Source organism: Leopardus geoffroyi, chromosome D3 (genome assembly GCF_018350155.1).
Source record: "Leopardus geoffroyi isolate Oge1 chromosome D3, O.geoffroyi_Oge1_pat1.0, whole genome shotgun sequence".
Lineage (NCBI taxonomy): Eukaryota > Metazoa > Chordata > Mammalia > Carnivora > Felidae > Leopardus > Leopardus geoffroyi.
The window spans coordinates 56,441,025-56,584,891 of record NC_059339.1 but is presented as its reverse complement, the minus strand read 5'-3'; the positions used below and the strand labels follow the sequence as shown (position 1 = coordinate 56,584,891).

General features: G+C 40.8%; 4 protein-coding genes and 1 long non-coding RNA gene across 16 annotated transcripts; 3 read left to right on the top strand and 2 right to left on the bottom strand.

The window, feature by feature from the left end:
• Positions 1 to 1,144: 1,144 nt before the first annotated feature.
• LOC123588087 lies at positions 1,145 to 42,710 on the bottom strand. 3 transcript variants are annotated; one of them, XR_006707692.1, is made up of 3 exons: positions 42,397 to 42,710; positions 35,065 to 35,174; positions 1,145 to 1,499 (listed from the first exon to the last, which is right to left on the bottom strand). It is a non-coding gene; the product is annotated as an uncharacterized LOC123588087 (long non-coding RNA). The 3 variants fall into 3 exon arrangements; XR_006707694.1 differs by lacking the exon at positions 42,397 to 42,710 and adding an exon at positions 41,935 to 42,022; XR_006707693.1 differs by lacking the exon at positions 42,397 to 42,710 and adding an exon at positions 41,793 to 41,922.
• On the top strand, positions 41,983 to 54,810 carry ZNF396 (zinc finger protein 396). Of its 4 annotated transcripts, XM_045458316.1 has the most exons (5): positions 41,987 to 42,089; positions 42,868 to 42,971; positions 44,494 to 44,915; positions 45,195 to 45,336; positions 51,640 to 53,858. In XM_045458316.1, the coding sequence occupies exons 3-5, from the start codon at positions 44,499 to 44,501 to the stop codon at positions 52,092 to 52,094; spliced, it is 1,014 nt and encodes a 337-aa protein (XP_045314272.1). In that variant the 5' UTR covers positions 41,987 to 42,089; positions 42,868 to 42,971; positions 44,494 to 44,498; the 3' UTR covers positions 52,095 to 53,858. The 4 variants fall into 4 exon arrangements, with proteins under 4 accessions (XP_045314273.1, XP_045314271.1, XP_045314274.1 ...); XM_045458317.1 differs by lacking the exons at positions 42,868 to 42,971; positions 51,640 to 53,858 and adding an exon at positions 54,696 to 54,810 and having other exon boundaries at positions 41,983 to 42,089; XM_045458315.1 differs by lacking the exon at positions 42,868 to 42,971 and having other exon boundaries at positions 41,984 to 42,089.
• Positions 54,811 to 69,316: 14,506 nt separating this feature from the next.
• ZNF24 (zinc finger protein 24) lies at positions 69,317 to 77,060 on the top strand. Of its 2 annotated transcripts, none has more exons than XM_045458319.1 (4): positions 69,317 to 69,446; positions 71,336 to 71,836; positions 72,083 to 72,230; positions 74,483 to 77,060. In XM_045458319.1, exons 2-4 carry the CDS (start codon positions 71,417 to 71,419, stop codon positions 75,019 to 75,021), a joined length of 1,107 nt encoding a protein of 368 aa, XP_045314275.1. In that variant the 5' UTR covers positions 69,317 to 69,446; positions 71,336 to 71,416; the 3' UTR covers positions 75,022 to 77,060. The 2 variants fall into 2 exon arrangements, with proteins under 2 accessions (XP_045314275.1, XP_045314277.1); XM_045458321.1 differs by lacking the exon at positions 69,317 to 69,446 and adding an exon at positions 69,821 to 70,124.
• A 16,010-nt stretch (positions 77,061 to 93,070) lies between these two features.
• On the bottom strand, positions 93,071 to 140,068 carry ZNF397 (zinc finger protein 397). 5 transcript variants are annotated; one of them, XM_045458312.1, is made up of 7 exons: positions 139,991 to 140,054; positions 139,306 to 139,367; positions 138,221 to 138,717; positions 137,825 to 137,948; positions 133,557 to 134,596; positions 107,808 to 107,813; positions 93,071 to 95,772 (listed from the first exon to the last, which is right to left on the bottom strand). In XM_045458312.1, the coding sequence occupies exons 3-7, from the start codon at positions 138,632 to 138,634 to the stop codon at positions 94,024 to 94,026; spliced, it is 3,333 nt and encodes a 1,110-aa protein (XP_045314268.1). In that variant the 5' UTR covers positions 138,635 to 138,717; positions 139,306 to 139,367; positions 139,991 to 140,054; the 3' UTR covers positions 93,071 to 94,023. The 5 variants fall into 5 exon arrangements, with proteins under 5 accessions (XP_045314268.1, XP_045314264.1, XP_045314263.1 ...); XM_045458310.1 differs by lacking the exons at positions 93,071 to 95,772; positions 107,808 to 107,813; positions 139,306 to 139,367 and having other exon boundaries at positions 130,933 to 134,596; positions 139,991 to 140,068; XM_045458308.1 differs by lacking the exons at positions 107,808 to 107,813; positions 133,557 to 134,596; positions 137,825 to 137,948; ... (1 more) ...; positions 139,306 to 139,367; positions 139,991 to 140,054 and adding exons at positions 106,427 to 106,658; positions 116,087 to 116,199 and having other exon boundaries at positions 93,071 to 96,035.
• Positions 115,784 to 129,079, top strand: ZSCAN30 (zinc finger and SCAN domain containing 30). 2 transcript variants are annotated; one of them, XM_045458314.1, is made up of 4 exons: positions 115,784 to 115,835; positions 122,173 to 122,671; positions 122,975 to 123,113; positions 126,326 to 129,079. In XM_045458314.1, exons 2-4 carry the CDS (start codon positions 122,264 to 122,266, stop codon positions 127,255 to 127,257), a joined length of 1,479 nt encoding a protein of 492 aa, XP_045314270.1. In that variant the 5' UTR covers positions 115,784 to 115,835; positions 122,173 to 122,263; the 3' UTR covers positions 127,258 to 129,079. The 2 variants fall into 2 exon arrangements, with proteins under 2 accessions (XP_045314270.1, XP_045314269.1); XM_045458313.1 differs by lacking the exon at positions 115,784 to 115,835 and adding an exon at positions 116,588 to 117,125.
• Positions 140,069 to 143,867: the final 3,799 nt, after the last annotated feature.

Here is a 143,867-nt window from a genome sequence, read left to right as displayed (position 1 = left end):
GAAGCCCAGTGGTTTAGTACAATAAAAATAAAAATGCCCTCGATGGTGTCCAGGGTGTTTACATGCATGTCACTGAGACTTTCAAGTAGGAATGCATTCTGCAGGAGGTTTTAAGGACTTGCTATGTATTGGGGACTGGTGTCGGTACCACAGGTACAGTGGAAGTAAAGCTGGCATAGCTCTTATACTCAAAGGATCAAGCTATCTGCTGGGCCTCTTTCTCCAAAGTCTCCAGGGGTGGATCCTTCCTTGGTTCTTCTAGATTCCATTAACCCCAGGTGTTTATGGGTTGTGGGATTGTGGCAGCGTCACTCCAATGTCTGCTTCCATCTTCACGTGGCCATCTTCCCTCCATGTCTGTGTGTTCCTGTGTCTTCACATGGTGTTCTCCCTGCATGTGTGTCCTCACATCATCATCCCTCTTCTTATAAGGACACCGGTCATAGTGGCTCAGGGCCCACCCTAACGACCTCATCCTAACTAATTACATCTGCAATGACCCTATTTCCAAATAAGGTCATATTCTGAGGTACTTGAGGTTAGGACTCCAACATATCCATTGGGAAGGCACAGTCAACCCACAAGGAATACTGTGCCAAGAAAGAAAGAATGGTTAGGAAGTACTGGGCAGCTGTCGGATGGAGTCACAGATCTCACATCAGAGAAACTGTTCTGAGCTCATATTCACATGCTGAATCTGCTTGCTCTGAATCACTCCCACTAATATTTTTAAAAACATGTTTTGCGGGGGTGGGGGTGTGCCTGGGTGGCTCAGTTGATTAAGTGTCCAACTTCAGCTCAGGTCATGATCTTGTGGTTTGTGAGTTCAAGCCCCACATAGGGCTCTCTGCTGTCAGTGTGGAGCCCATTTCAGATCCTCTGTCTCCCTCTCTTTCTGCTCCTCCCTTGCTCATGCTCTCTCTCATAAATAAAAACATTTCAAAAATTGCTTGGGTTGCCTGGGTGCAGTCAGTTGAGCATCTGACTCTTGATGTCTGCTCAAGTCATTATCTCATGGTTTGTGGGTTCAAGCCCTGCCTCAGGCTCTACGCTTACAGTGCAGGACCTGCTTGGGATTCTCTCTCTCCTTCTCTGTCTGCCCGCCCCACCCTCTCTCACAATAAATAAATAAACATTAAAAAAATTTCTTAATCAAGTAAAAACATGCTTTACTCAAAGTGTTTCTGTTATTGATTTCACGTAAAAAGTATTTTTATGCTCCTGAGACAAGGCAATTTTTGTTAGCAGTGCAGTCACTTAACAGTTGTGCTGGCCTGAATAACTGGTCTTCTCCCTGTCTTGCACCCCATGGCCATCACGCTGTCCAGATGGGACATCAGTGGGGGTAGGTAAGCACAAACTAGGCTAGATCACAGAAGACCCAGCAGCCAGCAGGACATAGACTGGCTCGAGTAGGCAGCAGGGAGCCATCTGGTCCTCAGCAGGGAAATTATGTGGGAAATGTAGAGTCTCATAGGTCTGGGCAGGGCAGGAGGCATCTGGAATTAAAATGGAGGTGAAAGGTTTAAGAACTGGGAACCATCCATACGCAGCTCCTAGACCTGGGGAGACAACGATGAACCCTAGAGCTCCTCTTTAGGAGAGACTGAGACTTAAGGAAAGATGGGTTGGTCAGTGATGGAAACAAGAACTTGCAGAAAGGAGAGCTTCAAATAGAACAAAAAGGTCAGTGGCTTCAAACTTCACCAGAGACAAGTGTGTAGTGATTCCAGGGGGGAAAGCCTTCCTTTCCAGATGTCTTATCCTCCTCAGGCAGGAATGGCTCTTTGACCTGCTTCCAGAGTCCTGGAATATTTCAGTCTCCCCTGGTGGCCATGTGGCCTCTAAGACCAGGGCTACATGTCTTCTAGGTCCTGAACCCCCCCCCCCCCCGGCTCCTAGGTCCTCATCAGAGCTAGGGCAAGAGGAATGGGCTGAAAAGGAGGAGTGAACTGGAAAGGACCCAGTGGAGGTGGTCTGGCTGGGCGCCTGAAATGGCCACAGTCCTGGTCCATGGGCGTACTTCTACTTTCTCCTGGTGCCACAGACAATTCAGCTGAATCCATTTAAAAGAGGAGGGCAAATATACAAATCATGACCCCCACATTCCCTCAACCCCTTGTAGGACACCATAGAAATATATATATATATATTACGCCTCACTAACAACCATGGTCAGGAATAAATTTGGAATTCTTGAATTTAGACTCTAGTTCATTCGTATGCTTGTTGCTAAATTAAAAGCTTGAAATAATTTTCTGCTGTAAAAATACAAGACTATTGCTATTCAGATAAACAGATTTTTCAAATCAAAGACTTGAAATCTTAGGAATTATTTCAAAATGCCTTTTGGAAAGCTTTTCTGTTTCTGATCATAAAATGTCAAAGTCACATTATTGTGAGCTGTAGTTTTTCTATACTTGATCTTAGCCAAAAGTAAAGAAGCAATCCAGTTTTTCTAGATTTAGTTTTACTTATTAGTACTCATTCACAGCTAAAATGACATGTTATGCTTTAAAATAATAAAACACATTTTAGAAATATATTGTATTTAAGTGGGATTTCAAGCTATAAAGGAGCAAAAAAAAATCAACAAATCCTCCTCCCTAAAAACAACTATAAAAGTGGACATCATTGTAAACAAACAAAAAAACAAGCAATCATTTCAGGGCTCTGAAAACTGACCAGAGGCAAACAACAAATTGAAAAACATAATCATGAAACACTGTGGAGATTCAGGTAAAAGCATTAGGGATAGGTGGCATTCTTGGCTGGGACTGCCTCTGCCCTTCATCCCAGCCCAATAAGCCTGGTTGTTCTGCCAGGGCAGGACAGGCCCTCACTAGCTTTGGAGTAAAGAGTAGCAACTCACAGCTAGCAGGAAATGGGAGAAGCCTGCAGATCTCCTACTGTGAAGGTGCTATCCTGGTCAGAATGAGCAATTTAAGACTACCCAGAAACTGAATAGGAGATCTTAGAAATGAGATAGCCATTAAACATTCCACATAACTCTGGCCTTCTGGGAGCCTGTGTACATGCACCGTGGAGAACTGAGGGGGCCTGGCATTAAAGTAACACCTAAAGTAGAGTTGAAATTGCCAAAATTGAATATGTCTCCTAATTCAAACACAGATCCATCAAGAGAGTACCGTGTTTGTGCACAACCTTTGACCAATCAGTGAGTAACCAGTAAGCTATGCAAACACAAAGGTGACCCAAAAGAAGCTAGGCCCCCAAAATAAAAAATACAAATAAGAATTAAAAAAAAAACAACTGAGCAGAATCATCACTAGATCCACACTGGTGTGTGTGTGTGTGTGTGTGTGTGTGTGTGTGTGTGTGTGTCAAACAGATCAGGTCAAAGCAGGTTAAAAATCAACAAAAAGCAGTAACAACTAAGAATCCCAGAGAATAAAAAGAAAATAGAATCTAGATTGGTTATGATCTATTATCTAAAATATCCAATTTTCAACAAAAATGTATCAAGCATGCAAAAAAAAAAGTCTTACCCATACTTGGGAGAAAAAGCCAATGGAAACTGTCTTTGAGTAGCCCAAATGTTGGATTTAACAGACAAAGACTTCAAAGCTGTTATTTCAAGTATGTCTTAAAAAACTAAAGGAAACCATGTTTAAATAATTTGAAGAAAATATTATTAAAGTGATTCAACAAGTAGGAATATAAAAAAAACAAAATAAAATAATTTTTAAAAGGGCTAAATGGAAATCCTAAGGCTAAAAAGTACAATAACAAAATGACAACTTTATTATGCAATCAGCAGTAGATTTGAGATATCAGAAGAAGGAATCAGTGGATTCAAAGAAGGGTCAATAGAAATATAACCTGAAGAACAAAGAGAAAAATAATTGAAAAAAAAAAAAGATCAAGTTCCCAGAGACCTGTGGAACAGTATCAAGCATGCCAACTGCCTAAGGGGAATCCCAGAATAAGAGGAGACAGAAAAAGAGCAGGAAAAAAATTTGAAGAAATAATTGTTGAAAATCTCTCAAATTTTATGAAAGCTTTAACCTATAGATCCAAAAAAACCTAAGGATAACCAATTAGGAAAAACAAAGAGATCTTCACTTAGTCATATCAAATTCTAGAAAGCAAAAAACGAAGAGGAAACCTTGAAAACAGCAAGAGAAAAACTAATCATATATAGGGGAACAAAAATACAAATAATGAGTATAAATTTCATCAGAAAAAAATGGAGGCCAGAAAGTAGTAGAATGCCACATTCAAAGTGCTGAAAGAAACAATTGTCAGCCAAGAATTCTATAACCAGCAAAATTATCCTTCAAAAGTCAAAGTGAAATAAAGATAGTCTTAGATAAACAAAGACCAATGTAAGGTGAGACTAAGAGACATGCCTTATAAAAAATACTAAAGGAAGTCCTTCAGGATGAAAGAAAATTACTTCAATTGGTAACATGAATCACAAAAGAAATGAAGAAATTAATGCCAGAAATGGTAAAAATATAAGTAATTATAAAAGACTTAATGAATGTACATTTTTCTCTTTTACTATTTCTTTAAATGACATAAAATTATATAGAGCAAGTGTATTTTAGGGTCTACAACATATATAGATACGTTAATATATATGACACTAACAGCACAAAGGTGAAGGTGGGGTAGAGAAAAAAGGAAGTGGGGCGCCTGGGTTGCTCAGTCGGTTGGGCGGCCGACTTCGGCTCAGGTCATGATCTCGCGGTCCATGAGTTCGAGCCCCGCGTCGGGCTCTGTGCTGACAGCTCAGAGCCTGGAGCCTGTTTCAGATTCTGTGTCTCCTGCTCTCTGACCCTCCCCCATTCATGCTCTGTCTCTCTCTGTCTCAAAAATAAATAAACGTTAAAAAAAAAATTAAAAAAAAAAAAAAAAGAAGCTCTATTGGAAAAAAACTGCTATAATTTACTGGATTAAGTTAGTACTAAACTGAAGTAGGTTGTAATATGTTAAAATGCATATTGTAATTCCTAGAACAACTACTAAGGCAATAACTAAAAAGTATAGTTTAAAACTCAACCAAGGAATTAAAGTACTGTTCAAAATTATTTAACACAAAAGAATGAAGTAAAGAAATAGACAAACAAAAAAAGACATGAGGCATATAGAAAATAGCAAAATGACACATATAAATTCAATCATTTCAGTAATTACATTAAATGTGAATAGAATAAATATCCCAGTCAAAAGTCAGAGGTTGTCAGAGTAGATAAAAAAGCAAATTCAATTATATGCTGTCTATAAGATACACACTTTCAATTCAAAGACACAAAAAGGTTCAAATCAAAATGGTATCAGCTCTCACCACTCTTATGCAACACAATACTGGAGGTTCTCACCAGTACAACAAAACAAGAAAGATTAACTGAATGTATTATACACAAATTGGAAAAGAAAAATAAAAACTGGTTTTATTCAAGACAGCATAATCAGTATGTAGAATATCTCAGGACAAAAGATTAATATACAAAATACCAATTTTTCCTGTATACTAATGAACAGTTCAAAAACAAAATGAAGAAAACCTGTTCACAATAGCATCCAAAGGAATAAAATACTTAGCGGAGTAAATTTTTAACTTTAAAAGTTCAAGACTTATATACTACAAAGTACCAAACATTGCAAGAATAATTAAAGATCTATATAAATTGAGATATATTCCATCTTCAAAATAGATCGAAAGAAACAATATTATTAAGATGGCAGTTTTCCACAAATTGACCAACAGAATCCCCATCAAAATTCTGGTAGAATTTCTTGTAGAAATTGATAAGTCAGTCCTAAAACATATATGAAAATGCAAAAGACCTGGAATAGCCACAACAATTTTTTTGTAAAGAAGAACAAAGTTGGAGGGCTCACACTACCTGATTTCAAAACTTACAACAAAACCTCAGTAGTCAAGACAATATGGTAATGGCACAAAGGTAGACATATAGGGGCACCTGGGTGGCTCAGTTGGTTAAGTGTCCAACTTCGGCTCAGGTCAGGATCTCACACCCTGCATTGGGCTCTGCAGGCTCTGTGCTGACAGCTTGGAGCCTGGAGCCTGCTTTGGATTCTGGGTCCCTCTCTCTCTCTCTGCCTCTTCTCTGCTCTCTCTCTCTCTCTCTCTCTCTCTCTCAAAAATAAATAAACATTAAAAAAATTTTTTTAAAGACATGTGGATCACTGGAACAGAATTAAGAGTTCAGAAATAAACCTTTATGTTTATAGTCAATTGATTTTCAACAAAGGTGCCATGGTAGTTCAGTTGAGAAAAAAATTGGTCTTCAATAACTTGCTGGAACAGTTAGATACACTTATGCAAAAACATGAACTAGGACCCTTACCTCACAAAACATATACAATTTAACCCCAAATGAATTATAGGCTTAAAAGTAAAAGTAAAAAGTATTAAGACTTCTAGAAGAAAATATTATAGAAAGTCCTTGTGACCGTTGGGTTAGGGAAAGAGTCCTTTTCAATACTGCACCAAAAAAAGCACAGTACGATACCAAAAGAAGTAATACACTGGACTTCATCAAAATTTTAAAAAATTTCTCTTAAAAAGATACCATTAATAAAATAAAAAGACAAACAACAGTCTCTAAGAAAATATTTGCAAATTGATGTCTGATAGAAGATTTGTATCTTGAATATATGAAGAACTCTTATAATTCAGTAAGAAGTCAAACATCTCAATTAAAAAACGGACAAAACAGGGGTGCCTGGTTGGCTCAGTTGGTTAAGTATCCAACTCTTGATTTTGGCTCAGGTTATGATCTCACAGTTCTCGAGTTTGAGCCCTATGTCAGGCCCTGCACTGACAGCGCAGAGCCTGCTTGGGATTGTCTCTCTCCCTCTCCACATTCTCTCTGCCTTTCCCCCTGCTTGCATGCTCTCTCTTTCAAAACAAATATACTTTTGAGGCACCTGGGTGGCTCAGTTGGTTAAGTGTCCGATTTTGGCTCAGGTCATGATCTCATGGTTAGTGGGTTAGAGCCCCATGTCAGGCTCTGTGCTGAACACTTGCTCAGAGCCTGGAGACTGCTTCAGATTCTGTGTCTCCTTCTCTCTCTGCCTCTCCCCCACTCACACTCTGTCTTACTCTGTCTCTCAAAAATAAATAAATGTAAAAAAAAATTAAAAATAAATTAAAAATAAAGTTTAAAAAAATTTCAGTTTATTTATTTATTTTGAGAGAGCAAGAGTGCAAACTGGGGAGGAGCAGAGAGAAAGAGAGAGAGGATTCCAAGCAGGCTCTACACCATCAATGCAAAGCCTGATGCAGGGCTGGAACCCACAAACTGTGAGATCATGACCTGAGCTGACCGAACTCAAGAGTCAGATGCTCAATCAACTTCTCCACCCAGGCGCCCCACAAAATAAATAAACTTGAAAAAAAATGAACAAAAGATTTTAATAGATATTTCACCAAAGAAGATATTCAAATGATTAATAAGCACACAAAAACATATGTCTCCACAAAGACTTGTCTTTGTTTTTGCTTCTAGGGCATCCTGGAAGGAGGAAAGTGTTGGGCTGCCCTGCTGTGCTTGAATGGATTTGAAGTACACAAACCAAATTTATCATGAGCTGTTGTAGTAATGATAAGAACAATACTATTATGTAATCTATTTATGCCTGGTGACCTATTCTGCTCCAGTACAGGCTCTGCCATTTTCAAAACACATTGATGACCACCATATTATCTAAGCCTCACTCACCCAGTGGGTAAAATTCTCCCTAAGAAAGACCTCCCCTGGCCACCTAGCAAGCTCCTCACTATCCCTGGGTCACCTAGCCGCCTCCTCATAGCCTAACAATATCCCAGGCAGCAATGGCCTAAGTTACCTAGTCTGTCATCACAATAGGGTACATCTTGGCTGGTTAAGATAGCACTCCTATTCTCCTAACTCCTCTCTAGTTATCATTGTCTCTTTGAAACAAAAAGATATGTCATGTTACCCTGGCATGTCCTATAAAGAGAAGAAAGGACAGAGAAATGAGAGCATTTACCATGATTGAGCTCTATTTGCTGGGATTTTTAAAAATCAGTGCAAAACCACAGTAGTCAAGGAGGAGGGAGAAGTGTGGTTTATTGAGCTTTGCTGAAAAGAAGGAATTTCTCTCATGGGACAACTTGCTTAGAAATAGAAGGAGATGAAGTTTAGACATGTGATTTTCATTACAAGCTACATCCTTTCAGACAGAAGGCAGATATAATTGGATCCATTTCTATTTTAATTATAATTCTTTGGCTTTAAAGTAATCACCAATGGAAATTTGCAAGCCACCACAAACGCCGCCATTTCAAATTCCCTGGATTTTAATGTGGTCTGGATTTCCTTCAGCAGGGCTGAGGCTACCCACCACAACTGATGTTTGTTGTTGTTACAGACCTAAAGTTTTCCCCAAACAAATATAAACTGATCCTTTCTTTTCTCTTCTTTTCCTCCCTCCTTCTATTTTCCTTTTGAAGTAAAGAGACAGCTCTTCTAAATTTTGCCAACGCTTTCCCCTACAAAAAATAGGAGAAACAAGCCTTTTTGTGATGAATGACAGCAGAGTGCAGAGGCATAGGGCTTCCTTTTGTCCCTTCTAGCTGGCCAGAGGGCTTCTCCAACCTCTCTAGTTAATCAGATTCAGGAATAATCACAAGTCCTGAGAAGGGCTTGAAATACAGTCAAACAGTATAACCAGCACTGTGAAACCCCTGGAGTTAAACCCCATTTTAGCTGTTTCCTACTCACTTTCTTAACATCAGTCTATGTCTCAAAGACATTCTTGGCAGAGTTGGAAGGGAACCCTGGCAAAATCAATCCTGAGAATAAGTGTTGAGGTGCCCACGCAGCCTCCAAGAGGGTCCCTGCTCCTGGGTCCCTGTTCCCACATTCCTGAGAGAGGACCTGGTGAGTATCTGAGGTCCTATGCCTGTCCTCTGACACTGGCCCCACAGATGGTTTGTGGCTTGTTGCACATGGCCTGCATGGGACAAAGGCAGGGCTAGTCTTTCTTTTGAAGCAAAGCAAGTAGATGTAAGAAGTGTGATCATATTGTAACCAGAAATTTGTTTTAAACTAAAATTCAGATAAAATGGTAGCGAGTGTGCTCCAATGTTTTGCTTGCTCCATGTGCCCTGCACTCAAATGTTTTACTCAAATTCAGTATAATTCAACAAGTCTTAATAAGTCATGTTAGTGTGGAAGTAGTATGTTTGTTTATTTGGCTAGTTGGATTCTTTATGCACATATATAAGTAAAAAGTGCACACACGCACACGCACACACACACACACACAACAAGAAATACAAATAGCAAAGCACTTACTTAGGTTACTTAACAAACCTAAACATGAGAGTTCCCCCACATCAATAATACAGTTTCAGAATACAGAAAATATATGAGTGAAAAATGCCAGTGTTAGTATTTGGGAATTAATCTCACGATCAAGAGGTTTTAGCAAATGAACAGCAAGTGTAGATCACTGTATAAGCATGTGTGTGTCAGCAATTTCTGGCAATCAGCTGACATACGGCAAAAAAAGATTTGGAGGTAAACCAAGTCAAACCAAGTCTGACATTTCCTAATGGTTCAAAAGATGAGATAAAATGAAATCATAAAACACCTGGTTCAACAACATTTTTTTTTTTTTTTTTTTTTTTGGCTTGTGTTCTTGTTCAGACCAGAGGGATTCACATCCAAGTCAAAGTGGACTCTTTGTAAGCTGACTCACAGAGGAGGGATGCTGGGGTCCCTGCTCTCATCCTGACAGCTGTTCTCTCTCTGGATCCCTGGGCCTTCCTGACAAAGGCACATGGGCAGTAAGTGCTAGGCACTTCATTAATGGACAAAGGCTTATCGTCATCATTGGTTTACATTCCTGTAATTTAAAAAAGGTCCACAGTGACTTTTCCTATCACAATCAAATCCCTATTTAGAGAGGAAAAATGAAGGGCCTTACAACCACCCTTCTACTCCAGACCAACACTGAATATACCCTAGGTTGGCAAATCATGCCAAAGAGTTTCACAGTTTTTCTTGCACCTTTCTCAAGAGGCTTTTGTATCTCTTTTCCTTCTGATAGGGAGTATACTGGAAGATTTTCCCCTGAAGCTTCTTATTTATGCAGGATTTTAATTCCTTCTCTCATGGTTTTCCAGATACTGTTATTATTTTGCTTTTCCTGGCTCCTGCCCCCAACCATATACCTAAGGCCATGGAGAATTAAGAAGGGGCTTGTAGGGGCGCCTGGGGTGACTCGGTCAGTTAAGCATCTGACTTCGGCTCAGGTCATGATATCACAGTTCATGAGTTCGAGCCCCACATTGGGCTCTGTGCTGACAGCTCGGAGCCTGCTTTGAATTCTGTGTCTCCCTTTCTCTGCCCCTCCCCCACTCATGCTCTGTCTCTCAAAAACAAATAAATTAAAGCAAATTTTTTTTAATAAGAAGGGGGCTTGTAGAGGTCAAACAATAGCCTCCTAAAGATGTCCACATCCCAATCCCTGGAACCTGTGATTATGTTAAGTTACTTGGCAACACAGAATTAAGGCTGCAAATGAAGATACTTGTACCATACATTGTGCATGACAGCACAATAAGGAGATTATCCTGGATTATTTTGGTCGGCTAATGTCATCTCCAGATTCCTTAAAAGTGGAAGAGAGAAGCAAAAGAGACTTAGAGAGAGATGTAACCCCAAAAATGGTCAGAGTCATGCACCATTTCTCGCTTTCAATACAGAGGAAGGGGCTACGAGCCAGGGAATGCAGGCAGCCTCTAGAAACTGGAAAAGGCGAGGAAAGAGATTCACCCCCAGAACCTCCAGAACACCTTTATTTTAGCCCATTGACACTGATTTTGGACTTCTAATCCCCCAAACTTCAAGGTGATAAAATTGTGCCATTTTAAGCCATCAAATTTGCAGTTATTTGTTCCAGCAGCAATAGGAAGCCAAGACAGAGGTGAATACCTCACTGCTAGCCTTTCTTCTCTAATTCCACCTCATGGCTAATAGTCCAGTTAAGATCATTCTTAATTTTGTTAGGTATTATAGTCCCATAGGAATAATCTCTCTCTTTTTTGAGTGGGCTTGAACTCATGACCCTGAGATCAAGACCTGAGCTGAGATCAAGAGCCAGATGCTTAAAACCAACTGAGCCACCCAGGCACCCCAGGAATAATTTTTTTTAAGTTTATTTATTTATGTGTGGGGGAGGGAGGGCAGTGAGAGAGGGGGACAGAGAGAATCCCAAGCAGACTCTGTACTGCCAGCACAGAGCCTGACTTGGGGCTCAACTTCAGGAACTGTGAGATCATGACCTGAGGCAAAATCAAGAGTTGGACAATCAACCAACTGACCCACCCAGGTGCCCCAATCTTATTAAAAATAATATCCCCATCTGAGGGAAATGCACACTTAAATATTTATAGGTGAAATTACATGGTGCTGAGATTTGCTTTAAAATACTCATACACAAAAACCAAATTGTGAGGACACATGAAATCAGACAATTGTTGATAACTGTTGAAGCTAGATGATGGGTACATGAGAGTTCATTATGTTATTCTCTTACTTTTTGTGCATGTTTGAATATTTCCATAATATAAACTTGCAATATATGTAGAGGAAACAAAATTTAAAATGTCCACCTTCATGGGTAGATATTTTATTCTAAGTAAGGTGAGGAGTTTTTCCATTGTTTTTACTTATAGTTTAGTTCATGAGATTCTCATTATTAACTTCACCTATGCTACAGAAGCCAGCTGTGGCTCTGGGCTCTCGATTTCTACATCTTCTTAAACAAGAAGAGAAGATATTAAAACTAATGCACACAATGGATACAGGGTTACCATCTTTCTCTGCGTGAAAAGGTGTTGAGGGCTCTGACAGAGGAGGGACAGCAGGGCCACGGTAGCCATGGGGGCAGGTAGACAGTTCATCCCTAGGGCCCGGCATCTCTCAAGTCATTTCTGGAAGCCTTCTGCCTCCTTTCTTCAGGTTTTGATTTGGCCCTCAAGCTTATAAAGAATCTAATCAATTCTAAATTAATCAACAAGTGTAATTTAATTAGTTCTAAAATCCAATTGTTTTCACACTTTAGTATCTATGAAGTAGGGGTATATTCCTACTCCTCATGATCAGTATCTGGGAACACAACAACGCACAAGATTTTATACATCAGGATCACCTTCCCACAGGATTTATATTCATCTCAATTTTTTGATTCTTCTTTGACATTTATGCAAGGCTCTGTAGTAGTTCTGTACTGCTACCATAACAAATTACCACAAACTTCATGACTTATAAAAACACAAATACCTTATGGTTCTCGAGGTCAGAAGCCCTACATATGGGTCTTACTGGGCTAAAATCAAGGTATCAGCAGGCTGCTTTCTTTTTTAGAGGTGCTAGGGAAGAATCCATTTCGTACTCATTTGAATAACTGGCAGAATTCAGTCCCCAGAATAACCTCACCATCTCAAGACCTTAATTTTACTTGCAAAATTCTTCTTGCCATCTAATGCAACATATTCATAGGCTCAGGGATTACAATATGGACATCTCTGGTTGGGGGAGACATTATTCTGCCTACCACTGCCTCTCCTACAAAATATTTTGCCTAGTAAGACAACTACTCCCAATACCTTAACGAGCAGAAAGCTTTCCTATAGATAGGGAAAACTGAGCTAAAACCATACGTATGCTCCATCTTTTGAATAAATAGATATACTGGGGGTAGCAGGGGTGGGGTGGGTTTCCTGGGAGATCTCATAAAGAATGGAAATCTTAGGGCCACCTGAGATGATCTCACAGCTTGTGAGTTTGGGCTCTGTGTCAGGCTCTGTGCTGACAGCTCAGAGCCTGGAGCCTGCTTCGGATTCTGTGTATCCCTCTCTCTCTGCCCCTCCCCCACTCATGCTGTCTGTCTTTCTTTCTCTCTCTCTCTCTCTCTCTCTCTCTCTCTCTCAAAAATGAACATTAAAAAAAAGAATGGGAATCTCTGAGCTTGGTAAGCAAAACTTCACATTTACCTCAGACAGAAAGAAATCTTGGCTGAACCATATCTTTTCATCTGAAAAATGAGCTTGTATACACACACATATATACATATATTTGCACGCTGTCCAGCATAGTGTTATGTCAGCACTTCTTTCCTAAAGACTCCTGCCAGATCACCGTGTTCTAGAGACACTGCAAGCACATTATCTCGCCACTAAGACCCAACTGTGCTGGTGTTCCTCCTGTACCAAGCCACATCCCTGCAAGCAGAACTGAGTGGAAGCCTTGGAGAGGCATACAAAGGCACACATCTTTATTCCAACTAGACAGAACCCAGATATACCTGGACCCAGAGTGGGTACTGGCTTTGCCACTGAGACTCTAATACTTCATAATAAGTTCTCCAAGAATGAACTGATAAAAGAGTTTGCATTTTCCATGATTCTGTGGCTGGACATTTCCAGAATCTATTACGTGGGGTGCTGAGTAGCTGGCTCTTCAGATCTTGTGATGAGAATTACAGCCTCAGCTGCATGTAGGGTTTAATTACATACAGTCATCACCCTTCTCTAGAGAGTGATCTGGTGTCCTGGTTTCATTAAGGATATTTGCAAAAGAGGAAAAGATAGCACTCCATGTGAAACAGAGAACCTATATGCAGCCCAGAATTGGACAGATATCAGACTTGTCAACAGCAACTACTGATATAAAGGGTCATGGAATGGTGTTTGTTTGTTTGTTTGTTTTTAATGAATAGACATGGTGGTTTTGAAAGTATTGCAGAAAAAGAGCTTTGAACTACAATTTTTATCCAGCTATATTATTATTTAAATGTGAGAATGGGGGCACCTGGGTGGCTCAGTCGGTTGAGCATCTGACTCTTGATTTTGGCTCAGGTCATGATCCCAGGGTCATGGGCTCTAGCCCAGTGAGAGGCTTAGTGCTGAGCATGGAGTCTGCTTGAGATTCTCTCTCTCCCTCTGCCCCTCTCCCCCACTCATATGTGCTCTCTCTCTCTCCCTCTCTCTCTCTCTGTCTAAAACAAACAAACAGACAAAAAATGAAATAAAGATAACCTCAGGCACAGGTTCACAGAGTTTACCAGAGAAAAAACTCTTTTTGAGAGAAATCTTGGAGTAAGAATTCTAGCAAAAACAGAAATCAGTACAGGAAGGCACTTTGGAATAAGGGATATAAGAGTGACTACATAATTTGGTAAAGTTTACTATTATGTAAATATGAAGTTTGCTATTGTGTAAATAGGCAAGTGCTTCCAATTTTCTTTAAATGTCACGTCTTAAATATGAATGAGAAAACAGAAATCACCTAAAAATAGAAGAAAGCCTTTAACATGAAATCTGGAAATCAAATAAGCAGTTAAGGAAATGAAATCTGGAAACAAAGACAATACAGACAGCAAAAGAAAATATTTAAAAATACAATTAATATGGGGCACCTGGGTGGCTCAGTCAGTTGAGCAACCGATTTCGGCTCAGGTCGTGATCTCACAGCTCGTGAGTTTGAGCCCCATGTCAGGCTCTGTGCTGACAGCTCGGAGCCTGGAGCCTGCTTCAGATTCTGTGTCTCCCTCTCTCTCTGCTCCTAACCCACTCACATTCTGTTTCTGTCTCTCTCAAAATTAAATAAACATTTAAAAAATTTTTTTAATATAATCAATATGCTAGATAGATATTACATCCATTAAATAAGAATAGGGATCTATAAAAAAGAAATCATTCAAAAAATTTATCTTGGAAATTTAAAATATGGTAGCACACATTTAAAATTCAGTGGAAGGTTTAAAAGATAAAGTTGAGGAATTCTCCAAGAAAGCAGAGTAAGAGACAGATACTTAGATACACAGAAAGATACAAAGACACACAGAAAGTAGGAGAAACAAAGAATAGAAAATAGTGATTTCTAACTATACTACAAAGCTACTGTAATCAAAATAGTTTGGTGCTGAAACAAAGATAGACACATATACCAGTGGAACAAAATAGCCCAGAAATAAACCCAATTAATCTATGTAAAAGGGGGCAAGAATACACAATGGGAAAAAGACAGTCCCTTCAATAAATTGGAAATAAATGGGAAATAAATGGGATATAATGGGCAAACTGAACAGCTACATGCAAAAAAATGAAACTGAATAACTTTCCTACACTATACCCAAAAATAAACTCAAAATGGATCAAAGACCTAAATGTAAGACTTGAAACCATAAAACTCCTAAAAGACAACATAGGCAGTAAACCTTAGACATTGGTCTTAGCAACATTTTTCTGGATCTTTCTCTTCAGGTAAGGGAAACAAAAGCAAAAATAAACAATTGGGACTACATTAAACTAAAAGGCTTTTTATACAGCAAAGAAAACCAGCAAAACAAAAAGGCAACCTACTAAATGGAAGAAGATATTTGCAAATGATATATCCAATAAGGAATTAATATTTGGAATATATAAAGAACTAATATAAGACAACACCAAAAAAACCAAACAATATGATTAAAAAATGGGAAGAGGACCTGAATAGACATTTTCCAAAAAAGACATATAGATGGCCAACAGACACAAGAAAAGATGCTTACCACAACTAATGATCAGGGAAATGCAAATCAAAACTACAGTGAGATATTACCTTACACCTGTCATAATGGCTAAAATCAAAAACACAAGAAACAAGTGTTGGCAAGGATGTGGTGAAAAAGGCAGCTTTGTGTACTATTGGGAGGAATGCAAACTGGTGTAGTTATTATGGAAGAATATGAAGGGTCTTCAAAAAGTTAAAAATAGAACTATCATCCAATCCAGTAATTACACTACTGAGTATTTATCCAAAGAAAATGAAAACACTAATTCGAAAAGACATATACACCCACATGTTTATCATAGCATTATTTACAATAGCCAAGATATGGAGGCAACCTAAGTGTCCATCGATAGAGGACCATTCATAAAGAAGATGTGATACACACACACACACACACACACACACACACACACACACACACATAGGAATATCACCCAGCCATAAAAAAAGGATGAAATCCTTCCAGTTGAGACAACATGGATGGGCCTAGAGGGTATTATGCTAAGTGAAGTAAGTCAGACAGAGAAAGAGAAATACTATATTATTTCACTTACATGTGCAATCTAAAAAACAAAGGAACAAACAGCAGAAACAGACCCATAAATATGAAGAGCTGATGGTAGCTAGGGGGTAGGGGATGGGCAAAATGAGTGAGGGGGAAGGGGAGATACAGGCCTCCAGTTACGGAATGAATCAGTCACAGGGAGAAAAGGTACAGCAAAGAGAACACAATCAATGGTATTGTAATAGCACTGTATGGTGATAGATGGTAGCTACACGTGTAGTTGATGTAGCATAATGTAGACTTGTCAAATCTCTATGTTGTACAACTGAAATTAATGTAACATTATGTATCAACTATAAAAATAAAAACTACAATGAGATATCAACTGACATCAATTATAATGGCTAGTATTACAAAGACAAGAAACAACAAGTGTTGACAAGTATGTGGAAGGAACCCTTGTGCACTGTCTATGGAAATGTAAACTGGGGCAGCCACTATGGAAAAGAGTATGGAAGTTCCTCAAAAAATAGAAAATAGAAATACAATGCAGCAATTCCACTTATGGGCATTTTTTTTTAAGATTTATTTATTTACTTATGTAAGTAACCTCTATACCCAATGTGGGGCTGAAACTCATGACCCCGAGATCAAGAGTCGCATGTTCTACTGACTGAGCCAGCCAGGCACCCCTCACTTATGGGTATTTATCCAAAGGAAACAAAAACACCAATTCAAAGAGACATATGTACCCCCATGATCGTTGCAGCATTATTTACAATATCCAAGATACATAAGTAAACTATATGTCCATTAATAGATGTATGGATAAAGAAGTTGTGGCATATATATACAATGGAATATTACTCAGCCATAAAAAGTAAAAATCTTGCCATTCATGACAACATAGAAGGACCTAGAAGGTATTATGCTAAGTGAAATAAGTCAAACAGAGAAAAACAAATAACATGATTTCACTTATATGTGGAATCTAAAAAACAAAACAAATAAACAAAAATAGAAACAGACTCATAAACAGAGAACAAACTGGCAGGGGTGGGGAGTGGATAAAATAGGTGAAGGGGTCAAGAGGCACAAATGTCCCATTATAAAATAAATAAGTCACAGGGATAAAAAGTACAGCATAGGGAATAAAAGTCAATTAATACTGTAATAACTTTGTATGGTGCCAGATGGTAACTACCCATCATGGTGAGCATTTTATAATGCGTGTAACTGTCATGTCACTATGTTGTATACTTGAAACTAAAATAATATTGTATGTTAACTACACTTCAATTTAAAAAGGCATAGATATTAGGGGATTAGTCCAGGAGATTTAACATCCAAATAACAAAAATTTCAGAGAGAACAGAGGACATAGAAGGAAGAAAACTGTCAAAGAAATAATTCAAGAACATCCATGACATTTATGGAGACTATTTAGAATCTCAAATTAAGAAATAAAGGAAAGGACATTTGCTTTCTCTCAAGGCAGATGAACAGGAATGTAAAACAGGATTTTACACTCCTGCCTCAAATAAACGAACAACCCAAGACATAATATATGAAACAACAGGTTTAAAGATACTGGACACCAGGCAACAATAAACATTAACCTGAGAGACAAGAACAAAACAACATGAGCTCTCGTTGTCCAGCTTACTGCCCTAAGAATTTTTAGGCTGCAGCATGGGGAGAGGGAACCCAAGCAGAGACTGGCAGTCTCCCTGAGTCAAGGAGTCACAGCTGAGAGTCAGAGGGAGACCAAGGTGGCTAAAGTGCTTAGGACAGAGCGAGAATCCCAGAGACCTGAGAGGGTTACCCTTGAGAATTTAGCAGAAAAGTATTTTCCAGCACAGGAGGAGAGGAGCTACTTAAGACTAAGGGAACAAACCTATCTGAGACGCCTGGAGAACAGTGGCTGGCACTGACAGCAAGCTGGGAACAGTGCCTATTCCCACCAGCCAGACTGGAAAAACTCATAATTCACAGACAACTGAGTAGAATACCCAGAAAAGCCATGCCTCAGTAATGGGAAGTAATTAGCCCTAGACTAAGCACCACTCTGGACCCACTAGAATCATAAAAAAGACTTGAAAAGATCAGGCTTTTTCTAAGAAACTTAACTACCTCCCAGAACAAAATTTAAGAATATTAACAGAACACCCAGCACTCAACAAGGTAAAATTCACAATGTCTGGTATTAAAACAAAGGTCACCAGGCAATGAAAAGAAGCAGGAAAATACAATTCGCAATAAAAACAATAATCAGTCAGTCGAAACCAACCAACCAACCAACCAACCAACCAACCAACAGCTGTCACAGCTGTTAGGATAAAGCAAAGTCATTAAAACAATTATTATAACTGTATTCTATAAAAATGCGTATACTATATGTTCAAAATTTTAAATAGAAATATGAGACATATATTAAAAAGTACTTGAATCAAACTTCTAGAAATGAAAAACAACATGTCTGAAATGAAAATGCACTGGATGGTATTAATGGCAGATAGACTTAGCAGAAGAAAAGAAAAGAAAAAGAAAAAAAAAGAGCACCAGTGAATGCAGGACAACTTCATGCAGCCTAACATATATACAAAGGTAGTCTTCACAGAAGAGAAGAATGGGAGGTCAAAAATATTTGATTTCATGGCTAAAATTTTTCCTAATATTTTGCAAACACTAACTACAAAGATCCAGGGAATTCAATGAATTCCAAGCCTAAGAAACATGAAGAAAACTATACAAAGTCACAAAATAATTTTTAAAAACAGTGATGAGAAAATCTTAAAGGCAGTTGGGCAAGAGGTCGGGGAGGTGCTGTGTACAGAGAGACAAAGGTAAGAACAAGACTTCTCCTGGAAACAATGTAAGCAAGAAGATATGGAGCAATACCTTAAAAGCACTGAGAGCAGGGAGGCGCCTGGTGGCTCAGTCGGTTCAGCGTCCGACTTCGGCTCAGGTCATAATCTCCTGGTCCGTGAGTTTGAGCCCCGTGTTGGGCTCTGTGCTGACAGCTCAGAGCCTGGAGCCTGCTTTGGATTCTGTGTCTCCCTCTCTCTCTGCCCCTCCCCCACTCATGCTCTGTCTGTCTCTCTCAAAAATAAATAAAGATTAAAAAAAATTTTTTTTAAGTACTGAAAGCAGAAACTATCTACCTTAAATTGTACACCAATGAAAATATCTTTTAAAAAATGAAGGCAAAATAAAGACATTTTCAGACATGCAAAAACTGAAAGAATTCTTCATCATCATCAAAACTGCAATACAAAATGAAGACAGAAATAAATCTGGATCTACACAAAGAAATGAAAAGCACCAGAAATGGTAACTACATAAGTAAGTATATTTTTTCTTATTACTTAAGTCCCTTTAAAAACAATTGAGGGCTTAAAACAAGTAATAACATTGCATTGTGGTGTTTATAACAAATGTATAATATGGATGATATAAATTCTAGGAGGGGAGAAATGTAAGTAAAGTATTGTAAGTTTCCAATACTATAAGTGAAGTGATATATCACTTGAAGGTAGATTGTAATAAGTTAAAGATGTATAATATAAACCCTAAATGAACTACTAGATATTAGAGAAGAAAAGATTCATGAAGTTGAAGATACAAACTATCCAAAATAAGACACCAAGAGAACAAGAGTAAAATAAATGAATAGAGCATCAATGAACTGTGGAATAATGACAAGTGGTCAACTGTACACACAACTGGAGCTCCTGAAGAAGAGAGAATAAAGGGGATGGAAAGAAAAAAAAATCTGTAAAAAAATGATGGCCAAAAATTTCCTAAATTTGATGAAAATTATAGATCTACAGTTGTAAGAAACTTAATGGAACCCAGGCACAAAAAAGAAGAGAAAGACGAGGGGAAGAAGAAGAGGAAGAAAAGGAAGAGGAAGAAGGGGAAGAAGAAATTATACCAAGGTATATATAATAAGCAAATTTTTCAAATCTTCAAATGATAAAAGGAAAATCTTAAAAGTAGTTGGAGGGGAAAATAAAAGGCATGTTACATAGAAAAAAAGAAAGACAGCAGATGTATAATTGGAAAAAAAAATGATGCTAGAAGACAGTTTGGCAACAGGGAAAATCTATCAATCTCAAATTCTTCACTCAACAGAAATGCCTGTCAAAAAAGGAGGCAAAAAAAAAAAGCCTTTTTCAGACAAACAGAAACTGAAAAAAATCCATCATCGGTGACCTGTTCTGAAGAAATGTTTAAGGAAGTCCTTCAGGCAGAAGGACAATATTAGACAGAGAACTGAATTTACTCCAAAGAAGGGAGAACATCAGAAACAGTAGCTGCATGGGTAAATATAAAGAACTTTAAACTTTTTAAAGTCACATTATAATTGACTGCTTAAGCAAAAATAAGAACCATATATTGTGAGGTTTAGAAGTAAAATATAACACCACAATAGCACAAATGCCTAGAGGGAAAGATGGAAGTATACTGTTTTAAGGTTCTTATAATACACGTGAAGTAGTATAACAGCACTTGATACATTAAAGATGTATATATAGGGGCACCTGGATGACTCAATTGGTTAAGCGTCTGGCTTTGGCTCAGGTCATGATCTCATGGTCCGTGGGTTCGAGCCCCGCATCAGGCTCTGTGCTGACAGCTGGGAGCCTGGATCCTGTTTTGGATTCTGTGTGTGTGTCTCTCTCTGTCCCTCCCCTGCTTGCATTCTGTTTCTCTCTTTCTCTCTCTCTCAAAAATAAACATTAAAAAAAATTTTGAAGATGTATACTATAGACCCTAAAGCAAGTGTGAAAATAATATAACAATTATAGTTAGTAAGGCAACAAATGAGATAAGATGGAATCATAAAAAGTCCTCAATCAATACCAATAAAGCAGAGAAAGGGAAAAGGAACAAAACAAATTAGACAAACAGAAAACAAATATCAAGATGACAAATAAACATAACCACACCAATAATCACATAAAATGGAAATGCTCAGATTGTGCATATAAAAAGCAAGACCCAACTACATGTTGCCTATAACTTAGCAATTATGTTAGAATCAATAACAAGTATCTCTGAAAACCTCACATATTTAATAACTGAATAACACACTTCTAATTAACCCATGAATCCAAAAGAAATCAAACAAAAAATTATAAAGTATTTTGAAGATAATAAAAATGAAAGCATGACATATTATAATTTGAGGGATCCTGCTACAGGAGTATATAGCAGCACCAAACACCGGTGTTAGAAAAGAAGAAAGGTCTCAAATCAATTCTGTCAGCTCTCAACTTCAGCAACTACAAAAGTAAGGCAAATTAAACTTTTATACAAATGTTCATAGCAGCTTTATTTGTAATAGCCCCAAAGTGAAAACAAATGTCCACCAGTGGGTGAATGGATAAGCAAATTGTGGTCTATCCCCACAGTGGAATACTACTCAGCAATAAAAAGGAACAGACTACTACTGATTCATGCTACAATATGGATGAACCTCAAAACTATTATGCTGAGTGAAAGAAGCCAGAAAATGTGAGCCTAGTTCATTTATATTAAAATTAAGTAAAATTGAACATCCAGTTCCTTGGTTACACTAGTCACATTTCAAGAACTCAGTAGCCATACATGGCTAGTGCCTACCACATTGGACACCACAAGTAGACCACATTCCCATCATCTTATAAAGTTCCACTAGACAGCACTACTCTATACATGGAAATCTTGCAGAACACACAAAAAAGATAGGGTACTCATTAGAAAACTGGCAAAGGATATAAATAAGGCAAACCCAAATGGCTAATAAGTATACGAATGACTAATAAGTATATGCTCTACTGCAGTAATGAAAGAATGAGGCATCACTTTATACTCATTTGATGAGCTGAAATTTGAAAGTTGGATAATGTCAAACGTTTGCAAGCTTGCAGGAAATGAAACCTTCATACTTTGATGGTGAGAGGAAAAGACTGGTGCAACCATTCTCAAGAGCAATCTGACACTATCTAATGACATTATCAGATGTATCTGTGACCCTGCAAGCCCTCTGTGTAGACCCTGCTTGGAAAGTTATACACTGCAAACAGCAACTAGAAGCAGAGCACTCACTATACCAAATGTATAGTGGAGATTTAAAATCAGCAAAAGGGCTGTAAATTAAAGTTGAGGGATCTTTTTTTCCCTCCAGCTTTATTGTGATAAATTGACAATATTGCATAAGTTTAAGGTTTACAATGTGTTGATTTGATATAGTTACATGCCACAAAATGATTACCACCATACTCTTAGCTACCACCTTCATCCATCACATAGATAACATTTTTGTGTGTGAGCACATTGAAGATCTGCTCTCTTAGCAACATTCAAGTGTATAATACATGTTAACAGCTATAATCACCATGCAGTTTATTAGATCCCCAAATTGTTAATCTTATAACTGGAAATTTGTATTTTATCCAGTACCTCCCCACTTCCCCCACCCTCCAACCACCACTGGTAACTAACACTCTACTCTTTCTCTGAGTTTGACATTTTTAGATTCTGCATATAAGTGATATCATACAGTATTTGTCTTTCTCTGATTTTTTTCACTGAGCATGTTCTCAAGATTGATCCACGTTGTCACAAATGGCAGAATTTCCTTCTTTTTCACAGCTGAATAACATTCTATTGTGGATATATCTGTACATATTCCTATACCTATACCCATATCTATCATATCTTCTTTAACCATTCATGTGGTGATGGACACTTAGGTTGTTCCCATATCTTGGCTATTGTGAATAGTGCAGCAGTGAACATGGGAGTGCAGATACCTCTACAAGATCTTGATTTTAATTCCTTAGGATATATACCCAGAAGTGGGATTGCTAGGTCATATGGTATCATATCAGAGTTGGACTCTGGAGGAGGGGGACAAATGGGAGTGGCACCCAGAGGTGAGGAAAACACAAAGCAAAATAGGGCTTACATTGACTGGTTAAGACAGTATAGGTTTATAAGGAGTATCTCTGCCCTTATGAAGACAAAAAGAGAAAGGTTAGGACTGAAAGTATGGTGCTTAGAAAGAGAGACAGTAATTCAAAAAGTCAGTCATATGGAAACAACTTTGAAGGGGAGCTTTATTTTCCCTTCACTCCCTACTTTACTATCCTACTCTAGCTCCAGAGGAACAAATCAAAGAGGAAATAAGATTCTTTGCAATTGAATTCTCTAAAAATGGTAATAAATAATATTTTCTCTCAAGGGAATGAAAATACACTGCAGGTTGAAGCTGGTACTTATCTAAATTTCATTTCACTCATAGTAAAGTAGCAAGAGACAGTATGATTTATACCTAATGGGTAGTATCAGGAAAATGTGGAAAAGACTTTTAGCAGTAGCATGCTACCAAGAAACAAGGCAGGATGCCACAAAAACACCTTCACTATTTCCTATCACTTGTAGAATGAGATCATTCACCATCTTGCTCTTACTGACCCTTTCCATTCTCAATTTCCATCCCATCCTTAGTAATGGGAGCTCAGCTTCACCCAGACTGACTCACTGTTCTACCAGGAGTCCTTGAGATTTCCTAACCACCTGCCTAGAAAACATCCCTTGCTAATGCCTCTTCAGTGGCCTGTTCAATCTCTACCCATCTCTTGTGATTCTTTCAGATCTCTCTTGTCCCAAGTTAGTGTCCCACTTATGAACTGCTAGAGCACTTGATGTCTACACCATTTATTGGCTGATATTTCCCTTCAGCATTTTGAATATAATCATTCATTGTCTTCCAGATTCCACTGTTCTGCTTGGAAGTCAACTATAAATAAATGTATGGCTCAATATCTTGAATCAATTTTTAAAAATTCTTAACCATTAACTCTTCAAAAACTTCTGTCCCAATCATCCTCTCCTCTTCTTACAGGATTCTATTCTGCAACTTCCTTGTCTCTTATCTTTATTTGTTTTTTTTTTTCATTGTTTCATCTCTCAATACTGTATTCTGAATATTGTCTTCTAATCCATCTATTTATTAGTTTTCTCTTCAGCTGTCTATTCTGCTATTAAATCCATCATCCACTGAGTTATTAATTTTGATTGTTGTACATACCATTCTAGAATTTCCCTTCAGTTTCTTATAGTTTATATTTCTCTATCAAAGTACTATCACATCTTTCATCTCTCAATGAATGCAGCAAGCACAATTATCTTAAAGTCTGAGTTTTATCACTTTATTCTCTAGATCTCCTATGGGTGTCTGGTTTCTGCTGATTATCATTTATATTGTTTTGTTCTCTTGTGTGCCTGGTCAGTTTTGTTTTGTTTTGTTTTCCAGGTAAAATCCACGTAACATCAAGATAACCACGTTAAAGTGTGCAATTCAGTGGCATTTAGTACACTCACAATGTTGTGTTATCACTACCTCTATTTAGTTCTCAAATATTTTCATCACCCCCAAAGAAAACCCTGTACCTGTTAAGTAGTCATTTCCAACTTCTCCTAGTTCCCCCCTGGAAACTACCAATTTGCTTTCTGCCTCTGTTTATGTCTTTATATTAAGCAGGTTTCTTGGAGGCAGCATGTAGCTGGGTCTTACTTTGCTTGCGTCCCCTTCTCTGTACTGTCACCTGAAAACTCTCAAATAAGCTTAGAATAGTTATCTGTTTCCCTTATCTCAGGGAACGTTGTCATTGGTCACCTGAGGTCCAATCTCTTCAAAACAATTGTTTTGTATAGTTTGTTCATTGTTCTTTTTTTGGCTGTTCTTTTTTTGGCTTTTGGACAAATGCAGTCTCTTGTTACTCCACCTTGGTGAGGGGCAGAATTCTGCCCTTTTAAAACACAATTTATGTGCTTCAGTTTATCAGTTACTCATTCTATTCAATTTTAATTTTAATTAATTAATTAAATTTTAGTTGTGCCTTTTTAAAAAGTTTATTTATTTTAAGAGAGAGAGATCAGGGAAGGGGCAGAGAGAGAGAGAGAGAGAGAGAGAGAGAGAGAGAATCCCAAGCCAACTCTGCAAGGTCAGTGCACAGACTGATGCAGGGCTTGATCTCATGAACCATGAGATCATGACCTGAGCTGACATCATGAGTTGGACACTTAACCAACTGAACCACCCTGGTGCCCCTTAATTTTAGTTTTTTTGTTTGTTTGTTTTTTGAGGCATGATGTCATTTGATCACATTTTTACCAAGACATTCACCATCCTGAAATCATTCTCTGATAACTTATAGTGCAATAAAATAGACCCACTTTTTTCCAAGTTAACCTCTTTTGCCTATAACCAGCAAGTGCCAACCTCCACACCCTCTTTTTCCCCGGGACTGATGCATGTGTTTATGTGTTTATGACTAGGTGTCTCTAGTCATCAGATACACTCTAACTATAGCTTGCCTATCTCCTAAAATTGGGATCATTCCCCTAGGATATCCATAGAACACTTGGGCTCTACGCAAGCCTCTTCAGAGCTCTGGGGGGGTTGATACTTGTTTTTAAATCCAATATAGTTAACTTTTGGTGTTGGTAGACTTTTAGAAGTAATTTTTGGGGTGCTTGGGTGGCTCCGTCGGTTGAGCATCCGACTTTGGCTCAGGTCACGATCTCATGGTTCGTTGAGTTCAAGACCCGCGTTAGGCTCGCTGTAGACAGTGCAGGGCCCACTACAGGTCCTCTGTACTCCTCTGTCTGCTCCTCCCCTGCTCGCTCTCTCTCTCTCTCTCAAAAAGAAATAAACATTTTTTAAAAAGTCAATATTTTGATAATTATTGAAATTGGATGATGGATAAGTGGTAACTTGCCACCCTACTCTCTACTTTTGTGTTTGCCAGTAACTTTTCATTAAAAAAAGTTTAAAAACAGATATGGGAATAGATGTAGAGATATATATTGATAACAAAATAAAACACAAACTAAATGTATGATAATAGAGGTTTGTTAAATAAATCATGATATATTTATAGTACAGAATACATAAAGCAGCCTTTTAAAATAATTTTATTGAGCACTTGCTATTTATAAGGATAGATATTTATAATATATTGTAAAAAATTAAAAATCAAACCTATTAAAATTAAAACAAAAGAGGGGTGCCTGGGTGGCTCAGTTGGTTGAGCATCGGACTCTTGATTTCTACTCAGGTCACTATCTCATTGTTCATGGGTTTGAGCTCCGCATTGGGCTCCATGCTGCTTGGGATTCTCTGTCTTTCTCTCTCCCTGCTCCTCCTGTGCTTTCTCTCTCACAAGATGAATAAACTTTTTAAAAAAATTTAAAAAGAAGTAATTTTCAGTTACATGAAGATTTTTCTGAGTTATTTTCTCCTCTTTCCTTGTTATTTATTTATACTTTTTTTCTTTTCTTTTTTTTTTTTTTTTTTTTTTTTTTTGCCATCCACCTGTAGTGCTTGCAAATAATCAGATACTGGACACTCGCCAGCCCAGACGATCCCAGAGTGGGACTTTCGCTAAGAACCACTGGCCCTATGATACACATGTCATCAGGTGTGATAACAGTCTTATCAGAGGTGGAACTCCGTCAGCGTCCCTCCCAATGACTGACTCATTACCACCTTGGCCTTAACATGCTACAACCAAGGAGCATTTAAACATAAAGCAGGCTTTTCGTCACTGCTCAAACCTCACCCATCATAAAGACACCTTCCCTGCACTTATTGCCCCGTTTCTCCCCACGCTTTCTCAGCCAGAGTTGTTGAAAGAACTGTCTGCACTTGCCTCTTCTGTTTCTTCACACCTAGCCTGATTGTGATCTGGCTTCTCTACCCCACCCCAAGCCTCCCTGAGCATCTCTCACCAGCTCCTGCAATTGCCCTTTAGGTCTTGTCCTGCTTACATGGGCAGTGTCTGACACTGCAGACCCATACCCTTCTCTTCCCCCGCTTCTCTTTCACCCCTCCACTCGCTTTCTGCCCCTCTTTGTGTTCCTTCTCGGTTTTGGTGATGGTCCTGGAGGCTTTGTCCCAGCCCTTTCTCTTCTTCCAGTAGAACTCATGGGCTCCCGTAGCTTTGAGGACCTCAACCTTGATGGAGGGATGGGAGTGAAGAATGAAGACTCTGTAGACCGGGGGTGTGTGCCAGGCCTTGGACTAGACCCTGAGCAGATTGCTAGGGAAGAGGATTAGGTTAGTTGGAAGAGAATGGGGATGTTAATGACATGGCTGCTGCTTCCAGGTGTGGCACCTAAACACTGACAAGTCAGTATCACTGTGGATCCAGAATAGGGGAAATGTAAAATATGCAAGGCAATGCATTCCCACAGACAAATTATAACATCTGATATTTCAGGCAAGCACAGAGCAGTATATCAAGCTAGAGCACTGAATAAGGCTTCATTGTCTCAAAGTTCTAAGAGAAGTATGATTTATATGTTGAAACTCCCCTCCCTGGGGGGAATGAGCCATTTGGATGCATTTGTTCCAGCTTGCTTTATACATGTGTATGTCATACAGAGAAATGATGGAGGACATTATCCTTCTATGGCTGCTGGTTCAAACACCAGGACCTATCAAACATGATTATGTCTAATTGCCAGCCTCAGCCACCCATCAGCTATGAAGAGTCACTTGGAGAGCACTGATGTGGCACTTTGCCAGCCCCTACACCAGGCAAATAATTGTCTACCTCAAATGAAGGATGGAGGGCAGAAGGGTTGAGGTAAACCATGCCAGACCATGCCTGCCTCACTCCCTCTGCAGCACGTCCTGTCTTAAGAGCCCTTGGAGGGCATCAGTGATGGGGGTAGGGGGTAAGGTCAGTTTGTTCCAGACCAGTCTGCTCCAGACCCCAGTCAGCTCAGCTCAGCTGAGCCTGTGTGTGTGTGTGTGTGTGTGTGTGGTGAAAGGACTAGAGCTTATTAGCTGGATAAAACTGCAGACTTCCAGTCACTCCAACCATCCAGATCTGTTTCCAATCTATTTCCCCTCCCTTGCAGTGGAGCTCCCTAAAGGTTCATGCCCTGAAGACTTTATCACATATGACTCTCCTTGGGGCTGATTTCTACTCATCTCCTTATTATGCAGTGACTTTAGTCCCTGACTGACTGACCCAGTCCTCTCCACCCTTCTGCTGTCCTTCTATACCATGGATGAAACACCACACTCTGGCTTCTCAGTCCTTCATTATCTCCACAACCATCCACTCCCTCCAGAACAGCTCGCTACCAATGCCCACAGCTTAACCCCAGATCTTATTTTCACAAGTGAATGTACCACCTTCAAAAGCCATCATCTCCTGTGGTTCCCACTCTGCAAAATCCCAGCTCCAATACTTGGACCCACAGGACATGGAGTGCAGGGCCAACGTTTCATTTTCTTCCTCATCTGGCTTGGACAATCTGTGGTCTAGCACATCACCACTTGCCTTCTGCTATCCTTCATCACCTTGCAGCTTTTCTCTACCCCAGTGCCGGTTAACCAGAACCATTCAGCCATCAGACCTGAGGAGCAGGTAACAGAGACAGCGGTGTCACAGCCGGGAAAGTTCTTCCACAGATCTCAAATGAGCACCAGTCCTGCCAGCCAAGCTCACCATACTCCTTAGACAAGTTCACATCCCCTTCCTCTGAACAGCCTATTTCACATCTTCCCCCTTCTCCTTTACTCCCCCATCCCATTTGAAGCTTTTCTGGGTGAGATCCACTGCTTCTGGGAGAAGTGAAAGCCCTCTGCTCCTAGGAGTGGGGCAGGAACACTCTTGGGGCAGGATCCGACAAGAGAATAAAGCCCAGAGCTGCTGCCACTCCTTATGGCCACTCCATGGACTCCTAACTCCAGCATCCAATGCCAACCTGGCCTTTCTGTGGAGCAAACAAGCTTCATGGAGATGGGGGTCAGAGAGTATCACTCTTTTCCCCTATGGCGGGGTTGGTTCTTCCGTGCCCTGTGGAGAGACACTTGGGAAACTCCTAAGAGTAACAAAAGGTTCTCTAGTCACTGCAGAATCATTAATTAAAGTGTGGTAATAATAATAATAATAATAATAATAATAATAATAATAATAAACTTTCAACGTCATGTTTGGGCTGGGTTTTACCTCCTCTGCCATGTCACCTGCAGGGGAAAATCCTGATAGATTCTTCTTTTCTCTCCAACCTCTTTCATGACTTTCACTCCACCCTTTGCCTTGGTTTTTGACCCCACCCAGGGTGGAGGTGAAAGTAGGGCAGGAAAGCTCTCACACTACTTGGAATTCCATTGATGATCTGTCGTCAGCTGTCCCCATGAAACAAGCGCTTTCCTCCCTGAGGTAATTTTGTGGGGTTTTCAGAGATTCCACAGTGTCTGGGGATCTTTTCCCGGCCAGTCACTCAAGACCCGTTCCTCAACCTTTATGTGTCTGATGGAGTCTCCGACCTTACTCTGCTGTGGGGTCCTGCTCGTCAGGCAGCCTTCTTGGTTGGGATATCAAATAATCCCATGCCAGCTTTCTCACTTGAGTGACCCAAGCCTGGTCCTTGGAAAATCCATATTCCCTGTGCTCCTACAAACTGTGGGAGCACAGGCCCCTCCCATGCAGCCCCACTGATTCCTTCTTCCACAGCATAGGCTGAGGCCAGCACCACCAGCAGCTCTTAAACCTCTTTTCTAGGCCAGAGATAGGAGGTTAGCTGGCATCACAGAACCAATTTTTGGAAACCTCCTTTGTAAGTAGTCTTGACCGTCACTTGGTAAAGTAGCACCTTCGTTCAGCCCGAACTGGGCCAACTCTAGCTCCACTTTCAAATCCTGCCATGCTTGACTGCACGTGCAGTGAACAACCAGTTTACTCATGGCTGCTATTGTTGCTCATGGCTGCTGTTCTTCTGCAGCAGGAAGTCAGCAAAAGCCAAAAACCAGACATGTCCTAAAGAGGACTGGGCAACCGGATCAGTTTAACACATCACTGAAGGTTCAGCCCTTCCTCAGGCCCAGAAAAGCTGTCCCCGTTGCAGGCTGTATGAGATTTTGCTCCAGGATAGAAACAAAAACATTTGTATACAACAGGTGGTTTGTCACGGCAACCAATATGGCATCTTTTGGCCCATTTTCATACCTAGAAACTCAAATGTGAGCAGAAATGGTAGTGACTCCTCCGGTTTGGTCTGTGTGCCCCAGGTGCCTGGGGCTGACTCCCCAGATGGTGAAGCCACTGCACTTAGCACTGAAACAACTCACTCTTTCAAACAGAGAGGAATTTAGCACAAAGAGATGTTTACAGAGGTATTCTAAGGACTGGGATGAGGTGGGAGCTGCCAGAGAAGGAAAGGAGATCAGAGAAGCTATAAGGACTGAGTTATAAAACATGATCAGCACATATGGCAAGTCATATTTGGCCAACTTAGAAGGAGCCTCTTGGAGATCATTCAGTCTTCCCTTGACTTTCACAGAGGAAGAAATGATAGTAGTAATAATAACAGCTACATTTTTTAGGGTAGACACTTAGGAAATACTACTTCATTTATTACCTCATTTATTTCTCAGGACATTCCTATGAGGTAATTACCGTTGCCTCACCATTGCCTTCATTTTACAGGCTAGGAAACTGAGACTCCGAGAGGTAAATTCACTTGCCCCCAGGTGCCCTGGCCAGGAAGGACAGCACCAGGAGGACAGCCTGTGCATTATGACCCCTGGTTTGGTGTGATTTCCATGACACCATTATACTGCACAGAAGACAAGCTCAGTTAAAAATCCTCTCCTAGGAACACCTGAAAGGGTAGTTACATGCCTTTTCTACTTCTCAAGTCCAGAGTTCAAGAGCAGAGCCATTGCTTGAATTCAATTGAGATCCCAAAAGTAGGGCATGCAGAGGCCACAAAAGCAAAAATGGAGATGTGGAAACAGTGTCAGCCATATTCAAGAGAACCCCGTGGATCCTGGGAGTCAGCCTGTTTCCAGGCCTTGAGAGGGGTGAGCTAACCAGGTGACAGATGTCATACCATGGGGAAAGAAGGATGACAATGCTGGTGGTGGGAGAGGAGAGAGTAAGAGACCAGGGAGGCTCAAGGAAGGAAACAGGCTAAGAAGAACAACAACCATGTCAGAGGTCACGAGAGCTTAGAGGTCCTGCATAAGTTAGCCTAGGTTTGATATATGAGAGCAAACCTTCAGATGAGCAGGAGAGGCCTGAAGGAAAGCTCCAGTCTCTAACATGAAAGGGCCCTGGACAAGGAAATGGCCTCTGTGAGAGGGTAACGTACACCCAAAGACAGCCATGGGGGTTGGCAGGGCAGGGTATGTGTGTGGAAGTCATGGGGCCTTGAGGGAACATAGCAGGCTGCAAGGGGCACAGAAGGGAAAACAGACCTGACTCTGCCCAGAGTTTGCAGGCAGAGTCTTGGTGGTGAAACCTTTCAGCTCCACCCCCCAAGTCTTCTAGTGTACTATTTCCTGCATTCCCATGGCCTTCAGCGCTCCCAGGTGATCTCTCCATGTGCAGGCTATCCCATCCCCACTGCCTCATCCAAATGCATCACTGACATTGCCCCACCCCCACCCCACCATTCCAACCTCTTCAGAGAAGCACCCCCAACTCATGGTCTGTGGGACTCCTTGGGCCCTTAGCATGTCCTCCAAATGTACTGTTCTTTTCCCTTCTGTGACCCCATCAGATGGTGAATGCTTTGAATCATGCCTTATTTGTCTGGACATCCCTTTAACAGTGCCCAGGACTCAAAGATGGTTGTTTAGATATTAACAATAGCAGTATGAACACAATACCAAAACGGAAGTACATGGTGCTTGGCTGGTAACAGCCAAAAGCCACCAATGAAACAATGGAGTTGAAAATCTTATTCACCTTGTGCCCTCTTGTGGAGAAGAGAGCAAAGAACACTATATCACCACTTGGGAAGACGGATTTACTTCTTTCCCTCATCACCTCCTCCTTTTCTAAATAGTTACAATACAGAGCTAATGAATCAAAATATATTTAAATATAAATATGTTATTCTATGTTTAATTTTAATGTACTATTACCCTATATTTAAACATAACTACATTATATCTAAATAGAGTTACAATACAATATTAATGAATCGTCTTTACCATATTATGATTTTGATTTCATAAATACTGTTTGAAGATGAACCAGGAAGTACTGTATAATTATATGTTCTTTCTGGTAACATCCTTGTGCATTTTTGCTCCTGCAAAATCATAATGTTGCTTCATTTTCTATTTGCTAGTTTTCTAAGTACTTATCAAAACTAATGCTCAAACTCTCTACTGACACTGTAGTAAGGTCCTTTCAATTTTTTTTTTTTTTTAATCTGGAACCTCCAACAATACTACTTTTAAAAATCATTAGAGCAGCGCACCTGGCTGGCTCAGTTGGTGGAGCATGTGACTTGTGCTATCACAATCATGACTATAAACCCTATGTTAGGCACAGAGCTTCCTTAAAAAGAAAGGAAAGAAGGAAGGAAGGAAAAAAAATTATCGGAGCTATCTTCAGTGTTACCGCTCAAATGAGATTATTTACCCTCTCATTTTTTGTACAGCAATAATCATCCTTTTTGGTCTTGCCTTTTTGGTCTTTTGATGAATAGAAGTTCAGAATTTTTATAAGTCCAGTTTATAATTTTTCCCTTTGGGACTAGTGCTTTTAGTGTCCTGTTTTTAAAATCACTCCCTATTCTAATACCTTGAAGATGCTTTCCTATATTGCATCCCAAAATCTTTATTGTTTTGCTTTTCACAATTAGGTCTACGATTGACTTGGAAATTATTTTTGTATATGGTGTAAGGTAAGGATTAAACTTTTATCTACTTTTTCTATATAGATACTTTATTGAGTCAACAGCATTTATAAAAGACCATCTTTCACCCACTATTCCGCAGCGCTGTTCATGTCAACCATCAAATAACCATGTATGTGGGAATCTATTCCTGGAACCTTTAATCTCTTCCACTGATATGTTTACTATCCCTACATTAATACTACACTGTTTTAGTTACTGCACACTTTTAATGCAACTTGGGAGCCAACAGGGCAAACCCTACCACCTCATTCTTCTCCTTTAAGAGTGTTTTGGCTCCTCTTAACTCTTTGCATTTCCATACAAACCTTAGTATCAGTTTTTTAATTTCCAGAAAAAGTGCTGCAATTTTTACTGGGATTGCAATGAATCTACAGATAATTTTAGAAAAAATTGTCATTTCACAATATCAGGTCTTCTAACCCATGAACACAGGATATCACTCCATTTATTTAGGTTATCTTTAATTTCTGTCAGTATTCTTTTACTGGTTTCTAAATAATATTCTCTAAAAATTTCATTTTATACACTGTTGGATTTTTAAAAATTATGGCAATATATGCATAACATAAAATTTGCCATCTTAACCATTCAGTGTACAGTTGATACTCATGTTGTTGTGCAAACAATCTCCAGAATTCTTTCCATCTTGCAAAATTGAAACTGTACCCATTAAACAACAGCTCCCTATTCCCCCTCCCCTGGCAACCTCCATTCTATTTTCTATCTCTATGAATTTCACTACTCTATTGATTCCAATCATATACGTGGAATTACATAGTGTTTGTCTTTTTGTGACTGACCTATTTCACTTAGCATAATAGCCTCAAGATTCATTCATGTCACAGCATGTGTCAGAATGATATTCCATTGCATGTCAAATGCCACTTTGTTTATCCCTTCATCTCTCAGTAAACACTTGTTTGGCTTTCACCTTCCAGCTATTGTAAATAATGCTGCTATGACCATGGGTGTACAAATATCTCTTTAGGGCTCTGTTTTCAATTCTTCTAAGATTATACACGGAAGTGGAATCACTGGATCATACAGTATTTTTAATTTTTTGAAGAACTACAGTATGTCATTTTAATTCTTTTTACATAATTATTTTTAAGTACTGGGAAAAAGTCAAATTACAAATGTTATAGAGTATATTTTTTAAAGAATGTAATGATAAAATATGTAATGATAAAATATTTTACATAAGTCATTGCTACATGTCAAACAAAAACTGATGAAAAAATTTTAATGCGTATTTATTTTTGAGAAAGTGCAAGTGGGGGAGGGGCAGAGAGGGGCAACAGAAGATCTGAAGTGGGGTTCAAATTCACAAACCATGAGATCATGACCTGAGTCAAAGTCAGACACTCAACGGACTGGGCCACCCAGGATGAAATTTTGTTTCATTCCCAAGTGGTTTTGAGAAATTTCATATTAATGTCAAAAGTACCCTCTAGTTGGGGCACCTAGGTGGCTTAGTCAGTTAAGCTTCTGACTCTCGGTTTTGGCTCAGGTCATGATCTCATGGTTTCGTGAGTTCGAGCCCCACATTAGGCTCTGTGCTGACAGCATGAAGCCTGCTTGGGATTCTCTCTCTCTCCCTCTCTCTCTGTCTCTTCTCTGCTCACACTGTCTCTGTCTCTCTCAAAAACAAATAAACTTAAAAAGTACTCTTCAGTCAAATGAGGTTGGGAAACACGATATTAACTGAAACTGAATTTGGAGCAAGAAGCACATTAACCAGTGCAGCAAGTGAGGAAGGACAGCTATTTAATTAAGAAGTAATCACTGAGTGCATATTCATACGTGTGTTTTTGATGGATAATGAAAAAAAAAAAAAAGAGAGAGACAGACACAGTCCTAAAACAGCTCAGGATCTAGAGGGCTGGAACTGGTGGAAAGGCAGTATAATACATCAAATAATTAGATGAAAATTACATTCAGACTATAATTAGGTGCTAAATGTGTGATGTAGTCAAGTTCTTCAGGGACATGAGAGGGGAAAATCACTATAGGGTAAGGTAATTGGAAGAAACTTCATGGTGAAAATAAGTCATGTCTCAAATTTGAAAGAACAGCTCAAGCAAAAGCAATGGTACAAATGAGGCTAGCCCTCTCGCTATTCAGCTTCCACGTGCACCCTTCCATACATTTTTGAACTTTTGTACATCAATAACACAATTCCAATTTTTCTTGTGACAAAATACAACTATCTAGTAGTTGTGAAGGTAAAGTTCTTACCTTTTCCTCAAAATATGGAGAGCACAGTCCCGACAGTCAATGTATCCATCACTGATAATCTTAATCACTCCTCAAATTCTGGCAGCGTCCCACTCCTCAAATTCTGTTACCTAATGAATAAATTGTGAAGTTAGCTTTCCCCTATACATACATAAAATAGCAATGGGAAGGAAATAGAAGAAAATGGTTGGCACACAAAATAAACAACATATATAATAAACAAATAGGAAATACACAAAGCTATTACTGTCACAGTTTCCGTGATTTGCTGTGAGGCTGTCAATGATATCTCCATCTTCCTTCTTCCGCTACCCAGTCCACATTTCCCCCATCCTCAGCCAGAAATTCAGCTGGAGTGATCCAAACCTTCACTCGTAGGCACCGCCAGGCAACTCTTTTGGCTTCATAGTCCTTCTTATCTGCATTGTACAGCAACTCAAGTTTACGCACCTCACCTAGAGTGACTTTTTTTTTCCAGTTGGTTCAGTGGCCTAAGAAGTCTAAAATGTCCAGGAGGCATTCTCACTTTCCAATTCAATTGAACCATTGTGTCTGCTAGTGGAAGCATTCCTCCCTTGGAGACTGACTTCCATAACGACATTGCTCAAGGTTTCTGGGGCAGCAAGAATAATTCTGCAAATGGATTATTGAGTTTAAGAGTGAGGGCAGCCACTCCCACTTCTACCCCTTGATGCCCAGATCCATGTGTTCTGGCTATGAGAGAGAAAACACTATATAACAGTTGCTGATTCAAAGCATCTACTGTATTCTGTGAGACAGAATCACATTGTTTTGGGGTATTGTCTCCCAATTGGCACCACCACTGAGGCTTCAATGAGCCATTCCAACTTTAAATTAGGCCATCTGCTCCTAGGTGATGGAATATGTGAGTAAAACCAGATGATTCCATAAGCATAAGCCCCATGCCGTATTTCCTTTGCTGTGGAATGAGCTCCTAGATAAGAGGCAATGCTGTGCAGAATACCAAGACGATGGATAAAGCATTCCATAAATACTTCCGCAAGTACACAGATGGTACGCCTGGCTGAAGTATTATGTTAAGGGAAGGCAAATCCATATTCAGACAACATGTATATTCAGTGAGGATGTCTCTCTGCCTCCTCTATGAAAAAAGAGGCCCAGTGTAATCAGTCTGCCACCAGGTGGCTGGTTGGTCCCCACGGGAAGTGGTGCCATATGAGGGGCCTCCTGTTGGTCTCTTCTGTTGACAGATTAAATACTCAGCAGTAATGTTAGACAGGTCAGCACTGGGTAGGGGAAGTCCACATTTTTGAACCCCATGCATAGCTTCCATCCCTGCCATTGTGGTCACTTTACGGCTCACCGAGCAAGCACAGGGTTACTAGGTTAAAAGACTGATTTATATCCATGGAGTATCAGCCTGATTATTAGAAGTCTCCTCTACACTGCATGGCCATGGCTCACCACATAGCAGATATGTCTCTATTGTTCCAGGGTAATGGAACTTGCTGGAAGTCTTTTCTCCAGACTGCAAGCAAAAGTCATTTACTGGGAGGTTATCTCACTAGAGGCACTCTGCTATGAAACTGCCCATGAGGGTGCAGGAGAAAATTGCTGCCAGGGCAATCTCCTGCTGGATCCAGGAGAGCTACATGCTGAGTCTGTAGAGTCAGCACACCAGAACCAGGAAGGGAAGCCCCTTTCCCCTGCAAAGTCTCTCCAGAGCCTCCCACTGACAATTCATAACACTATGCTTGTTGGCAAAGGAAAAATATTTAAAAGGTCCATTTCATGTTTACAGACAGCAAAGGATGAATTTCAATAAACTGCTAGCTATCAAAGGCATTGTAATGGGGTGAATAGTGTACTCCCAAAATTCATGTCCACCTGGAAACTCAGAATGTGACCTTCTTTAGAAAAGTACATTTTGGGGGCAGATGCAATTAGTTAAGATGAGGTCAGACTGGATGAGGGTGGGCCCTAAATCCAATGATTGGTGGCTTTTTAAAAGGAGATGAGACATGGAGCCACACTTAGAGAAGTCCATGTGATGACAGAGGCAGAGATTGAAACGATGCAGTATTGCTGGCACCCATGAGAAGTTGGAAAGAAGTAAAGAAGAAATCTTCTGTAGAGCTTTCCGAGGGAGCATGGACCTGCCAACACCTTGATTTCAGACTTCTAATCTCCAGAACCATGAGATAATAACAAATTATTATTTGAAGCCACCAAGTTCATGGTAATTTGTTATGGCAGCCCTGGGAGACTAATGCAGCACCAAATCAGGTTATCACCAAATGTTTAGTTCCAGTCTGGGGAGAACCAACTCACAAATGAATATTTGAAGCCCTATGCCCTGGAAGAAAGGTGAGAATCAAGATTCTATATGGGCAGCGTGCTAAACACCCAAGGTTATATAGCAGACTCTGAAATTCTACCATAGATCTCTCTTCTTATTAGGCTTTACTGTTGCACCAGATATGGATTTTCAGTACTGTATGAAATTTATTATCTCTATCTCTTCATATTAAAATGTCATGAGCCATTATGCTTTTATTGTAACGTATCTACCTGCAGAGATCCAACGGGCTCTCCTTCTTGCAGATTATCTGTCCTCCGGGTAACTACTAAGCCTTTAAATCTATCTGAAGAGTATTTGTTAATATTCAGAAACTGCCCCTTTTATCAGTTTGATCCTCTTTTTATCCACATATTTATGGAGCATACATTAACTAGAGATCAATGTGCTAATTATGTTAAAGGGAACAAATGACACAGAGAACACAAGGATGAATGGGACACAGATCCTGTCTGACATGTACATGAGTGAAACAGACACATCTTGGAAGATCCCAGATTTCTACTGGGGGGATCGTGGTACTAGTCCAGGAGAAAAGGAGGAAAAAGAGGCGAGTGTAGAAGAAGTGAAGAAGAACTCACATTTAGTTTAAGGTGCCTGTGAAACAAACAAGTAGTCATGTTTCATAAAGTCACCTCTATGGGGAGGAGGCTCAAGAAGAGGATCGGTCTCAAGATATAAATTGGTGCTCGTTAGTTCAGGGTTGGTAATTAAAGGCTTATAGGTGGAAGTACATGAGCTGGCCCAAAGAGAGCCTATAACATGAAAACTACAGGAACCAAAGACAGAACAAGAACACTAATTGTATGTGGGATTGCAGAACAAGAAGAACCACTGTGTTTAGAAGGACAGAGGAGTAATGAAGGACAAAATTCTAAGGGGAAGAAGTACTGTTGTAAATAATGTGAAATGCTGAGAAGGATGAAAGTAAGTTAATCATATATGGCAGTAGGGAAGACAGTGAACGGATAAGGGTGGAAGCTTCTTTATACAAGGGTTAAAGGGAGGGCACCTGGGTGGTTCAGTCGGTTAAGTGTCTGACTTTGGCTCAGCTTATGATCTCATGGTTTGTGAGTTCGAGCCCCACATCAGGCTCTCCGCTGTCAGCTCAGAGCCTGTTTGGATCCTCTGTCCCCCTCTCTCTCTGCCCCTCCCCTGCTCATTCTCTCTCTCAAAAATAAATAACCTTTTGGGGCACCTAGGTGGCTGAATCGGTTAAGCATCTGATTAAGTGTCCGACTCTTGGTTTTGGTTCAGGTCCTCATCTCACAGTCCATTTGTTAGAGACCTGCCATCAGGCTCTGTGATGACAGCGTGGAGCCTGCTTGTGATTCTCTCTGTCCCTTTCTCTCTGCCCTTCCCCTGCTCACTTGCTCTCTCGCTCTCAAAAATAAATAAATAAACTTAATAAAAAAGGCTTAAAGGGAAGGGGAGGTGCAATTATAGTTTATTCTCAATAATTGATGTTATAGTATATGTAATTAAAAATCCAAATTGGTCTAGAAGACCTAGAATGGACAAGAGCAGTCCCCTCCCCCTTCCACCACTAAGCCCTGCTTTGCAGGACTACATCCCCTTTCTACTCTTATAGCTGTTTCTATGGGGATTTACTTACACGTTCTAAATAATTTAAGATAGCTATTTCTTTTCATATTTCACTTTACATATTATTAAGTTCATATTATGAAATATAAGGATTTAGCTCTCTTATGCAGCCACACTTCCCTCATACACAGAATTATCATTCCTCCCTTTCCCCCAAACCTCCCAATATACTTGGTTAGATCAAATTTCAGTGTTCATATTATAATGACTATGTAAGCATTATCCATAGCTAAGCCTTCTAATGTACCCTAAATTTCTTGCACACCATTCTGTTTGCCTGAACTTAATGATAAATGAGTGCTGCTTCTGCCCTTTGCTTCGTCTTCTATCTATCAATCACTTATCCTGCCAGAATCACTAACTTTCAACTTGAAGTATCAATCTCTCAGCATTGGAATATAACAAACATACCCAGTACTCTATCTGCACTATTATTCCCCCATTGAGGCATGTGCCTTGAGCACTCCATCCCTCTACTTCTTAACTCCAAATCTGTCTCCTGGGATCTCCTTTATCACCCTCTCAAGAATTTCCCTCATTACCTACTATGTTGAATCCCCTATCCGTGTTGCCTTACTTGGATTACTCTCTCTTTAGGGCAGACTTCCAGTAGCCTCCTGAGAAGGGATGCATGGGAGGGAACTTTTTTTTTTTTTTAACACTTAGCATGTCTGAAAATGTCCTTATTCCTACTTTGAATATGATTCAGCTGTGTTTAATTTGGGAATTAATTTTCCTCAAGATTTTGATGGCATTGTTCATTATCTTCTAGACTGAGAAGTCTAATAATCATCTTGTTTTTCAAATTTTAGCTTGCAGCTCCTTAGATTCTGGAAGCTTTTAGGATCTCAAATTTGTCCTGTATTTTAAGAAATTCCAGAATGATACAGGTCTTCATCCCTTGTGTGGTGCATGCAAAGGGCTGGCCCTTTTAATCTGTGAATACTCGTCTTTCAGTTTGGGGACATTTTCTTGAAAAATCTTTACTTAAAGCTCAAACTTTATTCAGCAGCAGATCATTCACTGGGGAATGGGAGTTAGAACCCAGTCCTTATTGATCATCAAGGAATGCATACTGGGAAGGTGTATATTATCTTCGGGTTGTCTGAGCATCTTCAGAATGTTTGATAAAATGGTTTATGCTAAGAATCTCAGGCAAACTTTACTTCAGAAACCTGAAGTTTCTTTACTACTCAGGCAGACTTTACTTCAGAAGACTCTGATTAAAATTTTAGTTCATAGCCTTTTACCTGGCCTGCCACATCTTTTGAAACTTCTTATTTCTTCATCCTCATCCTTAGCCACTCATGGCCTGCCATCCTTCAATCCCAGCAAATATAAAATTTCACTGGTCCCTCAGTTTCGACTACATGGCACTCAGCTTTCCCCAACAACTCCAATCCTACTCTCTCCACCCTCCCCCCAACACCTTCTTTGTGCTTTTATAGTATCCTGTAGTTAGCTCCATCAGAACAGCTACCATGCTGTTTAGAATAGTCAATCTATATACCATTCTTCTTTATTAGCCTATCAGTTCCTAAAGAGCAAAAATCTGTGTCTGACGTTTGAATTCTCAGTGAGTATCACGCATCTGGTACTTAGCAGATGATCTTTCTACTAGGACCTTATTTCTGCTAACTTTCCACTCTATCCGAAGCAGGCTCTGCACTGACAGCAGAAAGCCTGAGTGCAGAGAGCCAGATGCGGGGCTCTCACCAACCCCGCAACTCACCAACCATGACACCATGACCTGAGCTGAAGTATAAGGCTTAACCAACTGAGCCACCCAGGCTCCCCTTACACTATGAAACTTTTCATAAACACTCTTTTACTTTTTTCTTAGCTTCATCTTCTGGGATGATCTGGATATTTGGTAGAATTCAAACCCAAGAATAATTCCTTATTCTTTTTGCAGCCTTCAATTACTGTCCATTTTCTCCTTAAACTACCTTCTATGACTTCACACCACTGTCAGAAATTGACTGCTCCTGTTTCGGATGCCTCATTGCCTTGACTAACTTAACCTACCCACCATCAGAGCGAACACATTCCCTTCTGCACTTTTGGACTGTCTTGCTATTTGTATTAGTAGCTGCCTCAACAAATAATCTTATCCTGTGAAAGTCCCCTATTGGTGCAAGAATTTCTTCAAATGTAATGTCATTGTAGATTAAGCGACAAGTTTCTCCCCTAACCCTTAGGTCTGGTACAGTTGGAATAAAGCAGCCTTTTCTCTCATCATTTCGGACTCTGGTAAGGGCATACTTGGCGCGGGGTGGGGGGGGGGGGGAGAAGTCATACCAAAAGGCGTGTTTTTTTTTTTCTTATTGTTGTTTATTACCAAGTGGTTTTCAAGCATCTCTGTTCTCTCCCTAATTCCCTACTTCCCCTACAACTACATTTTCCAAGAGTCCCTATGGAAAGTAGGTGGAAGAGGAAGCCAGTACGTGGGGTTGTGGCCTCACATTTTTAAATTTACTTAAAAGGTTATCTGAGGAAATATATACGTATATATTGGTGCCAAAATATGTGTGTAGGTGGGTTGTCACCTTTTTAAGGGCCATTAGGTTCTCCCGTTAAAGAGTGGGGTGGGGGCGGGGGTGGCGTCAAATCTTTTCCTTAAAACAGTACTACTTGGAGTACAACCAACCCCAGTAGCGCGGATGGTATTAGAGGCAGGTTGAACTGAAAGGCAGAAAGCTAAGGAATCTTTCCTCTCTGTGATCTTGGGCAAGTCACGAAACCTTTGGACTTATTTCTTGTTAAGTGGGAATAACTTTACCGGGTTAATGAAAAAGTAAATGGAATAACCTTAGAAGCACTCTGAAAAACAACCACCCCGGGTTTTGTGAACCGGGATGCGGAGCAGTCGCATTCCCAACCGTCGGGGTTATCCCCTTCCGCTAACTCGGAAGTCGCCTCACCAAAAGCCTCCTGCGGCGGCGACTCGTCTCCATGGCAACCGCTCCCTCAACCCGGGCCGGCTCCCAACCCAGTCGCGAGGACCGGAAGCAGCTTCCGACCGGGCGCTTTCCCGGCATCTTCCGGAAAACGCGGGGTCGCTCTTCCCCGTCGGGAGGTGAGAGCCGAGGCCCCCTCTGAACCCCTAGGCTGCATGGAGAGGCGTCCTCACCCGGGTTTGGGAGGAGGTGGCGCGGACCTCGACGACACCCTGAGGCCGCCCTCCCAGCCCGTCCCTCCGCACAACCCCTCTTCACGCCCGCTCCTGTCACCCCCCGGCGTTTCCCTCGGCCCTCAGCCGGTCCTGCACCTCTAGGCCCCCTAGCCGCGCGCCGGGACCCCCCTCCCCTCGTCCTCCCGGTGCAGCCCCGCGGCGCCTGCCGCCACAGCCGAACCCTCTCGGCTCCCCGCCGGCGCGCGCTCACCTGGCCTCCGCGCAGCGTCCTCAACGCCCGCGCGCGGCCCGCGGTCTCGCGGGGCCGGGGCCCCGCGCGGGAGAGGCGTGGGCGGGGTGGGGCAGGTGGGCTACGCGTCCGGAGACCCTCCGGCGCCAACCTGCGGCGACTCGGCCCCGCTGGAGGAGGGGTGCTGGGATGAGCGTCGGTCCTCCGCCGTAGCACCCCGCTTTCCGGGCTCTCGGCGAAGCCTCCCCTCCAGGGAGGGAGCCCGTTGGTCACAGGCCCGCGCGTGTGTTGGCGGTTCGGTCTCCCAGTCTCCTGTGTAGCGCCGAGAGCAGCTGTGGAGGTGGCACGCGGCTGCAGGTGCTGAAGAGGCAGAATGCGTGCCGGCCGCCACTTTCTCCGTGACTTCCAGAGGCTTTTAGTTTAGAGTCCCTCAATGTGACGCTCCCAGACGGCGTCCGCGAACTCATGGCCTCAACCTTTCCCGCCGCCCAGGTCTCGACCCTAGATTCTCCCCCGGCGCAGGATCATCTGGGTCTGCTGCTCCTTCTCGGCACCCGGACCCCTGCCCCCTGCCTCTTGACCACGCAGCACTGTGGGTAAGTGGATGGCCCGGAATCAGGCCCCATCCCTGCCCCTTTGCCCGTGGTCACTCTACCTGAGCTTAGCAGGTGCCTCATCTACAAGGCAGGCATGGAAGTAAGCGTACAGGACTTTTGAGAAGGTTTAAAGGAGTTTCTCTTTAAGGTGCTGAGAACAGTGCTCGGCACATGGTTAATACTCTGTGTCGGCTGTTATCATTTGCTGCATAGCAGTCAGTCTATATAACGTTCTTCTATTTACTTCGTAACGTTGTCTCTCACCTGCTAGAGTTTTAAGAAGCCACGGGTCTTGTTCAGGTCAACTGCATAAAAAAGAAAAATCGGGTCACCTATAAGATTTTGTAATCAGCCATCAGTGATTAGTGATGCATATAGTGCTAGAAGTGTCTTTCCACCCCCTTCCTGCTGACAAGCTCATGATACCTGGAGAAATTACATCACTGAGTTGCTGTTGACATTGTGAATTGGTGAACAATCGTTTCAGTAATTCCTTTGATAGTACCTAGCAAGACATTTGCCGCTCTCCTTTGACCCCAGCAAGCCAAGTCCTTGGGATATCCTTGAATAATTTGAAAGGAGAAAAATATATTCCTGAAAATGTGCCTCCCATAATTATTTATGGTAGTCAAACTTAGAAACAACCTAAATATTCTACACTAAAGAGATAGGTAAATAATGCAGATGTTATGGATGGGAAGTAGAAGTGAGTATGAAAAAATAGAAGCACATTAAGATTAGGGAATGTACAATTACTTTTTCTTTTAAATAGTTCCTTTAATGTCAAAATAGTATTGTTGTAATGCTGTTCAATAGTATTGAACTTAATGTTTTATTTAATACTGTTTAATAGTAAGTGTTGAAAAGAAATCCACATGAATACTTCTCTCATGAGACTATTTCTTAATGCTCTTTGCAACAGGCTAGAAAAAATTAATTGGCTGTTTGAGCGTGCCCCAGAGTCATAATTTTTCTCAAGCTTCCCTTATTTCTGTTCTCCAGGAGTTCCTGCACAATCCTGGCTGATCTCTTATTGTGATCTTTAGTCAGCCTTATGTGCAAGATTTTCAGAATAAATTGGGAATTACTCATGCATATGAATTAATGCCATCTTAGCTCTTCAATTCTCTTAAGGAAGTATTCTTTGAAAGCATGGTTTATGTTAAGATTAAGGGCAGTACTTTCTGTAACAGTGGTATGTTTCTTTGTTTTTAAATTTAAAGAAGAAAAGTTTGTTTATTTTGAGCATGCATGGGGGAGGGGCAGAGAGAGAGGGAGGGAGAGAGGGAATCCCAAGCCAACTCTGCAGGCCTTGATCTCACAAACCGAACCTGAAATCATGACCTAAGCTGAAATCAAGAATCAGAGGCTTAACCTACTGAGCCACCAGGCGCCCCCAGTGTTGTATTTCTAAGAAACGTGTCTGTGTCTTGTTTCCACCTGTTTGTTTAATCGTATTTAAGGAGTGTCCTTAAGGAAAGCTCACCTCCCTGAAGATTAAAGGCTACTTATTTATTTCCAGTCCAAATGTCTGCAGAATTGAGAAAGTCCTCACTCCATCCACAACCTTCAGAGGAGTCTGACAGCATTGTGATAGTGAAGATGGAAGAGGAAGAGCAGATCTGTGATCTGGACTCCAGCCTCCCCTGGAGCACCTCCTGCAGCCCAGAGACCTTCCACCAGCGGTTCAGGCACTTTGGCTACCAGGAGTCGCCTGGGCCCCGGGAGGCTCTGAACCGGCTCCGGGAGCTTTGCCATCAGTGGCTGAGGCCCGAGGTGAACTCCAAGGAGCAGATCCTGGAGCTGCTGGTGCTGGAGCAGTTCCTGGCCATCCTGCCTGAGGAGCTGCAGGCCTGGCTTCGAGAGCACCGGCCCGAGAACGGAGAGCAAGCCGTGACTATGCTGGAGGAGCTGGAGAAAGAGCTTGACGGGCCAACTGAGCAGGTAAAAAGGCATCAGGCACGGATGGGCAACCAGGCTGGGTTAGAAGCTCTGGGCCATTATTGGGGTAGAGCTCTCAAATTGTACTCCCACTGAACACGCTAAACATGTTGGGTGGTGAATGTACTCCCAGCTGTGCCAGAAAACTGAACACGGCTGTGCTTTCTTCCTCCCTTTTCCTGCGTCCCAGGATATTTCTACATAGTTTCTTCTCTCTTATTTTATTTCAAAGTCCCAACGTGGGTCTCTTCTTCAGCCTCAGGTATGCCTAACTGCTTTCAGGTGTTTTTTGGACAAAATGAGGACATGCTTGCAGAGAAGTTGACACCTTGGGAAATTCATCGGGAATCACCAAATAGCCAGATCAAGCCCGTTAAGAAGCAGCTGCCATTAACATCACGGGAGTTTCACTCAAGACAAAAAGGTGAGGGACAGGATTCAGTTCATGGTGGGAGGTAAAGGTGGCCTCTCACCTGACCACACACATCTCAGCTGCTCTCTGTAAGAGGTCTCAGATCTCCCCTCCTGCCTCTTCTTCACGTGGGAACTTCCACCATTATATGTTGTGCTAATGATCACTCTCAGTATTTTGTTCTTGTTTCTTACCCATAGAGTCTTGTAATATCTTTCAGATTTTTAAATCCTTGACATCATCTCCATGGGATTTTCAAACCTTTCTTTAAGAATCATGACCCTTTTTAGGGCTCCTGGGTGGCTCAGTGGGTTGAGCATCTGACTTTGGCTCAGGTCATAATCTCACAATTTGTGAGTTCGGGCTCCACATCAGGCTTGTTGCTGTCAGCGCAGAGCCCGCTTTGGATCCTCTGTCCCTCTCTCTCTCTGCCCCTCCCCCACGTGCTCTCTCTCTCTCTCTGTCTCTCTCCATCCCCCTCTCTCCCACCTCATAAACATTAAAAAGAAAAAGAAACATGACCCTTTTCTCAAATGAAATTTTACATGGAGTCCCAGCAAGTAAAACAGATGAAAACACAGCTACTCTAACTGAAGCAGGAGCAGGCACTGTTGGTGCACAAGGGCACCAACCTGGCCTGTTCTCAGAAGTTTTACCTTCAGGCAGCTCCTTAGGGCCCTTCTGAGGGACCATAAAGTCACAGTCTACCTCATCATATCATACCTAGTCTACCTCATCATATTCTGTTTCTTCTTGTTTGGTTACCGGTGACATCTAGTACTATAATCGCCATATTGCTGCTAAGATGACTTTGCCCTCCTGTGGTGACTCGAATTTGAATATTTTTCCTCACATGCTAAACTGGCCTCTGTTGCTCCTTGCACCCCCTTTTTTTTTGGTATTTGTTAACAGAAGTAATTTTCTATTTATTTTATTATTATTATTTTTTTTTTTTTTTTAATTTTTTTTTTTCAACGTTTATTTATTTTTGGGACAGAGAGAGACAGAGCATGAATAGGGGAGGGGCAGCGAGAGAGGGAGACACAGAATCGGAAACAGGCTCCAGGCTCCGAGCCATCAGCCCAGAGCCCGACGCGGGGCTCGAACTCACGGACCGCGAGATCGTGACCTGGCTGAAGTCGGACGCTTAACCGACTGCGCCACCCAGGCGCCCCTATTTTATTATTTTTTTTAATATAATTTGTTTTCAAGTTAGCTAACGTACAGTGTATACAGTGTGCTCTTGGTTTTGGAGGTTGATTCCTGCGATTCATCACTTGCATACAACACCCAGTGCTCATCCCAACAAGTGCCTTCCTTAATGCCCATCACCCATTTCCCCTTTCCCCCTGCCCCTCCCCCCCCCATCAATCCTCCGTTTGTTCTTTGCATTTAAGAGTCTCTTAATGGGTTTGCCTCCCTCTCTGTTTGAAACTATTTTTCCCCTTCCCTTCTCCCATGGTCTTCTGTTAGGTTTCTCAAGTTCCACATGAGTGAAAACATAAGATATCTGTCTTTCTCTGACTGACTTATTTCATTTAGCGTAATACTCTCCAGTTCCATCCCCGTTGCTGCAAATGGCAGGGTTTCATTCTTTCTCATTGCCAAGTAGTATTCCATTGTATATATAAGCCACATCTTCTTCATCCATTCATCAGTTGATGGACATTTGGGTTATTTCCATAATTTGGCTATTGTTGAAAGTGCTGCTGTAAACATTGGGGTACATGTGCCCCTATGAATCAGCACTGCTGTATCCTTTCGATAATTCTTTTATTTTTATTTTTATTTTTTTTTTTTTTTCCTTTGGATAATTTTTTTTTTTAACGTTTATTTATTTTTGAGACAGAGAGAGAGCATGAACAGGGGAGGGTCAGAGAAAGAGGGAGACACAGAATCTGAAACAGGCTCCAGGCTCTGAGCTGTCAGCACAGCTGACATGACCTGAGCCGAAGTCGGACGCTCAACCGACTGAGCCACCCAGACGCCCCTCCTTTGGATAATTCTTAGTCGTGCTGTTGCTGGGTCATAGGGTAGTTCTATTTTTAATTTTTTGAGGAACCTCCACACTGTTTTCCAGAGTGGCTGCACCAGTTTACATTTCCACCAACAGTGCAAGAGGGTTCCCATTTCTCCACATCCTCACCAACATCTTTTGTTCCTTGAGTTGTTAATTTTAGTCACTCTCACCAGTGTGAGGTAATATCTCAATGTGGTTTTGATTTGTTTTTCCCTGACGAGCGATGTTGAGCATCTTTTCATGTGTCTGTTAGCCATCTGGATGTCTTCTTTGGAAAAGTGTCCGTTCATGTCTTCTTCCCATTTCTTCACTGGGTTATTTGTTTTTCATGTGTTGGTTTCAGTAAGTTCTTTCTAGATTTTGGATACTAACCCTTTATTCGATATGTCATTTGCAAATATCTTCTTCCATTCTGTTGGTTGCCTTTTAGTTTTGTTGATTGTTTCCTTTGCAGTGCAGAAGCATTTTGTCTTGTTGAGGTCCCAGTAGTTCATTTTTGCTTTTATTTCCCTTGCCTTCAGAAACGTGTCAAGTAAGAAGTTGCTGTGGCTGAGGTCAAAGAGGTTGTTGCCTGTTTTCTCCTCTAGGGTCTTGATGGTTTCCTGGCTCACATTTAGGTCTTTAATCCCTTTTGAGTTTATTTTTGTGTGTGGTGTAAGAAAGTGGTCCAGTTTCATTCTTCTTTATGTTGCTGTCCAGTTCTCCCAGCACCATTTGTTAAACAGACTGTCTTTTTTCCATTGGATACTCTTTCCTGCTTTGTCAAAGATTAGTTGGCCATACATTTGTGGGTCCTGGGTTCTGTATTCTATTCCAGTAGTCTATGTGTTCGTTTTTGTGCCAATACCATACTGTCTTGATGATTATAGCTTTGTAGTAGAGGCTAACGTCTGGGATCGTGATGCCTCCCGCTTTGGTTTTCTTTTTCAACATTACTTTGGCTATTGGGGCCTTTTGTGGTTCCATACAAATTTTAGGATTGTTTGTTCTAGCTTTGAGAAGAATTCTTTGCATCACTTTTTACAAAAGTGCTTCAAAATGGCTAGCATAGCTTTTCCATTGCAGATACTAAAAAAAATAAGTGCTATGGAAAGAAAAACCAAAGCAAAATGAGGGGGATAAGTATTATCAAATAAAGTGGGGATAGAGTCTTATTAAATAAAGTGGTGGAGAAGCCCTCTTTGATGAGTGACATCTAAGCAGAGACCTTCCTTCTAGATGATCATGCTGGATAAAATGGGAGTCAGAAATGAAAAGGGAAACCCCAACTGGGAGTATCTCCCCTCCTCCCCCCAGCACTGCTTCCTTATTCTATGGGGTTTGATCAGCTAAGTAAAGTTAGAGTTTTTCCAAGAGAATTTTAATAAGAAAATATAGGAAAAATAAAATACAGAAGTGTAGAGATTTAGAAAATATTTCTCTTACTGGATAAGTACCTGCTCCCAAGAGGCTTGTGCCGGGGACTTAACACCTCCAGTCTAGCAGTTGTCTTGGCTTAACTAAGAGAAAAATGAAAGTCTGTTCACACTCCATCAGGATCAAGAGGGAACCATCCCTGCTTCAGCGGCTTTTTGTGGCAGTGACTACAAAAGTAATTAGCCTTAAAGCCAGGTTTTAGGATCTCAGAGTTGGCAAGGACTATGTTCTACCTCTGAATGTCCTCACAGAGGCCTTTTCTACATTTTTTGTTTTGTTTTGTTTTTTATTTATCTTTCATCATGATAAGTGCACTCCTTAATCCCCATCCCCTTTTTCTCCCATTCCCCCACCCTCCTCCCCTCTGGTAACCATCAGTTCTCTATATAGTTAAGAGTTTGTTTCTTGGTTTGCCTCTCTCTCTCTCTCTCTCTCTCTCTTTCTCTCTCTTTCTCTCTCTCTCTTTCTCTCTCTTTCTCTCTCTTTCTCCTTCCTCCCCCCTCCACCCTGCTAATTTGTTTTGTTTTTAATTCCACATATGAGTGAAATCATGTCTTTCTCTGACTGACTTATTTCGCTTTATATTATACTGTCTAGCTCCATCCATGTTGTTGCAAATGGGAAAATTTCATTCTTTTTTGGCTGAATAATTGTGTGTGTGTGTGTGTGTGTGTGTGTGTGTGTGTGTGTGTGTACATCTTCCTTATCCACTCATCTATTGATGGATACTTGGGCTATTGTAAATAATGCTACTTTAAACATAGGGGTGCATGTATCCTTTGAATTAGTGTTTTTGTATTCTTTGAGTACATACTCACTAGTACATTTGCTGGATAATAGGCTAGTTCTACTTTTAACTTTTTAAGGAACCTCCATACTATTTTCTACAGTGGCTGAACCAATTTGCATTCCCACCAACAGTGCAAGAGGGTTTCTTTGTCTCCACATCTTCACCAACACTTGTTTCTTGTGTTTTTGATTTTAGCCATTCTGGCAGGTGTGAGGTGAGATACCTCATTGTAGTTTTGATTTGCATCTCCCTGATGATGAGTGATGTTAAGCATCTTTTCACATGTGTGTTGGCCATCTGTATATCTTCTTTGGAGAAATGTCTGTTTATGTCTTCTGGGCAAAAGACAATTTTTCAATTGGATTATTTGTTTTTTGGGTATTGAGTTGAATCAGTTTGTTATATATTTTGGATACTAACCCTTTATTGGGTATGTCATTTGCAAGTATTGTCCCCCATTCAGTAGGTTGTCTTTTAGTTTTGTTGCTTGTTTCCTTTGCTGTGCAGAAACTTTTCATTTTGATGTAGCCTCAATAGTTTATTTTTGCTTTTATTTCCCTTGCTTCAGGAGATATTTCTAGAAAAATGTTGCTATCGCTGATGTCAGATTACTGCCTTTGTTCTCTCCAAAATTTTATGGTTGTGGGTCTCACACTTAGGTCTTTAATCTAATTCAAATTTATTTTTGTGTGTGGTGTAATAAAGTGGTCCAGCTTCATTCTTTTATGCCAGTACCATACTGTTTTCCTGTCACTTTGTAATATAACTTGAACTTTGGAATTGTGATACCTCCAGTTTTGTTTTGTTTTGTTTTTCAAGATTGTTCTGGCTATTAAAGATGTTTCATGGTTCCATACAAATTTTAGAATTATTTGTTCTAGTTCTGTTGGTATTTTCATAGGGATTGCATTAAATCTGTAGATGGCTTTAGGTAGTATAGACATTTTAACAATATTTGTTCTTCCAACCCATGATTACTGAGTATCTTTCCAGTTCTTTGCATAATCTTGAATTTCTTTCATCAAATGTTTTATAGTTTTCAGAGGATAGGTCTTTCACCTCTTTAAGTTTATTTTTAGATATTTTATTGTTTTTGGTGCAATTGTAAGTGGGATTGTTTTCTTAATTTCGTTTTTTGCTTTCTGTACATTGATTTTGTATCCTGCAACATTACTCAATTTACCACTTGTAGTAGTTTTTTGGTGGAGTCTTTAGAGTTTTCTGGATATAGTATCGTGTCATCTGCATATAGTGAGAGTTTTACTTCCTTACCAATTTGGATGCCTTGTATTACTTTATGTTGTCTAATTGCTGTGGTTAAGACTTCCAGTACTGTGTTAACTGAAGGTGACAAGTGTGGACATCCTTGGATTTTGACATCGAGGTCACTTTAGAGTTTGAGGTATCAGAAGTGAATTTGAGACAATCCTTACCATTTACAAAATGATTTCTATTTAAACCAGTAATAATGCCATTCAACTAGTACTATAAAATACATACAAGAGTAGAGGTTTTTCATAAATGGGTGCTTTGTGCTACCCTTGATTTGTTTGAGGTGTCTGTTATCTCAGTCTGTAATTCTCCCCCCTTTTCCCCCTAATTTTTATTTTTTGAGCTTATTTTCTATATTCATTTTTGACCCTTGGCTTTCCTCATTTCATTCCTCATTATTAAACTTTTCTCTGTTGACCCTCGCACTAAGTCTTGTCTATTACTACCCACTGCCACATTTGTCTCCTCTTCTGCTTGTTTCTCTGCTTCTCCCATTATTCCTTATCTTGTAGTCTCTTTTCTTCCAGATTTTCTTCAGTCTCTGATATATCTTTGTACCTCTACTCACCATTCTACTTTTTGCATGGTGCTTTTCATCTTTATAGTTGACTGTCTCCTCAGTATGTAAAGCTTTCCCTCTTGCTTTATGATGTTCTCAATGTGTTCTGTCTTAGCATCCTCATCTTCCACACTGTGATGCTATTTTACAAACATGCTGGCTAATAAATAATCCATATGTATTTCATTTGGATCATTCAATTTACCTTTCTTTCTGAACAGAGAATGAGTGAAATTGCTTTTCTCTATATTATTTCAGCTAAAGAGAGCAAAACTATCAATGTGAATTCAGCTTCAAGGCAAAAGACTCCTCCAACCATAGAACTGCCTTACAATATTTCTGACACCCTTCATATGAATGCTTCCCAGAGTTTCACGTATAGAAGAGCTTGTGAACAAGATAGTGGGTTTGAAAGAAAACAGAGAAACCCTTCTGGAAAAAAACAACATAAGTGTGATGAATGTGGCAAAGTCTTCAGTCAGAGCTCAGCCCTTATCCTACATCATAGAATCCACAGCGGAGAGAAACCTTATGCATGTGATGTGTGTGCAAAGGCTTTCAGCCGAAGTGCAGTCCTGATTCAGCATCGAAGAACTCACACTGGGGAAAAACCCTACAAGTGTCATGAATGCGGGAAAGCCTTTAGTCAGAGCTCAAATCTTCTCAGACATAGGAAAAGACACACTAAAGAAAAAGGCCCATCAGTGTTGTAAGGGAATCAAAGCATTTGCTCAGAGCTTTGTCAGCAGGATAAGACAGAAAGCACACACACTCTTTCAGTATTTCAGTAGTTTTTAGTGGGCACTGGTTTGCTTTCAAAAGTCATAAGAGCTACAGGAGAGAATGTAGAATATCTTCTATCAACATTGTTTGCTTTTCTGCTTATCAGTGCAGTGTCAATCCAGATGTTTGAGATTCTAAAGCTGAATTCAAATTTCCATCCCCAGGGCAGCTCTTGCTTGAAAAGATATTCCCAAACATGTTCTATTTCCATTACTAACACAAGTAATAAACTAGTATATTTCTTTTTAGACAAACATATTTTCCCTGTTGAGAAGGAATCAGTATCAAGATAAGTGTTTTCTTCTATTCCATAACTTGAGCATTGGAGTTCTCAGACCAAAGATTAGAGCATTTTAAAATTTTTTACCATTTGTTTTCTCTTACCAGATTCAAAATACGAGAATAGGATTGAGGAGACTCAAAAGAATTGATACCTTCAGACCTAGGCTGAAATGTCCAGGTTCATTGTTAGGAGGCAGATGAGTAAAGGCACTCAATCTCTTATGGAAATTCACAAAAGCCTATATACTATTGATAATACTAAGTAGTTTCCTATGTAGGAAATAAATAATCTCCTTTACAATGTAATTTGGAAATAAATCCATGAAAACATTAAGAATGTCTTAGGAACATTCTACATAAGGAACATTCTAATAAATAGGGCTATCTGTGGATGCTCATATAAGGTTCATGGTCATCTTAAAATGAAAAAAGGGAGATGAAAATACTGTCCAATTAAGACTGATACAATACAAATATTAGCAAGTGTGGCGTGTGATGGAGAAGTACCACAGCTTACATGGAAAAGGAAAAGGAAACCGTTAACAACTGACCACTATCCTTCACTGTTCTTCATGGCCCCCTTTCTGGCATAAATCAGCTGTGAATATGTTTCAGGCATCACAAGACAACCTTTTCAGTGTCTTATGCATGCTTAGTAAGGCTTGTTTGTAGACAGGTTGTCAGGACATGAGACCCTGGGTTTTGATGCTCCGGTACAAAAGAAGACATTACCAAATTTCAATTTAAAGAGTCCACTGAGTTTTACCCATAGTTAAATCAATTAGATTTCTTGTTTAAAAATAAAATGACTGACTTGTATGTTATTAAAATTATTCTGACAGTGTACAACATAACATTTCCTTTTCTAGAGATTCTTGATAAAACTATTACAAGAATACATGCATTATAATGTTTTTTGTGGTACCACAGTTACCCAATATGGAAAGCAAACATCAGAAATGAAAGTCTTCAGGAGAAGGGAAGAGGGGACTCATAGTAAACTTCTTTGTCTGAGCGGGTTTCTTGTGAAGTATAAACATTGCATTATCAGAAAATCCAACCATATGTAGTGCTTAGAGTAACTCCAGACACAAATATGGGATTACTTTGCTCTACTTAGAATATTAATAACATAAGATTGGTAAGGAGAGAGGTGAATGTAAATTGTAATTACAGAATTTTCTGATAGTGATTATACTTTGTAGCTGTAGTTAATAGGAATATAGGGTTTTGTATATTTTCAGTTATTAAAAGTGTAGGAGTCTTTATTTGGGCTCATTCTGTTCATAATTAAAGGAACAAGCCATCTATTAAAGCAGCAAATGCCTCAGAAATATGTATTGTGAATTATTGCTTAATTATTGAAAGAGTTTGTTGTTACTATGTGAATAAAATGACAGAATCTTAATCAACTGTTCTGAGGAAAGTTGTCTTCACTTGGTGCTGCCATAAACCTTAAAAGGTTGTATTCCCTGCATTGTGAGTAATCTGAATTTCTCCACAAGAAGGTGGTATGAGTCATATCATCTAAGTTCATGACGAAACTTTTAAGGCTGTTGCTGTGTACTGAGTGATCTTGCATTTATAAAAGTCACTTACTTAGGGGTGCCTGGGTGGCTCAGTCGGTTGGGTGTCTGACTTTGGCTCAGGTCATGATCTCATGGTTTGTGAGTTCAAGCCCCACGTCTGGCTCTGTGCTGACAGCTTGGAGCCTGGAGCCTGCTTTGGATTCTGTGTCTCCCTCTCTCTCTGCCCCACCCCACTCATGCTCTGTATCTCTCTTCTTCAGATATAAATAAACATTAAAACCATTTTTTAAAAAGTCACCTAATGAGTGGAAGGGGCTAGTTTATTTAAATGGAGAATTAATATGATTTCGGCTAACCTTGATTTTTAAAATTAGCATGATATTAGCACCCCTATTAGATTAATTCCCACAGATGTTGAATACTCCAAAATGAAATCGGTATTTTTAAGAATTTAACTTCATCTTGGCCTTTAATGTTAGCTATAAGCCTATGTTCTCTCTTTACATGAAACCAGATCACACGTTTATCATTGTCCTTAAACTCACCTGTATCAGGAATGATTCTGGATGCAAAATCCACCTTTGATGGTTTAAACAAATAAGGTTTTGTAACCAGAACGCTGGAGGTTAGTTGATGCTGGCTGTCAATCAGCAGCTGAACAACAACTGGTCTGGATGTGGTCTCTGCCCTTTGGTCATTCCCTCATGTTTATTTTATCAGGCAAGAGAGCTTCAGGAATAACATCCAGGATCAAGTCAGGAAGAAAAAGGAAGTGGAGCTCCAGCAATGACCGTCTCCTTTACTAGGAAAAGTAAAAGCTTTCCAAGAATCCCCAGCAAAATTCTGCTGTTTCCTTTTTGCAAATGTGTTTCAGAAAGCATGGGTTTTCAACCTCTAGAGGGGAAGCAGCAGGGCAGGTGGGGATTGGGAATGACAATGGGTCAGCCAACAATGTTTGCTATACTCCTTGGCCACCTTCTTCATGGGCAGATGGCTATGATTTTGCCTCCTGCATTACAGGGGGAAAAATAACTTAAAAAAACTTCCTGCCATCAAATTTGCCAACCTATCTACACTTCACCCATCATTTCCCATCTTCAGAATGAAAAAGGGGTCTCGCTGGCCCCTCGTCATTCCTTCTCACCTCTGAAGGACCTTGGCTGCCATTAGTAATTACCTATCCCCTCTTCTATTTCTTCATCCTTTGCCTTCCTTGAGAATGCATCTCTTCAATATTTAAAGATGGTGATGTGACTGACCCTCCAACTCTATACTTTTCTGGTGCATCCACAAAATTTGAGATGGTAGCTAATCCCTGAGTGAGGGGGAGCAAAGTGACTTAGCTTTGACTTCATATGCTTCCATTTCTTTCAACCAAAATGATCTTTCAAAAACATATGCTTGATCATGTCACTTCCTTGCTCAAAACATACGCTTCCCATTGCTTTTAATATACAGTTAGCTCCTAAAAGTTTTTGAGACTCTTCATGATCTGACCACAGCTTACCTCTTCAGTTTTATCTCTTGCCATTGCCTTCATACTCTATGCCAAAGATATTCTGAATTTTCAGAAGTTCTCCTGCCTCCAGCCTTTGCATGTGCTCCTTTTGAACTCTTAACATCTTCTGCACTTAACTCCTATGTATTCAGATTTTAGCTTAGGCTTCTTCCAGGAAGCCTACCCTAACACTCTGAGAGTAGGCTGGGGACCACTACCACACCCTTCTATTTTTTACACAGCAGTCTGTTCTTACTCGTATTTATTACCCAAAATATTTTTAAAATATCAAGCTGCAAATATGGCCCCAAAGAAGAGGAGGAGGAGGAATGATACTTTGGGAAGAAAGAAGACATGAGATAAATGAAAAGCCCTCTTGCCCCTGGTAATGATGAGGCAAAGAGATCAGACACAGGTGTCCCTTCATCTCTGCAGCCAGTCCCTGCAGAAATGCCAGAGGGGATTGAAAGGGGAGAGGACTGCACCCCCTTCCTATTGATTGCATTGGGAGAGCAACTGCTGAAGAGACTTCCTATTTTCCAACACAGAACTATTGTAAAAATGGCATTGTAGTGCTAGGCAAAGGGCCTCTACCAGCTAACATCTCACTTAGAAGACCTATAGCAGTTCTCCATGCCCAATGGGGACCTTGGAAAAGAGCTGATTGCACCACCTGGAGAGTTGGGACTGTTGCACAAACTTTGTGGATCTTATAGCTAAGAGCTGCAGGACCCAGTGGGCCCAGAATCAGCTGGGAGTCTCAGCCATACCTTACAGGGTGGTTAAAACTGATGTGGGGACAAATCACAAAGGAAGGGATACTGGCTTCCTGCCTAGTCAAAAGAACAGATCATTGGTTGCTATAAATTTGATGAGCAAGCACCACAGCAGACCAACTGTGAAGACTGGAGACTAGAAAAGGACAGCAAGCCCAACTGAGACCTAATCTATAGCACTACCTCACCTAGTGTGAGTGAAACCCCCTTCCCAGGTATCCAGATGGCAGAAAAGGGCAGAGCAAGGAATAGCCATGTTAGGGAGTTGAACTTAAAATGAAATGAATAATTAAATTCTTCCACCACCACCCACCCAATGGGGTGGAGATTCAAGAAGTAAAAACATCAGTTATAAGAAATTAGCTCCATTTTCCTTTGCATGTTTGAGAAGAATTGTGATAACTTTTTACCCCACCAAATGGACACTTATATCTGCTTCTGTGTTGACCCTGCTATTTTATGTTTCTTGAAAGAATGAACTGACTCATTCACTGGTGTTCCAGAGGCATCTGGCACAGTACCTGACCCATAACAGGCACTTAATTACTTGTAGAATGAAAACATTTGCAAATTATATATCTGATAAGGGATCAATATCCAGAATATATAAAGAACCACTGCAACTCAACAACAACAACAAAAATCCCAAACAATCCATGTCAAAAATGGGCAAAGGACATGAATAGATATTTCTCCAAAGAAGATACACAAATGGCCAATAAGTACAGGAAAAGATGTTCAACATCACTAATCGTTAGGGAAATGCAAATGAAAACTACAATGAGATATCCTCATACCCATTTAGGTGGCTTTGATTAAAAATACAAAAAGTAACAAATGTTGGCAAGAATGTGGAGAAATCAGAACACTTGTGCATTGTTGATGGTAATGTGAAATGGTGCAGTCACTGTGGAAAACAGTTTTATAGCTCTTCAGAAAGCTGAACATAGAATAACCATATGATCGAGCAATTCCACTCCTAGGTATATATCCAGAAGAACTGAAAGCAGGGACTCAGACGGATACTTGAACACCCCGATCATAGCAGTATTACAGTAGCCAAAAGGTGGAAATAACCAAGTGTTCATTAATTGATCAATGGATAAGCAAAATGTGAGAGATATATGTATATAATGGATATTTTTCAGCCTTAAAAAGCAACGAAACTTTGATAATGCTACAACATGGATGAAACTTGAAAACCTTTTATGCTAAGTGAAGGAAACCAAACACAAAAAAAGAAATATTGTATGATTCCATTTATATGAGGTGTGTAGAACAGGCAAATTTATAGAGACAAAATAGACTAGTGGTTATCAGTGTTGGGGGAAGAGGATGAGGAGTTGTTTAATAGTACAGAATTTCTGTGTGAGTTGATTAAAAAGTTCTGGAAATGGGTAGTATGATTGTTATATGACATTATGAATGTATTTAATGTCGCTGAATTGTACACTTAAAAATGGTTAAAATGGTAAATTTTATGTATATTTTACCACAATTAAAAAAAAAAGCATTGGGGGAAACAAAGAGGAGATTACTTTTATATAATTCCTGCCCTAATAAAGTTCATATTCTAGCAAAAGTAGAAGTAAAAACCCTATGGAATGAATGTTGTTGAAAGGCAGAGGACCTGGGAGATAAAATCCAGACAAGTGTTTGGTGAAAGGACGACTGAATGTAAGCCCAAATAATGTTCTCTTTTCCACTAACGTTGAGGAGAGGCAAGGATGAGACTACACTAGCAGCCCTAGAAGAAGATTTGGATGGACCATATAGACAAATCCTGGATGGCTAGTAAATAATATTAAAATTAGTTGTAATTTCCATCTTGAATTCAAAGTATTTCCTTGTATAAAGCTATATACAAAATTAATTGTTGATTCCTGAAGTTTTACCTAATGTATGTATCTCATTTGTGTCTCTTAATCTTACTTGAATTTTAATTTAGCTCAGATTAACTAGCTTGTCTACAACTGAAGGATTATTTTTATTTAAAGGCTAGAATGACATTGGTTGGCAGCTTATATAACACATGGAACTCTAGTGTCTGAGCTAATGATCAGCAGGTAAACATCTGCTATCTTTTCCTATGCAACTTGGCTGACTCTAGTACACGGCAGGAGTTGTCAGGATTCTAAGTAGAATATCTCCATTTGGACAGGTCAGTAGGTTGCATTAGAACTGGATTAATCCATTAAACTTTGCTTTTATTCATCACCTATTAGCAGTCTTGTCACCTAAGTGATCATACAGTTTGACTTCTCAATGTTCATTCAACCCCAAATTATTAATCTAAGCCAGTCATGGTAATCCTATTCTACCTGCAAGTAATTCTGATTTAGGAATGGGCATATCACCTAATCTGGGTCAATGAGACGCTAGGGGAAACCTGTCTTATGGTTTCCAGAAAAGTTTGCTTTCTCTAAAAGAGAGACATATAAAAGAGATGATACCTTTCTATCTCCAGATGCTGTTGTGGCTATCATGGCAGGCATTGCTGCTAAAGCTGGCAGATGAAGCCGACACATGGAGGAAGGATCTAGGAAAACTACATAGAAACAGGACTCAAGTCCTGAGGTACCATTCCTTTAAATACTTACATTAGAAAACAATCAAGGTTTAAGGGGCGCCTGGGTGGTTCAGTCAGCTGCGCGGCTCACTCTTGATTTGGGCTCAGGTCATGATCCCAGGGTTGTGGTTGTAGGATCAAGCCCTGCATTCATGCTTAGCATGGAGCCTGCTTAAGATTCTCCCTCTCCCTCTGACCCTCGCCCCAACTTGTGTACTCTCTCTCTCTAAAATAAAAAAAAATTAAAAATTAAAAAATAAAAAGAATATAAGAAAGGTTTAAATTCAGTGACCTAATTATCTACCTTAAGAATCTAGGGGAAAAAATATAGGAATTTAAAGCCAAATAAGTAGAAGTCACAAAATGATAAAAAATAAGAATAGAAGCTCGGTTCCAAAGAAGGTAGAGTAAGCACATTCCATTCTGTCTCTCTCTCCACAGAGAGATTCCCACAGAATCTGGGACAGAATGCATGAAGCAGCTGCTCCCTGAGGACTCCTCAAAGTAAATAACAGCAAGCAGATTGGGGAAGAAGATGAGAATTTGAAGTTCCCCTGAACTGCACTGAATTTACCCTTATTTCACTTTGGTATCTCCCAGCCTAGACTCAAAGGCAGCCTGAAACCCAGAAGTGCACACAGAGAGAGAACAGGAAGAACTCTAAGAGAAGTGCTCTGTGTCTTGCCTAAGAAAAGGGGCTCCTAAGGTCAGAAACAATGGGGGAAACCCATATCTCTTTTTCTTCATTTGACTTCTCTCCTGTCGTAGCCTTCTAGGCAATACTATGACAATGGCGGCAGCAGCAACACAGCAAGGACAGGGGTCACAGGGAAGTCATCTTAAACTCAGAGGGAGGGGAGCCCTTCTCTCTGATCTGAGGAGCTTTGGTTCCAAGAGTATGGTGCCAATCCCAATGGCTTTTTTTCTCTCTGTTTCCTATCATTGCTTGAACCAGGATGCAGATGCAGTTGAGAGAAGTAAATAGCAGAGCAAGGAAACAGAAAACCCTAGCTTTGTAGCTGGAAGACTATGAAGGGAGGTTTCAGGGAGCTAGGAAATGTTGAGGTTATTGCAAAGCGGAGAGAGATCAAGTGTAGTCCCCAAAAGTAATGGATGAACACCTCTGCTTGCCTCTAAGCTACACACGCATGGATCTGACCCTCAATAGCAGAGCACTGAGAACTGAGCTCCAGGGTAGACTACTTTCCCAGATCCAGACTGGCCACTGGGGAGCATGCACAAAGGACTGGAAATGTCTGAAAACTGAACTGACTTTGGAACGGCAGTCCTCACAGAACTTGGGGCCTGACTCTACCTAAGGCAACTGCCTGCTAAAACAAATCAACTTTCTGTTTAGGGTTTAAAAGATATCCAGAATCTGATAACATAGTATCAAAATGTGCAAGATATAATGCAAAATTATTAGGCATAGGAAGAACCAGGAATATCTCAATTTTCAAGGAAAAAGAAAATCAAATGCCACTGTCTAAATGACACACGTTAGAATTGTCAGAAAAAGACTTTAAATTAGTTGTTATAACCGCGCTTAAGAAGAAAGAATGAATTAATGGAGAGATAGAAAACATCAGGAAAGAAATCAAAGATATAAGGAAGACCCAAATGGAAATTTCACAGCTGAAAAAATACGAAAACCAAAATATTCACTGGATGAGGTCAGCGAAGAATGCAACTGACAGATGAAATAGACCAGCAGAAATTACCCAATGTAAACAACAGGGAGAATAACAGATTGAAAAACAAAATCCTTAATGAACGTGGGCACAAAAATCCTCAACATATGTTATCAAATTGAATTCAGCAATGTATAAAAAAAATAAAACACCTGGAATGAGTGGGATTTACCCCAGGACTATCTGGTTGACCCTGTATTCAAAAATTAAAGTAATCTACCAGATTAGTAAATTTCAAAAAGAAAAACCACATTGTCATATCAGTTGATGCAGAAGAAGTATTTGAGAAAATTCAGCATCCATTTATGTTACAAATAGAAGGTAATTTCCCCAGACTGATAAAGCGCATCTGTTAAAAACCTAGAGTTCACCACACACCAACTAGAATGGCCAAAATGTGAAACACCAACAACACCAAATGCTGGTGAAGGTATGGAGCAACAGGAACTCAGTCATTGTTGGTGGGAACGCAAAATGGCACAGATACTTTGGAAGGCATTTTGGCAGTTTCTTACAAAACCAAACATACTCTCACCATATGATTCAGCAATCATGCTCCTCAGTATTTATCCAAAGAGGTTGAAAATGTATGTCCACACAAAAACCTGCACATGGATGTTTGTAGCAGCTTTATTCATAATTGCCAAAACTTGGAAGCAACCAAGGTGTCCCTTCAGTAGGTGAATGGATGCATAAACTGTGGTACACCCAGACAATGGGATATTATTCAGTGCTAAAAATAAATGAGCTCTTTGGGGCGCCTGGGTGGCGCAGTCGGTTAAGCGTCCGGCTTCAGCCAGGTCACGATCTCGCGGTCCGTGAGTTCGAGCCCCGCGTCGGGCTCTGGGCTGATGGCTCAGAGCCTGGAGCCTGTTTCCGATTCTGTGTCTCCCTCTCTCTCTGCCCCTCTCCCGTTCATGCTCTGTCTCTCTCTGTCCCAAAAATAAATAAACGTTGAAAAAAAAAAATTAAAAAAAAAAATCCATATATAATTTTTGGCTCTCCAAAAATGTAACTACTAATAGCCTACCTTTGACTAGAAGAATTACCTATAATGTAGTCAACTAACACATATTTATACATTATATACTGTATTCTTATAATAAAGTAAGCTAGAGAAAAAATGGTATTAAGAAAATCATAGGAAAGAGAAAATACATTTACAGTACTGTGCTGTGTTTATTCATTTTTAATCCCCGTGTAAGCAGATCCACACAGTTCAAATGCATGTTGTCAGTGGTCAGCTATATATTTATAAATATTGGCCATGTACAACTAGATATTTTAACATATCATTTTAGATAGCTCAAAAAACCAGTTGGTGCTCAGGAATAAATTGAACAAAACATGGGAAGGATCTGTACGCTGAAATCTACAAAGTGCTGATGAATAAAATCTAAGAAGATCAAGCATAGGAAATATAGTCAACACTATCATAATAAGTTTGTACGACACTAGATGGTAACTACATTTATCAAAGTGAGCATTTCATCATGTATATAATTGTTGAATCACTGTTATACACCTGAAACTAATATATTGTATGTCAACTACACTTTAATTAAAAATAAAAATTTTTTAAATCAAAGATCAAAACGAATGGTGAGATATCATGTATTGATTGATTGATGGATTCAATATAATTAACATGCCAATTGTCCATAAGTTGATCAATAGATTTAATGTAATTGTGATAGAAATTCCAGTAGGATATTTTTGTAGATATATATAGGCAACTAATTCTAAAAGTTATATGGAGTGCTAAATATCTGAAATAATTTTGAAAAAAAAACAAAGTTGGAGGATTCATGCTACCAGATTTTTAACAATTATGATAAAGCTATCGTAATCAAGGTTATGGTATTAGCAAAGAGACACATAGATTAGTATAATAGGCTAGAGAGTTTGGAAATAGACCCACAAAAATATGGCTGATTGATTTTTTATAAAGATGCAAAGGCAATTGAAACAAACTTCTTATCAAATAGAATAACTGAACATCTATATGCAAACCCTCTCCCCACGTAAACCCCCAACTTATAATTCATACATTATACAAAAATTAATGCACAATAAGTCATGTACCTAATATTAAATATAAAAATATAAAACTTTTTAGAAGAAAACATGAGAGACTCTTCATGTCCTGGTGTTATGTATTCTTAGTTATGACACCAAAAGCACTGTGAAAGACAACAATGGATGAATTGGAGTTCCAAATTAACATTTTTCTCTGTAAAACATACTATTAAGAATAAAATTCAAGCTACAGACTGGGAGAAGATTTGCAAGTGATAAGACAAAAGACTTTTATCTAGAATATATATAGAACTTCAAAAATTTATCAGTAAAAAAATTTTTTAAAAGAGGTGGATTGGGAGTAAGGGTACTTGAACAGACACTTCACAGAAGAGTATTTATGGATGGCAAACAAGCAAATGAAAAGTTTCTACACATTATTAAACTTTAGGGAAATGCAAATTAAAACTATGATGAGCGGCATCCAAGGGTGGCTCAGTCAGTTAAGTGTCCCACTCTTGATCTCAGTTCAGGTCTTGATCTCATGGTCATAAGTTCAAGCCCTGCTTTGGGCTCAGCACTGGTCATGAAGCCTACTTTAAAAAAATAAATAAACAAAAAGTAAAACCATGATGAGATATGACCACATACATATTAGAATGGCTAAACAACAACAAAAGATAACACCAAGTGCTGGTGAATATGTGGAGCATGTGAAACACTCATACATTCTCTCTAGGGACAGAGAATCTCCTTTAACTTAATTGATCTCCTTTAATTCATTACAATGTTTAAACATAGATGTCAACATATTTTCAGTTGCACATTTTACATATTGGTCACCAACATTATTCTCTAGGTAGATTTTCTAGGGAGGGGGAAAAAGCCATATATAAAAAATACATTATACATATTATACATATATATGATTTTATGTATATAATTTTTTAATGCTTATTTTCCAGATTCATATTTTATGTGTCATATATTGTTGATTCTGGCTCAATGCTTCTTTTTTTTTAAAAAAAGTTAAAATTCAATTTATTGAAACTAAAAAAAGAAAAAGGTCAGATGTATTAGCTTCAGCTGCTATAACAAAATACCATAGACTGCGTGGCATAAATAACAGGAATTTATTTCTTACAGTTCTGGAGGTTGGGAAGTCCAAGATCAAGATGCCAGCTGATTTGGTTCTCTGTGAGGGCTCTTTTCCTGACTTCCAGATGACCACTTTCTCATAGTGCCCTCACATGGTGGGGAGAGAGAGAGAGAGAGGAAGCAAGCTCTCTCCATGTCTTCTTATAAGTGCACTAATCCCATTATGAGTACCCCACCCTCATAACCTTATCTAAACCCATTTACTTCCTGAAGGACCCATCTTCAAATACCATCACTTTGGGGGTTAGGGCTTCAACATGTGAATTTTGGGGCTGGGCACAAACATTCAGTCCATAATACCATATGATCCAGCAGTCTCTTTTCCATATATTTACTCTGGAGAGATAGAAACTTATGTACATACAAAAGCCTACCCATGAGTATTTATAGTAGTTCTACTCATAATTGCCAAATCCAGAAATAACTCAAAAGTCCTTCAATGGTTGAATGGATAAGCAAACTGTAATACCTACAGTAAAATATTACTCAGCTACACTCAGCAATTAAAAACTACTGAGACATGCAATAACAGATGAATTTCAAAGGCATAATGCTGAATGAAAGATATGTAAAAGGTGACATACTTTATAAGTCCATTTATATTACACTCTGGAAAAGTCAAAACTGTTTTGATGGATAATAAATTGGTTGTTGCTTGGGTTGGGGATGTAGGACAGTTGTGAGTGCATCTTAAGGAAGTTGTATGGAATAATGGAACTATTCTGTATCATGATTTTGGTGGTAGTTCCACAAATCTATACATATGTTAAAACTCATAGAGCTATATGCCACAACAAGAGCCAGTTTTACTGTATATTAATTTTTTTTTATTATTTTTTTTTAATTTTTTTTTCAACATTTATTTATTTTTGGGACAGAGAGAGACAGAGTATGAACGGGGGAGGGGCAGAGAGAGAGAGTGAGACACAGAATCGGAAACAGGCTCCAGGCTCTGAGCCATCAGCCCAGAGCCTGACGCGGGGCTCGAACTCACGGACCGCGAGATCGTGACCTGGCTGAAGTCGGATGCTTAACCGACTGCGCCACCCAGGCGCCCCTAATTTTTTTTTTAAAAGAACTTCATGGGGCACCTGGGTGGCTCAGTCAGTTAAGTGGCCGACTTCAGCTCAAATCATGATCTCATGGTCCGTGAGTTTGAGCCCCACGTCGGGCTCTGTGCTGACAGCTCAGAGCCTGGAGCCTGTTTCGGATTCTGTGTCTCCCTCTCTCTGACCCTTCCCCGTTCATACTCTGTCTCTCTCTCAAAAATAAATAAATGTTTAAAAAAAAAGAACTTCATGAAATAGACAACAAATAATTGAGCAAATAACGCCAAAAGTTGATTCTTTGAAGAATTAATAAAATTGATGAACTGGAAGCCAACTGATAAAGAAAAACAACCCCAAAATTACCAAGTTTCAGAATGAAAGAGGGGATATCACTACTGGTCCAATAGATATTAAAAGAATATTAAAGAAATATTATGAACAACTTTACGCCAATAAATTTGATAACTTACATGAATTAGATACATTTCTTGAGCAACACAAATTACTTCCTCTTACATATCATTGACCAGAACTGAATCATATGGCCATTCCTAGCTGCCAGGGAGGTGAAGTGAATATCTGGCAAAGAGAAACAGAATGGTCATGGATGGCTTAATTCAATCACTGCATATGTCTGGGCAGAGTGTTGCCCCCCTCCAATAAAAAAAAATGGGGTGTATTAGAAGTAATAGGGAGTGCTTTATGTAAGAAGTTAACAATGCCTGCTATAGGCTTTTAGCCACTTGCAATCAAAAGACTCCTGGTGCAGTGCCCTTATTGGCTAAAATGCAATCTTTAGCCAGTGTATTTTATTTTATTTTTGAGAGAGAGAGGGGTGGGGTGGGCAAGAGAGGGACAGAAGAAGAGGGAGAGAGAGAATCTTAAGCAGGCTCCATGCCCAGCATGGAGCTGGAGTGGGGACTCAATCTCATAACTGTGAGACATTTAACCCACTGAGACACCCAGGCACCCCTAACCAGTGTATTTTAAATGCCCAGAGGGATAACCATTTTTTAAAAATGAGGCACCTGGGCGGCTTAGTTGGTTAAGCATCCAACTCTTGATTTTGGCTCAGGTCATAATCTCACAGTTCCATGGGATTGAGCCCCTGTCCAGCTCTTTGCTGGCAGCATGGACCCTGCTTGGGATTCTCTCTCCCCCTCTCTCTACTCCTCTTCCACTCACATTCTCTCTTTCTCACTCTGTCTCAAAATAAATAAATAAACATTATAAAAATAAATGCCCAGAGGGAAATACTTTTGAGCTGAAGGGAAGGACTGAGAGCTTCAAAATAAGTGTTAGAGAAAAGCCTAGAAAAGATCATTTTTTTTTTGGTTGATTTATTTAAGTAATCTCTGTACCCAATATGGGACACAACCCTGAGATCAAGAGTTGCATGCTCTACCAACTGAGCCAGCCAAGTGCCCATAAAAAGGGTTATTATTGAACAAAATCTGATTAACACTACATTTGAATGTCCGTGGACTTCTTTCCAATGTGAAAACTTCTCTTACTTTGCTTCCTCCATCTTTGTGTGCCTCCTCCCTTCCCTTTCAGCACACTGTCTCATGTAGGTGTCCCTCCCCTTGCCATATTTTGCTTTCACTGTTCTACTTCATTAAAAAAAATGTTTATTTATTCGTTATGAGAGAGAGAGAGAGAGTGGGAGGAGGCAGAGAGAGAGAGAGAGAGAGAGAGAGAGAGAGAGAGAATCCCAAGCAGGCTCCATGCTGATAGTGCAGAGCCCAATGTGGGGCTCAAACTCACAAAATATGAGACCATGACCTGAGCCAAAACCGGGAATTGGCCGCTTCACCGACTGAGCCACCCAGGCTCCCCTACTGTATTACTTCTACATTGCCTTATAAATACTTGTTTTCTTGCTTATATCCTAAACAAGACAGTAATGTTAAAGGAACGAATCATGACCTCATTGTAGTCACGTCTAGGTCTCTAGAACCCAGGTAGTATCTATCTGGTTCTTGTGTTTGTTTCTTTACCATTAGTTAATGAATGAGATGCTTTCAAACAAGGTCAAGAGATTTGGCTGGTAGAGAAACAATGAGCCTTCTTTAAGTTTAGACAGATCAGTATTTACAAAGACAGTGAAATCGAGAGTAGCCAAGAGGTACCAACTCCCCATGAGCTTTTGTCTCACACCAAAAGGATAACAAAAGGAGTCAGATGACTTCAACATGAGATATGGAATACCTTGTTGCTGAGGAGCTAAAACCCTGCTGTATTTAAGGCTGTTTATAGTCTGCAGCTGTACTCCAGGCAGGTGAGGCAGAAAGCCTCATCACCACCCAGGAAGCAATGAAGACCTGTCTCACAACAGCCTTCTTGGAAGACAGACACCTGAGTGGCAAATGGCCTTACTGCAGCTCCTCGCAAGCTTCTCATGCTCTCACCTTCTGGGAGGATCACAAGGTGTTCTGCCAAGACTCAAATCAGCTGCAGTTCAAGCCTCACCTACGTGACCTATGTTGCTGGTTGTCCAGCGCTGGCATGGAGCTATTCCCTACACTCAGGTTTCTCAGAGGAATGTGATGCTCCATCTTGACTACATCTTTAAGATGGCAACAGGGGCCAGCATTCAGGAAAGAGCCCAAATAATGGGGCTCAGAAGGATGGTATTTCAAAGTGGGTGTTATGGGTCACTGGCCTCAAAATTAGAGATTTTGACATTAGAGGCTTAGAAATTAGAGTAAATTAGAAAGGGAAACCTCATTGTGGTTTCCATTTACCCGTAGAATTAGGAATAATAGAATGAATCCCAGGCAAAGAGTTTTATAAAATTTTGCAACACTTTCTACTTCGCCAATTATTTCTGTTCGATGTTGTTAAGCTTTTTTGTTCTCTAACATTAATTAGATGTAAAAACTCTTAAAGCAAAATAAAATAAATAAAAAATGCCTTGAGCTAGTTTTTAGGGTCACAAAAGAAAGAAAGTTTGGGAAGAGCAGCCAGGCAGCTTGGTGGCAGTAGTCAAGTAGGAAAGTGAAATGGCTGGATTTCTGTGGCCTCCTAAATGGAGAGAAGAGGCACCAGAGTTGGGCATGCCAGGGAGACAAAGTTCCAGTCCGAGTGTAAAGCAGTACTATACCATCAACAGCTTGCTCACTTGCTCTCTCATTCACGAAGCCAGTGGAGGCTGAAGGCCCTTTATGAAGGCCTGAATGATGCAGAAAGCTGAAGCCTGAGAATCCTGCAATGCTTCTGGAAGGCTGGACCTGTGCTTTGAACATAGACCTTAAACAACAGGGCTCTTTTGTGTGGCTTCTGATGCGTGACATGTGACCTGGCAAAAGCAGCAACATGACCAGTCCACAATTCATTCGTTTATTCAACAAATATTTATTGAGTTCTCCATGTACCAGGCAGTCAGCATCCTAGAACTAGGGAGGATACTGTGGTGTACAAGACAAACAAGGTCCCTGCCTTTATGGAACTTACAGACAAAAAAAAAAAAAAAAAAAAAAGAAAGAAAAAAAGAAAAGAAAAAGCAAAAAACAGGAGAATGAATAAATGAGATCACTCTACTGTGCCATGAAGGGTGGAGAGACTTCCACTGAGACTAGGAATCTGGGGTCACAATGAACCTAAGAACTGAGGTCAGAGTGGGGAGGCAGGGAACAGACCACAGGGGCCTTGCAGGCCAATGTAAGGAGTTTTTATGTCATACTTAAGATAGTGGGGATCCACTGAAGGTCTTGAAATAGGGAAATGAAGTGGGCTGGTTTACTGTTTTTTTTTTTTTAACATTTATTTATTTTCGAGAGACAGAGAGAGACAGAGCACAAGTGGGGGAAGGGCAGAGAGAGAATGAGATGCAGAATGCGAAGCAGGCTCCAGGCTCTGAGCTGTCAGCACAGACCCCAATGCAGGGCTGGAACTCACATACCGAGGGATCATGATCTGAGCCTAAGTCGGACACTTAACCGACTGAGCCACCCAGGTGCCCCTGATTTACTTTCTAAATGATACCTTCAGCAGCTGTTTTGTGGTATAAAATGTCAAGCCCGAAGTCAGAAGAGGACCATGAATTCTGCAAATTCACTGAGATCACTGCCAAAACTCTTCATTAAGAGTCTCCTCTCGTTTCCCTGATAGATAATTTTGTCAAAATAAAGTAGTGTAACATGTAGTGGGAGCCAAATCTTGTTTCCCCCTTACTAGTTATGAGCTGTAGAAAGTTACTTACTTGTGCCTCAATTATCTATCTCAGCTGTGAGATGGGGATAATAAAAGTTCCTACCATGATACAGTTGTTGTGAAAATGACAATATATGTGGCTGGTACAACGTAGTAAGCATTCATAAATACTAGCCTTTATTACTCCTTTCAGAGGGCTACTGCGAGGATCACATGAGATAATAACTCCTGTGACAGGGGTTATGAATCCGTAAAGACTATCTTGATGGCAGAATTCTCCCTTTCTTTTCCTTGTCTCTTAAACGGAACACAGAACTCTGGGCTATCCGAGGAGAGGCGCCAGGCCAAGCGCAGTCTCAAAGCGGTCATTGTCGTCGCACGGCCCCTCCCCCGCCCGGAGCCCATCTCCATGGCAACGCGGGGCTTCGCCTCTCCCCGCCTCCTGGGACCCGCAGACCGGAAGCACTCCGTGCCGGGGGCTTCTGGGAAACGGCTTGTGAGCGGCGTTTCTGCGTCTGCTTTGGACAGCGAAGCTGCTGCGGATCCCGAGTCGGAGGTTTGCGAGAGAATGAGGGGAAGGGCGTGAGGGGGACGCTGGGCTAAGGGGCTGCAGTCCTTTTGGTAGGAGACAGAAAAGAAGCCTGGCGGGGATCCTCCTCGGCTTGCCGAGAGGCGCGGACAGGCCGCTGTCTCCGTATACAGCAGTTGGGGGGCTGGTAGAGGTAGATGGAAAGCCAGATTGGGCTTTCAGTACCATCGGAGGGTCCTCCATCCCCTGTGTCCTCCGCGACCCTCGCCTTTCCCCCCTCCCCCTTCGGCCGGTTTTGTTCTATTTCGAGGCCTGGCGTCTCGCGGAGGGTTCTGGGACTCATTTTGGGCGGAGGTGGGAGGGGGCGGGCCTTGCGCGGGGCCTGTCGGGGCTTGTAGTTCCGCCGGACGCGGGCGGAAGTACCGTGGCCCCGACGTTGTTGGGGCAGTGTGGCCTTCCGTCGTCCGAAATCCGCCGTTGCTTGTGCGGCGAAGAGGGGCTGGGGGACGTCGGGGCGGGGATTGCAGCGGAACTCTGCCGGAGTGAGGCGAGGAGATCACCTGGGACTCGGCTCCCCGCCCAAACACTAGGGATCGCGGGCCTGCCCACCTTGTACCTCCTTCACGGCCCAAGGGCCGGCTGCAGTAAGAGAACGTAAAAGGAAGATAAATTTCTTTTCTATAGAATGATTGAGGCTTTGATAAGGTAGGATCCTGGAATAGGAACCAACTCATCTGTTGGCTAAACCCTATTTAGAAGGCCGCCACACTCCAGGGTACTTAATTAAACCTGTCTGCATTACTTGTCTGTGATAAGGTCTTTTGTGATAACTAGACTTGTGAGGGTTACAAGAAGTTTTTTGACACCATTGGTTTTCAGATTCTGGCCCTCAGTAGATAACATTGAGTAGCTGCGTGGTTCATTCCTAGTATGTGTTGTAAACAATGGCATGGGCATGACTGTGCAAATACAAGGAAAGGATCAGAAATAGCACAAGATTTCCCTGAAGGTAGAAGCTGGGGAAACAGTGAGTCATCCAGTGAGCGATGATGACTCTGGGCCACTGCAAGAAGTTAAGATGTTATGAGAGTACCTTTTATTCACTGAGTTTGCTGTGATTAATGCCGGTCATTACAGATTTAAATGTAGTTCTGGGGGTGGTGAGTGGCTGAATATTTGCATTGCGTGGCATCTAGTGGTTAGTTTTTTCAGTATTGATCTGTTACTGAGCAAGTGGATATTTTTTCACATATATTTTGAGTTCAGGGCGTTCTTAAAAAATATTTCTGAACTCTTAACCATTAAAAAATATTTTGTTAAGAAAATTTTAAGCAGATAACAGAAAAGCAGTCCCTGCTTTTGAGTTGACCTACGGGTGTCCTGAGTTGCAAAGAATGTGTTCCAGGGTCAAATGCATTTAGAAAACATTGAGTTGGACTGGTTCTTACTTGGATTCTTTTGATTAACGAAATAAGGTTTGTTGATTTAGTGGGTCACAGCTTGGCAAACTTTTTCTAAAGGGCCAGGTAGTAAATATTAGGTTTTTCAGACTATGTAGTGTTTGTTGAAACTGTTCAACTCTATCATTGTAGTGTGAACTGTCAGCAAATACATAGAATTATTTATGGACGCAAACATTTTAATTTTGTATTATTTTCACGTGTCATGAAGTATTCTTGTGGTTTTTTTCAACCATGTAAAAATGTGAAAACTATTCTTAGTACAAACATTGTACAAAAATAGGCAACAAGCCACGTTTGGCTGTGAGCTGTAGTTTGCCAACTTCTGGTGTAGGTTATTGATTGGAATTTTTAATCTGGTAAGAAAAACAAATATCTTTTACTTCCTTTATCAGCACATGTTCAGATTCTTAGGATATTTGGTAGTTGACGTATTTTTTTTTCCTTGTGCCTCAGGAGAGCCTGTGAAGAAAGCGGTATTTCCCTGAGGCCTGTATCCTGCCTTGATTGACTTTTCTTGAAGTATTATAAATCAGGATGTCTGCACAGTCCGTGGAAGAAGATTCAATACTTATAATCCCAACTCCAGATGAAGAGGAAAAAATACTGAGAGTGAAGTTGGAGGAGGATCCTGATGGTGAAGAGGGATCCAGCATCCCCTGGAACCATCTTCCTGATCCAGAGGTTTTCCGACAGCGATTCAGGCAGTTTGGATACCAGGATTCACCTGGGCCCCGTGAAGCTGTGAGCCAGCTTCGAGAACTTTGCCGTCTATGGCTCAGGCCAGAGACACACACGAAAGAACAAATCTTGGAGCTGGTAGTGCTGGAGCAGTTTGTTGCCATCCTGCCCAAGGAACTGCAGACCTGGGTTCGAGAGCATCATCCGGAGAACGGAGAGGAGGCAGTGACAGTGCTGGAGGATTTAGAGAGTGAGCTAGATGACCCTGGACAGCCGGTGAGTCTGCTTGTGTCACTCTCCTGGGGCAGAAGCACTGGCATAGCAGTAGGCAGGGCTGCTGAGTTCATTCCACTCAACTAAATTAGAATTATGTGTATTCCTCCCACCCCTGCACTGCTCCCCTCTGGCTATGCTTTGTCATATTGACCACCGCACTATGTTTTGTATGGGTTCTCTTATGTGTTTTTAATTCTGAATCTCATCAGATTCCTTCTCAGCTGAGCCAGACTTTATTTTTTCCAGGTTTCTCTCCGTCGACGAAAACGGGAAGTTCTAGTAGAGGAGATAGTATCTCAAGAAGAAGCTCAGGGATTACCAAATTCTGAGCTGGATGCTGTGGAGAACCAGCTCAAGTGGGCATCCTGGGAGCTCCATTCCTTAAGGCACTGTGGTGAGGACCAAAACTTCAAGTGGGCTAGAGGGTGAAAGAGAGTGTGGGCCTTTTGTCCAGAACTCTTTGGACAAAAGGGGATAGGGAATAATCACCTTAACCTAATTTTGTACACATAGACAGACTGTGTATACACAGTCAACAATTGATTTGTGGACCCTCAGGTCTTTTAATCTTAGACATTAACGTCATCATCCTTTTCTTCCCTTTTACCTCTTTCTTGAAGATCTCCCCATTTCAGATTGGCATTTGTCTTCTGTTGAGCCAGCACCCACCTGTAGATGAGGTCCCTCTATTTCAGTATTGTTTACTTGCCATCTGTTTCACATCCTTTCAATCTCCTGCCTAATCCTATTGGTATAATAAGCTTAGATGAAGCCTCTTCAAATCTACCTATTCTTTTTGTAGCCACCACTGAAGTCTTTTCTAAATTTTTAGCCATTTTTTTTTTTTTTTCTCTAACATCCTGCCTAGAGTCTTTTTTTTCTAAGAAGCATCTTTTGTAGAAATGGTATTTGGGTAAAACTCTTCACCTTTTCTAAGTATTTATGCAAAAGTAGGCTCCATAGCTAAAATATGCTTTAAGTATAGAAGAATTAAATAAAGATCCCAGATTTACAATAAATCGCTTAAAACTAGTCTTGCAGTATATTGGCAGTTGACACCACATACTTAGTATACTTTGATACAACCTAGTATATTCCTAAAACTGCTGGATTCTTTTTCATATTTGTTTTTGAGATTGCTTTGGGAATCTTTCCTTGAGGTAGTTGTAGGTAACTCTGGTGTGTGCCACAGATGGAGTCTCATCAGGTTTTCTTCCCATCTGAGGGGACTCTCGAGAGGGAGAGAGAGGAGAGGGAGAGCGAGATCCCAGTGCTAGTGAACCAGAACTGATGGGGTGGGGCTGACGTCTGCTGAAAACCGTTAGTTTTACATGTTTCGTGGGACATTGTGTCTGGAATGAAATTTGAGAACCACTATCCTTGGTCATTGGAGGTGGCATTTTCTTGGGTAGAAAATTTCTCCCCTGCCTGAATTTTAGAATAACTTTCCCTCGCTTATAAATAGCTTCATTTCAGCAGTCTAGTCTTTACGACGCTTGGGAACTTATTTCTGTGCCATTTGTCCCCACATAACTTTAACACTTGCTTCTCCGTTGTTCATGTCTCCAGGCCTCCCTGACCCCCTGCAGCCCTTCAGTTTTTCTGTTAGTCTTCTCTCTTGACTTTATCCCTTTCTTCATCATTTATTATAGACTTGCTCACTGTTTATTTTCTAATTGTTGCTGCTCACCCTGTAGTAACTATTTGTACTCTTACAGGCTGGAAGTTTCAGGACAGTCTTTAAATATACTGTGTCCTGCGGGTGGGTGATAGTACCTCATGTTGGTAATTAATTCAGGCTTTTGTTTCACTAGACTTACCTAACTGAGGCTTAAAAATAATAACTCACCTAACTAAGTACCATGGCAAATACCAAGTAGGGTATTTTACAGGATAACTTTCGTTTACTAAGGGCCTGTTAAATGTAAGTGTCATGTCCTGAGTTAACAGAATACCCTCAGCTCCTATTACCCTCAGTCTCTTATTACGACATCTTCTGGGTTCTGCTCTTAGTGTAGTGTTGGCCGTGACCTGCCTTATCTTGCTCATTTCAGAAATAGTCACTTTTTGACAGATCGCTTATTATTTACACCATCATGATTTGGTGCAATTTCTCCTTTTCTCAAAGCAAAAGACTATTACAAGGATTTCCCAACGGGCAATTTTTTTATTTTATTTTATTTTATTTTATTTTATTTTATTTTATTTTATTTTATTTATTTATTTATTTATTTATTTATTTATTTATTTATTTATTAAAAATAAAGAAATTTTTATATTTCTTACGAAATTTCATCCAGACCTAGCTGCAGCACTTTGTCTAACAATCATATAGAATCTGCCACATCTTTCTGCCCTTTGTTTTCTGACGAGTGTTGTAAAGCACACTTGCTTATGTTACCACTTTTATTCAGATATAACATTTTAGTTCTTCATTATGGGAGCATGCCATTACCCCCTTAGCCTCAGAATCAGTCATTTAATTTCCTTTTTTGGAGTAGGCAACCTTGACACTGGTTTTCAGGTTGCTGTTTATAGATGAATGCAAGCTCTTTACTTTTAGTTCACATTTACTAAAGTTTTCTTCAGGTCTCTTCCCTCCCAGAATAGGAAATGAGTGATATTTACATTTTGTCTCTATTTCAGATGATGATGGTAGGACTGAAAATGGAGCCCTAGCTCCAAAGCAGGAGATTCCTTCAGCGGTAGAATCTCACGAAGTTCCGGGCACTCTCAATATAGGTGTTCCTCAGATTTTTAAGTATGGAGAAGCCTGTTTCCCCAAGGGCAGATTTGAAAGAAAAAGAAACCCCTCTCGAAAGAAACAACATATATGTGATGAATGTGGAAAACACTTCAGTCAGGGCTCGGCCCTCATTCTCCATCAAAGAATCCACAGTGGGGAGAAACCCTACGGATGTGTTGAATGTGGGAAAGCGTTCAGCAGAAGTTCTATCCTCGTGCAACACCAGAGAGTCCATACTGGAGAGAAACCCTACAAATGTCTTGAATGTGGAAAAGCCTTTAGCCAGAATTCTGGGCTGATTAATCATCAGAGAATCCATACTGGGGAGAAACCTTATGAATGCGTTCAGTGTGGGAAATCTTACAGTCAGAGCTCAAATCTTTTTAGACATCAGCGAAGACACAATGCAGAAAAACTTCTGAATGTTGTGAAAGTTTAAGAAATTACAAAAAAAAATCAGCACTCAGGTCTTTTTCTTCAGAAATGAAGACAAAATTAAAAACATGAAATGATACATAATAGTTTTATTTCCCTATATAGACGGTTAGAAAATCCACTGGGAAATGTAGAAAATCTTCACCCACCATTATTTTATTTTACCGTGAAAGAAATGATATCATACCTGCCTAGAAACTGAAATTTTAAACTTAATTCAGGTGTTAATGCCTAAATCTTCCATGTGATGTTTATATTCTTATTATTTTTCCAAATAATGAACTACCTGATTCTTTGTCCCTTAAAAGTTTCTTTTTTAGACAGACATTGTTTCTGTGTTGATCATTGAAATGTCTTTGCAAGGATACATTCCCTTCTACATTAAAAGGCAACGTAGGAATTATAAAATCTGAAAACCTAAACGCTTTTTTTAAAATGTACCCTTCTGCTTCCTTTTACCTAACTTGGATATGCATTCAGAAAATAGAAGATAAAGGATGACCAAAAGCCTCAAAGTAAAATGAGCCTTAAAACTCAGATGAGAAGTGATGGTGATAAAACATCAAAAGTGAATGGGACACCTAGATTGGGGAAGATAAAACAAATACCATGATCCAGGAATTGAAGTATATCAAGAATTTATCTCCATTTAATTATCTGCCTGCAGGAAAACTCAAAACACACTTACCTTGTCTGTAATTTGAAGGCATCCTGCTAATGAGAATGTTCTGTGTTATCGGTAGAAAGTGGACAGTGAACAATAAGCAGTTGTAAACTACAAGAGTAGAAATCTTAACACTAGGGAGGAATTTGTAGTGAACAGCAGTGTTGAAGGGCAAATGTAAACAGAAGGGTAATGGTCTGTCTTGGCTTTTAGAAAACAAAAGAGACTTGAAGATCTAATTTATTTTGCCTTTCTTTTGGTGAAGGACAGAAATGTCCATGACAGGTGGGCAACAAGTATCAGGTTGGCTGTTTTATTCCTTTGGTACAAAAGGGTTGCACAGCAGGCTAACAGAGCAGCCATGCATTTATTATTAAACATTTTCTACCGACGAGGCACTGTGCTAGATACTGTAACCCTACCATGGGTAGGTAGATGTTTCTTCCACTGTAAATCATCGGGGGTTTGGTCTAAAGCTGTTTCATGTGAGTGAGCTGTTTCCCTCCATTGGAGCAGTCCTGGGGGAGGTCACCTCTGAGATTCCCGGAGCCATAGTCCTCCTACCAGGGTGTTGTCTTTGGGGGAAAGGAAGACTCAGCTCAGAGAGCTGGCCAGCTCTCCAGCAATCATCAGAGGTGAGTCCAAGATACTCCATCATGGTTTGGAGGTTTGTGGGTCTTTTAAAAAAACTAATCAATCTCTAGTAGCATTGAGGTTGTACTTACATGTTAAGTTGAATGGATTGTTCTATTTAAAAAATAATAGGTTATTAACAACTAGTTTATTAACTATCAGAATTGATTGAACTATTTTTTTTTAATTTTAAGTCTTAACACATTTTAAAAAATGTATAAAAGTAATACATTCTAGTAGTAGTAGGCTTATATACTCCTTGGCTGAGAATCCCAAGTACTGTGGTTTTACTGTTTAGTGGAAAACTCTGGAAGTTAAAATATAGAATATGAGAAAAGGCTTTTTTATAGTGGGCATTAATTGTGTGGAAAATGACCCATGTGAATAAAAAGATTTCATAGTTCCAGAGATTTTGGTTACATCTGGTGCTTGGATCAAATTTAAAAAATGGAAGGTGAGATTTGCATGAGCCTGTTAAAAAGCATAGTAATAAATGCAAGGCCAGCTGGTGGAAAAGTGAGGCAGAATGGAGCTTGTTTATAGATTTTTCTGATAACAATTAATTATAAGAAATGTGCTTTATAGATTAAGATTTATTGAAGTATAAATATGTAGTAATGATATAATGTATTTTAAGTTATACAAGAAAATGTAGGGACTTTTGTTTGGGTCTTTTTCTCTTTGTGGCTGAGAGGAAACAAGTCAATGTCCAATAAAGCTATAAACTCCTCCGCTCTAAGATAAAATGATCTTGAGTTGATTTATTTATTTATAACTGGCTTCTTTCCAAGTAGGTTTTGAGGTGGCATATTTTTAATACTTCTGCTGAGATGACAGAATTCTTGTATCAGAGTAGGTAAGAAGGGAGCATCCTCTCAGTGGCTAGAATTTCACCCTGTTTTTTAGATCTTACCTCTTTTGCATATATAAAGAAACTTCCCTGTGGTACATTTGTCATAAATGCCAAAGATGTTTGGTATAACGTCAGAGCTTAGAAAAAGCAGTGTTAGACTTGGCAAATACAAGTTTGTCTTGCCAGCTCTGATCCCTGTGTGTTGTTTAGAAAGGATTCTGAGGTGAAGGCAAGGCTCTGTGGGGAAAATGGGCTGGACCCCAAAAGACTGGATTAGGGTGTAAGGGAAAAGGAAGCAGCAGTCTGCGTACTCGTCATCTTCTGTTAGTCCACGTCCCCACTAGACAACTTGATTTAAGATGGCTATTCAGTGATTTATTATTTCGGATATTAATTTATACCCACACAGATAATCCTGGTTAGCAATTCTGGGGGCTGGCCAGCCTCTGATGAAGTGACCTGGCAGTCGCCAAGCAGCGCCATCTGTTTGGTTCTTAAAAGAGCAGTCATTGTTAACGGCACGCAGGCCGCTGATAACTGCCCAATGGCTACTGAGCATTTGCTCATTATTGCTGAATTTCCTGCTGGTTTTCTTGGAGGTTAAACTCCCCACATCCACACCCAGTTGGTATTCACTCGATCGTTGAACAGTATGTTTATCACGTTGATGTGAATTGAAGGGAGGGTTGTGTGGAAAGAATCTGCACTCCAGGCATTGGGTCAGTCGCTGTGCCTCTCTCACTTAGATTTGTAGTCAAGGAAAGGGAGATTCAGAGATTGTGTGACTTGCATGTGGCCAATTAGAGTTAAAACTCAAACGTAGTTCTGTGAACTTACAGGAATATATATTTTTTCACAGTGTAGTGAGTGATGGCTGTTAAACCTTGATTGATAAATCTGCTTTTTTATGGTTAACAAATTTGGAAGCTTATTAATAAACATATTCATTTGCATTTTCTACAGTACAGAAATGTTAAATGAAAAAGGACATTCCTTTTCACAGTCTACTCAGAAGGAATAATTACTTGGTTTGCTATTCTTCTGGACTTAGGCATATTTAAGCAAACGTGTTGATAGTTGACACTTGTGGTTGCTGTGTGCGGGCACTGTTGGAAGCGCTTTACCACGGATTAACTCTTAGCCCTCACAGCAGCCGTATGAGGTAGGTGCCTATCCCCATCTTACACGTACTGCACTGAAACTTGCCTCCCCTCCCACTAGGATGTAGACCTGCTTTTTTATGGCTACATACCATTCCTCTGCATGAATATACTGGAATTTGTTTAACCAACCCCTTCCTGATGGAAAATAAGTTCTTTCCAATTTTTTAATTATGGCTAAAGGCATAGTTATTAACATTCTTACCCATGTATTTTGCTGCCTGTGTGGATATTTCTGTAGGATAAATAGCTAGAAATAGATTTCTTGGGTCAGAGAATGTGCACGTTTAACATTTTGGGAAATACCAAAAAGATGGTACCAATTTACAACTCCATCAACTGAGTGCCTATTTGCCTACACTTCCACCCACCCTGAATCCTTAAATACTTTTAGCATTCTGGTGGGCAGAATTTTTCTTTTTGTTAATAAGGGGGTTGAAAAAAAAAATTAAAAAAAAAAAAAAAAAATAAGGGGGAGCATCTTTTTATGTTTATTGGCCATTTGCATTTCCCATTGTGAACTGCCTTTGCCCATTTTTCTTTTTTTAATTAATAAATGACTACCATCTCATTTTATAAAACTTAAATGATACACAACTAGAAGAGCAAAGAGAGACCCTTTTTTTCCAGTGCTTCCAGTCTCATTCCACTGTCTAGTTTCATATACCTCCATCTAGTTCCCTTTCCATACATTTCCATATGAGTATACATACACATATAAATGCTATTTTTACATAAATAAGATCATGTATATGATTTTTCTGCAGCTTGCCTTTTTTTTTTTTTTTTTTTTTTTTTTTTGCGGGGGGGCGGGTGTGTCAGAAACAAATCCTTAGGTCTTTAAATTTCTTTAATGGTTGATTTGAATAGGATCCAGTACTATGAAAATCCCGTTATTTAACTATTCCCTTATTTTGTCTCTTGCTATTACACTGCCAAAGTAAACATCGTCTTCATACATTTTTGTGCATGTGTGTGAATTTCTTTCGGACGGAGTTGTATGAGGTGGATTATTGGGTCAAAGGATGTGCTTCCTGATAGACCCATCTTAGCCTTTCCAAAGGTCTTCATAACTTTTTATTTTCACCAAATGTATGGAAAGTGCTCATTTCCCCACATAGCCTTACCTACACTTAATAATTTTTTTTATCTGATGGGCAAAAGAAGAAAAAATCATTTTGTATTTCCCTGATTAATGGTGAGGATGAGGTTATTTTCATAGTTTATTGGCCATTTTTATCATGGACGGTTTGTTCATATCCTTTACCTATTACAGCTTTTCTATTGGGTTATGTGTGGATATATGTTGTTGGGTCTTTTGTTGTTGTTGTTCAGCATCTCTTTCCCAATCCTCTGGTAACAGAATCCTTATTTATTGTGGGGAACCCATTCCCTGTGGCTGAGATGAGTACATGACCAGGTCTGGCCTTCCTGAGTCCTTCAGCTTCTTAGCCACAGTGATTAAAGAATGGGCATGTAACTCAAGCCAGGCTAAAGCGAGCTCTCAACAGAACTTCTGCTGGAACTCTTGGAAAGAAGGCTCTACAGGGATCCCACGAACTAAGGACCGTAAGCCTGAATTTACACCATGTGGAGAGAGTCTGAGGAGAAATTCAGAGGCTAGCAGAAAGGAATGAGAACTAAGTTCCGATGTCATTTTTCTGGAGGCCCTAGATCCAGCTGTGCCTAAAGCCTGCCCTACCTCCGAACTTTAAAGTTTTGTGAGCCAATAAAGTCCCTTTCTTGTTTAAAATAACTGAATTGGGTTTCTGTCCTGATTAATATAGGTTATTTGTATTTTCTTATTGATTTGTAGAAAAGCTTTGTAATTCTAAATTCTAGACTTAACACTTTATGCATTATATAGGTTAATAAAATTAGCATGGCCTTCCATGACTTGGCCTTTGTCAACTTCTGCCATTTGTTACTCCACTCTCTCTATACCACACATAACATTTTACATTCCAACAGTGTCTAAACATTGGTGTTGGGAATGTTTGTGGATGAAAAGCTTTTCACACAGTTGTGTCTTTGGCATTTATTTTCCATCCTTTGTACAGATTTATTAACCTGGGACTCAGACTGGGCACTATACTGCCGAGTCTATGCTGTACCCACCTCCACCCATTGTTTTTGGGGCATTCCCCTCAAGCATCCCTTGTACATGACTCTTGAAGCCCCTCCCTATGACCATCATCCCCTGCCACCCCCGAACATCATTCTCTCGGGCCCTCATTTTCTTGCCAGGCTTGGGGATTTGAAGTTGCTAATGGCCAAAACTTAGTTGTTAGAATTTATATCCATTGCTTCTGTGTGTGGAAACTACACATGGCAGTAGGGGGAAAAAAAAAAACCCATGTTGTATGTCATGTGATGAGTAGTATGGAGAAAATAAATTGGAAAAGAAAAATTCGAGGAGAGATAGGAATGATATAAAAAGCCAAGAGATTCTGGAGGACAGATGTTCCACACATGGGAACAGCAAGTTCTTCATGTGGGAGCAGTCCCTGATTTGTTCAAGAAACGGCAAGTGGGTGGAGTCACTGAAGCAGAATAATGAGGTCAAGTAGGTGAAGAAGCCAGGGAATAAATGGGGTAAGGGTGGAGAGTGGGGCCACATCCTGGAAGACCTGGTTAGCTATTGGTAGGACTAGGACTTTGACTTTGAAAGATGGGAAACCATTTTGGGGCAAAGGTCCTGAGAATAGAACGAAGTGTCCAGTTACCTGTTTTTTTAAATTCTTAAAAATGTTTTTTTTCTGGTGGTTAGAAATAAAAATCACCCCAAAAGTCACCCATGAGTCCACAGTCCTATTAACATTTTAATGTTCTCTATATACCTGTATAAATGATCTCTCTATACCTGTCCCCATCTATACCTATTACACCAATATTTGCAACAGGAAGAACAAATTAGAAAAGAGTAAAGTGTCTATAACTTGGTTTGTTAATGCCTTCTTTCCTCTTAACTTTGGATCCTCTGTGCTTCTGCCTGAATCTTCTAATGGATCTAAGCTGTCCTCTCACACTTACTCAATCAAGGCATGTTCCCAACAATCTTCATCTTGCATTCTTTTTTTTTTAAATTTTTTTTTTTTTCAACGTTTATTTATTTTTGGGACAGAGAGAGACAGAGCATGAACGGGGGAGGGGCAGAGAGAGAGGGAGACACAGAATCGGAAACAGGCTCCAGGCTCTGAGCCATCAGCCCAGAGCCCGACGCGGGGCTCGAACTCACGGACCGCGAGATCGTGACCTGGCTGAAGTCGGACGCTTAACCGACTGTGCCACCCAGGCGCCCCCATCTTGCATTCTTGATTTTCCTATCCTGGATTTTTCTGACTATTATGCTTTGTTTTGTTTTTAAATCACAAACACACAAAATCTGTTAGGCCAAGATCCCAGATCTAACCTGCCTGAACAAATGCTGCAAAATCTATACTGCGAAGGCTGGGAGAGAGGGGATCCCTGAGAGATGGGAAACAAATGAAGCAAACTTGGGTTGTCTCAGTTTACTACCTGGAGAGAGTTTTTAGGCCACAGCATGGGGAAGGAGAACTCAAGCGGAGCCAGGCAGGCTCCCTAAGTTGAGAAGATGGAGCAAGGCGTCCTGGGAGGCCAAGGTGGCTAGCTTTTGCAGGGCAATGTACCAGATAGGAGAAAACTAGACAGAACACTGGAAATCTACTCAAGTTGAATACTGATGAGCACATGTGTGTGTAGGGAAACTACCTGAGGTGGGGAAGAACCATCCAAAAGGATTAGAGGGAAAAATCAGTGGAACTCACAAAGGGTACCTGAGTAGAAAACCTAACAATCACAGGCGTCAGTGTAGTGTGCTCAAGGGCAATTTTGCACCTCCCACCCCACCCCACCTGACATTTGGCAACATCTGGAGACATTTTTGTTTGTTACAACCAGAGAAGATGGGTTCTACTGGCATCTAGTAGGTAGAGGTTAGAGATGCTGCTCAACATTCTATAATGAATAACAATAAATTACCCAGCACTAAATATCAGTAGTGCTGAGGCTGAGAAACTGGGTTCAAGCAGTAGGAAGGGTCCTGCTTCCTTAGTGGACAAAAATGAATCCTACACTCATACTCCCTACAAGACACTTAACAACAAGATCTGAGAGGATAAAACTGTATCCAAGTAATTTAAATACATTCCAGAACAAAACAATACATAAAAAATATCCAGCACCCACCAAGGCACAATGCATAATGTCTGGCATCCAATCGAAAATTATAAATCCTGCAAAGGGGCAGGGAAATACAACCCATAATAAGAAAAATCAATCAAATCAGCCCAGAAATGACAAAGAATTAGTAGACCAGCACATTAAGACAATTATAACTATTCCATATGATCAAGAAGCTAGTGGAGACACATCGAGACATGCAAGTTCTAAAAAAGCAACCAAACTAAGCTTCTTAGAGACAAAAACTACAATGTCTGAGATTAAAAAAAAAAAAAAATGCACAGATGGGTTTAACTGGATAAAACAAGAAAGCAAGGAAAAAAGTATAGTATATAAGACAGCAATAGAAACTACCCAAAATGAAAAACAGGAAAAAAAAAAAAAAAAACTGAGAAAAAATGAATAGCGCATCAACATGCTGTGGTACAACTTCAAGTGCCCTGATATGTGTAATTGTAATTTGAGTCCTCAAAGGTGAGAGAGAGGAGGGATAGAGAAATATTTGAAAAAATAATCTATGGGATGCAGTTCTTACAGGGAAATTTATAGCTATAAAACACATTAGAAAAATAAGTCAATTCAGTTTCCTCAACTTAAATCTTAAGAAACCAAAATAAGAACAAATAAAACCCAAAGAAAAGAGAAGAAATAGCAAAGATTAGATTACAAGTCAATAAAATAGAAAAATAAGAGAAAAAAAACATATATATATACATATATATATATATTTTAAGTTTATTTATTTTGAGAAAGAATGCAAAGAATCAAAGTGGGGCAGAGAGAGGGAGAGAGGGAGAGAGAGAGAGAGAGAGAGAGAGAGAGAGAGAGAGAATCCCAAACAGGCTTTTCACTGTCAGTGAGGAGCCTGATGTGGGGCTCAAACCCACAAACTGAGATCATGACCTAAGCCAAAGTCAGACACTTAACCGACTGAGTCACCCAGGTGCCCCTCTATATTCTTTTTAAACCAAAAGCTAACTTTTAAAAAAGATTAATAAAATTAATAAACTTCTAGCCAGACTCATGGAGGGGGCAGGGGCACAGGGAAAGAAAGAAAATACAAATTACATCAGGAATGAGAGGTGTGACATTACCGTATATAATTAAAAAAAATTTTTTTTGAGAGAGCGAGCGAGTGGTGGAGAGAGGCAGAGAGAGAGAATCTTAAGCAAGCCTCATGCTCAGGGCAGAACCCCAATGGGTGCTCAATCCCACCACCCTGGAATCACGACCTGGGCCGAAATCAAGAGTGACACTCAACCGACTGAACCATGCAGGTATCCCTGTTATACAAATTCTTATCCACATAAATATTTGTAAAGTTTGCTAACCTCCACATTGCTGATTCCAATATTCATTTCTTAGACTTATATTACTCGAGCCATCAGCCGCAGTATTTTGCATAATTGACATTTTCATTTGGCGTCAAGAACAACATGCCTGGGTTTTCTCTGCTTCGTGGGGCATTTCTTCTCAGTCTCAACGGTGCTATTTCCTCATGGGTCTCTAGACTTTTATATGCTGGAGTGCCTGAGGACTCAGTGTTCAAATCCCTTTTCTTTTCTACCTACATTCTCTTCCTAGGTGATCTCATCTCTTTAAATACCATCTATGACTGCAAAATCTGTATCTTGGCCTAGACCTCTTCTCTGAACTGCGGCCTTATGTATCCTAGGAATAGCCACTTTGATGCCTGCTTTAGTCTTGGTTCCTAAGAAAACAGAGCCTAAGATAAAAAACCTTATTGTTAATACTTTATTGGGGTGATGCAATCCCAGGAAAGGATAAGTGAGGGTAAACGGGAGGTGATGAAGGGCAGGAGAATACAAGTGGGTGTTACTGAGCTGTCCACAGCTTCAGAACAGCTGTTTGCTTAGTCTCACTGTGTTCAGAGCGCAAGTGCTATAGACTACTTCATCGCACCTCACCATGGGGTAGGGGAGGAAGAAGACTTTTCTGCAGACTCTCCCTCCCTCTGGTCAGTTTCTATCAAAGGGCATGAATTCCTCCACATTTCCAGGTGGCACCATTCAGCCTCTCCAGCAGTCACCACTAGGAAGCCACGCTCTAAGACAATACAGCACGGGAGGAGTGGGAGTCCATCCCTGCAGTCTTGTGGGCTTGCAGCCTCAGGGGTGGAGGTGCAGGCCATCTTCTTAGAGGGTTATCAGTATCAGAGCAGAACACCCACTCTGCAAATGGGAGGCAGTTTTTAAACTGGGTTTGGTACAATGACTAATTAGGCATCTTAAATCTAACATGCCCTAACATCAAACCTTTAATTTGTGCCCAAACATGTTCTTTTTATAGTTTTCTTTATCTTAGAAAGTGGCGATTTTGTCCTTCCTATTGCTCAGGCCAAGGGCCTTGCTGCTTCCCTGCTTGCTGTATTTTACTGTGTTCTCAGCATAGCAGCCAGATCATTTAAGTGCTGCTGATCATTAAGTCAGACCATTATCACTTTGGCTCAAAATCCCCTTCCTTTTTGCCCTATTTAAATGTCAAAGGGGAACTGCATGTGCCACTTACTCTTAAACTATTCAGAAAAAAAACTACATAGATAGATAGATAGATAGATAGATAGATAGATAGATAGATATCTGGATAAACAAAACAGGCAGATAGAGAATTATAAAGAAATTATAATAAAATGTTGACATTTAGGGAATCTGGGTGAAGGGTATACAGGAATTCTTTGTATTCTTCTTGCAATTTTCTAGAAGTTTGAAATTATGTCAAAAGTCAAAGTTAAAGAAAATTTAATAGCCCAGAAAGGGGGAGGGAGAATTATTAAAGGAAAATCAGGGTAGGTGCTATTATTGAGAAAGCTTGAGGCAGGGGCAGGGTGCAGGGGATACTGAGAAAGCAATTATAAATATTCATTATAGTCATAATTTAAAATGATGTAGAGTTATGCTCATGGATATATAAAATGTTCATATTTAGTTTAAAATGTCCCAATATTTAGTTTATCATTATTGGTATCATTTTTGGAAAAAAAGTACATATATATGTAGAATGGCATACACTGAAATTCTAGGTTTGCAAAATAGGTTTCCAGAGACAGTGACTTCTATCTTTATTCTTTTACATATTACCATTTTTTTTTTTTTTTACAATAAGCTAGCAGCACATTTATAATCAGCCAAAAAAAAAAAAAAATCAAAAAATGTTAAAAAGAAAGTAAATTCTCATTTAGGTCAGGGGTCAGCAAATGTTTTCTGTAAAGGGCCAGATAATAAGTATTTTCAGCTTTGGGGCCCTACAGTTTCTGTTGCGACTATGCAACTCTGCCATTATAGCAAAAAGCAGCCACAGATAATACACAAACAAATAGACATGGCTGGGTTCCATTAAAACTTTACAAAAACAGGTGGCAGGCTGGCGTTCTTGTAGTACTTTGCTGGCCCCTAATTTAGATGGATACTTTTTTCCCTAGGGTATGGCTTATAGGCATGAAATGTTCTCATTCCTATAGGGCTTCGTATGGGGCCCTCTGGACCAGCTGATGGTCTGAGAATTTCACTGGCCCCGTGCAATTACCTGTATCATTGAGTTAGCAGACTAAATGAAATCCAATGTAAATATCTAACCAAAACCACACTTATAAACAAATAACACTTTGTCTAGAGAAGTGTAATGTGATAAATATGTATTGTATGATATTGTAGATAGATTCAGTCTGTCATAGAACTGGATCCCCACCGTTGGAAAGAAGATTCCTTTCAATATGCCCTGGAGGCTCAGCTGTAGCTCCCTGAAGCTAGAGTGATCAGGGGCCTGAGGATATCTTAGGAAGATGTGGAAAGATGCGTATGTCAAAATCCTGGAGAAAGCCAGGCTCCTCCTGGTCTTGTTCCAGGAATAAAATCTTCCTCTGTAAGGAGCATAATCCACAGCTTCCATAAAATTAGTTGGGTAATGTACCATATTTTCCTATTACCTGAAGAGTTTGTGTAAGATTGGTTTATTTCTTCCTTTAATGTCTGGAAATATTCCCCACTGTGATATCTGGCTTGGAGTATTTATGGGACAAATTTTAAATTACAGATAATTTCCTTAATAGACCCAGAACTATCCAGATTTTATATTTCTTCTTGTGTTAATTTTGGATAAAATTTCAGAATTTTTGATAAAATCATTAATGGCATCCTTTATGTTATATTTGTAATGGCTGTAGATCTATAGTAATGGTCACTTTGGCATTCCTTACACTGACACTAACAAACGGTACTTTTTTTTTTTTTTTTTGACCAGTTTTGCTGGGGGATTATCACTTGTATTCTTTCCAAAAACTGAACTGAAATATTTGTTTTCTATTTCATTAATTCACGATCTACTATTTCTTTCCTTTCACTCTTTTTTTTCAATTTTTTTTAACATTTTATTTATTTTTGAGACAATGAGAGACAGAGCATGAACAGGGGAGCGTCAGAGAGAGGGAGACACAGAATCCAAAGCAGGCTCCAGGCTCTGAGCTGTCAGCACAGAGCCCGACGCGGGGCTTGAACTCACAGACTGCGAGATCATGACCTGAGCCAAAGTCAGACGCTTAACCGACTGAGCCCCCCCAAGCACCCCTCTTTCCTTTCACTCTTGTTTTGTTTTCAAAGAAACCGTTTATTTTCTGCCGACCATATTTCCCTTTTCTGTTTAACAGTCTGTGGAAGAACAGCTTAAAACCACTCAGTGGTCATTCCTAGCCATTCAGTGGCCGGAGCAGTGGGAGCTGCAGACCAGTCTTCAGTGGCAGGCTGCACGCTCCGGTCTTCAGTAGGGATCTGCTGAATAGGCACAGAGGCACCTGCCTACCTTCCGAGCAGTCAGGGAGCTCAGGTTGAGAAGCAGTAACTCCAGGAACTGGAGCAGTCCATTCACCCTGAAAGTCATTCGTGGTCATAGCCTTTTCAGCAGGCCTTTTCATGGCCAGCATCTGTGGGCCAGCATCCACCTCACCAGACCCAGTGAGTGAGCCTCCTCGCTGCCCGGGATGGCAATGTCCACGTAGAGCAGATGAGTTCGTGTTGACACACAGCAGTGGTAGGCAGGCCAACATAAGACACCTCTGTGAGAGGCTGGTAGTCAGCCCTGGGATGAGTAACCACCAGAAGTCCTGGCTCCCGCAAGGTTGTCTGCATCTGGTTAGTGAAGTTTCCGGGAGAAAAGCGGCCAGCATTAGGGGTGTGTGGAGTTATTTCTGGAGAGTGTATTGTAAGGCCTGGGAAAGCGAATGGGGTAATTGCTGAAACATCAGCGATGTTCCAGTTTCAAGGCTGTCAGACGCGATAGCACTATGAGAACAGAGCCTCACGATCTCCCAGGAGCTGGTTAGGAGACAGACCCATTGTAATTGCCTAGCAGTCCTTGGAACTGCACATCTTCCCTACATGCTTTCACGTAAACACCAGATGTCTGGAGGCTCTTTGTGTTTTCCTCCCACGCTTCTTTGATGTTTATACCTGATGAACATAAAATAAAGACCATGTGCAGTTGGCTGCTGCTGCTGTTTCGCTGGCAGAGGCAGCCCTGCCCGTCTGCTCAGTCTAAGGGTCTGAGAACATTTTCTTCAGTGTGTGGCTACAGGGGTGGCTCCAGCGACAGCAGCAAACTTCAGCACAACTCTCTGGCCAGTATTCCTGGAGGCCATGACACTGACATCAGTTGCGTTTCAGTGGCAACAATGACATGAGAGGCCAGCAGAAGCTTCTCCTAGGTTCTCTTCAGATTTATGATAAAGATGCCATCACTTTTCCTTTTGTAGAGGTGTTTTTCCATTTAGAAGTCAAGTTGCTGCCCTTAAGCGGGTTCCTGCTGCAAGGAATTTGAGAAGACGCTGTTCCCTCATTTGCAGGACATCAAACGTTCTGGACATGGTGCAAATTTCCCTTTAAGTTACAATGGGAACCCAGAACAGCAGTGTATGAACTTCTCTCTACATTCTTTCTTCAGATTTACTTGCTATTCTTTTTTTAATTTCTTGCAATGTATATTTAAATCATTGAACTGCAGCCCCTTCTTTCCTAATACATGCACTGAATGTTATAATTTTTTTTTAATTTTAATTTTTTAAAATAAATTTCTCTTTAATCAGGGCTTTAGTTGTATTCCATAATTTCTATTTTTGTCTTGAGAAAAATACCTTTAAAATTTCCATTATGCTTGCTTCTTTTATTCATAGGTGATTTATTTATTTTTTAAAGTTTATTTATTTATTTTGAGAGAGAGAGTGTGTGCATGTGGGGGAGAGGCAGAGAGAGGGAATCTCAGGCGGGCTTCGCACTGTCAGCCTGCTGCAGGGCTCCTGACATGAAGCTCAAACTCACAAACCGCCGAGATCATCGAACAATTAACCAACTGAGTCACCCAGGTGCCCCATCATATGTGATTTGAACGGTCTTAATTTCCAAACACTTGGGAATTTTTTTAGTGTGTGTGTGTGTGTGTGTGTGTGTGTGTGTGTGTGTGTGTTACTGATTTCTAGCTAATTTCATTGTTGTCTGAAAACATATGCTAAGTCTTGCTGTCCAATGTGGTAGCCACTAACCAGAGGTGGCTATTTAAATTAATTAGAATTAAATAAAATGTAGTTCATCAGGCACATTAACCACATTTTAAAATGTGAACTATACTGACGAGAACATAAAAAGTTCTATTGCACAGCACTGCTCTAAATTATTTCAATCTGATGAAATTTGGTGAGGCTTGCTTTACAAGCAAGCACATGGCAAGTTTTGGTAAATGCCCTCTGCATACCTTAAAGAGGTTTTCTGTCATTGTTGGTTGCACTGTTATCTATATGTCAATTAGGTCATTTTATTAATTATATTATCCATGTATACTATATTCTTTTTTTTAAGTTTATTTATTTACTTTGAAAGAGAGAGAGGGAAAGAGAGAATCTCAAGCAGGCTGTACGCTCAGCGGAGAGCCCGATCTCATGACCGTGAGATTATGACCTGAGCCAATATCAAGAGTCTGCAGCTTAATTGACTGAGCCACCCAAGTATCCCTATACTCCTCTTTCACTGTAGATATTACACCAGGCATTCTTGTTTTATTGGAATCCATTATAAATTAGTACTTCTACCATTTCGCTGATAACATACTTAGGTCCTGATTTGAGGCATTATTATATTTTCTTATAACCCATCTTCATTTAGATTTGCCCTCAGATTTACACTTTTCGTGGCTCTTCATTTCTTCTTCAACTTGTTTTTCAGTCTGGAATCATTTCCCTTTTTCCTGAAGAACTCCTTTTAGTATTTGTTTGAATCTATGGGCAGTGAATTCTCTTGTTTTTGTTTATCCGGAAATGTCTTTACATTGCCTTTAAAATTTTTTAATTTAATTTTATTTTTTTGAGTATAGCTGACATACAATGTCACACTAGTTTCGGGTGTATAACGTAGGAGTCAACATCTCTACGTGTTATACTATGTTCACCACAAGTGTAGCTACTGTATGTCACCATACCTATTGCCTTTGCTTTTAAAAGTTATATTTCCAAGATATTATATGATTTTCTGGCATTATGTTGAGAAGTTAGTCCTCAGTCTTATTTGTTGCTTATTTGAATATAATGTGTTTTTTTTTCTTTTTTTATATATATTTTTTCTTTTCCTTTGGTTTTGTTAGGTACTATGATGTCCTCAAGTGTATTTTTCTTTGTATTTATTCTGCTCGGTGTTTGTAGTGCTCCTTTAATCTATGGCTTGATATTCATGAGTACTGGAAAATTCTCGATCACTCTTTCTTTAAATAGAGCCTCTTCTCATCATCTCTTATCTCATTTTGAGGCTCAAATTATTTGTATGTTAGATCTTCTTACAATATTAGGTATGATGCCTATGCTCTCCTCTGCACTTTGTTTCTTTTTCCCCTCCCTGCTTCCGCCTTGGTGTTTATTTACATCTTTCAGTTCACCAATCTCCACTTCAAAGTATCCAATCTGCTGGTAATCCTATCAATTGAGCTCTTAATTGCAGTTGTTATATTTTTCAGGTGTAGAACTTCCATAAAACAGTTTTCATATATTTGTTAGAATCTATTAGAATCTATCTAATAAATTCTGGTAACATTTATTCATTAATATTTTGTTGAGTATATTAATTATAGTCATTTTAAAGTCCATGTCTGGTAACTCCAATATCCTTATCACTTGTGATTTTATTTCTAAACATATGTTCTTTCTCTTGGTCGTGGTAGCTTTTTTGCATATTAATTTTTTATTGACAGATCATTCACCTGCCATATAATTTACTATTTTAAAGGGTTGACTCCAGTGGTTTTTAGTAAATTCTAAAATATGCAGCAATTGGCACTAATTCCAAAACATTCCCAGCACTCCAAAAAGATACCCTATACCCATCAGCAATCAAACAGCCAAACTTCCAAATGGTTGCACCATTTTATATTCCCACCAGCAACATGAAGGCTCTAGTTTTTTCCACATCCTTGTCAACACTTGTTACTGTCAGATTTTTTTAAATTAGATTTGTATAAGTAGTGTTACTTTTATAACTCATTTCTAAGACCTAGTGAGCAGGTTGATTTAGAGAACTGGGGAGAGTGAGGAGCGTAGGATGGCTACCACCAGTTATTTCATCTGTACGGCAAGGCGTTTAGCAGTGCAGTTCACCAGAACAGGGAATTCAGAAGGAAGATACCATGCGGGTGTGTGTTAAGCTCATGACACTAGGTAGAAGCGTGTAGTAAGCAGACGGCTCTTAAAATTTACTCTCAGGAGAGGGGGGTAAACTTCAGATATAAACTCCATCATCCTATTTTCTTCTTCATTTTTTTAATTCCCAAAGGAACAGATGATGATTCATTGTACACTTTTTTCCTACTGACTTCACAACTTATCATCATGTGAATACCTTTTAGCTTCTCTACTAGTGACCCTCATGCTTTTATTTCCAGGCTTCCAAAATAGTTTTTCTTTCCGTCCTTCCCTATTTATTTATTTATTTACTTATTTTTGAGAGAGAGAGAGCATGTGTGAACACAGGTGAGCAGAGTTGGGGCAGAGGGAGAGGAAGAGAATCTTAAACAGGCTCATGCTCAGTGCAGAGCCCAAAGTAGGGCTCTATCTCATGACCATGAGATCATGACCTGAGCCAAAATCAAGAGTGGTACACTTAACTGACTGAGCCACCCAGGCGCCCCTTTCTTTCCCCTTTTATTTTATTCTTCTGAAGGCAGTAAGACGATCATGTCATTTCTTCGTTCAAAGACCTCAATGGCTTTCCAGTACCTTGAGAATAAAATGCAGAAATATGAAACTTAACCCAGCCATAACTAGTACTTTTCTATTTTCCATATGATACTAAACGCCAGAAAGTTGAAGTGACTGCTTGTTTAGCATCGCATTCCTTAAGTCTTTTCTCCTACCTCGTTTTTTATTTCCATTTCATTCATTTTTTTTTTAACCTTTTATTTATTTTTGAGACAGGGAGAGACAGAGCATGAACAGGGGAGGGTCAGAGAGAGGGAGACACAGAATCTGAAACAGGCTCCAGGCTCTGAGCGGTCAGCACATAGCCCGACGCAGGGCTCAAGCTCACGGACCGTGAGATCATGACCTGAGCCGAAGTCGGCCGCCTAACTGACTGAGCCGCCCAGGCGCCCCTCATTCTGACTCTTTTAAGTACATGTTTTAGTAATTATTTTCATGAACTGTTGATCATAAGGGCAGGAACTCTTTCTCACCCCTTCAGCAGCACTTAGTAGAGTATGATGCTGAATGTTTATTGAATGAATGACATCATTCAATCACATCATTTCACATAGTTGCTTGCTTCTTGTTGTTGACTACTTTGTTGACTACTTCCTTCTGCCTTTATGCTTCTACTCCCATCCTTCAAAACTCAAATTTCAAGGGCTCCATAAACTTTACCTTTTCTTTCTAATCATAATTGAACCTTACCTCCTCTGAGCTCTTATAAGCATCTTGTCTACCCTTATGATTACACTGAGCCATGTGTTTTCTGTATACATCAGGCTTTGTTACTTATGCTTTGTTGGGACAGTATATTCTTCGTGTATAGTAAAACCGAAAGAAAAATACCTTGCACGTAGTAAATAACAATGTGTTAAAGTGAAATATTAACTGGGTGATTTCGGGGAATATTCAAAGTAAAGGACAATAATGGAATTTTAACAAGCGGTTAATACTAGAAAAACAATTTGAGATTTTTATTTTTAAAAAAGTTTCTATTTTTCTGTTGAAAATTTTGCATATATGTGTGTGTGTGTGTGTGTGTGTGTAGCCTATTATCAACATTTATGTCAGAAATCAACAAACAGGGGCACCTGGGTGGCTCAGTTGGCTAAGCATCCCACTCTTGATTTTGGCTCAGGTCATCATCTTATGATTCATGGGATCAAGCCCCACGTGGGGCTTGGTTCCGAGTATGGAACTTGCTTGGGATTCTCTCTCTCTCTGCCCCACCCCCCCCCCCCACACCCTGCCTGCATGCCCGCTCTCAGACTCTCCTAAAATAAATAAACATTAAAAAAATAGTCTGATAAACGTTGCCACTTGAAAAAAATCAATGTCTTTTATTTTTAGACAGAATATGCTATACAAATTAGTCATACTGGATATTACTTTAGCTCTCATTTTTGTTCAATCTACAGAGACAAGATACACAGAGTGGAAGAGAAATCCTCACACTCTGACATATGGAACTCTTTTTTAAAAAACTTGTTTCACATATTTAAGAGCTGTGATTAAATGGTAGTGAAGAAGGATTTCAAACCAATCAAGTTTATGGGCTACATTAGTGAAAGCAAAACAAGTCCATATTTGCTGTGAATACTGCAGGAACTTGAAAAGTCATATTCATTAGGAAAACCAAAACTAGGCCAAAGAAAATTTTCTGAGAAAATGGGGCACTGGAGTTATGTAGTTAATAAGTTTAATACCAGAATAGCATAGCATGTTCACACAGAGGGAATTTAATGACAGATAATTAACAGTAGCATAAGGTAGGACTCTTCCATTGTCAGGAGATAAATGGCATGCTGATTATCAGAATACATGCCAATTAAGATACGGAAGGGAATTCAGTTTTCCCTACATTCTCTAAGGTGACTTCTCGGATATGCAATAGGTAATTAGGGCTCTCTAAAGGTTTGAGATTATAACACTAGTACGCTTCTTTCTGAGTTCTGATTGCACGCCCCATCACACTGATTTTTACAATATCTGATAAGGTTCTGCATTAATACTTATACATTTCTTTAATGATAAAACTCTTCCCTTGTGGACTGTATTTGAATAAAAGACTAAAGGTTTTTTTGTTGTTTTTTTTTTTTACATTTTAGCAGACAGAAATTCCTTTCCATTGTTGCTGACCTTCAGTAACATTTTTGTTCACATTGAAGCTTTTCCCAATTACAGGATTCCTCCTCAGAATTTTTAAGTTATGTCTCTCAGTGAAACTTTCATTGTAAAAATTATTTTCTGTCCAGTGGTTTTTTTCCCCCTTACTGTAGCAAAAGAGTTGAGCATTGATTAAAACCTTTTTCATAATCATCAATAGCATTCCTAAGATTTTTTTCTGGTGTAGTGTCTCTGGTACTGAGTAAAGTTGGTGTACACTCCAAAGGTTTTCCCACATTCATCACATTTAGACTGTCTTCCCCAGAATGGACTATCTCGTGATCAATAAGATCAGAGAGCTGGCTAAAACTTCTGTTGCACTGACTACACCGGTGGGGTTTCTCCCCAGTGTGGATTCCCTGATGTTCAGTAAGTTGAGTGCATGTGCTGAAGCCTTTCCCACATGCATCACATTTATATGGCTTTTCACTAGCGTGGATTTTTTGATGGTTAATGAGATCAGAGCGCCGACTAAAGCTTTTGCCACACTGATCACATGAATATGGTTTTTCCCCAGTGTGGATCCTCTGATGTAGGATAAGAGCTGAGCACTGACTGAAAGCCTTTCCACATTCAAGACATTTATATGGTTTCTCCCCAGTGTGGATTCTCTGATGTTTGATGAGGTCTGAGTTCTGGCTGAAACTTTTGTTGCACTGTGGGCATGGGTACGGTTTTTCTCCTGTGTGAATTCTCTGATGAAGAATAAGGTCAGAACTCTGACTGAAGCCTTTCTCACAATGATCACAATGATAGGGCTTTTCCCCAGAGTGCACTCTCTGATGTTTAGTGAGGTCTGAGCTTTGACTAAAACTTTTACTGCACTGGTTACACCCGTATGGCTTCTCTCCGGTGTGTATTCTTTGATGTTTAACAAGGTCTGAACGACGACTAAAACTTTTAGGACAATCACTACATGGATAGGGTTTCTCTCCAGTGTGGATTCTCTGATGTAGAATAAGATTTGAGCTCTGGCTAAAGGTTTTCCCACACTCATCACATTCATAGGGCTTTTCACCTGTATGAATTCTATGATGTTTAACAAGGTCTGATCTTCGGCTAAACATTTTACTGCACTGGCTACATGGGTAAGGTTTCTCTCCTGTGTGAATTCGCTGGTGATTCATAAGATCTGAAAGTCTACTGAAGGTTTTGCTACACTGATTACATGGATAGGGTTTCTCCCCAGTGTGAATTCTCTGATGCAGAATAAGGACTGAGCTCTGATTAAAAGCTTTACCGCACTCATTACATTTATAGGGTTTTTCTCCAGTGTGGATCCTTCGATGTTTAATAAGGTCTGAGTTCTGGCTGAAACTTTTGCTACACTGATTACATGGATATGGTTTCTCCCCAGTGTGGATTCTCTGATGCAGAATAAGATCTGAGCTCTGACTGAAGGCTTTTCCACACACATCACATTTATATGGTTTCTCTCCAGTGTGGATTCTTTGATGTTTAATAACATCAGAACTCTGACTAAAATGTTTGTTACACTGGTTACACGTGTAAGGCTTCTCTCCAGTATGGATTCTCTGATGCTTAACCAGGTCTGAGCGCTGGCTAAAGCTTTTAGTACAATGACTGCACTGATAGGGTTTTTCTCCTGTATGGATTCTCTGATGGATAATAAGATCAGAACTCTGACTGAAGGCTTTCCCACATTCATCACATTTATAAGGTTTTTCACCAGTGTGGACCCTTTGATGTTTAATAAGGTCTGAGCTCCGACTGAAACTTTTAATACACCAAGTACACGGATAGGGTTTCTCCCCAGTATGAATTCTCTGATGCAGAACCAGAGCTGAGCTCACACTAAAGGCCTTTCCACACTGATCACATTCATAGGGTTTCTCCCAATGGGTTCTTTGATGCCTAATAAGGCCTGCACTCCAAGCAAAGCTTTGCCCACATTCATCACAGTTATGTTGTCTTCTGTTAAAGAGATTTTGATCCTTTTCATTTAATGTATCGCCAAATTCACAGAATCCTCTGCATTCAGAATCCTGGAGAACATCATTTCTGGGGTTGCCAGACTCTTCAGGCAATGGTTCAATTTTTGTTGTAATTTCCTCCTCTGAAGCCACCTCTCCAATCTTGGTCTTAGTCTCACCATCTAGAACAATAAAAAATCCAAATGGAATGTATTCTCCATAGTGTAAGAAAGTTTGAGGTGAAACAGATTTGTATTTACCTATAAAATGCCGTCACAAGAGGGGAGTGCTCCAAAACACTGAAAATGACCCTCCGAAAGAGAAATTGGGAAGAATCAATAAGTAATGGCCCATAATAACCATTTATTGAAGTGTCTCACCCAGATATGTTCTGTATACGTCCGTCACAGGAGATCTGGGAATAGTGAAACCTAGTCATAGTAATTATGACAGTTTGACTAAATAAAGCTAATACATAAGCAATTTATTAACATTAAGTAAGGTAAACAATGTGAAAGAATACTTGAGGGAGAGGGGGAAGGAGGAAGAGGGGGAAGGAAGAAGAGGGGGAGGCAGTGGCAGCCTGGCTGTCACTGGGAGGACCACCAACCAGGCAGATCAGAGGCTGCTACTAGGGGAAAGAAGGAACTATGGAAGTCCAGGAATGGTCAGGACAGAATCTTAAACTTTCAAAAATACGTCTTTATAATCTCTCATCTCTTTTGTCCTGATTGTTACAAGGAAGTGGCTAAGAAAGAGCCACATTCAGTAACCAGACTTCCTAAGTATAGTGTGTGAATCAGGAAAAGATCAAAAATCTCTTCTGAGTTGATTTTTGAGGAGGCCATTCCTAGGCTTAACAATATCAGATGTCTGTGACGGTAGGAGTTCCACTGAAATTCTTGACTATCAGTCCACTGTTAAATGGGGTTTACTATAAAAGGCACACAGTTGTCAGACTGCAAATGGTCTAGAGAGCTGAAAACACGACACAGATTAATTTCAAGGGCGAAAGTAAAAAATCTCAGGTCTCCAAGTAGAGGCTTCTTCCCTTTACCAGAGGCAAGGGCATTGGAAAAAGTTAAGTTTATGGGTAAATCTAAATGTGTACTGACTGACTTAAGCAACATGAACCTCTTACGGAGTTTACAATATATAGAGAATTAAAATACATGGCAAAAATAGCACAAGAGGAGGAAAGTCCATAAAACTAAAACATTGTAAGATTTTTGGATTGTCCTAGAAATAGTAAACTAAGATAAACTGTAATAAATCAAACGTATATGTTGTAATAGGTTTAAGGCAGCCTATTTCAACCAGGGTTCCATAAGAGAATAAAACAGAAAATAATTTGAATGACCATTTTCTTAATTCTCCCAAAGAAAGTTCACAGCTAGTACCATAATAGATATGCAGGAGAAACATCAGTACGTTGATTACAATGAATGCCCTAGAGCATTGGTGCTTAATTCTCACAGAATCACATCTGAAAAAGGCTGCTATGAGGTAACAATTAAATACAATAAAAGGATGTATAAACAGTAAGTTAATAGAGAAAAAAATGGAAAAACAAAAAAACCTGATAATGTAAAATTAGGCAAAAGGAGAAAAAAAAAGAAACAAATAGGATAAATAAAAACAAATAAGAAGATGACATATTTATTTTTTCCTTTTTAAAAAAATGTTTATTTATTTATTTTTCAGAGAGAGAGACAGAGAGCAAGCAGGGGAGGGGCAGAGATAGAGAGGGAGACAGAGAATCCCAAGCAGGCTCCATATCACCAGTGCAGAGCCCAATGCAGGGCTCAAATTCACAAACTGTGAGATCATGACCTGAGCTAAAACCAAGAGCTGAATGCTTAACTGAGATACCCAGGTGCCCCAAGAATATGGTATATTTAAATCCAAACATCAATTGTGTGATATGTAAATTAACGATTCCAATACAAAGGAAAGAAAAAGCAACAGCTAACACTATACTTAATGGTTAAACATTGAATGCTTTTCTCCTGGGAACAAGGGAGCAAAATAAGGATGACCTCTCTTACCACTCAACACTATACAATCTCTATTCAATATTGCTAGCCAATGCAACAAGACAAGAAAAATTGAGAGATACAAATAAAAAAAAAAGTCACACTGTCTTTATTTATAGACTACACAATCATGTGTACAGAAAATACTAAAGTGTGTCAAAAAAGTTATATGTTGTACATGAGTTTATTGGAGCAATATACAAAACCGAACTGTATTTCAGTACATTAGATATGAACAATTAGAGCCTAAAATTAAAAACCTTTTCTTTGCAGTGGCGGGGGCGGGGTGGTGCCTGGGTGGCTCAGTTGGTTGAGCGTCCGACTTCAGCTCAGGTCATGACCTCACGGTTGGGGAGTTCAAGCCCTGCATTGGGCTCTGCGCTGACAGCTCAGAGACTGGAGCCTGCCTGCTTCAGATTCTGTGTCTCCCTCTCTCTCTGCCCCTCCCATGCTCATGTTGTGTCTCTCTCTCCCTCTCTCTCTCTCTCAAAAATAAATAAACAGTAAAAAAAAAAAAAAAAAATTAAACACAAGTGGTTTTAATGCTTGTGTTCTCTTTAAAAACAAAAGAAAAAAACAACTTTTTTTTAAGTAGGCTTCGCACCCAACACAGAGTCCAACATGTTTGAGTTCATGACCCTGAGATCAAGAGTCAGACACTCAACCAACTGAGCCACCCAGGTGCCCCTAAAAACATTTTTTAACTGCACCAAAAATGAAATATTTAAAAATGAATTCAACAAAATAAGTGTGGTATCTTTATAATGAAAACTGCAAAACATTGCTGAGAGAAGTTAAAGAAGACCTAATAAACAGAAATATATGCCATCGCTTATGGAAAGATAGATTTAATATTGTTAAGATGATGGAATCATTCCCCAAATGATCTATAGATTCAATGCAACCCCAATCAAAACCTCAGCAGGCTTTTTTGTAGAAACTGACAAACTGATTATAAACTTCATGACCAGAAGAATCTAAACAATTTTGGAAAGGAAAAACAAAATTGGACAAGTTATGCTACCTTATTTCAAACTTTATTATAAGGCTACAGTAATCAAAGCAGTGCATAAGATCAGACATATCTATTAATATAAGACTGAGTCCATTAATAGTGGTGCCTGGGTGGCTCAGCTGGTTAAGTGTCTGACTTCAGTTCAGATCATGATCTCATGGTTTGTGAGTTTGAGTGGCATCAGGCTCTCTGCTATCAGCATGTAGTCCATTTCGGATCCCCTGTGCCCCTCTCTCTTAACCCCTCCACTCCTCAAAAATAAATAAATAAATAAACATAAAAAAAAAAAAAAAAGACTGAGTCCATAAATAGATCCAAACATATATGTACAACCGATTCTCAACAAAGTTGCCACGACAATTCAATGGTAAAAGAACAGTCTCGTTTCAACAAAAAGTGTTAGAACTGAACAAGAACACAAATTAACCCTCTTTCCTTATGCTATACACAAAAATTAACTAGAAATGTAATATAAACCTAAATAGAAAATCTAAAACTATAAATCTTCTAGAAGAAAGCAAAGCATAGATGACCAAAGTTAATGCACAGACCTGTGAGTAAATAAATTTGTGTTGTTTAAGCCACCCAGTCTGTGACACTTTGTTATGGCAGCTCTAGAAGACAAATAGAGCATGTTTTGAACTATACACATTTAAGGAATTGTATCACATATATTCTGTAACTTGCTTTTTTTGTTCAACATTATGTTTGGAAGATTCATCCATATTCATGTGTGTAGCTGTAGTCCATTCATGCTCACTACTATAGCGTGACATATACCACATTTTATTTACCCATTCTCCTTCAATGGACAGTAACATTTTGTTGTTTCAAGCAATGCTGATATGAATCTGCTGGTACATTTATCTCGATGCACATATTCAAGTGTTTCTCCAGGTTATATAAACTTAGGATCAGAATTCTGGGGTCTCATTGTTGTGTGTATGAGTTCACACTGCTCTATATTCTAACCAATATTAAGTCTATTCTCTCTCTTTTTTTTAATGTTTATTTAATTTTGAGAGAGACAGAGCAGGAGTTGGGGAGGGGCAGAGACAGAGAGGGAGACACAGAATCTGAAGCAGGCTCCACGCTCTGAGCTGTCAGCAGAGCCTGATGCGGGGCTTGAACCCATGAACCATGAGATCATGACCTGAGCCGAAGTCGGACACCTAACCGACTGAGCCACCCAAGTGCCCCAAGTCTATTCTCTTTTTAATCCATTGCAGTCAGGCTTTTATCTCCTTAACTCCATCAAAACTGCACTTACTAGAATTCCTAATAAGCTCTATCTTGACAAATCCAATTCTCAATCTTACTTATTTTTTTGACATAGTTGATTACTCTCTTCTTGAAACATTTGTTTTCTTCTCACTAATATACCTTTCTTCTATTGTCCATACAACAGAGTGACCTTTATATGTTATTTTCCTGCATAAATTGCTCGAATGGTTTCCTTTTACACTAGGAATAAATTCCATGTCCTTACTATGGCTTGAAAGTTCCATCTCGTCCTTTCTCTCTCTGTTCTCATTTCATTCCACAACTACCCCTATTTTCTGTCTATTCCAAACTGACCCTGTTCCTGCTACACCAAAAGGTCCCTGGCATTTGCTATTCCCTCTGCCTGAAAGCCCTCATAGGGCTTGTTCTTTTACTTCACTTCTGTCTCTAACCAACTGTTATCGCCTCAGAAAGGCACAATACTTGATAAGCCCTGCATTTTTGAGGCAACAAAGACCACAGTCGAATGTGCTGAAATAACTAATATGAGTAACTTGTAAGGTTGTTATTTTCGAGTGAGACTAGAGTAATAAAAGGCTCTGCAGAAGTCGAGGTTGCAATGCAAGTTGTCCTGTCACATGACTTTATTTATCAGGATAACCAATGGTATAAGAAGTGTCTGCAGCAGTCAGGCATGCTGTATTAGGCCTCTTGCAAGCCTCTAGAAGAGAACTATAGTGAAGTAAGGCCATACTCTCTTCTGTCAAAAACAATTTTCTAAGCGAAAGGCAGACCCTGGCTTGCACTTGGGCACTAATAGAGACTTAATGCTTGAACACGGAGCACCAAATGACTATTACAAACTGACCATTGTGAACTAGTTATTTGATCCATCAAATCTGAAACTGGACACACAAATCAGCATTCCAGTATAAAAGCAAGTCTGGAAGACAAATTCTATGTGCTAGTGACCTGGGTTGCCGCAGTGCCTTTTCCTATTGCTCCACTACCCCTCTCCATTAGCCTACATTCATGGCCTGATGGGAATTCCCTCTTACCAGTTAACAGAGGAAGAAAAAGTACAGAATTGGTATAGTTGGGCCTGACCGGCATGTGGACACTAGCTGAAAACGCATCTTTCACTTATTCCCTGACTCTGGAGTGACCTGAAACACACTGGTAAAGGCAAATCTTCCCAGTAGGCACAATTTCAGGTATACACCTGGTTGTCCATTTTCATGGAAGGCAATATAGCCTAAGATACATGCCTATAATGATTCAAGGATAGTGACTAATGGGTTATATAATTAGTTAGGTACCTCAAAGAATAAGACTGGAAGACGAGAAATAAGGATTCTGGAAGAAAATTATGAGGCTAGATCTCCTAGAATGGGCAAATAATGAATATATTTGTGCCCTGGGTAAATACTCACCAAAGGGCATTCTCTGTAAAAAGCCTCTCAATCAGATGGGCATAGTGATTCATGTTATGAATGTCAATTAGCCTTTTTTAACTAATGCTTGCCCAATGGATTTATGTACAAAGTGGTCATGGCAGCAGGAATGGAGGCTATGCATGGGCTCAATAATATGGATGTCCGCTTATCAAGGCTGATATGCCTATCATTACAGCTATACACCCATGTAGCCATCTGCTGGGTCCAACACTGAGCCCCTAATAAGGTCCCTGGAGGGGAGCTAGCCAGCAACTAGGGGACAGATTCATCACACTTGACCCCTTCTATCACAAAGAGAGCAACAATTTGTTTTCAAAGGACTAAACAGACAGCCCAGGTACAAATTAGCATTGACTTAAAAGAATGTGTATTATTATCATGGTAATTCTATACAATATTGCCTCCAAATTAGTCATTTCACAGGGAAGGAAGTACACCAATAAGCTCATACACGTGTAATTCACAGGTCTTACCACATGTCCCATCACCCAGAAGTAAGTGGGTTTCAGTAATTGTGGAATGATTTACTGAAGGCTCAGTTACAGTACCAGCCAGGCAACAACACCCGGATAAGTTTGGGGTACCGTCATACAGGATGCAATATATGCCTTAAACCAGAGAACAATAAACAGTGTTGCCTTCTCCATGGCCAGAATATATGGGTATAGGAGCTAAGGGTAGAGGAGTAGTAATAAATGTCTCTTCTTACTATATAACTAATAACCCACTTATATTATTTTTACTTTCTATTCCCCTAATCTTGGGTTTGATGGGCTTGGGGTTCTGGTTCTCAAAGAAGAAATACTTCTACCATGGAATAAAGTCATGATTTTGTTAAATTTGAATCTGAGACTGCCTCCTGGCCACTTTGGGCTCCTCATGCGGCTGAACCAACAGGGAGAGAAAGTGTCACTCTATTGGCCAGGATGACAGATACCAATTGCTACTGGGGAACTGGCTGCTGCTACATAGTAAGGGCAAGGAACAATAGGTCTAGGAGTCAGGGGATTCAGTGGAGGTGCTTCCAAGTTCTCTCATGTCTAAAATGCCCAGTCAATGGTACACTGAAGTAATACGGAAGAGACAGGATCATCAAGGACTCAGATCATCCAGGAAAACAGGTTTCTGTTACTAAACTAGGTAAAGAACTCTGCCACTAAGATTCTGGCAGAGGGTAGAGGCAATATGGAATGGGTGATGTAAGAAGATAGTTTTGATTATCAGTTTTGGCTTTGTGAATAGCAAAAACCGTAGCAGTTACTTTAAGGTTATTATGCCTTTCCCTCCCTTTTCCTCAATACTTAATATGAAAAGCAGCAGTGGCAGTAAAGTTTTATGTTTCATATGAGAATATAATTAAAACAATTTTTTTAATGTTTACTTATTTTTTTTAATAAATTTTTTTTTCAACGTTTTTATTTATTTTTGGGACAGAGAGAGACAGAGCATGAACGGGGGAGGGGCAGAGAGAGAGGGAGACACAGAATCGGAAACAGGCTCCAGGCTCTGAGCCATCAGCCCAGAGCCTGACGCGGGGCTCGAACTCCCGGACCGCGAGATCGTGACCTGGCTGAAGTCGGACGCTTAACCGACTGCGCCACCCAGGCGCCCCATTGTTTACTTATTTTTAAGAGGGAAAGAGACAGAGCTTGAGCAGGGGGAGGGGAGAGAGAGAGAGGGAGACACAAAATCTGAAGCAGGCTCCAGGCTCTGAGCTGTCAGCACAGAACGCGACATGGGCTCAAACCCACAAACCGTGAGATTATGACCTAATTGAAGTCGGCTGCTTAACCAACTGAGCCACCCAGGCACCCCTGATGGGAATATAATTTAATTACAAGTCAACCTGCAAAGAAATGGTAGCTTAAGAGACTGTTTTTCTGCTAAGTTTGGAACATAACCCAAACAAAGAACAAAAGTAAATATTATAGTTTAAAAGGGGTGGAATGTAATGGGATATTCTCCTTTTGACCCTCTAGATCTACTGCTTACTTTGCTCTGTGCTCCAAGAGGTTGATACCAGTTTATGCACTGCAGCTCTTGGGGTTCTGTGTCCTCTGGCTTGCAGTTAGAGTTGGCCCAAAGTAGGAGGAGAATTGTAGAATGACCAGCTATCCTGGTTGTCCACAACAGAGGGGCTTCTTGGGATATAGGACTTTCAGTGCTAAATCCCAGAGAAACTGAGATCTAGCTCTTCACTCTACATCCAGAGTCTCTTCTTGCTGGGCCAGGAGCTGGAAGTAATGTGTTTCTTTGAGCAAAGGCCATGGCTCCTATTGGCAGCTCTACCTTACAAGTATACTCTCCAGGATCTGGTTAATTAGTCTCTCCCTTTGTAGCTTTAGGCCTAAAGGTAGCAACTGCTCCTCTTTTTTTTTTTTTTGGATCCCAAGGCTGTTCTCTATCCCTTGTTAATTTCTATAATACTGCCTATCCTCTTCATGAAACACTGGATTGCTGAATTTGCATTCAAACCACCTGTTTCCTGTTAGAATCCAGACTGATACATCCTGGTTTGTTTTCTTCATAACCATTATCACTATCTATACTCTATTTTTCTTTCATTCATTCACTCATTCATTCATTCATTCATTCATTCATTCATTGTTTCTCTCACCAGAATGTAAGCTCCTTGAGGGCAAAGACTTACCTTTTCAGTTCACTGCTATATGCTCAGCACTTATAATAGTGCCCACATAGAGTAACCCCTCATAACTAACCATAGTATATGGTTAGTAACAATTAATAACCTATAATCTGATTAATAAACATATATCAATAATAAGTATTTGTTGAATAGTTAAATTATTTGAAAGATACATTGACGTTAGCAGTGACTACCTCTAGATGCTGGAGTTGTAGGTTAATTTTTCTGTTTTGTCCCTTTCTATGTTTTATAAATGCACTTTATATAATTATATTACTCTACACTAAAAAAAAAGTTATTTAAACACACTCTAAAAGTCACAAACACATACAATATGTATATTAATTTATGTAAAACTGAAAGTAGACCCAATTCTGCAGTGATTCTCAGGAAAAATGAGAGCTAGCTTCCTGAGAATAGATTCTTAAGGTAAGACAAGTACTAAACACAGAAGAAACAAAGTAAAATAGAGATACTTCAAAACTATAAAGAGGCAGAAGATCTAGAGTAAAAGAAAATGACATAGAAGGTGAATTTCACAGGCCAAAGAGCAGCAATGGGAGGACCAAAATCAGCAGCAAAATATGATGCGGAAATGAGACGCTCCAAATGCCCATACCCTTGTGCAGTTCGCTTCCACAGTGACTCTGGAACTGGTCATGTGATTTGCTCTGGTCATTATAACTTCAGTATAACACAAAAATAGGTTAGAAAAGTGCTTATGCATCCCAGGGCTTTCCCTCTCTCTGTATGGGAGACTGGCTGCCCTGTGAAAAAGTCTGGGCTAGCCTGCTGCAGATACATGACTCAAGCCATACCCGGCACTAATAGCCAGACATATATGATTGATACCAACTCAGACCCTGGCCCTAGCTGAGCCACTAGATGACTGCATGAGTGATCCCAGACAACCAGGAGAAAAACTGCCCAGCTGAACCCAGCCTAAATTGATGACCTACAGAACCATAAGAAAACATGGTTTAAAAATGTCTGATGTTTATGGGGCGCCTGGGTGGCGCAGTCGGTTAAGCGTCCGACTTCAGCCAGGTCACGATCTCACGGTCCGTGAGTTCGAGCCCCACGTCGGGCTCTGGGCTGATGGCTCAGAGCCTGGAGCCTGTTTCCGATTCTGTGTCTCCCTCTCTCTCTGCCCCTCCCCCGTTCATGCTCTGTCTCTCTCTGTCCCAAAAATAAAATAAACGTTGAAAAAAAATTAAAAAAAAAAAAAAATGTCTGATGTTTTGGGGCCCCTGGGTAGCTCAGTCAGTTAAGCGTCTGACTTCAGCTCAGGTCATGATCTCCCGGTTAGTGAGTTCAAACCCCGCTTCCGGCTGTGTGCCGTCAGCACGGAGGCCGCTTCTGATTCTCTGTCCCTCTCTCTCTCTCTGCCTCTCCCTCACTCTCATGTGTGTGTGTGTGTGGGGCGTGGGGGGGGGAAATGTGTGCACGCACGCATGCATGCATGTGCTCTCTCTCAAAAATAAATAGACATTTAAAAAAATGTCTCATGTTTTAGGTCACTAAGTTTTGAGGTTATTATGTGATAACAGACACAATCCTCAAAATAACCTCCAAAGTATGAGTTACTATATACTTATAAAATGAGGAAACAGAATGATGACAAAGCTAGTATTTGAATCCAGGCTATCAGACTTCCAAACTTTAAACTATGCCACTACAACACATAAAAAGGATGACTTGAAAAGATTTTTTATACTGTTCATTTATTTTTCAGAAAGAGACAGAGAGGTGCAGAGAGAGAGGGAGCCACACAATGGGAAGCAGGCTCCAGGCCCTGAGCTTGCAGCAGTTTGGGGCTCGAACTCACAAGCCAGGAGATCATGACCTGAGCTGAAGTCGGACGCTTAACTGACGGAACCACCCAGGCGCCCCATAGAAGATTTTAAAGGGAAAATGTCAAGCACTGATAGATTGGTGATAAGGTGGTTAGAATGGGAAAATGGCTAACTCTGGGGATTTAAGGAGAGGAGGGAATTCCATGAGAATTTGATTGCTAAAATTCACAGTAAAGCCATGTGACTGCTTGCAGCACTAAAAAGATAGTACTGCCTAGTATCGTGAGGGGTAGGCAGGGAAGAATACCAATAGCACTTGAAAAAGCTAACACAGCCCCAGTAACAACCCTCCCCACCACCTGAAACCATTAAGAAAGATATAACACACGGCTTCTCACCTGACACAAGGCGGTGTTCTTGAGATTCATAATTGAAGTGGATCTCCATGGGCTGCAACGGGCCACTTACCACCTCAGGGAGCAACTGGAGAATTACCATTTCCTTAGTAAGCTTTTCTTGTCCACATAGGAGTCTGAAGCCTGGAGGCAACTGGGCACCACTGGGTTTGGAAGGGAATCATGGTGGAGACTGGAGATAAAGTTTCTGAGACTAGACCACCAGAAACATCCCCTAGATGCAAAAGAAGTGAGGGAGAAAACAAAATCTCATTTAATCTCCACGAGCTTTTCTCACTAAGTTTCCTCCCTCATCATCCTAGAGTCAGGCATTCTTTAGATATGTGTACTCCATTCCAAGTCTAAAAACCTTGCAACATAAGTGGAGGTTAATGCTACTGAAATAAGGGCATCCTGGAAAGATAAGGCAGGGGAGGGAATTAAAACTTTTGTTCCAGCGGTTAACACTGTATTGGGTGCCTTTATCATACCGAACTGACTACTGATCCCTCATCATTATGTTTTTCTTTCCCTCTTTCCCTTCTTCCAGCACTCACACGTGCAGGTTTCTCTTTCCCTGGCACGCTCGTCTGATCTGCGTGAATGCATCCCCTTTCTGATTTCCACTTGCCCCCAAAGTTTCTGGTGTTCATTCAGGTGAACTCAAGGCCGAGGCGCTGACCGGATACCCAAAGCACACTAGGCCAAGGAACCACCGAGCCCAGGAGCGGCGCCTGGGGGCGATCCCGGCGGCCTAGACTCTCCAAGGACTCAAGAAAACACACAGGGCTCCCTGGTGGCGCTGCAAGGTAGCACAGCAGGCGAGATCACCTGAGATCCCCGGCCCCCGCGACCTGACACCACCCATACCTTGACTTGTTCTCCAGGTCACTGTCAAGCCTCACAGGCTGCGAACCCGCCATCGCCGCGTCCGCTCTAGGAATCTGGGAGGATTGCTCAGCTCTATGGCGCGGAGCCTCGCACGTGAGCACACGCAAGGGGGCGGCGGCCACGGCGGCGGGTCGGATGGTGTTTGCCGAGAGTTAACCCGTGAATCTCCGCGAAGCTGACCTCAGCGGAACTATAGCTAGCGACCTGGTGAGCCAGCGACAGGTACCTTGCTGGCCTATCTGCCGGTTCTTGACGTGAATGTCGAAACACCTTTCAGGAAAGCTCTCTGGGGCAGGGTGGGTTTTCTGACTACATAATAATGAGTTCTTATTATCTTATTCTTTTTGAATCCCCACTCCACCTTCCTTTCAGATTTGCTGGTGTGCTTCCATTCTAACTTTCTACCTGTCCTCTCTGTTTTTTTTTTTTTCTGCAGAACAGTGGCATGCCTCCAAATAATTTGGAAGCCTTGTCAAAATACTTTTTATTGGACCTCACCCTCAGAGTTTACCACTCAGTAGGTCTGGGGTGGGAGCCCAGGTTCAGGTGCTTTTGTTGTTGGCTCTGGGACCACACTTTGAGAACCATTGCCCTAAAAATAAGGAATGCTCAGCAATTTCCAAATTGCAGGAAGCTGGATTTTCATAAACTTTGCCATCAAGGAAGGCCACAGTTTCTAAACGGCTTACTTAAGACGAAATTTAAAAATATGTGAAGACAAATGAAAATGAAAACACAATAGTCCAAAAATCTTTGGGATGCAGCAAAAGCTGTTCTAAGAGGGAAGTTTATAGCAATACAAGTCTACTTCAAGAAGCAAGAAGAATCTCAAGTAACCTAATCTTGCACCTACAGGAACTAAAAAAAGAACAAACCCAAATCAAAACCAGTAGAAGGAAGGATATAATAAAGACTAGAGTAGAAATAAATGAACTAGAAACTAAACAGTTTTCTTGCCAGTACAGTCCTCATTGTGGCTAAAGGATCAGGGTGAGAAGAAGGACCTGAAATTTGGGGGGATGGGGTGGGGCGCATATCATGATAGGAAAGAATATTGTGTCCTTGGAAATATCTTGGGAAGTAAGGGGGGATTAGGAGAAGGATTGAGACATGTGATTTAGGTTGAGATGTTGGGAAGAAGAGGTACAGATTTGAGAAAGTGGTGGCTGGCTGAAATGATGGTTGAGGTAGAAGTAGAGGTCTTTCTGTCCCAGCTCAAGACCCTCTTCTGATCTCTGAAATCTTAGGGGTGTACAAATTGAGGCCCTGATATCCCTGTAAATAACTTGTTTAGGTCCAGCCCTCCCAAGAAAGGAGTGTAGATACTTTTTTAAAAAACCAGTTTTATGTGATATAACAGACATATAACAATCATCAAATATTTCGGGTAGACAATTTGATAAGTTTTGTCATATGTATACAGTAGTGAAACCATCACCACAGTCAAAATAGTGAACACAACCAGCAACCCAAAAAGTTTCCTTCTATCTTTAGTATCTCCTCCCTTTCTTCCCACAGCTCCCAACCATTGTTCTGCTTTGTATTACTATAGATTAGTTTGCATGTTTTAGAGATTTATTTAAATGGAATTATACAGAATGCACTCTTTTTTTGGTCAGACTTCTTTCACTGAGCATTATTACGAGATCTATGTTACTGTGTGTATTAGTAGTCCATTCCTTTTTGTTGCTAAATAATATTCCATTGTTATTTATTTATCCCCTCATTTATTTATCCACTCATGAGTTGATGGGAATTGGGTATTTCCAGTTTTTTACTATTACAAATAAAGGTGCTACAAACATTGGTGTCCAAGACTTTACATGGACATATACTTTTTTCTTTCATGGTAGTTGTATGTTTAACATTTTAAGAAACTGCTACACTGTTTGTCAGAGTGGCTGAATTGTTTTTCATTCCCACCAGCAGTATATGAGAATACCATAGTTGACATACTACTTTTGAAAGGTTTTTAGTAAAAGAGAATGAGAAAGAGGTTAACCAGAGGCTAATTCTTATGTGCAAAGTTAAGGGTTTTGTTAATTTTTTACATGGAAATGATCATGTGAACATAGACTTTGTGAGCATTTAACCAAGGAAATCAAACTTTTTTTCAGATTGTGCTAGATTTGTTGCCTTGTGGAGTCTTACCAAAGATGCATTCTGAGGCTAAGAAGCCAGCTTGGAATCTTAACAGTTTGATCAGTCAGCCAGAACAACCCTAGACCCAGTTGTGGTCCACACCAGCTGACACTGAAGAGGTTCCTCTCAGTAAGGTAAAAAGAATTCAAAGGTTTCCAAAGAGATCAGGAGTGATAATACAGGCATGGGAAATGATATGAGATTCTCAAGAATAAAACTGATAGCTCACCCACCAGTATTCTACCTGATTTCTGTTTCCTATTACATTTCTTCTTGGGGAAACTAGGCCAAACTAACATATGTCTGATTTAGGCATAGGTTCTACAGTAGTGGTTCTTAATCCTTTTTGGATAATATGACTACTTTGAAAACATGATAGAAACTATAGACCTCTTCTTCAGAAAGTTGAACATCAAGACCTATATGTGAACTTTTGCTTATCATGTATTATATTGTATGAGAAATTAATTTCCTTTAGACTGTATAATCAGTCTTCACAAAGAATTAATTTTAATCTAAAAATTAATCTCTAGGTCCAGGTAAACAAGGGAAATAAATCCAAATTGTGAAGCCAAATGAAAAAAATTGACTTTCCTTTTTGTCAAATAAATATTAACAAGTAGACTGCTCCTGTTTGTTTTGTGAATGATATATCTAAATTATGGACAATCCAATGTCTTTGAAATGTCAATATGCATTCCAATTGACTGTGACTTTTTAAAAACAGAACCCATGCTGAAAACTGAGATTCAGAAAGTGAAATAATGGCCAATATAATCAGTTTCCAACGTTCACTTTGACAGAGATGCATAGGCTTGTATCAGAAACACCAAAACTCCCCAAGACCTCTAGAGTTGAATTCAAATCAGATCATTTCTTTTCAGTCAGTGAGGTCACTGGCATCAGTTTGAGGTCTTCAACTAAAAAACCAAGTCACAGAAGTTTGAACGACTCTTCGTTTGTACTTAACATTGTTGTGGGTTGAATTGTGTTCCCCCATCTCCAAAGATATGTTTAAATCCTAACCACTAGTACCTGGTTTTTTTTTTTTAATTCTTTTAATGTTTAGTTATTTTTGAGAGACAGAGAGACAGAGCATGAACGGAGGAGGGGCAGAGAGAGAGGGAGACACAGAATCCGAAGCAGGCTCCAGGCTCTGAGCTGTCAGCACAGAGCCCGACGCGGGGCTCGAACTCACCACGAGATCACGACCTGAGCCGAAGCCAGACGCTTAACCGACTGAGCCACCCAGGCGTCCCCACTAGTACCTGTTAATGTGACTTTATTTATAAATAGGGTCTTTGCAGATGTAATCAAGTTAAGATGAGATCATACTGGATTAAGGTGGGTCCTAATCCACCAACTGGAGTCTTTATAAGAAAAGGTAAGTTCAGATTCACAGGAGACTCACAGAAGGGAGAAGAGACCATGTGAATGTGAAGGCAGACATTAAAGTGATGCATCTACAAGGCAAAGAGCACCAAGGACTGCCAGAAACTGCCAGAAGTTTGGAAATAGGCATGAATCTTAGAACCTTCACAAGGAGCATGGTCCTGCCAGCACGTTGATTTTGGATTTACAACCTCCAGACTGTGAGAAAATAAAGTTCTGTGGTATTAAGCCACTCTGTTACACCAAAAGTGAGGTGCTGCTTTAACAAATACCTAAAAATGTTGATGTGGCTTTGGAGTTGGGTAATGACTAGAAGCTGGAAGAGTTTTCAGGCTCATGATAGAAAAGACCTACATTGCCTTGAAGAGATTGTTGGTAGAAATATGGATGTTAAAGGTGACTCTGGCAAGGACTTGGAAGGAAGGGAAAAGGATAGTAGAGCAGTGTTCTTTCGTCTTAGAGAATACATATATTGTCATGAAGAGAATTTTGCTAGAAATATTGAATATTCAATACACTCCTGATGAGGTATCAGACAAATATGAAGAAAATATTATTGGAATCTGGAGAAAAGGTGATACTTGTTGCAAAGTTAGCAGAAACTTCGCTGAATCATGTTCTACTGTTGAGTGGAAAATAGAACTTGTAAGTGATGAACTTGGATTTTTAGACAAGGAGCTTTCCAAGCAAAGTATGAAAGATGTGTTCTGGTTTTTCCTTGTTGATTATAGTAAAATGTGAGAGGAAAGAGATAAATTGATAATGGAACTGTTAAGTAAAAAAGGAATCAGTACTTGATAATTTAGAAAATTTCCCAGCCTATCCTTGCTCTGGAGACAAAGCCATGAATGTAGCTAGAAAACTTTTGGTGGAGAGGACTGGGTGTGTGACTCATGGTTCCAATCAACTATCTCAACAGAAACCAGAAACAGAAATGGGGTTATCCAGGAAGGATCTGTGGAGAACCCCTGCATATAACTGTGGGATCCCCTTGATATCCACAGAAGACCAGCATGGTTTTTGAGAATGTTGTATCACCAGAAATACTGCCAGCTTGGACTGAATCAGACAGAGACAGGACAAAATGAAGGAAGCCTGTCAGATTTCTAGGATTCTACATGCAGGAAATGGGGTGCCCAGTGAGGGGTTCCACTTCTGAGGGCTGAGAGACCAGAGCCACCTCAAATGAGAGGGGCTGATGAAGCTTCCATTGTCGCAAGGGGCATACAAGCAACAGGGTAATTTGGAAACTCTACAAATATTTGGAAATTAAATAGCCCATATCTAAATAACCCGTGCTTCAAAGAAGAAATCACAAAGGAAATTAGAAAATATTTTAAACTCAGGGCACCTGAGTGGGTGGCTCAGTTGGTTGATCATTCAACAATTGATTTTGGCTCAGGTCATGATCTCAGGGTTGTGGGACTGAGTCCCAAAGACGGGCTCCATGCTGAGTGTGGAGCCTGCTTGGGTCTGTCTGTCTGTCTGTCTCTCTCCCTCCCTCCTTCTGCCCCTATCTCACATGTGTGTGTGTGCTCTCTCATTCTCTAAAAAATATATAGATAGATAAATATATATTTATTCATATAGATAAATATATAAATATATATATATCATTCTTTAAAATGTTTATGTAAATATAAATATAAATATATTTTTTAACTGAATGAAAGTGAAATGCAACATATAAAATTTTATGAGATGCATCCAAAGCAGCATGTAGAGAAAAATTTATAGCTTTAAAGTGCCTAGGTTGGCATGCCTGGATGGCTCAGTTGGTTAAGCGTCCGACTTCTGCTCAAGCTATGATTTTGAGGATCATGAGTTCAAGCCACGCATCTGGCTTTGTGCTGACAGCTCAGAGCCTGGAGCCTGTTTCGGATTCTGTGTCTCCCTCTCTCTCTCTGCCCCTCCCTGGCTCATGTTCTGTCTCTCTCTCTCTTTCAAAAATAAATAAATATTTTAAAAAATTAAAATAAAATGCCTATGTAAGAAGAAAATCTCATGTCAATAATCTAAGTTTCCACCTTAAGAAACTTGAAAATAGGCAGTAAACTTAACAACAAAAAAGCAGAAGGAAGGAATTAATAATGATTAGAGTAGTAATTACTGAAATAGAAAACAGAAAAATAATAAAGAAATATCAATGAACCCAAAATTTTGTTCTTTGAAAATATAAGCAAAAATTGACAAACCTTTAATAGACTGACCAAGAAAAAAAGAGAGAGATTAACAAGAGCAGAGAAGAGGGGACATCACTACCAACTCTGTAATAATTTAAAAGAATATAAGGAAATACTATGAATAACTTCATGCCAACATATTACACAACATAAGTGTCATGGACAAATTACTTGAAATATACAAATTACTAAAATTGAGAAAGAAATAGAAGATGTGAATAAATGTATGAAAAGTAAATAAATTGAGTTAATAGTAAAAAACTTTCTAACAAAGAAAAGCAAAGGCCCAGTAAATTCTATCAAACATTTAAAGAATACCAGTCTTTCACAATCTCTCCCAGAAAATAGAGAGGGCCAGTGATTACTCTGATGTCAAAGCAGACAAAGATATCACAGGAAAAGAAAGTGATCTGGAAAAGAAAACAGACCAATATCTCTAACAATATAGACACAAAAGTCCTCAATAAAATATTAGCAAATTAACTTCATTAATACATAAAAAAGAATTATACACTGCGATTCAGTGTGTACCAGTGTAAACCAACCTAGTAGGTTGGTTTAACATGCAAAAATTATATAGAGATTTAAATACCTCACTTTCAATAATGTTCATCAATAACAGAATGAATGGATATTGGTATAATCCTACAATATTATTAGAAATAAAAATGTATGACATACATCTGCACAAAACAATATGAATGGATTTCACAATGTTGAAAGAAGACTGACTTTAAAAAGTACATATTGAATTCCATTTATATACAGTAGAAGAAGAGGCAAAACCAACCTATCATGTTGAGTTCAGTGTAGTGGCTATCTTTCAGGGCTAGAGGAGGGTGGGGACTTGAGAGCACAGGGGGTACTTCTGAAGACTGATAATATTGTTTCTTTGCTGAGTGCTGGAACAGGAGGAGGTTCCATTTGTGAAAATTCAACAAACTGTACGTACACTTACTTACTTATAAAATCAGCATTACTAACCAATACTGTTTGGCTGTTCTGCATTCAGAGCATCAAAAAACAAAGACCAAAATGCACCATTTTTTATTATAATGCTTCATCTTATTTTCTGAGACAACTCCACCTACCTATCTGGTATCATTCTCTCCCCATCAGCTATGTATCTCTCTTTTCTTCTATCTTCAATTTTTCTTTCTACTCACATTTTACCTTTTCGACAAATTAGATCTCTAGTATCTTTAAAAAACAGACATCTTTCAATCTTGTTGTCTAGTCCAACCAAGTGTCCTTTCTCGTCCCTTCGTGCACGACCACATTTCTCAAAGAAACTATTACCTATTTTCAGTGTCTTCTCATACACTTCTTAACCCCTGGCAAGTACATTCCACAGGTAATCTCTCTCCAGCCCTTCTTCTGCCCCTCCCCTTAATAACACCATCACCTGGGGTGCCTGGGTGGCTCAGTGGGTTAAGCTCCCGACTTAGGTTTAGGTCATGATTTCATGGTTTGTGAGTTAAAGCCCCACATCCGGCTCTGTGCTGACAGGCTCAGAGCCTGGAGCCTGTTTTGGATTCTGTGTCTCCCTCTCTCTCTCTGACCCTCCTCTGTTCCTGCTCTGTCTCTGTCTCTCAAAAATAAATAAAATGTTAAAAAAAGAAAAAAAAACCACATTGCTTAAAAAAAAAAAAAAAAAACCAGCATCACCTGAATTCTCACCTCCTCCAGCTCTCTGCCCCATCTGCTAGTAACCTGTTCTCTCTCCTGAAACTCTCGCTTTACTTTTATGATGTTTGAACCATCTGGGCTCTCCTCTTCTGAGAAGCTCCTCTTCTCTATATGTTCTTGCTCTTCCCACCCCCACACACTGGTATTTTATCATTCCCTGTTTATTTTCCCGTAAGATCTCCCTTGGCGATGTCATCCCCTTCTCTACCTTCAATCATATTTTCAGATACTAGCAAATCCTGCTAAGTTCATGTTTCCAAATGCCTGTTTTCTTTTTCTTACCTGTTTTGCCCTTTAATCCACTCTACTACGTAAGATACCTCCCCAAAGTGTAATTCAGGCCTTGTCACGTGTAAACGCCCTGCACGGATTACTTAAATGCATTCCAAATTCCCGAGTGGCATTTGAAACTCTCGAAACGTGACACCACTGTATCCTTCAGCCTAGGTTCCAGCCAACTAAGATGCTGGGCTAATTCCCCAGCATGCCCTGAACTTCCCATTGCTGTGCTCTGCCTCTGGCCACTCTTCTAATTCAACATTTTAGTCGTTAGACAAGACTCAGCTTGAGTAACGCCTGCTATGAGAAAATTATTGTCACTCTTCTGCTCCGTGATGGCCCTGCACGCCCTTGCCCACGACGGAAGGGTCGATTCTCCGCTTTGCACCCTCGCCAAGCCTGGGCTGAGCCCTTCCCCTCCGTTCCCATGCACTCCACCCCGAACTGTCCAGAACTGGCACTGAAGGCAGGCGTTTGTGGTGTACGAATGTGGTCGCGTCTTCCTCTTCCCCAAATGTACAGATGGAAGGTTCTATTTTTATATCCTTGGAGATAAAGCTCTCTCTCTCTTCCTGTATTTCTTTTTTCTTCTCTCCATCGCGGGTCAACCATTTTGAAGCGGGGCTGTGGGGGACCAGGTCCCCCGCAGAAGCGCATGCCTCCCGGCCTCGCACCCCTCTTCCCAAGCCTCCGCGCGGCGCGCCCGCCACCGAGCTGCATATATGCAGTCCTCCCGGCTTCCTAGAGGGGTGCGCCCGCTCCCACTTCCGGCGCGCGCCGCCCGAGGCCGTTCTGCTCCCTCCTTGGGGTATGTCCCGCAGCCCGCCGAGCGAAGGGTGAGTGAGGCGGTCCCGCAGCGCGGCCCCGGGTGCTTCCCAAACCGCCCCCGTCCGGCCTCTGCCCTCCCCGCCGCTTTGCCTCAGCCTGGCCGTGACACAGGCAGAGCCTGCGGCCGTACCAGATGGCCGCCCCACCTCGACGCTTCTGTCCGTCCGCGCATCCGTCAGTCGGGCCATTTCTTCACACATTTGTTCGTTTGCCTGCCCATCCACCCGCCCTAGTGCCCTTTGACTTCACAAGCACTTACCGTGCTCCGCCGTGTGCCAGGCCACGGGTTGAGGAGTCGGAGATAAACTGATGGAATCTTTCCTCCCACTTCTGATGCGGCCAGAGCTCGCTCTTGAGTCAGGTCTCAGCTGACCGTCTTGACTTCCCCAGTCTAGGTTAGATAGATTCTTTGTCAGTCACCTTCAGAGCCCTTTCTACTTTCCCCTTTGTAATTCTTATCACGTAATTATGCGTCCTTTCTGTTTAACGTCTGCCTCCCTACTAAAGTTTTAAGTTCTGTAATGGCAAGGACATGGTCTTATTTATAATTCTTTGCTCAGTGCCTAGCGCAGTGCCTGCACAAAGTAAGCATTCTGTATTGTTGAAGAAATGTGTGGGAAAACACAGACCTCCTGGAAGGGGCCGTTGGTTTGGTGGAGAAGGCAGATGTGAAAAGGCAGTTCAACAGAGTACATATTTAAGAGTATGGACTCTGGAGTCAGACCGTTTTGTTTCAGAACAGTCCAGATTTCATCACTTCCAAACCATGTGACCTGAGACAAATTAAGTAACATCAGTTTCTGTTTGGTTAAACAGTAGAATCTAGACCATAAAGGGCTGTGAAGATGAAATGAACAGGTAGACAGTGCTTGATTCAACAATAAAAACTCAGTGTTTTCTGTTACCATATAGTAAGCAAACAATGCAGATACATTATAGTAACAGCCATGCTGTAACAAGCAGTTTTGTCCAAAAGTGCCCTGGAGGTCCTTGAGTTGCTTGGACTAAGAGCTAGCTTGGACCAGGATCTCTCCTCCCAGAGGGAAGGGCCCTATCTAAGCTTCCAGCCCTCTCCATAGGGGTTCCCTAGACAACTGTGTCAACACTGGCACTTAATAAACATAGGTCAACCAAACAGTGGACCTATGGCCCCCAATGACAAGGCTGCTTTCTTAACATTGACACTGAGATGTTAGAAGGAGCTCTTCCCTGAAACAGCAGCACCTCTCTCCAGAATTCCTTTTGTGGGATGATGGAAGAATCACAGGACCTGTGCTCATTTTACTGACCCCTAGCTGGTAAGTTTCCCCAATAAAACCTATTCTATATCCCACGCCTTGTGATGTGGAATTTGCCTTTCCCTTGTGCCATATCTACCATGCATTGAGAACCTGCTATGGGCCAAGTGTTTTAAAATTTAAGTTTTATTATTATTTAGGCATGGTGAGGCCAACAGATCTGGAGATGATTGCCATTGCAAAGATAGTGTGTTACTCATGGTTTCCAAGAGGAGGGGTCATGCCATGCCCCACGTGGTCACACATGGTGAAATCACAGGATCAGTCAGGAGGCCAGGTGAGGGGAAAGTGGGCAGGAGCCTGTATCGTGGTTTCTGTGGGAAGGAATGGGTGAGGCAGGGTAAACAGGTTTGGGATTGGCTAGTTTGAATAGTTTCAGTGTGCTCTGAAGCATAGGGCTTGTGCCTGATTTTCTGGCATCTGACCCTGGGTGATTAGGGCAGGGGAATGGTGGCCCTGGATGAGAAATCCCAGTACAGGAGGTGGTGGGGTGTGGGCTCTGGGTTGGTTTGCATATGAAAAGCACCCTGTAGGTGAGTTTATTATCTCTAGGAATCTGCTAGCTCTGGGAAGGACAGTCCTTCCAGTGAAAGCAAGGCCCAGATGTCAAAACGCCAGAATAAAAAGATACGCTTAATACATCAAGCACTACTCTAGATGTCTGTTACTTCCAATTCTTATAGTAACACTGCAATGAAAGTATTATTAACTCCATTTTTAGGAGAGAAAATGGAATCTTAGAAAGGTTTGGTTGGTGACTGCTGTCACACAACTAGTAAGAGGCTGTGCTGTGATTCCAAACTGTTGTGTCACTTGACTCCAAAGCTGGTGTTTTTCCTGTGAGCTGTCATCTCCCTGCACTATGAGAAGTGCCATGGAAACATTTTTCAGTCCTTGTTGGGCATTTGACAGTGTTGACCACTGCCTCTTTGAAACTTTTTTTTTTTACAATAGTAGTAGTAATTTATATATATATATATATATGTATATATACTCATATATATATGAATATATATATGAGTATATATATTCATATATATATGAGTATATATATGAATATATATGAGTATATACTCATGTATATATGAATATATATATGAGTATATATATGAATATATGAGTATATATATGAATATATGTATATATATTCATATATGTGAATATATATGAATATATATGGATACATATGTGAATATATATGGATATATATGAATATATATGGATATATATGAATATATATGGATATATATATATACATATACATATTCTGTACTGTGCATTGGATTGAGTGATAGTGATAAAATGGTGAGCAAAAATGTTGATGTAACTTACAGTTTTAATCGTGGAGAAGATAGGCATTAACCCAATAGTCCCACTAAAGCATATAAATTGACAAAATGAGAGAAGTGCTCTGAGGGAAAGGATCAAAATTCTCTTTAACTGTATCTCTTATGCCTCCTTGACTAACCCAACCCTGCCTGCACATCTGAATTACTTGCAGAATGTTTTACAAATATAAAGCCCCACGTAGGAGGTTCTGACTCAGGCTGGGGGTCCATCTCGGGCATCTCTGTAAATGAGATGAGTATAATCAAAGAGATTGGCTAAAGGTTTTGTTTTTGCTTCTGTTTTTGCTTTTTAAAAAAACTGGTCAGAGGAACAGGATCAGATTTGCAATTTGAAAAGGTTGTCTGGTTACAGTATAAGCATACTGTGTGTTTTTGTAGTGTGAGAGGATGGTTGTTGGCATGAAGATCGTGGTGGCAGAGATGGGGAGGGGCAGATTCTAGAGATAGGCAATAAAATCAAGAGGGCTTAATTTGCATTAAATACAGGAAGGAGGTGTTAGGGTTGCTTTCAGGTTTCTAGAAGTGCAGCCAGGTGTATGTTCCTACTTCCTGAGAGGGGGCCACTGGGAGAGGAGCAGATTTGGAGTGGGAGGAATCATCAATTGGTCATGAATGTGCTGTCTGAGGTCCTTTTGAGAAATTCAAGAGGCATTATGGGAGTGAGAAACAGTCAATAAATAGGGCTGGTGCTCAGCTGAGAGATCCAGAGTAGAGATGCCTGGGAGACAGTGAAAACAGTGGTAGACTTAAGGGCTAACCTATGGAACTCTGTGTAGAGGAGCATAATATTTATAACAGAAATTTAATAGTATCACAAACATATTGAAATTAAGGGGCAAGATCCATGACTTAGACCAGTGGTCATTAAGTAAAGGATGCAACCCTTGGTAAATGCTATGTACACAGTGATGCACAGATCTGATGATGCATCGCTAGGGGATTTTTTAAATGTCAATCGTCACATGATAAGAACTAAACAAATGTGTTTAGTATTTTTCAAATACTAAGAAAATTAAGAGGAAAAATATTCCTGAGTTTCTCTGTTTAGGTGTATATGGAAAAAACACAGTTTAGGAACGCTGCTTTGTAGGTATCTCAGACTGAATTTTGTCATAAATAGCTCAAGAAATGATGATACCACCATCATTTCAGTCACCAGCACCAGCCAAAAATCCAAGTTCTTGACTCCTTTCTCTTCCAAACCCTTATCCAGTGTGTGTCTAATTCCTGTCAAATCTGTCTTTACCTTTGGCTCCCATAGCTTGGGCCCTCCTTGCCCAAGTGGTGGCAACAGACCCCTTTCTGACTCTTCTCCGTACTCCTTCTCGAGTGGGCAGACAGACACTCCAGCCATCCCCGTGGCTGTGGGGATCAAATTCAAACTCTGCAATGCAACCTGTCAGACCATAGGTATCTCCTTTCTCACTATTTAACTATGCCCCAGGCTTTCTGGCTGTGTTTTTGGTTTTGTTTTTGTTTTTTTACCGTGGCTTCACATCAGAAGCATTTGGGGGCACTTATTGAAACCTTACCCACAGAGATTCTGACTCAGGAAGTCTGTTGTGGGGTCCATGCTCCATGGCTGATTCTGAGCCAGAGGAGACAACCACTAGTCTGGCCTTCCTAAAACACCTGCAGTTTCCTCAGTGGTCCATATCTTCTACCCACTGTTGTCTTTGCCTGAATGACCTTACTTTACATTTTCACCTGGCTTACTGTTATCAGACTGCTGACATGTCTCTCCCAGGCAGGCAGGTCTTCCTGGTCTTAGTTGTCTTTCTCTGTGCTACCTTGCCTGCTTCCCTCTATCCTTGGATTTTCCACATTGTATTTCCTGGTTTCCCTGTTGCTCTCCCACACTATGGAGTCTTTGAGGACACACCTTTTACTCCTGAGAATCCTGTTCACTACACTGCCTAGCACACAGCTCAAGTATTTGTCGAAATAATGGATGAAGGAATTCATTCCTCTTTTCTTTGTACTGTCTTAGAACCTGTGACTTAAAGTCAAGAATTTTTCCTTGTTTGTACGTTCACTCTGGCCATTCTCCATGGCCCTTTCCTAACATTTTTTTAAATCACTTAAATAGTACCAACCATGATTGTCCTGGGTTAACCCCTATCTGTAATAAAAAAACAAGTACTTTAGAGTTGGGCAATCCTAAGTTCATATCTTGACTTTGCTATGTACCAGGTTGGGGCCTTGGGTATATTACTTAACTTTTATTTCTTTATTTCATTTGACAGAGAGGGAGAGAAAGAGAGCAGGGGAGAGGGGCACAGGGAGAGAGAGAGAGAGAAAATCTTAAGCAGGCCCTGTGCTCAGTGTGGAGCCTGATGCAGGGCTTGATCCCAAGACCCTGGGATCATGACCCAAGCCGAAATCAAGAGTTGAATACTCAACCAACTGAGCCACCCAGTCGCTCCTAAATTGCTTAACTTTTAAAAATCTCAGTTTCCTCATCAGTAAAAGGGGGTGATAATACTTATCACATAGTATTATTGTTAAACCCCAATAAAATAGTATCTGTAAAGTGCCCCGCCCATGAAAGGTGGATTTTTAAAAATGTTTATTTATTTATTTTTTGAGAGAGAGAGAGAGAGAGCGCAAGCTGGGGGAAGGGGGGTGGGCAGAGGGAGAGGGAGAGAGAAATCCCAAGCAGGCTCTGTGCTTTCAGCTCAGAGCTTGATGCAGGGCTGGAACTCACGAACTGTGAGATGATGACCTGAGCCAAAGTCAGGAGTCGGAAGCTTAACCGACTGAGCCACCCAGGTGCCCCTATTTTTTTTTGAATTTTTTAATGTTTATTTATTTTTAAGAGAGAATGAGACCAACAGAGCACGAGCAGGAGAGGGGCAGAGAGAAGAGGGAGACACAGAATCTGAAGCAGGCTCCAGGTTCTGAGCTGTCAGCACAGCTGTCAACACAGCTCAACCCTACAAACTGTGAGATCATGACCTGAGCCAAAGTCAGACACTTAATTGCTTAATCGAATGAGCCACCCAGGTGCCCCAATAGGTGTTTATTAAGTGCAAATTCCCTTCTTTGGGGGAGACCCCACGGCTAATAGAGCTCAATACTCTTGTTGGAGAATCTGGTTCTCTTGCTTACGGGCTACCTGTCTTTTTGGTCAGCTTATGCTTCTCAGTAGCCTCATTTAGAAATGAGCACATTATGATTGTCCTTAATAGAATTATTAGGGAAATTAAATAAATTTATGTTAAATACCCAGCTAATGTTTGGCATCTAGTAAGTACTCAATAAAATGGTGATTATTATTCTAAGAAGTAATAATATACCACAGTGTTTTTCCTGCTTTCCATGATCTAAGAGGACTATTATCCCCAATGTTAACCCTAGCATTATTTCCAAAAGTTGAGTTGATTTTGGTGATTCTTAAATTTTCTATTTCATGTCTTGAAAAAATCCTGAATCACCATTAATGTATTGTTTATTTATTTGTATTATTTATTTTATTTTTATGTTTTAAGTAGGCTCCATGTCCGACATGGTATTCAGACTCATGACCCTGAGATCAAGAGTTGCACGCTCTACTAACTGAGCCAGCCAGGCATCCCTGTATTGTTTATATGGAAACTCCCTTTTAGTCACTTTTCATTACTACGCTGTCTGGCAACTTGTCTTCAAAATCCTGTATTTGTATTCTAAACACATTTTTTCCACATTGTCCATCTCAGGAGCTACCTGAAGAATCAGAATTCTTAGACACAGACTTTCATTCCCTCCCTGCCTCAACTGAGCAGCATTTTCAGACTGTCTCTGCCAAGAATGTCAGGAAAAACTGCAGCCTTGGCCTACCATGCTTCGAAAGAACAAGAAGGACTTATAGTTGTGAAGGTTGAAGAAGAGAATTATGTTTGTGGGCAGGACTTTGGCCTTCAGGGAGACACCTGTGGCCTGGAGACCTTCCGCCAGCAGTTCAGGCACTTTGGTTACTCTGACTCCTCTGGGCCCCGGGAGGCTCTGAACCGGCTCCGGGAGCTTTGCCATCAGTGGCTGAGGCCCGAGGTGAACTCCAAGGAGCAGATCCTGGAGCTGCTGGTGCTGGAGCAGTTCCTGGCCATCCTGCCTGAGGAGCTGCAGGCCTGGCTTCGAGAGCACCGGCCCGAGAACGGAGAGCAAGCCGTGACTATGCTGGAGGAGCTGGAGAAAGAGCTTGACGAACCAAGGCAACAGGTAAGAAGTAGGTGTTTTTGTTTGTTAGTTTTACCTTTTATAAGTTAATAGTTACGTAAGTTATGAGTGGCCTTGACGTGGCTATCAGAAAGTTACAAACTTTTTGTCTTTGGGTTATTATTTGTCTACTGGGGCCAAGGCACCAGGGCTTTTAGTCCTGTTGTTTTCTTTCTAATCATCCGGATGAGTTTCTGACTCCAGCTGCCTTGTCCCTTTGTTCTAGGGTTTTTTTTTTTTTGGTTGTTGTTTTGTTTTTTCTTCTGTATCCTCAGAATCATAGTGCTGGTACTTGATTACTCCTAGGACACGGCTCATGGCCAAGGAATGATCTGGAAGGAAATGACATCCATAGGAGCACTGAAGTCTCTGAGTATACAGCTCCAGCCCTTGGAGAACCAGTGCAAGAGTGAGACTCAAGAGTCCCAGGCTTCCCACGAGGGAGGTGAGGAGTCACAGTCCATTGGGGCTGAGGATGATGGTGGGGCTATCATCTGTGGCATAGTGCATTTTCTTAATGACATTCATTTGTGGCTTCATTAAGTCTAGTGGAAAGGTCCCCTCTGTGCCTTGAAATATTCTTCCATTGGCTCTGCCTAGAATCTGAAATTCCAATATAATTTCTAACTTTGGGTGAAGAATTAAGGTCTCTAATAAAATTCTCTAACACCCATAACATTCAAAGACCAATATACTCTTTTTTTTTTTTTTTTTTTAAATTTTTTTTTTTTTCAACGTTTATTTATTTTTGGGACAGAGAGAGACAGAGCATGAACGGGGGAGGGGCAGAGAGAGAGGGAAACACAGAATCGGAAACAGGCTCCAGGCTCTGAGCCATCAGCCCAGAGCCCGACGCGGGGCTCGAACTCACGGGCCGCGAGATCATGACCTGGCTGAAGTCGGACGCTTAACCGACTACGCCACCCAGGCGCCCCTTTTTTTTTTTTTTTTAATGGTGCACTGGCAAGGCAGTCTCTAAGGTGGAGATGAATAGTGTATCAGTAATAGAAACTACATAGTAGCTTGAACAGGGAAAGTTGAATGTTAAGAATTATTGACTATAGGGGTGCCTGAGTGGCTCATTGGTTAAGCATCCGACTCTTGACTTCAGCTCAGGTCATGATTTCACAGTCCGAGAGTTCGAGCCCCACATTGGGCTCTGTGCTGACAGTGTCGAGCCTGCTTGGGATTCTCTATCTCTCTCTGCCCCTCCTTTGCACGCACTCTCTCTCTCTCTCAAAATAAGTAAATAAACTTAAAAAGTTAAAAAAAAGAATCATTGACTATAATGGGGTTAATTACTAAGTGGTAAAAAAAAAAAAAGTCTAAATAATACGGGAATAACACATATAGGGAATCTTTAGGGCTGAGGCACAGCATCCAAGGAAGGAACAAATCTGTGAGAGAGTACCACATCTTCCTCCTGCCCTGTCAGAGCTGAGATCCAGATCTTGTTGGAGAGGACACAGCTGTGGTCCACTGGATGGCTGGATGGACATGTTCAATGAAGTGCTGTGCTGCCAGAACTTTCTGGGAAGCTGCACTTTAGGGTGCCAAGGGAAGCCATGCCATTCATGAGGTGCAGGGAGAGGGTGTGTGTGCTGTGGTAGCCACCCTCTGGGGTGCCGAGAACCCTTGTGGAGAGGTGCCGTGACACCAGACTTGCTGGGAAGCCACCCAGAGGGATGGCGCCTCTGGGGCTAATTGGTGGTGAGCAGGTGCTGCAGGAACAAACAGAGCACAACAGCACCAGGAAGAAAAGCCCCTTCCTTCTCCAGTGTCCTTCCATCTCAAACTCTACTGTTGAAGCTTTATGACCTTACAGCCTTGGTTATAATCTTTCCATAGGTTCTTCACAAGCCTAACAGTATGTCTTGCCAGAAGAAGAGCCTGAGATGTGGAGATTTGGGTACATGTGATTTAAAGGAGGGTTTGCTCTTCAGGAGAAATCTGTAATGGAGTGAGAGAAGCAGGGTTATGATGTGGTCTTGGGTAAAACCTAGCCTTGGCTTAATCTCTGGGGGTTTGGGGTACCCTCCCCTCCTCCAGCATAGCTACAGTGCTGAGCTGTCCCTTCTTAAGGCGGTGGGTGTGGGGCAGCGAGGGTGGAAATAACATTCTGGGCCAGGTGGTTCTCATCAGCCAGGGTGACTTTCCAGAGAAGAGGGCAACTGGGTGGTTAGGAGCCAACACTCAACAGCAGCTGGGCAAGGAGGCACCCTATAAGTAAAGCGGGTCTGGGTGGGCAGTGGAGCATCATCTACATAACATGAAAGCTAAAAGCATGTTTGTCAATGTGCAATTAAAGACCACATCCCTAGTTAAAAGGCTTTTAGACCACATAGGCCACACTGAACAGGTAGGGAAATAGCAGAAGGGACTTAGGGGAGAACGGCAAGCCTTGATGTTGAGCGTCTTTGAATCTGGCTCTTAAATTATGAATTCTGTGGCCTCACATAGGTTATGTTGCCTCTCTGAGCCTTAGTTTCCTGGTCTGTAAACTGTATTTAAGGTTAGAAGACTTTTGGTTTATAGCTATTTATTAGTGAATTATCATTTAATTTGTTGATTGGCCATTTGTATTTTTTTTCTCTGTGTCCTTTGTCTACTTTTCTTTTTAAGCGTTTATTTTTGAGAGAGAGACAGAGAGCAAGGGAGGGGCAGAGAGAGAGAGGGAGACAGAGAATTTGAAGCAGGCTCAGGCTCGAGCCTGAGGCAGGGCTCGAACTCACGATCCATGAAATCTTGACCTGAACCGAAGTTGGATGCTTAACCGACTGAGCCACCCAGGCACCCCAGAGGTTAGAGGACTTTTGGGAGGATGAAAGTAACTGAGCAGTTAGATTTTCACCCTCAAAATAATTCAAGTTGCCTCAGCCATTATCTAGTAGTCTCCTTCTGAGCTACTAGAAATCTCGAAATGAGAGGGGCTTGTTGTGTGAGAGCTGAAAGTTTGGCTCCAGGAAATCACAGCTGTCTCTTGTTTCCATCTACCTTTGACCATTTACACATGAAAAAGTGAACATATAAGACTTCTACCTGATCCTAGAGTATTCCTTTTCTCATGCTCTGTATGTCTTATTCTATTTGCTTATAATCGTTTGATCTACTTAGAACCTACCAGAACCTGCAATTAACTTAACGCATTCTAGTTCCTGCTTATCTACCTCTGCTCAGTTCTAACCCTGAATGCATTTCCTAATCGTATATCCTGCTCTCCTGTTTTTCTAGGAGCACCATTTATTTAAGAGTCTTAGACCTCTCTCTTCTTCCTGAGCACTCCCTATCACCTCTTTTCCTTTCCCTCATTACCAAAAAAATGCATCTTCTCTTCTAACCCAGGATTGTCTCCTAGCTTCCTGGTTTCTCACTGCTACTCCTATGTGTCACTGTCTCCTCTAACTGATGTGTTTCCCTGCTCACCGTCCCTCTCCAGTGCTGACTCTTTTTTGTCCCCCTTGCTTTCTGAGGGTGCCACCTCTCACTACCCCAGGCCACTTCTCAAAATTCTGGATTGGGAAGCTAGTTCTTAAGAGTTTTCCTCCTAATAGGTAAATACCTATTTTGTTTGGTTATTTTCTATTCTGGTTATAATAGATTCCTTTCTTTTGACATGGGGATCAAATGACACTAGTATTTTTCTCTTCACATATTTAGATGGCAAGCTGGTGGGTGATGAAGTATTAACAACAAAGCAAGAAATTTTTGAGTGTGTAGCATCAGCAGCCATGATATCCCCAGGAAGACTCCCTGGGGAAACTCCTTCAGGACAGATAGTTGAAGAAGCTTTGGGAGGCCTGCACATCTTTGAGAAGCCAAAAGGAACAGTTGCAGGGAACAAAATGAGTCAGCTCCCTTCTCAGGAAAGACATCTTAGTCTGGCGGTCTTCAACAAGAAAATCTCCACAGAAGAGAGTGTCCTTGGACGTAACGAAAGTGAAAGGACTCTCAGTGTGAACTCAAATGATGTAACACGACAGAGAGTTCACGCTGGGGGAAAGGTCTACGAGTGCTTGGACTGTGGGAAAGCCTTTTGCCAGAGCTCAAAGCTGATTAGACATCAGAGAATTCATACTGGGGAGAGGCCTTATGCGTGTAAAGAGTGTGGCAAAGCTTTTAGTTTGAGTTCAGACCTTGTTAGACATCAGAGAATTCATAGTGGTGAAAAACCCTATGAATGCTGTGAATGTGGAAAAGCTTTCAGGGGCAGCTCAGAGCTCATTAGGCATCGGAGAATTCACACTGGAGAGAAGCCTTATGAATGTGGTGAATGTGGGAAAGCCTTCAGCCGGAGCTCAGCCCTCATTCAGCATAAGAAAATTCACACTGGAGACAAAGGTTATGAATGTACTGAATGTGGTAAGGCTTTTGGTAGAAGCTCTATCCTTATTGAACATCAAAGAATTCATACTGGAGAAAAACCTTATGAATGTAATGAATGTGGAAAATCCTTCAATCAGAGCTCAGCCCTCACGCAGCACCAGAGAATCCATACTGGGGAGAAGCCTTACGAATGTAATGAATGTAGGAAAACATTTAGGCATAGGTCAGGCCTTATGCAGCACCAGAGAACTCACACCAGAGTTTAAGTCTTGGGTAAGAGTTGTATACTTGTGTCATACTAGGGATTCGCTTTGGGGTGAGACTGCACGAAAGTTAGACGTTTCCTAAGAGCAGAGTTTCTGTTCTTCCTGTCTGAGCCAGTACTTACTGTACGAGCAGATCCACACAAATATGGTTGTTGACGTGTTGAATGAGCACTTACACAGTAAGGCCAGGATTGGGGCAGAGATCCTGAAAGAGCTTCTTACATAACGGACTGAAAGGTGGTGCTTTCAATGGCAAGGATCTCTGCCCAGCAAGAACATCATGCATTTGGCAGTTGGAGGCATGTGCTGAGAGTCATTCGGTTTTCTGAGGTGTTGAATTGTGAGGTTGTGAAATGTTGAATTCTGTCCTGGATCAGTTTATAGCTCATTCTGCCCCCTTGCCAGTTCTCTCCTCAGCCCTGAGCTTCCAGAGGTCAGTTGAGGTTTGTTTATTGAGCACTTGCTATGTGCCAGCCATCAGGGGCAGACATGGCCATTGCCCTCCCAGAGTTAAGGGCTAATGGGATACATATATATTTATTAAACAGGTAATTACAGTAAAGTGTGATAAGTTCTTTGGCAGGATAAATCTTGGATTCTGTCAAAATACAAGGGGGGCACCTAACCTGGTTTAGGAGTCACTTAAGCTTCCTGGAGGTGATGAAATCTCTGTTGAGGAATAAAGGGTGTGTACAAATTAGGCAGATCAAGGCAAGAGGGAAGAGAACATTATAGGCAAAGGTTATAGCACATACAAAGGTATGGAGAGAGGTCTATAGAGGTCTCTTCATCAGGATTCCTTTCAAGCAGGAATTTCTTCTCGTAGACCCTGGTTCAGAGGACATGTGTTGATTCCTCTCTTTCTGTTTATAATCACAGATTTGGGTAGCCTATCCCAGACCCAGAGTGACCTAAGAGACCTTGAGGTACTCAGAACAGTCAGTGTGATGGTAGACTTTGGCGCATCTTATGGAAAAAGGCATGTATGTACACCACGGAAAGAAGACATATTGGAGGCTAGAGGGACAGTGTTGGTGTTCCGTGCCCCTAGGGCTCAGGAAATGGGAAGCCCACAGAAGCATAGGAGTGAGAGGTCTGCCTTCCCAAGGTCTACTATTCCTCATTTCCTGTCCCCTCCCCTTATCACTAGCTAGAAGATACTAAGTTACTTGAAGGCAATGAATCCTTATTGAATTACCCCCTTAGATTCCTCAAAGCTCTACTTCTCTGTTGATTTTTATTTTGGCAGTTTTAATTAACCCACCATTAATTGCTGAAGGCAATTCCTATGTAAGAGAAAGTTTGATTTCTCTTTTAAGATGTCCTGATTTCCCTTCCAGATACTGTTACTTCTGAAGACTTGGTGATCAAATCTGTTATGGGTAATAGGGGAGGTGAAATTGGGGGAGGGGGACAGTCTTTATGTCCACAGGTTGGGGGATTGTCATTGAATGAGATCAATCAGAAGTCTAGAGAGACCCTTAAAATGGATGAAGTTGCCCTTTCCTATAGGTGACAATCAGATGATTTCATGTTAATTTTATTTAATAGTTTTTTTCCCCTGGGTTGTGAATTAATTATAAATGTTGGTAATACAGAAAATGAGAAAGTAGAAATCACCTTCAATCCCACCACCTACAGAAACGTTAACATTTTGGAGTACTTTCTAGTTGTCTTCCCCCAACTCTAGTATTGGTAAAAATCTTGCTTGGTAAATCATTTTTAGTAATTGATTTTAACATTTATACTTTTGAGTATATACTTAAACTGTTTAGTGTTAGAATTTAATGCAAGATGTATTGTAATAAAATTTGAATTTTAAGCCCTGCTTTGAAATGATTTGTTCTGGAATAGGGAGCATGGTAACATGAGTGGAGGTGTGCTGGGTGAGGGGGTTGTGGCAAGAAGTCAAGGAATTGGCTTCTTAACTCTTCTTTCCTGGGCCAAAAGGTGTCTGGAAACTGATAGCTATTCCCTGGGGCTGCACTTCACCAGGTGAAGCCACAAAAGTTAGGGGACAGCTGGTTGAAAAACTTTGGGAACCAGAGCAAGTAGCCTCTTTAAACACACATACACATTGCGTCCACCAGAATCACTTAAGGAGCAGGAGTCTGGGAGACTGCCCAGGGCTTCCCCTCCTCTCTCAGCAGGTCCTTAGAAGAAACCTGTGCAGAAAAACCCCATGACCCTTTAGATTTGTGATCATTAGCACCAGCCAACAAGACAGCTGCTTAGGATAGGGTTACTGAGTAACAATGTCTGACCCATCAGAAAGCAAGGGGTGGGTGGGTATCAGTGAGGTCTGCCCATTGAGCTCACCCTTTCTTTTAGCAGAAATGCTCTCCAGGTCAGTTTCTTCTGCATGGGAAATAATTCTAATCGGCAATCTCCCTTACTTTGACGGCAATCTCCCTTACTTTGAGGATTCATTCAATGGGGCAAGAGAAACAAAGATTCATGGGGGAGCTTGGAGAGACCAAGGTCAGATTTGCTTAAATTTCCAATCCTCAGCTGGACAGTTAATTGCAGTCTATGGAAATGAGGGAGAAGGCGAAAGGTAGGAAACTAAGCATCTTGCCTAAATTGCACATCTTTTAAAATCCGTGTATCTGCAAGACCCATTTAAGGTAAACATTACTCCCCTGGACAGCCTCTATACCAAAATATATAAGAGGGCCCTGAGCACAATTTATTTACTCTTTTTCTGGGAAGGCTGGAGAAGAAAATCTATATTGGTGCCTCCTCTTTCATAAACACAGAATGTTGAAGCTTTAACTATAGATCATCTACTCCACTTCCTTTAAAAAAAATATATATATATATATATTTTTTTTTTTTCAACATTTATTTATTTTTGGGACAGAGAGAGACAGAGCATGAACGGGGGAGGGGCAGAGAGAGAGGGAGACACAGAATCGGAAGCAGGCTCCAGGCTCTGAGCCATCAGCCCCAGAGCCCGACGCGGGGCTCGAACTCACGGACCGCGAGATCGTGACCTGGCTGAAGTCGGACGCTCAACCGACTGCGCCACCCAGGCGCCCCTATATATATATTTTAATGTTAATTTTTTGAAGGAGGGAGACAGATTGTGAGCGAGGGTGGGGGGACAGAGAGGCACAGAATGTGAAGTAGGCTCCAGGCTCTGAGCTGTCAGCACAGAGCCTGATACGGGGCTTGAACTCACAAACCGTGAAATCATGACCTGAGCCAAAGTTAGACGCTTAACCAACTGAGCCACCCAGGCACCCCTACCCCAGCTCCTTTAAACCGAGGGTCAAGTTGTAAGGTGACTTGCCCATGGCTGCAGAATTCAAGAAGCACTAACATGAACAAGAGGCTCCACTTCAAGGTTACTGCTTTTCTCAACTACAGATAACCTTCATACAAATAACTTGTATTTGAACAGAGATTTATAATTTACAGATGGCTTTTGTTGGTACACTAGTGTGAGATGGGTGTGTCTGCCACTGTCACTTAATGACATCATGTGGGAGTTAACAAGTTAACCTCCCAGGACTTGGGAGGGACACAGATGCTACAGAAAGCATGTACTTTTCTTAGTATTTCTTGACTATCCTGGGCTTTCATTCCTTTTAACCTTTTTTTTTTTCCTCTAAGTTTAAAAGTATTTATTGTAGAAGAGTTTGGAAGACACAGAAAATCACAAGAAAAAAATTAAATCATCTGTAATTTTATCACCAGCTAGCCGGTATAGCAGTCTGAGATTATTATTTCCAGTATTTTTAATGCATAAATATATTTTTACATGGAGTCATAGTGTACATATTTTTACCCAAGATACGCTGCCATTTCTTTTGACATCAATCAACATCATTTTAACAGCTTTTTAAGACTTTGTATACATTCATGATGTTTTCTGAAGCATACATTTACAGGTAGAATTTTAAAGTCACAAGGCAATGCTTAAGGCTTCTGGTATTGATTGCCAGAGACAGTATCTAGTCACATCTCACCAGCAGCACTGAACTCCCAGGTTCCCTGAATTCTCATTTGATGAGGGGGGAAAAAAGTGCCATCTCAACTCTTGCTTTAATACACATCTTGCAAGGCTGACCATTTGTCATCTGTTGGCATTTGTTCTTTTGTGATTTGCTTACTTAAGTACAATCTTTTCTACTGGGACTTTTTCATGGGGAGATTCTAGAGGTAAGTGGCTCCACAGAAAAGTTCTGGATTCCTATTGCCTGGGTTCAAAGTCTGACCTCACCACTTTTTAGCGATAGGATACTAACCCATGATCTTAAGCTTCACTTCCTCATCTGCAAGATATGAGCTGTTGGAGAAAGATACATACATACAAAGCCCTCAGCAAAGTATTATGTTTCTTACTGATAAATGTTAAGAACTCTCTTTATAAACAATCTCTCCCTTTTGTAATGTGTTTTATCAATTCCTACTTAATAATTATCCTACCCTTTTCAGTTTGTTTGAGTCCTCATCTTGAGAGGAAACCTAAGAGTTGAATATGAATAGCTCTTACCATGTTACTTTGTTATCCAATCCCTTTGTCTTCACATTCTCTCTCCAAGCATGGGCATTTAGTTCACCTGCCATTCTTCCTGGTTATTACCTGCTCATCTACATATGCCCCAACAGGAGTGCTGTCTACTTATCCTCGTGAAAATTATTTTCTTATGCACAGGATTCCAGATTCCCACAGATTTCTGTTTTTGGTAAGGTGTGTTAGAACTCACCTGTTAGGTATTCTGACCACGACTTTCTGTTGCTCACTAACTTAAGACACCTTTCTGCATTGCACTGAGAAGCACCAGTCAAGGGATACGTTTCCTGATGGGTTGTCAGAGGTGGTCTCTGGATGGACCATGACTGTTATGTCTACTTCCCTTTACCATTGTCCTTAACAAAATTCACAAGACTGAAATACTGCTGATATAAGACAAAACTGAACATGTGTGAGGTGCCTGTGAGGGGTCAGTCACTTGGCGACTGACAACGTTTTTTAGCATCTGAGCCAAGGGAATACGCTAGAAATGTGGGGGTGTAGCCCCAGAAACAAACGTGGTAGCCATAGCAGCTTCTGACCCAGAGCCTTGGGAGTTAGCAGGACGCAGACAGCAGCTCTGACAGTCTTAAGAACCAGGAGTCCTCTGTTTAGGAAAGGGAAGATTCAGGACTCCCAACAGATGCTTAACCTCTTAACCACTAGGCTAGGCTCTTTCTGACCCCACCCACCCCCAAGGTCTAGCTTAACCTACAGGCCAGGAAACTATAGTTAACCCTTTCCCCCAGCTCACACAAGCCCAAGACAGCTCCCTTTCCCCGGTCGTCCAAGAACTCCAGGTTTTGTCCAGTAACAGAAGCTTCTCCCCTGGCTCCTGTTTTACTACCAGCACTGCTCACCAGGTTCTGGCTACATCCATGCTTAACAGACATGACTCCACCCCAAAAGGAACTCAACAGGAATGCTCCACACAAAACAGCCTTTTCATTTCATAGATATGCCATTCTTCCTGACCTTTGTCTATTGTTCCCTCTACTGGGCATATTGTTCCCTGGCCTGCCTACTTTCCTGGCTAACTTCTACTCATCCTTCATCGTTTTTCTCAGAAACTTTCCCTGATCCAAGGTTGAGTCAGGTACTCCTAATGCCCCACAGCAGTGATTATACCGTATCACTGCCTGTCTTCCTTGTCCATTAAACTGTACAGACTATCTTCTTTCCCACTGTATTCCTAGTGCCTGGCACAAAGCAGGCCCTCAAAAAATAGCTGTTGGATACATTAGTTTGGATTCTTTCACTACCTCATTTCTGGGCTGTCACAGGCTCAGTAAGTCACTGATGAACTATTTCCCCATCTGTCTTGCTGCCCTGTCATTGTTCTTAATTGGTCAGTAAATTTTTTGTATTCCTGAGACAAAACGTCCCTCATATTGTCCACACCATATCCCAAACCTGGTATGTGGACAATCAGGTGCAGTGACACAGCCTGGGTTGCTGTACCCTCTTTGTGACATTCTCGTGGAAAATGAGGTTTCAATGTTATATTCCCATTTTTCTTATCTCCTGAGTATTCCTAATAGTAAGAGAAAAGCTGGAAGCAGTGATTCTTCCATCTGCTATTCTGATTAGTCACAGGAAAAGCTTTCAAAGGACAATTTGCAGTAGCATTGAGAAGTGCTGCTTTAAGTCAGAATGACTCAAGATCTGGTAGTTTACCAGTCTGGAGTCTTGTTCCAAAGTAAACCCTTTCAACTAACAAAGATATAAATCTGACCAAAATATTTACAACATTCCTTGTATTCACAAGTTACTTTACAGTGTGGACTCTCTGATGGCGCATGAGGACTGATCTGTGCCTGAAAGCCTTCCCACATTCATTACATATATAAGCTTCATCCCCAGAATGGATTCTCTGATGCTGAACAAGGGCTGAGCTCCTTTTGAAAGTTTTGCCACATTCATTACACTGATAAGGTTCCTCTCCACTATGAATTCTCTGATGTCTGATGAGGTTTGAGCTCAGACTGAAAGCTTTTCCACACTCATTACATTCATAGGGTTTCTCCCCACTATGTATTCTCTGATGGGTTATCAGTTCTGAACTCTGCCTGAAAGCTTTTCCACATTCATTACATTCATAAGGTCTCTCTCCTGTATGAATTCGCTGGTGTCTAATAAGCTTTGAGCTTTGGCTAAAGGTTTTCCCACACTCATTACACTCATAGGGTTTCTCGCCAGTGTGAATTCTTTGATGTATAATGAGATATGAACTTTGACTGAATGCTTTGCCACATTCGTTACATTTACAAGCTTTCTCACCAGTATGAATTTTGCGATGTCTAATGAGGGCTGAGCTCTGATTGAAGGCTTTCCCACATTCACTACATTCATATGCCTTCTCACCGCTGTGAATTCTCTGGTGAATAATAAGATATGACCTCAAGCTAAAAGCCTTTCCACACTGGTTACATTTATAGGGCTTTTCTCCAGTATGGATTCTCTGATGTTGTGTTAGAGAGGAATGCTGCTTGAAGCTGTGCCCACATACATCACATCTATAAGGTCTCTCTTCTGTAGGAACTTTCTGATAAGTTATAGAGTTTGTACTTAGAATCAAGCTGCTTTGAGGCTCATGATGGTCTCTCTTTCCCAGAGATTTGTGTGTGAAGATTACTTGACTAAAGCTGTCCCCTTGGGAAGGGGATCTTCTTAACTTCTCCCCTGTAGCATTTCCTTGTTGCCACTCTAAATTGCTTTCAGGTTCACTAATTCCTCCAGATGAAGTTTCCTGGGGAAGTCCTTGTGACTTTTCTCCTGAAATGTCCTTCTTTGTTGCTGTTTCACTGTTCTCACAATCTGAAATGATAATAGCAAAAAACAGACTGTTTTATTTCTCCAGTCACTCTCAATACCTACTTTCCATGTGAGAGGAAATACAGGCTTCTCCTTACAAAAGAGGTCACTGTCCACATATATCTTTCTTTAACGGGCCATACTAGGGTCCCTCCCTCCTCCTTTCGAGTAACTAACGCCTATATCTACACTTTGAAGTTTATTCTTTCCTACTTCCTCTGAAACTTCAATTGATCAATTACCTACTATTCCTTTCCTATTATTTTCAACCTCTTTATCTGCTGACTCCCATTCATCACCATTTAAACAAGCCCAAATTTCCCATCTTTTTCTTTTTTTTTTTTAAATTTTTTTTTTTAACGTTTTTTTATTTATTTTTGAGACAGAGAGACATAGCATGAACGGGGGAGGGGCAGAGAGAGAGGGAGACACAGAATCGGAAGCAGGCTCCAGGCTCTGAGCCATCAGCCCAGAGCCCGACGCGGGGCTCGAACTCACAGACTGCGAGATCGTGACCTGAGCTGAAGTCAGACGCTTAACCGACTGAGCCACCCAGGCGCCCCTCTCATCTTTTTCAAATCAAGCTCCTTGCCTACACATCTCCTTCATGCAACCTCACTTCCATTCGGTGTACAGCTGATGCTGCTTCTTTTTATTTAAAGAGACAGAGACAGCGAGAGAGGGAGCACTTGCACACACATGCGCATGAGCAGGGGAGAGGCAGTGGGAGAGGGAGAGAGAGAATCCCAGGCAGCCTCCACGTTCAGAGCAGAGCCCCACGCAGGGCTCAATCTCATGAACTGCAAGATCATGACCTGAGCCAAAATCAAGAGTTGGATGCCCAGCCAACTGAGCCACCCTGGTGCCCACAGAGTAAAGCTTCTTGAAAGTTAGCCTTACTCATCTCTGTTCTGCAATCTGGTTTCTGCCTCACCTGTGCACCCCCTCCCCACCATGCTACTCTCATCAATGTCACCAACACCATAGATGCGTAATCCAGTAAATACTTTCTGGATCTTATTTAGTTGGCTTCCCTGTAGCACTGACACTGGGACCACACCTTCCTCTAGAGACATTTCTCTTCCGGTTATGTTAGCCTGATTTCTGGGGGCTGTTCCTTAGATTCAAGGTCAATCACTCAAACACAAGGTCCTTCAGGTGCTGTTCTGGGTTCTCATGTGTCCTCCCTCTACAAACTGTCTACCACCCAGGTTTCAATCACTACTTATGTTATAAGCTAATGTCTCCCCAGGTCCCCAGTTCTATCCCAGTTCTCCCTATTAAACTCTAGACTATCATATCCAGTGTTAACTGGGATATTACTTGTGAATATCTCACAAGCCCCCAAATGGCTAAACACATCATCAGGTATATATTTTTTCCCTTATATTTTCGCATTTACATGAATAGCACCATCATTAACCAAGCTGTTTAAGACTAAAACCTGAGTATCATCCTCAACTCCTTTCCCACATTCTCCACTTTTAACCATGACCAGCTACTGCAATGCAACTTAAAATCCTGGTCAAGAGACAGCTTTGATTGTCCCCATCTCTCACTGTAATACATCTTAATTTATTCACTGTGGCCATTTAGATTACAACAGTTTCTAACAGGACTCCACTCTCGCCTTCCTCTAATCCATTCTCCACTTTGCAGCTAGATTCTAAAGCACAAATCCAATCAACTACTCCCTTGTCCAAAACCTTTCAACTGTGCTCCACTGCACTCCTTCAAACTACTTAAGATGTCCCACAAGTTTTCACAACCTGGGTCTCCTTTTTCTCTCTGGTTATGTCTCACCATTTCTCCCCTATGAATTCTCTCAAGTTAAATTGAATCACCTGCAATTCCCAGAATGGGTTGTATTTTCCCACCGTCAGGACTTTGTGGCCTTTGCTTGTGTGATATTATAATATAGGAAATATATATTTGGTCTTCATCCTCAGCTCCTGGCACAGAGCTTTAAAAACCCTTGCAACTTCTTTCCTAAGTGGTAGAGGTGAGAAGAGTGTCTTTTGTTACCCATAATAAGCCCCTATCAACCAGTACCTCAGTTTATGCTAGTGAGGTAACTCCTGGAGGGTAGGGGCTGGCTACCAAAGGAACCAACTATATGATTAGAAGGTTGGAACTTTCAGCTCTGCCTCCTGACCTCCAGGGAGAGGGGCTGGACATTCAGTTAACCAATGGCCAATGATCTAATCAACCATGCCTATGTAATGAAACTTCTATGAAAACCTTAAACAAAGCGGTTCAGAGAGCTTCCAGGATGATGAACGCATCCAAGTGCCATGACAGTGGTGAACCTCTAACTCCCCAGGGACAGAAGCTCCTGTGCTCAGGACCCTTCTGGATCTTGCCTGAAGTACCTCTTCATATGGCTGTTCACCTGTGTCCTTTATAATAAACTGGTAATGGTAAGCAAGGTGTTTCCCTGAGTTCTGTGAGCTATTACGGCAAATTATGAAACCTGAGGAGGTGGTCATGTGATGTCTGAATTGCAGCCAAATCGGAAAGAAGGGTGGGTAACCTGGGGATTCATTATAAGCGGAGGTGGCGGCGGGGAGGAAGGGAGGCAGCCTTGTGGGACTGAAACTTTAACCTGTGGGGTCGGCCCTAATTCTGGTGTGTCAGAATTAGTGTTGCTTAATGTGAAGGAAAACCCCCACACATCCAGTGTCAGAAGTGTGTGAGTAGAAAAAGTTTCTCCCTTTAGGATGGGAAAAACTCCCACCCTATTTACCTAGTTTTCTCCTTACTCATTGTTCAAATCTTAGCTCAGATGTCTCCTCCTCTGAGAAGTACTCTTTGAACCTCTAAGGTTGGGTTAGGTGTGTTCATATGTGCCCCCACAGTACCTAAAGCCCACTTTTATTCTAGAATTTACTATACTATATTGCAATTGCCTTTTCACTTGTCCACCCCATCTAGATGTAAAAGTTCCTTGAGGCAGAGACCCAGTGCCTACCACAGTAGCAGACATGTATTAGCACCCTATTAAGTTATATAACCAAGGAGTAAATGAATAAATGCCAGGGAAACTGACACAAGAAAGACTGACTGCACTTCCTGAGGGTTAGTAAATACAAAGCTGCTGAAGTGAATACCTCTGGTCCAGAGTAATAAAGGGGAGGCTCACATGTGGCATGTTTGTAAAATCCAATTAATTCTGTATCCTCAAAACCAGACGCCTGATAATAGTTCCCAGGTGAGTTTCTATTTTCTTACCACTTTTGGGGGAAAGGCAAGGTTCCCAGGGTTTCAGTTGTGTCTTTAAAGGTTGGAGTGGGATGTTTGTTAACTCTTGGGATGTTCCAAGACATGTCAGATCCTTCCATGGCACTGCTGGTCCCTGAAATCAGTTAAAACATGGTTAATTTTGTGAGAAACTCCCTAGGGAAAATGCTTAGTAAAAATCTGAAAGAGGTCAATGACATCCCCAGGGATGAGCAACAGGGGGGAAAAAAAAAGACCTATTTAAGGACAGGGATAGGTATGGGCACAGTAGTCACTTCAAGGTATGGTTCAGTAGAGACAAATTTTCATCCCACTGCTATGAGGATGCTACATGCATCAGTCTGTAAATTTCTCTTCCCACAACATACCACATCTCCCTGTTCCCACCTGCTGCCCTGGATCATCAAATTCCCTCTCCAAATCTTCCAATAGGGTCACAGCTTCCTCGCCGCTTGTTGGGCTATGCTGCTGAACCCAGATCTGCAGCTCCTCAGGCAGGATGCTCAGGAACTGCTCCAGCACCAGCAGTTCCAGGATCTGCTCCTTCGTGTGCAACTCTGGCATGAGCCACTGATAGCAAAGCTCCTGGAGTCTGCCCAGAGCTTCCCGGGGTCCAGGTGTCTCCTGGTAGCAAAACTTCCTGAATTGCTGGCGAAACAATTCTTGGCAGGATCGGGTACTCGCACTCTGCTTAAACTTCTGACCCCAGGAAAAGCTTTCTTCTACTTTCACTAGTATTAGTTCTTGTTCCTGAGGATTCTGAGGTACCAGGGTTGAAACTGCTCTAGATTCCACAGCCATTTTGGCTTGAACAGCTTAGCCGAAAGCTCAGCACAACTGAGTACTGTAGTACTTCACAGTTTCTTTGAGTAATTTCTTCTTGCCTGAAAGATACAAAAGCACTGTTAACTTAGCAGCAGAAAAAAAAAAAACAACTCTAAGATTTATAATAAATATCAGTCATGCCAGTAATACATTGAAAGGGAAGAAGTTTGAGACTATAACTAAATAGACAATCAAGCAACAAACTAAAAGTCACTCATCCCATTTGTCTTCCATAGTGGAATGTCTACCACTAATGCCCTAAGAAATTATTTTAGAAGCAAAAGAATGCAATATTAACATGAATCACAAACTGAGAAATTTCCTTTTCAATTTTCTTTCAATCCTGATGGTATAGGAAAAAAAATCTTTGTCTGTAAAACTTGCAGAATTCCCTTTTTTATGAAGTATAAGCCTCAGACTTCCAAGGGTAACTCTATCCAGCTAGGATTTAATAATACTGGTTTTTAAAATTTTATTTTTAGTTACCCTCTAGCTATGGCAAATAATATTTTCATTTGCGGTAGTAACAACATTTTAAAAAATCATATTGAACAGAAGTTGATTTAAATAAAAACACTTTTTGGTAACTGCCATTTGATCAAATTTGGTTTTCAATGCATTTCTTCAACAAACACAGAGGCACTTACCATGGGCTCTGTCGTGAGCCAGGCTTAAGAATACAAAGGTTTTTGCTTGTGAGTAAATGAATCTACAGAGGAATTAACCAAGAAATGTTTGTTAAAACGTTTACTGTGTGTTCAAAAAGATATCAATTGTCACGGAGACACAAAATCAGCAAAAACGTCAATCTCCGTTCTAAAACTTAGAATATACGGGAGAAAGCATTTAGAGAAAAATACGGGAACAGATAATTATGTATTAAACTCTGTGATAGAGGTCACACATGACTTGATTCTAGGGATGGGTGAATATCCATCCATAGGAGGGTATGCCCTTGAAACAGCAGGACAAATCAATTACAATTTGATCCTAACAGTACAAGTAACTTTAGAGATTAGAAGTATTTAGGCTCACATTTAGGTTTATTAAGCCAGCCCAGCCGCATTAGCCTGTATATGTTTGTATCCCGGTTAAACTTCAGCATTGGCGAAGTCACGGGGTGGGGGAGTAACTGCCCTCTCTGCTGGAAAGCAAGGGCCTAAGGTGGCCTCCTCTGGTCCCCAGGACGCTCAGAAACGCCGCCCGGACAAGGGGTCGCGACCCGGGGACGGCCAGGCCGGGGAGCAGGGCTCGTTCACCTTGCGCCCGCCGCCCGGGCGGCGGGCCCACCCCATACCCGCCCTCCCTCCGCTCGGGGCCCGAGTCCCTCACCACGAAGCCCAGCAGCGGCCAGGGAGCAAGCCGCCGACTCCAAACAGCCAGCCACAAAGACCGGAAGTGCGCGCCCGCGGCCTTCCGCTCGCGCAACCTCGGGAGCCTTCGTGTATCCCGCCCCGTGCTCACAGGCAGCCAATCAGCGCCGTGGATCCTTCGTTCCCATCGCCTTCCCTCCGGACGGGAGCCCCGCGGAGCGTCGAGGCCCGGGTGTGAATGAGTCGGCGGGCGGGCGTCTTTCTGAGAGGTTGCCTTACGAGGGAGGGCGCTGCTTCCAGCCTTGGCTGCCTCCTACCCTGACCTCTCACCGCCACCACTCCCTATCATCTCCCCTGCAGTTTTCCAGAAAAGTGTTAGGATTTTCTGTAATCCCAGTGCGTTTCCAGTATCTCCGACAAAAATAAACACGTAGATGAACAAGCCAGACAAAAAGTAACCATTTCTATTGCTCTTCCGTATGCATATCATTTTTGCCTTACAGCAGCTCTGTGCCGTGGCTTTATTATGCCCACTGTACAGCTATAGACAGTGCCCAAAGTCAAGCAGCGCGTGAACACAGACGCCCGAGTCCCCGTTGTTCAAGAAGACTGGCGTCCCAGACTCTGCGACTTAACGGAGGGTTTTCCCATTTTTTCACTGGAACCCACCAGGCATTAAGACTTAGTGTTTACATTTTTCTTGGCCATTTAGTAGATGAAAAATGATGCTTCATGTTGTTTTAACTTCAGTTTCATTTGGATTAGTGAATTTGGGATTAAGGTATTTCCCTCTCATTTATGGTTCCCTCTCATTTATGGTTTCCCTCTCATTTATGGTTCTTCAAGGAAATGGCTTTTCCCATTTTTTAAATTGAGGTGTTACTATTTTTCTTTAAACTTGCAAGAATTTGTTTTACTTGCTAATGATATCAACTCTCAGTTTTTACAAATATTTTCTTTGTATTTATTTTTTTTAATTTTGGCACAAGGTGATGCATAGTTCGAAATATCTTTTGCGAGCTAACACAATTAGGACGCACATATCTGGGGAAAAATAATTAGCTTTTAGTTCTTAATAATTGTGAACCAACTGGTAATTTTATCAATTAAGAGAACAAATATTACCATATGTTTCAGTTATCTGTTCCTGCATAGATAAAACAGCAGGTGTTTTATTGCTCACAATTCTGTGGTCAGGAATTCAGGGAGGGCTTAGCAGAGATGGGTAGCTCATGCTTTACGGGGTGGCAGCCTGCATGGCTTAATGGAGATCAGAGGGTCCAGGAAGACTTCACTCACATTGCTGTGACCTTGGTGCTGGAGTTACTTGATTCTCCATAAAACCTCTCTCCATGCAGTTTCTCATCATTCCGGAGCTTAGCCTAAGGAGTTTAGCACTTTATATGGTGCAGGGCTTCCAACAGAGTGAAGAAGAAAGGGAACAGGCTAGTTCTCTTAAGACTTAGGTTTGGAATTGGCATTACATTACTTCTGCGATATTCTTTATTTTTTTTTTAATGTTTATTTTTGTGAGAGAGAAACAGAGTGCCCGTGGGAGAGGGGCAGAGAGAGAGAGAGAGAGAGAGACAGAATCAGGAGCAGGTTCCAGGCTCTGAGCTGTCAGCACAGAGCCGGATGTGGGGCTTGAACTCAGGAGCTAAGAGATCGTGACCTGCGCTGAAGGTGGATGCGTAACCAACTGAGCCACTGAGGCGTCCCACTTCTGCGGTATTCTGTTGGCAGAAGGACTAGACTCATGGGAAGGGGAAATAGACTCCACCTTTTAACAGGAAGAGCAGCTTGAACATAGAAGGACATTACCCTTGAGTCCAGTCTACCACACTTACATGGAGAAGTAGGAGTGGAACTTAGGAGTGAAACTGTTGAAAGAGAGAAGGAATGCTTTTAACTGCAGTAATAGAAAACCTTACTAAATGTCCTTACTGGTTAAGCCTTTTTATTATCCCACATAGCTCCATGTGTGAAGGTAAGGCCATCCCTGGGATTGGCTGTGAACCAACCAAATGTGGTAAATAGGGCTTGACAATATTGTCGAGGACCCAGGTCCCTTCCCTCTTTTTGCTCTGCCATTGTTTTTAAAGTTAAAAAAGTTTTTTTTTTTTTTAATGTTAGCACAAGCAGAGGAGAGGGGCAGAGGGAGAGAGAGAATCTCAAACAGGCTCTGTGCTCAGCATGGTGCCTGACATGAGTCTCAATACCACCACCCTGGGATCATGACCCGAGCTCATGAATGCTCAACTGACTGAGCCATCCAGGTGTCCCTGTTCTGCCATTTTTAAGTGTGTTGGACTGTTTTCCAGTCTGGCTTCCCTTATGGTCTTAAAATGACTACCTTAGTTTCAGATTACAGATAATATCCAGAGCAGAAAAAGAGAACACCCTTATGTTATGCCTCTATTTATTTATAATGGGAGAGGGAGGGAGGGAGGGACGGAGGGAGAGGAGAGAGAGAGAGAGAGAGAGAGAGAATCCCACATAGTCTCTGCACTGTCAGCACAGAGTTTGACCTGGGGCTCAATCCCACGAACCACGAGATCATGACCTGACCTGAAACCCAGAGTCAGATGTTTAATCGACTGAGCCACCCAAGAGTCCCTGTTCTGCCCCCTTTTAAGACTAATGATGACTTCCCCCCAGCAGATTTCTTCTCTTATTAGTTAAAAGTGCTTCAACTGTCTGTGCCTATCACCAAAAAGTGGTGAGGCATCCATGATGGGCTCAGGCCAATTGAAATTCATATCCCACGTATGAGGAGGGGCCAGTCTCTCCTGAAAGGCAATGTGGGGAAGGTAAACAAAATTAGGTTATGTTAAAAAGGCAGAAATGTTAAGGCAGTGTAGGTGTGCTGAGAACACTGATTCCGTCTTTGGCCCTCCATGCTGTTGATGCCCTCGCAGTGACCTCCCTTGGGGCTACATGTTTCAGGCCCCTTGGAGATTGATGCACGCCCTGACCTGAATGCGGGAAGGCTTCTTCTAATTGTCCCTAAAGGGATGCACAGAAGTTTCCACTTTAGAAAATTAGTAGAGCTAGAACTGGTGCACAGGTGACACCACTTGAGATAACTACCCTATGGCGTCACCCCTCATGCCCTTTCCTCTATAGAAGCTAGGGATTAAGAGCCAGACTTAGTGGGGGATAGCTGAATGGGGCTTCGGATCGTCTGTCTGCCTGATTCTCCCTGTAAATTACCGTAAGAGTCTGTAAAGGTCGGGGGGTGGCTTGTGTCATTTTTCTGGTCTCAAAGTGCCTTCTCAGTTTGGAGGATACTTTACTGACTCTCATCTGCCTTCCAAGAGGCAGAAAAAGGGGATAAACAGATGAATGTTGAGTGTGTAATAGCAGCGTCTACTCCAGTAGTTAAGCTGATTCACCTATATAGGTAAGAAAGTGAGACCTAGAAAAAGAAATTGAAATTCTAGTTATTCCTTATAAGATGGTGCATATATTTAAAAGATAAACCAAATACTTAGCTGCAAGAGGTGTAGACGAGAGTTATAGCTAATGTGTAGGACTTGGTTAAAATTCCCAGTGGGATAGCAACTTACTATTCTTAAGAACTTTAGCCATGAGGTCTTAGTCTGTTTGGGCTGCTATCACAAAAGTACCACATAGACTCAGTGGCTTATAAACAACAGAAATTTATTTCTCACTGTTCTGCAGGTTGGAAAGGCTAATATTAAGGTGTTGCAGATTCAGCATCTGGTGAAGCCCCACTCCTGGTTCATACATCCGTAATTGGTGAGTAAGGCTATTCAGTACATTTTAACTGCCTGAATTACTGTATCACATTCAACAGTGCTCTCTTTCAATTTCATCAAGCTAGATAAACTCCTTGAAAGTAGGGGTTCCTGGGTGGGTCAGTTGGTTAAGTG

Excerpts from the sequence above, each read along its gene's own strand:
- ZNF24 (XM_045458319.1), top strand. The coding sequence starts at position 71,417 with ATGTCTGCACAGTCCGTGGAAGAAGATTCAATACTTATAATCCCAACT. Across the intron at positions 71,837-72,082 it reads TAGATGACCCTGGACAGCCG|GTTTCTCTCCGTCGACGAAA; the intron begins GTGAGTCTGCTT and ends TATTTTTTCCAG. Across the intron at positions 72,231-74,482 it reads CCATTCCTTAAGGCACTGTG|ATGATGATGGTAGGACTGAA; the intron begins GTGAGGACCAAA and ends TCTCTATTTCAG.
- ZNF397 (XM_045458312.1), bottom strand. The coding sequence starts at position 138,634 with ATGGCTGTGGAATCTAGAGCAGTTTCAACCCTGGTACCTCAGAATCCT. Across the intron at positions 137,949-138,220 it reads TTGATGATCCAGGGCAGCAG|GGACCAGCAGTGCCATGGAA; the intron begins GTGGGAACAGGG and ends AACTGATTTCAG. Across the intron at positions 134,597-137,824 it reads TTGCCTTTCCCCCAAAAGTG|ATTGTGAGAACAGTGAAACA; the intron begins GTAAGAAAATAG and ends TTATCATTTCAG.
- ZNF396 (XM_045458315.1), top strand. The coding sequence starts at position 44,499 with ATGTCTGCAGAATTGAGAAAGTCCTCACTCCATCCACAACCTTCAGAG. Across the intron at positions 44,916-45,194 it reads TTGACGGGCCAACTGAGCAG|GTGTTTTTTGGACAAAATGA; the intron begins GTAAAAAGGCAT and ends AACTGCTTTCAG. Across the intron at positions 45,337-51,639 it reads GTTTCACTCAAGACAAAAAG|CTAAAGAGAGCAAAACTATC; the intron begins GTGAGGGACAGG and ends ATATTATTTCAG.
- ZSCAN30 (XM_045458314.1), top strand. The coding sequence starts at position 122,264 with ATGTCAGGAAAAACTGCAGCCTTGGCCTACCATGCTTCGAAAGAACAA. Across the intron at positions 122,672-122,974 it reads TTGACGAACCAAGGCAACAG|GACACGGCTCATGGCCAAGG; the intron begins GTAAGAAGTAGG and ends GATTACTCCTAG. Across the intron at positions 123,114-126,325 it reads CCAGGCTTCCCACGAGGGAG|ATGGCAAGCTGGTGGGTGAT; the intron begins GTGAGGAGTCAC and ends TCACATATTTAG.